The sequence below is a fragment of the Homo sapiens genome, chromosome 16 (assembly GCF_000001405.40).
Source record: "Homo sapiens chromosome 16, GRCh38.p14 Primary Assembly".
NCBI lineage: Eukaryota > Metazoa > Chordata > Mammalia > Primates > Hominidae > Homo > Homo sapiens.
This window is the reverse complement of record NC_000016.10, coordinates 71,335,719-71,444,319: the sequence shown is the minus strand read 5'-3', so window position 1 is coordinate 71,444,319 and position 108,601 is coordinate 71,335,719. Positions and strand designations below refer to the sequence as shown.

The 108,601-nt window shown below is 48.8% G+C and overlaps 2 protein-coding genes, 2 long non-coding RNA genes and 1 other non-coding gene across 7 annotated transcripts, besides 16 other annotated features; 3 read left to right on the top strand and 2 right to left on the bottom strand.

The window, feature by feature from the left end:
• The first annotated feature begins 2,265 nt into the window (after nt 1-2,265).
• TLE7 (TLE family member 7) lies at nt 2,266-14,340 on the top strand. The gene is made up of 10 exons (NM_001367365.2): nt 2,266-2,351; nt 10,900-11,306; nt 11,428-11,450; nt 11,597-11,655; nt 11,995-12,210; nt 12,318-12,559; nt 12,758-12,899; nt 13,046-13,199; nt 13,579-13,652; nt 13,954-14,340. Exons 2-10 carry the CDS (start codon nt 10,996-10,998, stop codon nt 14,056-14,058), a joined length of 1,326 nt encoding a protein of 441 aa, NP_001354294.1. The 5' UTR covers nt 2,266-2,351; nt 10,900-10,995; the 3' UTR covers nt 14,059-14,340.
• Nucleotides 17,287-17,386: an enhancer, noted in NCBI's record as "active region_11072". NCBI's record gives its function as "activates an Ori minimal core promoter by ATAC-STARR-seq in GM12878 lymphoblastoid cells {active_cell/tissue: GM12878}" and the evidence as "EXISTENCE:reporter gene assay evidence [ECO:0000049][PMID:35858748]".
• Nucleotides 17,755-17,827, bottom strand: TRM-CAT2-1 (tRNA-Met (anticodon CAT) 2-1). Its single transcript has one exon. It is a non-coding gene; the product is annotated as a tRNA-Met (tRNA).
• Nucleotides 17,856-33,879, top strand: LINC02136 (long intergenic non-protein coding RNA 2136). The gene is made up of 3 exons (NR_146574.1): nt 17,856-18,159; nt 29,325-29,455; nt 33,786-33,879. It is a non-coding gene; the product is annotated as a long intergenic non-protein coding RNA 2136 (long non-coding RNA).
• Nucleotides 17,938-18,438: an enhancer, noted in NCBI's record as "H3K4me1 hESC enhancer chr16:71459785-71460285 (GRCh37/hg19 assembly coordinates)". NCBI's record gives its function as "activates a minimal SCP1, AML or CMV promoter by ChIP-STARR-seq in naive H9 embryonic stem cells {active_cell/tissue: H9 hESC(naive)}" and the evidence as "EXISTENCE:reporter gene assay evidence [ECO:0000049][PMID:30033119]".
• Nucleotides 31,634-31,723: an enhancer, noted in NCBI's record as "active region_11071". NCBI's record gives its function as "activates an Ori minimal core promoter by ATAC-STARR-seq in GM12878 lymphoblastoid cells {active_cell/tissue: GM12878}" and the evidence as "EXISTENCE:reporter gene assay evidence [ECO:0000049][PMID:35858748]".
• Nucleotides 31,797-32,298: an enhancer, noted in NCBI's record as "H3K4me1 hESC enhancer chr16:71445925-71446426 (GRCh37/hg19 assembly coordinates)". NCBI's record gives its function as "activates a minimal SCP1, AML or CMV promoter by ChIP-STARR-seq in naive H9 embryonic stem cells {active_cell/tissue: H9 hESC(naive)}" and the evidence as "EXISTENCE:reporter gene assay evidence [ECO:0000049][PMID:30033119]".
• A 20,007-nt stretch (nt 33,880-53,886) lies between the features above and the next one.
• On the bottom strand, nt 53,887-85,597 carry CALB2 (calbindin 2). 3 transcript variants are annotated; one of them, NM_001740.5, is made up of 11 exons: nt 85,434-85,597; nt 72,091-72,167; nt 69,486-69,575; nt 66,573-66,653; nt 61,545-61,601; nt 60,876-60,953; nt 60,295-60,350; nt 59,942-59,981; nt 59,484-59,537; nt 58,672-58,743; nt 53,887-54,571 (listed from the first exon to the last, which is right to left on the bottom strand). In NM_001740.5, the coding sequence occupies exons 1-11, from the start codon at nt 85,525-85,527 to the stop codon at nt 54,455-54,457; spliced, it is 816 nt and encodes a 271-aa protein (NP_001731.2). In that variant the 5' UTR covers nt 85,528-85,597; the 3' UTR covers nt 53,887-54,454. The 3 variants fall into 3 exon arrangements, 2 of the variants coding, with proteins under 2 accessions (NP_001731.2, NP_009019.1); NR_027910.3 differs by lacking the exon at nt 59,942-59,981; NM_007088.4 differs by lacking the exons at nt 59,484-59,537; nt 59,942-59,981.
• Nucleotides 54,345-54,890: an enhancer, noted in NCBI's record as "H3K4me1 hESC enhancer chr16:71423333-71423878 (GRCh37/hg19 assembly coordinates)". NCBI's record gives its function as "activates a minimal SCP1, AML or CMV promoter by ChIP-STARR-seq in primed H9 embryonic stem cells {active_cell/tissue: H9 hESC(primed)}" and the evidence as "EXISTENCE:reporter gene assay evidence [ECO:0000049][PMID:30033119]".
• Nucleotides 55,636-55,805: an enhancer, noted in NCBI's record as "experimental_43990 CRE fragment used in MPRA reporter constructs". NCBI's record gives its function as "activates a minimal promoter by MPRAs in K562 erythroleukemia cells, with activity observed for the introgressed 16:71422503 variant allele {active_cell/tissue: K562}" and the evidence as "EXISTENCE:reporter gene assay evidence [ECO:0000049][PMID:34662402]".
• Nucleotides 56,074-56,624: an enhancer, noted in NCBI's record as "H3K27ac hESC enhancer chr16:71421599-71422149 (GRCh37/hg19 assembly coordinates)". NCBI's record gives its function as "activates a minimal SCP1, AML or CMV promoter by ChIP-STARR-seq in primed H9 embryonic stem cells {active_cell/tissue: H9 hESC(primed)}" and the evidence as "EXISTENCE:reporter gene assay evidence [ECO:0000049][PMID:30033119]".
• Nucleotides 56,074-57,175: a biological region, named in NCBI's record as "hESC enhancers GRCh37_chr16:71421048-71421598 and GRCh37_chr16:71421599-71422149".
• Nucleotides 56,540-56,834: an enhancer, noted in NCBI's record as "tiled region #8646; K562 Activating non-DNase unmatched - State 22:ReprW". NCBI's record gives its function as "activates a minimal TATA promoter and a strong SV40 promoter by Sharpr-MPRA in K562 cells {active_cell/tissue: K562}" and the evidence as "EXISTENCE:reporter gene assay evidence [ECO:0000049][PMID:27701403]".
• Nucleotides 56,625-57,175: an enhancer, noted in NCBI's record as "OCT4-NANOG-H3K27ac hESC enhancer chr16:71421048-71421598 (GRCh37/hg19 assembly coordinates)". NCBI's record gives its function as "activates a minimal SCP1, AML or CMV promoter by ChIP-STARR-seq in naive and primed H9 embryonic stem cells {active_cell/tissue: H9 hESC(naive and primed)}" and the evidence as "EXISTENCE:reporter gene assay evidence [ECO:0000049][PMID:30033119]".
• Nucleotides 57,176-57,726: an enhancer, noted in NCBI's record as "OCT4-NANOG-H3K4me1 hESC enhancer chr16:71420497-71421047 (GRCh37/hg19 assembly coordinates)". NCBI's record gives its function as "activates a minimal SCP1, AML or CMV promoter by ChIP-STARR-seq in naive and primed H9 embryonic stem cells {active_cell/tissue: H9 hESC(naive and primed)}" and the evidence as "EXISTENCE:reporter gene assay evidence [ECO:0000049][PMID:30033119]".
• LOC105371332 (uncharacterized) lies at nt 60,487-77,071 on the top strand. The gene is made up of 5 exons (XR_933714.3): nt 60,487-60,710; nt 67,186-67,338; nt 69,738-69,818; nt 75,403-75,481; nt 76,961-77,071. It is a non-coding gene; the product is annotated as an uncharacterized LOC105371332 (long non-coding RNA).
• Nucleotides 76,680-76,974: an enhancer, noted in NCBI's record as "tiled region #5468; K562 Activating DNase matched - State 12:CtcfO". NCBI's record gives its function as "activates a minimal TATA promoter and a strong SV40 promoter by Sharpr-MPRA in K562 cells {active_cell/tissue: K562}" and the evidence as "EXISTENCE:reporter gene assay evidence [ECO:0000049][PMID:27701403]".
• Nucleotides 83,580-83,874: an enhancer, noted in NCBI's record as "tiled region #14967; HepG2 Activating non-DNase unmatched - State 20:ReprD, and K562 Activating DNase unmatched - State 8:EnhW". NCBI's record gives its function as "activates a minimal TATA promoter and a strong SV40 promoter by Sharpr-MPRA in HepG2 and K562 cells {active_cell/tissue: HepG2 | K562}" and the evidence as "EXISTENCE:reporter gene assay evidence [ECO:0000049][PMID:27701403]".
• Nucleotides 84,901-85,866: an enhancer, noted in NCBI's record as "H3K4me1 hESC enhancer chr16:71392357-71393322 (GRCh37/hg19 assembly coordinates)". NCBI's record gives its function as "activates a minimal SCP1, AML or CMV promoter by ChIP-STARR-seq in naive H9 embryonic stem cells {active_cell/tissue: H9 hESC(naive)}" and the evidence as "EXISTENCE:reporter gene assay evidence [ECO:0000049][PMID:30033119]".
• Nucleotides 85,569-85,798: a silencer, noted in NCBI's record as "silent region_7677". NCBI's record gives its function as "represses an Ori minimal core promoter by ATAC-STARR-seq in GM12878 lymphoblastoid cells {active_cell/tissue: GM12878}" and the evidence as "EXISTENCE:reporter gene assay evidence [ECO:0000049][PMID:35858748]".
• Nucleotides 105,442-106,641: an enhancer, noted in NCBI's record as "P300/CBP strongly-dependent group 1 enhancer chr16:71371582-71372781 (GRCh37/hg19 assembly coordinates)". NCBI's record gives its function as "activates an origin of replication core promoter dependent on BRD2, BRD4, P300/CBP, MED14 and CDK7 cofactors, with strong dependence on P300/CBP, by STARR-seq in HCT116 cells {active_cell/tissue: HCT116}" and the evidence as "EXISTENCE:reporter gene assay evidence [ECO:0000049][PMID:35650434]".

Genomic DNA, 108,601 nt, shown 5'->3' with positions numbered 1-108,601 from the left:
ACACAGTGTACCCCATAGACCTCCACATACACAGACACACATGGACACACATGGACCCCCCACATACATAGACACACACACAGTGCACCCTGCGGACCCCCACATCCACAGACACGCATAGATCACAAACAGATACCCCATCACACATAGCCAACGCACAAGGACACACACAGACCCCCCCAACATACATAGACACATGCACACACATAGACATACACACAGACCCCCACACACATAGACACATACACACATAGACACACAGAGACTCCCCCCCACACCCATAGACACACATAAGACACACATGCACACATAGACAAAGACACAGACCCCTCACATACATAGACACACACACACGGTGTACCCCACAGACCCCCACATCCACAGACACACCTAGTGGTACACATGGTACACCCTACAGGCCACACCCTCACATAGACACTCCTGCACCAGCTCTCTGTAGCTCAAGGGCTGGTGTCGGCCAGGAGTGCTGCCTTGAGTATTGCAAAGGAGCCATTCCTGTCCGAAAGCTTGTCACGTGGCACGGGACCTTGGTAGAGTGTCCTAGGGATGCCATCGTGTAAGTCTGCCCCACCCCAGGCATCCTAGGAGCTGGGCATGGGAGGAGGCAGCCCCTGGAGCCCCCAGACCACACCTTGGGGAGAGGGGAGAGCAGGACCCTTCTTCTCCTTGACCAGCCAGCCCTGTTCCTCTGGGCTGTTCCAGACCAAGCACTGAGACCCTGGAGGGGTCCAAGTCCTGGATTTACATTTAGAGAAACTGAGGCCCAGAGATGGATGGGACGACCCCCTGGTCATGCAGCAAACCAGGGGCTGATGTGGTCTCTCACTGGGGCCAGAGGAGAGTTTAGAAGGCCAGGGCTCACCCCAGCCTTCCCAGTTGATGGACAGCCTCTGCAGGTCTCTGAGACATGGCAGTCCGTAGAGGGGGACAAGAAGTCCTGCAGCCCTGGCTTCCCGCAGGGTCCACAGTTTCTTTGCAGTGGCAGGATCAAGGCTCGGACTCATGGAAGATTGAGAATCCTAGAGGACATAACCTGATATCTCAGATCTGCCACCAATGTCCCATGTGACCCTGGGCCTCTCAGCCTCAGGCTCCTGGTCAGCATAGGGTGGGGATGGTCCCAGGACTCTGACGGTTTTCTCCCTCTCCGTAGGCTTGTTACTGTCCAGGGCAGGTCATCTGCTCAGACCTCAATGACTGGAGGGTGAAGAAGGCAGTCAGACACCTGCAAAGCCTCGTGAAGTCACATGACCCCACCACCCAGGAGACTGGGTAGCCTTGGTGTTCACCACACCAGTCTTGAGCCATGTGCGTGCAGTGGAGGCCTTACCAGGACAGCAAGAAACCTGAGCACAGGAGACTCCAGAACCCCGCACAGTAGCACTTCTGCTTGTCTTAACTGGAGCCCTGGGCCTGGAAGGGGGAGGATTAAAGTCTTTCTCCTTCAGTCGGGATCTGCATGTTCTGTCCCTGCAGTGCAAGGTGCACACACCCACCTTGGCCTGTCACATTGGAAGGGACCTCAGAGAACACCTGGGCCTGCTCTGGCTAGGTCAGGAGGGGAAATAGAAGCTCAAAGGAAAACATGGCTGTCCTGTCTCAAGGCACCCGCAGGTAGAGGGGAGAGCCTGGTGCGAGGCCTAAGCAGGGCGTCCATGCGCTGAGGAGCAGAGCTCCTGTGTCATCTGCACAGTCTCCCGGAGGCCTGGGGGCCCTCTCTCTGCAGGGGCTGGGGGTTCTGGGAAGAGGCTCTGGATTCTCTCCTGTTCTCTCTGCCTTTGAAATCTCCACTCCTGCACATCTGTTATCTTCTGGCCTGGAGAGGATGAGGACATCCTCCGACACATTCCATTGCACTCCATTCCATTCCAGCACTGTCCGCAGGCCCCTTCCACAGGCCAGGGGTTGACCACCTGCTGGGGAATCCTACATGGGTCAACCTTGGCCTTCTCCTGGGGAACGCCGCAGCCTGGGGGAAGGCGAGGACCCCTGTAGCCCCTTCCCCTAGCTCGCAGGCCCAGAGACCCACTACAGACCAGGTGGTCCTTTAGCACATCCTGTACCGGGCAGGGTCTCAGGGACCTCCCCTGCACGGTCTGGGCCACCTCTGCTCGCTTTCCGGCTTTCTCCTCCTTCTGGATCTCTCACTGTGCCGCCTGTTCCCCAAGTGGCTTCAGTGTTCCTGAGGCGTGGCCCCCACCCCCTGCCAGCCACCGAAATCCCACCCACCTTCGGCTCAAGCCCAGCCTCCAGGAAGCCTTCCCGACTGCCCTGCGGCACCAAGCCTCCGTCCTCTGGTTGCCCCGAGGGACCTCAGCGCCCCCGCCACGGTAAGGGGCTGTTCTGCCGTGGATCCCCGCGCGTCTGCTGGTCCCCACCCCGCCATCGGCCCGCAGCCCCGCGGCCCACGTGCTCCCAGGCTGGGGCCGCCCGCGGAGGTGCTGGCGCCGGCGACGCCGGCTGGAGTTGGAGACTGCGCGTGAGCGCCCGAGGGCCTGTCTGCCTATGCGTCGGCCGTGGGCCAGCGCTTCTGACCCTGGGCCTCGGCTCTGGCCTCGGTCTGGAAGGGGGCAGGGGAGCGGGGCCCTGCGTCCGGAAGTCTGCGCCCTGCGCGGTGGGCGGAGAAGCCACGAGGAGTCCTTGCTGCCCCCGGCCCTTGGTGCCCCCTGGCGGCCGGCGCGCTCGCTGCACCCCTGCCCGCTTTCCGGGAGCGCGGGAGGAAAATCCAAGAGCCAGGCCCTGGGGCGCCGGCCAAGCGAGGGCTGGACCCTGCCCGACCCAGAGGAGTAGCCCTGTCACAGCTGCCCACGGCCGGAGTCCTGGGGCAGCGGGTCCCTAACCTAGCAAGCCCGGCCGCGCACGCCGCGCCCTGCAGGCCAGAACCCCAAGGACGCTCTGAGTGGTTAGTGCAGCCATTGCAACGCGGTGGCGCACGCCTGTGATCCCAGCACTGTGGGAGGCCGAGGCGGGAGGATTGCTTGGGGCCAGCAGTTCAAGACCAGCCTGGGCAACAAAGTGAGACCCTTGTCTCTACCAACAACAAAAAAAAGTGAACTTTTCTTACAAAATAAATCGAGTGAAATCCTGCTGCGAGGCCCACATTGTAGAGTTGCTGTCGAGGACTGTGGGGGAGGCGGAAAGTTGCCGGCGGGCTCCTGAGAGTGACTGAGCAGGGGGCTTTGGTAACAGGTCCCTGGGGAGATAAGAGATGGACCCAGGACAGAAATCGGAATGCAGGACTTGGGAATGCAAACTTCCCATGGCAGGGACGGGACGCGAGGTGGGTGGGAAGAGCAATGTACGATGCGGGAGACGCCACCGTGCTTGTGGGAAGGGCAGCGTCACCATGCTAGGAGGAAGGGGCCTTGGCAAGGAATGGGGAGTTGGGGCTCCCCGTGACAGTGAGGGAGGAGGTGGGAGGAGGGGCCTGGCCGTGCATTGTCCCTTCCAGGTGCCCGCCAGAGGGCGCGTCAGCCCTCAAATAAAGATCTGGAGGCTCACAGTCGCAGTTCTGCCCAGATGACCCCATCTCTGACCTTTGTGTTGGCCCACTAGGTGTTGGGGTCCCACCAGCCATTTGACGACAGCTACCCATAGCCTCCGGGCTGGGACACCTGCAGCTGTGTGGCTCTTCTAGGGGAGCAAAGGGAAGAAAACCACCAGCTAAAGTGCCTGGAGTTTGCTGGCTAAAGGGGAAGAAGGAAAAATGCTGTTGGGATTTGCAGGACCCCTAACTCATGACCCCATGTCTGGTTTTGGGTCTTTCTTGTAAAATACACATAACATGAAATTTAACACTTTAGCTATTTTTTTTTTCTTTTGAGGCGCAGTCTCGCTCTGTTGCCCAGGCTGGAGTGCAGTCGCCCGATTTCGGTTCACTGCAACCTCTGCCTCCTGGGTTCAAGTGATTCTCCTGCCTCAGCCTCCCGAGTAGCTGGGATTACAGGTGCCCGGCTCATCTTAGCTATTTTAAAGTGTACAATTCCGTGGCATTAGGTACATCACAATGTTGCACAACCATCACCACCCTCTAGTTTCAGAACTTTTTTGTCATCCCAAAAGGAATTCCAGACCCATTAAGAAGTGGCGTCCCATTCCCCTTTGCCAGTCCCTGGCAACCACTAACCTGCTTTCTGTCTCTAAGGACTGGCCTTTTGTGGATATTTCATGTAGATAGAATCATGCAGTATTGGCCTTTTGTGTCTGGCTTATTTCACATAGCATAATATTTTCAGGTTCACCCATGTGGTAGTGTGTATCACAGCTTCATTCTTTTTATGGCTGAGTAATGCTCCGTTGTATATTTACACCACATTTTGATCCATTCTTCAATTGGGGGACACTTGGGTTGTTTCTTTTTGGCTACTGTGAATAATGCTTCTGTGAACACTGGTGTCCAAGAAATGTTTAAGTCCCTGTTTTCCATTTTTGGGGGCATATACTTAAGAGTGGAGCTGCTGGGTCACATGTTAACTCTGAGGAGTTGCCAAACTGTTTTTCACAGTGGCTGCTCCGTGGTATTCCTATCAGCAACGTAGGAGGGTTCCAATTTCCCCACATTCTCACCAACATTTGTTATTTTCTGTGGTTTTGGTGGCTGTCATAGCCATCCTAGGGTGTGTGAAGTGATCTATTACATGTGGCTTTGATTTCCATTTCCCGGATGACTGGTGATGTGGAGTGTCTTTTTCTTTTAGCTGGTTCCCAGCCTCCAGTCTTGTCCCTTCCCCCCATTCTATCCCTAGAAGAACAGCTACAGTCCTCCTTCTGAAACCCAACTCTGATTATGTCTCCCCCAGCTCAGAACCACCCCCAAATGCCTTCCAACTCTCTCTGGAAAGGAGGACACATTCCTGCCCTCCCTGCCTCCAAAACACACACCCTCTGTGCTCCAGCCCCTAGAAAATTCTCCCAATTGCTAAAATCCATTCCTTTGCCTCTGCCCTTCTGTCTGTCTGGAACATTCTCCTATGCTCTCTGCTACCCTGCTTCCCCCGCTGAGTCCTTCCATCCTTCTGACCTTACGTACTCCCTATCACCTTTCACTTCCAGGTTATGTGACTTTCTCTGGGCTCACACACCCCACCCCTTTACAGCCCTCCTCCTCCACCATGTCACTTTCCACTCTGACTTGTAATCTCCAGTTCAGTGGTCAGTTTCCCTTCAAAGAGGGAATTCCACACGGGTCATGGTCAGCTCTGTGGGCCCAGCCTCATCTCCTCAGTGCCCAGCACAGCGGGGGTCAGTAAGACTGTGCCAACTGGCCACGGGGATGGAAAGGTGGTGGGGAAGGGGCACAGGTGTGTTTGATTACTATCATTAGCCCTGTTTGCTTTCTCTGCGTGGAATCAACTTTACCCTGGTTGTGACAGTTTTGGTCAAGGGGGTCCCACCTGTTGCCCACATACACCTGAATTTCAACTATGGCACATCCTGAGCTCAAGCTGGGTCCCTCTATCCACGGCTGAGGGACAACAGGATGCACTCTCTGTCCATCTGGTTATTTCTAAAGCACCAATTGCCTTTAACTTGCCTCTGGGTATAAGAACCACGGCTCTCTTTGACTCTTGCAACTCCTCGGGCTGTCCCTATTTTCGCTTTTTTTTTTTTTTTTTTTGAGATGGAGTCTCACCCTGATACCCAGGCTGGAGTGCAGTGGTGCGATCTTGGCTCACGGCAACCTCTGTCTCCTGGGTTCAAGTGATTCTCCCTGCCTCAGCCTCCCGAATAGCTGGGATTACAGCCGCCCACCAATATCCCTTACCTTTAGCAAGCAATCTGCACATTCCAAGTTTAATTACAGCTCCTTATGGTTTCTTTTCTTTTCTTTTTTCTCTTTTCTTTCTTTCTCTCTCTCTTTTTTTTTTTTTTTTTGAGATGGAGTCTCGTTCTGTCACCCAGGCTGGAGTGGAGTGGCGCAATCTTGCTTCAGGGCTCTGCCTCCTGGGCTCAGGTGATTCTCCTGCCTCAGCCTCCTGAGTAGCTGGGATGATAGGCATGCCACCATGCCTGGCTAATTTTGTATTTTTATTAGAGACGGGTTTCACCACGTTGGCCAGGCTGGTCTCGAACTCGTGACCTCAGGTGATCCACCCGCCTCGGCCTCCCAAAGTGCTGGGATTACGGCTGTGAACCACTGTGTCCGGCCACTCCTTATGGTTTCTTATAAGTAGAGACACTAACAGAAGATGGTGTGTTCCTCCTCCTGCTTTCTGAGGATGCTCCACTCTACAACAGAGTAGTTTCTAATAAACTTGTTTCTTTCACGCTGCACTCTGTGACCTGCCTTTAATTCCTTCCTGCGTGAGATCCAAGACTCTTGGGGTCTGGATCAGGACCCTCTCTTTCCAGCAACATTATCTTGAAGGCAATAGGCAGCCACAGACGTTCTGGGGACAAGGGGTGTGTAAGTGAGGCAGAGGGGAGAAGGGAGAGACAGAGAGCTTTGGAGATTGGAGGTCAGGGGTGGTAAAAGATTCCTCTGTAAGTAGCAGCCATCTCAGGATTTCTTCAAAAGAAGGGAGCCAATGAATGAGAAAGAAGCCAGAGGAGAGGAGACAGTAGATTCAGTGGGGGAAAGGGGGTGATCAGGGAATGGAGGCAAAAGCAAGGAGTGAAGGAGGAAAGGGGTCCAGCTTCATCACCCCTTCCTCTCCTTCCAGAAAGGGATCCTCAGACCGAAGGGTTCCCCCAGTGCCTCTCAGATGCTGGTCCCCAGCCTGGTGGCAGCAGCAACAGCATCACCAACACATCGGGAACTTGTTAGAAACACAGTCTTGGGCCCCACCCATGCCTACTGAATCAAAATTTCTTTCTCTTCTCTTCTCTTCTCTTCTCCCTTCTCTTTCCTTTCTTCCTTCCTTCCTCTTTGTTTCTTCCTTCCTTTCTTTTCTTCTCTTCTCTCTCTCTCTCCTCCCTCCCTTTCTTTTCCTTTTTTTTTTTTTTTTTCTGAGACAGAGTCTCACTCTGTCACTCAGGCTGGAATGCAGTGGCGCAATCTCAGCTCACTGCAGCCTCCACCTCCCAGATTCAAGTAATTCTTGTGCCTCAGCCTCCCAAGTAGCTGGAATTACAGGCACGCACCATCATGCCCAGCTAATTTTTGTATTTCTAGTAGAGACAGGGTTTCACCATGTTGGCCAGGCTGGTCTCAAACATCTGACCTCAGGTGATCCACCTGCCTCGGCTTCCCAAAGTGCTGGGATTACAGGCGTGCACCACCATACCCAGTTAATTTTTGTATGTTTAGTATAGACAGGGTTTCACCATGTTGGACAGGCTGGTCCTGACTTCAAGTGATCTGCCCGCCTCGGCCTCCCCAAGTGCTGGGATTACAGGTGTGAGCCACTGTGCCCAGCCCTGAATCAGAATTTCTGGGAGTGGGTCCACCACACTTTTAACAAGGCCTCCAGGGGATTTGATGTGTGCTCCAATGTAAGAACCACTGGCTGAGACAGCCACGAAAAAGAGAGTGTTCCTCAGTCTTTGCTTTCAGGGACACTGGTAAAAGATTAGAGGCCCAGAGCCAGGCACGCTCAGGCCAGAGCAGGGGAGGAAGAGGAAAGCGGCCCCGTGTCCCTCCCACAGTCACCCACTGTTGGCTTCAGGCCAAGATCAGCCTTCTCAAGCAAAGGAGATTCACCTGGAGCTGAGACTCTGACTCTTGGCTCTGGCGAACAGCTCAACTCAACTCCCCATCTTTGCACAGACGCTGGCTCTTGTAGGGTGGTTTGAATCCAGTCCAAAGACGTATCCCCCTAAAAATGTCTCCCTCTATCTTAACTCCTACCATGAAAATACTTGGTGGGTCCCTGTCTTACTACCCCCAATTCAAGGGCTCATAGGTTAACCTGAGATACCGCCAGCAGCAGCTTGGCTCAGCGGGGTTGGTTGTGTGGCCACGTCTGGTGATTGATTGACAGCCATTCAGGGCCAGGATACCTGACCGAGATTCTGACCCAGGGCTTGACAACCCATTAGGCTCACGTTTAAAAGCAGCAGCACCGCAGGATAGGGGCAGCACCTGGGTGTGGAAGGGAGGGTCTGGGGCTGGGAGAGGATGTGGGGATTCTTATGCCTGGCTGGGTCTTAGCTTGGCTGACTTCCCATGTCTAGGGTTTGACCTTCTTCCTTCAGAGGTGAGTTTCCTGCCATGGGGGGTTTGAGTGAGCCCCCAGACCAGCATTCTGGGGGCTTTGGAAAGAGAGTTGTCTGGTAAGAGGGTGGGGAGCTCTGTGTTCCTAGCTCTGGGAGAGAGAAGAGAAGGGAATCGGTGATACTGACTCTTCCTCCTGCTCTTTCTAGAAAGCCTTGTTTTATTCTTAGGGTGAAATTCTGGCAAATTTGGAGGCTGAAGCCCTGGTTAAATAGTTTCACTGCTTTTAAACTTTATGTAGGCCCCAAAAGGGGGTCTGAGCAGTGGTGGTCTCTGCTGGGAGTTTCCATGCTCCAAGCTCAGCCCTGGTGTCTCCAATTAGAGGAGCCTGACGCAAGTCAAGGAGAGTGCGTTAAATTATTTAAACAACTAAGAATCAGGAGGATCAACATTTGGGGTGAGATGAGAAAGGCTCCAGATCCAACCATTTTTAACATAGGTTTGAATGTCCAGAAATATGCAGAAAAGGTACTGAGTTATGCAGTGACAAATCTCCCTCCCATTCTTCTTTCCTATTTGCCAATTTCCATCTCTGAAAGGCAACCACTGTTTCTAATTTCTTATATACAAAGATAAATTTAATTTCCATTTTTCTTTTACATAAAAGTTGCATATTTGGCACATTTTTCTGAACATTGCAGTTTTCACCCACTTATTAATACACCTTGGAATATTCCATATCAATGTATGCATCCTTGTTATTTTATTTTATTTTATTTTATTTATTTATTTTGAGACAGAGTTTCACTCTGCCACCCAGGCTGGAGTGCATTGGCACGATCTCGGCTCACTGCAACCTCCGCCTCCCGGGTTCAAGCAATTCTCCTGCCTCAGCCTCCTGAGTAGCTGGGATTACAGGTGCGTGGCACCACACCTGGCTAATTTTTGTAGTTTTAGTAGAGACAGCGTTTCACCTTGTTGGTCAGGCTGGTCTTGAACTCCTGACCTCATGATCTGCCTGCCTCGGCCTCCCAAAGTGCTGGGATTACAGGCGTGAGCTACCGTGCCTAGCCATGTCCTTGTTATTTTTAATAGCTGCATACCATTCTACCATATGGCTATACTCTAACTTATTGCACCAGTCTCCTCCCATGGCCATTTGGGCATTGGCCAGACATCTGCCAAATCCCAGGCTGGAATGCAGTGGTGCAATCTTGGCTCTGCAAAGGTTATAACAAACAATGTCCCAATATTGTCACAAACAGTGCTGCTGTTCTCCAGCTTGTACATCTATTATTTTGCATATATCCAAGTGCACCTCTAGGGTACATTTTTAGAAGTGGAAGTACTAGGTTAAAGGTCACTGCATCGGTAATAATGGCGGATATTGCCTTCCTTCTAATAGGGAGGTAGGAAAGGAGGTGGTTTAGAGCTATGCAGGACAGGGTTCGAACCTCCTCTCTGTGTTTTCTAGCAGTTTGATCATGGACCCAGTGCTCTCCAAGCTCCAGTTTTAAAAAATCTATAAAATGGGGCCCATATAGTTGTGAGCATAAAATGAGATCAGCTATGTAAAGCATTTAGTTCAGGGCCAAACACACAGAGAAGTAAAACTCTCCCCTGCATCTTCCCAAGGACAGGTAGCCTGGGCCCCCACCCTGGTGCTTGCCATAGAGTTCGTGGGTGTTTGAGAGCCAGCTATTGAGCCTGGCTGTCAAGCTGGTGGTTCTCACTTGAAGATCCTTTCCCCGCGCATTGTCTTGTCCCATCCCTAAGGCTCCTGATGTGCTCTGTTCATAGAACCCTGGGTCTCTCCAGGGCCTTCCTAGGGCTGGCTGTTGGGCAGGAGCCTTCCTGAAGGAGGGTATTTGGTCTACTTAAATCCTCAAAGCTCTGGTCCCTGACACAGGCCTCAAATAAGTGTACTATCTTCTATTGATTGTTTACCACTAGCCTTGTACAATGCCGAGTATTCTACTTGAGTGATTGCATCCAGTTCTCAGAATTATCCCATAGGGTAGGAAATAGTAATCACCTCCAAGCCAACTTCATCATTAGATAGCCTTGCCCCGTCCAAGTAGGACACCTTATATTCTTATGATCTCTTGGGGTTTCCTCCAACCCCTCTAGGTGAGAGACACATGTTGTATGTGGAATTTCCTGTTGCCTTATATTTTATTTAGCTTAGGTATGAGCCCTCATTTGAAATATGTACAGCCAGATGAAAAGGTGAGTTTGATTTTTTTGAGACGGAGTCTTGCTTTGTTGACCAGGCTGGAGTGCAGTGGCACGATCTCACCTCAGTGCAACCTCCGCCTCCTCTGTTCAAGTGATTCTCCTGCCTCAGCCTCCCAAGTAGCTGGGATTACAGGCACGTGCCATCATGCCCGGCTAATTTTTGTATTTTCAGTAGAGATTGGGTTTCACAATGTTGGCCAGGCTGGTCTCAAACTCCTGGCCTTGTGATCTGCCTGCCTCAGCCTCCCAAAGAGCTGGGATTACAGGTGTGAGCCACCGTGCCCGGCAGGTGAGTTTGATTTTTAAATGACCAGAAATACAGTCCATTTGCATAAAAGGAAAAATACAATGCCTGGCACTAACATCTCAAAGTGCTTGTGTGACGCTTTCACCCTTGACATCATTGCCGCCAACACCTAATGTGAAAAGCTAGTTGGCAACCACTCTTTTGAATCTTTTCACCAAAGGAGACATTCTCTGCCCCTTCTAAAGAGACCCTACAGAGCACATGTGCATAGCTGCGTCTCTTTTTTTTCACCTTACAGGGGATCAGGACACACTGGGAACCTGGTGTCTGTTTGGCGGGTCTATTTGTCAAGTCCTAGAACCGGGTGGTCCAGACACCTCACTGATCTAAGAACATGAGTGGAGAGAAGGAAGAGGCATCGCTCAGAATGTTCGGGGCTTATGGTGAGCCAGAGGAGAGGAGGGATGTGCTGGAAAGCTCTGGCGTTTCCTCTCAGCCTGAGCCACAAGTGCAGCAGCAACTGGGCAGTCTGTTGGGAGTGCCCTGGCAGCCCCCGGGCCCCCCAATACAGCACAGCCCTGCTGATCAAGAGACAAGCACGGTGACCCAGCAGCAGTGGCACCTCCAGGGCCTGGGTAGATCTGAGCTCCAGGCCGCTGGGCTCCCTGATGCACAACCAGGAGAAGCAGCAGAGTCCAGCCCAAGGCAGGTCTTGCTTGAACCTGACTCAGTGGGGGTGGCAAACTGGACTGGGGAGAGGGCATCCCAGCAGGAAGCTCTGTGGCTCACACTCTGTCTCCTCCCTCCCTCTCTCCATGTGTTGTAGCTTCCTACTGGGTTCTGAGGTTGGTGAGTACCAGTCATAGTGGTGCGTGTGGTTGCCCAAGCTGGGCCCCAGATGGGGGACTAGGAACGGGGGCCTGGTGTCAACAGAGCAGGCTTCTCCCTGAAGCGTGGGACTCTGTGAGCAGGTGGGCATTGCTCTTTCCCTGCAGGCCAGCCTTACTCTTCTTCCTCTCCCAGTGAAGAAGTCCTCTCATTGCTCAGAGCAATTGTAAGTGTCCAACTTCATACTCAGGATCCTTCCTTTCCCACCTACCCCCAATCAAGAAACCATGTGTCCACACTTTCACTCTCTCTCCCATAGGTAGGGGGGTGTCCTGGGCTCCTGCTCCTTTTGAGCTATGTTCCCTGTTCCCCCATCCTGAGAAGTAGGGTCTTCAGCTCACAGTGTCATTTCTTCAAGAGCTGTGACCCTGGGAACCAGGGGCCAGGTTCTGCGGTTGGGTGGGTGGATGGGTGGGTGGTTAAGAATCTAGCTGGAAGACGGGGTGGACTGTCCTATTAATGATAGCAGGTCAGGGCCACTGCTACCCACCCTCTCCTTGCCTAGCCCCCCATTCCAGATGAAGTTGTGGTCAGGCAGAAGAGGGCCCCACAGGGCTCCTGGAAGGTTGGCACACTCTTCCATGGAAAGAGAGTCTACGCTGTGGCCATCAGCGGCTCAACCCACCACGTGTACACGTGTGGCTCTGGCTACATCAGGGTATGGGATGAGAGTGCGCTGCATGCGGGGGAGAAGGCCCCTCGGGCCCAGCTGGACTTGCAGGTGAGGGAGATCCAAAGCAGGACTCAGGGAACTCTGACAGGGCCTCTGACGTGAGACCCAGGTTCGGTGCCCCAAGGGGATACCAGTGTGTGAACCCTTCCTTACAGCATCCCCAGGACCGTGTTGTTACCTGCAAGCTGTTCCCTGATGAGCGGAGCCTGATCACAGGGGGTGCGTCCCAGGCCGTGACTCTCTGGGACTTGGCACCCACCCCCCAGGTCAGGGCACAGCTGACCTCGACGGGCCCCACGTGCTATTCTCTGGCTGTCTCCTCTGATGCCCATATCTGTTTGGCTTGTTTCCATGGATTTGTTGAGATTTGGGATTTGCAGAACCAAATCTTGATCAGGTATGACCTCTCTCCAGAGCCACTCAGGTGTACCTGGGGGAGGGCTTGCCAGTGAGGCTCTTTCCCCTCTTTGCATTAGGGCTGGGCGAGTCAGTGTAGAAGATATATCTGGGGTACTCCTAGGGGCTTCCTGACCCTGAAACTTCCCGGGGGCCCAAACCATTCAGTGACCCTCTGAGTTGTTTTCCCACCCACCAGGAAGCACGAAGTTCCTGTATACGGGTCCCGATGTGTGGACATCACCGGCAATATATTCTGGACAGGAGGTGAAGACACCATCCTGTATTCCTGGGACCTGAGGAGCTACCAGAGGCTGCACCAACACAACTTACAGAATGAGGTGCCCGGCTGGCCACCACTGGCAGAATGCCACCTGTAGTGGAGCCATGCATGGAGGCAGGGGTGGGAGTGTGAGCTTGAGAGGTGGGCACAAAGGATGGCGTTGGCAACTTTGAGTGCTGACCTCAAACCTGCTTCCACGAACAGATCCTCAGCATTACCCACGACCCCGGTGAAGAATGGGTATTGGCGGGCCTGAGAACGAGTGATATCGTGTTCCTTCACACTCGTCGGAATGAGCAGTTTAAGGCTCTCATGAAAAAATACACCCGCCACCACAGCCTCAAGTTTGCCTCCTGTGGTGAGTGAGAAGCCAGGTGACACCTCTGGGTGTCCGATTTTGAACTTGCTGTCGTCTCTTCTTTCTCTGTTCACCCCCCTTTCCTTTTCTGGCTCCCTCCGTAATGGGAGATCCTGCACAGAATGACAGCCTGAAGACTCAGGCAGACTGAAGAGGCGTGAACCCTATCTGATTGTCCTTCTGTTGTTCCGTGATAACCATGATCTTGTGTGTGGTAGGAGGGTGGGGGAAGATAAGGGAATGGCTTGGGTTGTGTGTCTGATTTTCATAGATAGGGAAACAGGCAGAGAAAGACTTGCCCTTAGTCTGGTTGGGGACAGTGCTGGAACTAGAATGCAGGATTGGTCTCTGGCCTCTCACCTGTTCGTTCCTTCACCAGGGAGCTATTTTGTGACCGCGATAGATACGCGCCTCAGTGGCTTGGAGGCACCTTCTCTGCAAAAGTTGTTTCAGGTACTGGACACAGAGGGATGCCCGAACCCAGGCACTGGGAGCTTGTAGCTCCAGGTCCCAGTTGGTTGGATTCCAGTGGGTGTTGGAAAACACCTCTGAGATGGCAGCCAGGGCCATTTTACAGAGTAGGGGAAATGAAGACTTCACATCCTATGAACTCCCAAGTCACCTTGATCCCTGAGACCTGGCCCTGTCCTCCACCTGAGCCTTAGGTCTACACTGAGCCTTGAAACAGCCCTAAATGAAGCCTTCATGTCTGGCCCCAAATGTGATCCCTGTTTTGGCCCTTCCATCCATCTAGATAGAGGAGTCTTCAGGTATCCTGTGCTGTGACGTGTCCTCTGACAACCAGTATCTGGTCATGGGCTCTAGCAGCAGTGCCACCATCTACCAGCTCTTGTATTAAAGGTGGCATGCCATGGTCCTGCCAGTGAAGACCCAGTCTTTGGGCTGGTGTGGCTGTGAGGATGGCTTCAGAGTGCTGGACACCTCTAACACCTGCCATCTCCTCTGCCTTAGCTTGGGTCATCCCTCCCCTCCAGTAGCCCGCTCTCAGCCTGCACTCCCAGATTTTAATCAGATGGCTTGGAGCTTTTTCCTTTGTTATCTTCCTACCACTGATTTCTGGGTTTTGGCAGGAAACTTGAGATCCCTTTGTAATGAATAAAATAGCAAAGCAGAAAGCAAAGTGGCTTGGATATGTGTCCCTTTCTTTCAAGTCACAAACTCATTGTGATAGATTGCTTATGCCTTCAGCAAATTTCAAGGTGGGGAAGGAGTTTTAGACCAGACTTAGTTTTGTTTGTAAACTTTTTTTTTTTTTTAAGCGGGAATTTTTGGAATCTTAAAGCTCAAGAAATGTAAGTCCACGTACCAACTTTCAGATTGTATCAGGGAGTTGATAGATAGACCAATAATGCTCAACTCTTGACTCAGGTAGAACTCCTAGAGCTGGTCTAGCCATGTTCTGAGGACAGGTTCCCTTTTTGTGCCTAACTTCAGTGATGAAGAAGCTCCCTGCTTCACGCTACATCATTTTATTTGACTCTTTAAAAGTCCTGATGCTAATTCTGGTGTTTGGTGCTAATCAAAGCTACCTAGCTCACTGTTTCAGGACAGTTTCCTCACGTTTGAAAATGTGACAATGTAGTATTATATATCTGGGCTTCACCAGGCTGGAAAGGGCCCAGCTCCTGGAAAAAAAGCCATATAGGCCTGCTTTCTAGTCTTCTTCCATCAGGGTCCTCTTTTTGGCTTGGTGTTTGTATAGCTGAGACTGCCAGCTGCCCACTGAAGTTCATGGCTCGGAGTTTTCCCTGGGAGGAAGCTGCAATGCCAAGGGCCAAGTATGCCATCCTTTGCAACATGTAGACGTTGTCAGGAACTTAGTTCTTGCCAGTGGATCATGAGTGAATAATATGTGTCAGCTCTGGGCTAGGCCTAAAGAAGTAGGACTGTTCCCTCCAGGGTCTCCTTCCACTTCTACCAGCTCAAGGCAAATGATGTGGAGGCCCCAGGGCATTGCAGAACCACAGGATAGAAGCATCCTGTGTGCATGAGTCAGACATCGAGATAAGCTGTTCACTTTGGACTATTGCATGGAAGAAAACAAACCCAAAGGAGTTATCACTTATCTGTTAGGATGGCTAGAGTAAAAAAAACAATAACAAGTGTTGACAAGGATGTGGAGAGATTGGAATCCTCATATATTGCTGGTGGGATTGCAAAATGTTGCCGTCACTTTGAAAATGTTTGGAAGTTCTTCAAAATGCTTAACAGAGTTACCATATGATTCAGTAATTCCACTCCTAAGTATGTGTCCAACAGAATTAAAAATAAAGACATACAAGTTGGAAGGGTAATAATTGGGAGTGGGAGTACAAGAATTTTAAAATGCTTTCTGGAAATAAGAGTCCTAATTAATAGCAGTGTTGATAAATCAAGGAGTAGCATTGTAATCTCTAGGTTAATTGCTAAAAGAATATTAAACAAGTATACAGCTTCCAAGCAAAGAGGGAAAATACTGGAATAATATATAGTAATAATCCAAGAAAAGAGGGAAAAGGAAAAAAAGAACAAAGAAGAAGCAGAAAAGGAAAAGCTTACTGAAATGATAGATTTAAAACCAAATATAGCAGTAATTATATTAAATGTAAGTGGACTAAATATTCCTATTAATCTGTAGAGATCATATAACAATTCAAAAAATCATAACTGTGTTTGAAAGATACATTAAAACATAAGGGTACAGAAAGTACAGCATAATAGAAGAAGATACTTTCTGCACAAATCAAAGAAAGTTGATGTTATATTAATATTAGACAACATACTAGAAAACAAAAAATATTTGAGATAAAGGGGAACATTTCATAAGTGTTCAGTTCAGGTTCAATTCATCAGGAAGCACAAGAATTCTGTTTTTATGTAGTTGTTATTGTAGCCTCAAAATACAAAAAGAAAAATCAACAAATTAGACAAATTTATATCTCACAGTAACCAGCAGTTCAAACAGATAAAAAATTTATAAGGGTACAGAAGCTTTGAATAACATGATTAGAAAACTTAGAACAAGGCGCCAGGCGCAGTGGCTCACGCCTGTAATCCCAGCACTTTTGGGAGGCCAAGGCGGGTGGATCACGAGGTCAGGAGATCGAGACCATCCTGGCTAACATGGTGAAACCCCGTCTCTACTAAAAATACAAAAAATTAGCCGGGCGTGGTGGCAGGCGCCTGTAGTCCCAGCTACTCGGGAGGCTGAAGCAGGAGAATGGCGTGAACCCGGGAGGCGGAGCTTGCAGTGAGCCGAGATCGCACCACTGCACTCCAGCCTGGGCGACAGGGCGAGACTCAGTCTCAAAAAAAAAAAAAGAAAACTTAGAACAAGGCACACAACCACTACAGAACACACCCCCACCCCACCCACATACACAGCATTTACAACGACCATATACCTGAGCCATAAATTTCAAAGGATTTAACTTTTACAGAATATATTATTTGACCACAATGCAATTAAGATATAAATAATAAAAATAAAACTAGAATTTTCCTATTTTGGAAATTAAATATGCTTCTAAATAACTAATAGAGAATAAACTACAAAATAAATAGAAGGTATTGTAATGAAAAATATGGAAGGATTCAGCTAGAGCTAGAATCAGAGCTTGTCATTCAAGCCACGCCTCATCCCCCTCTCCTAGATCTCTTGAGGCTGGGTGCTGACTGCCTCGGTCTTCCTGGCTCTTGGAAGCTGGGTCTGGGATGGAGGCGAGGGTGGAGACAAGGCCTTTCTCCTAGCAGAGGAAGGTCGAGGAAAAAAGAGATTGGAAGTGGTCTAGGAGGCTGATTTTCATAGATGTTGCAAGAGGAATTGACTCAATTTAGCTCTCACCAGCAACGCTTAGTGTCCGTTTGCCTACATTCATGCCAACAGTGCGTGTTTTCTCATTTGTGGAGGTTTTTGTTTTGTTTTGTTTTAAAACTGCTGGAGTGCAATGGTGTGATGAGGGCTCACTGCAGCTCCGACCTAAGCGATCCTCCCACCTCAGAGGTGCTGGGACTAGAGGTACTTGCCACCACGCCTGGCTATTTTTATTTTTTGTAGAAACAGGGTCCCATTATGTTGCCCAGGCTGGTCTCTAAATTCCCGGGCTTAAGCTATTCTCCTATCTTGGCTCTCCAAAGTGTTGGGATTACAGATGTGAGCCAATGCACCCGGCCTCATTTGTGGATTTTAATTCCTGGGAGAGGGGACAATAGCAGTTCCTGTGGCTGTGATCTGAGTTTCTTTTCGTTATGAGCAAGGGTGATTCATTCGCGAGTTGACCTTACCATGTATTTTATTTACGCGGCCCTGTGGCAGGGTCCCCTGCTCCTGTACACCTGGCTGTCAGGTGATGGCACATCCTTACCCTCTGGTCCTCGAGGGGCACATCTACTCTTTACCCATAGTTCAGAGCACTTTGCTGGGTGACATCCGCATATTTGCTGCAATTGTTACTCTCTGGTCCTTGAGGGACACACCTACTCTTTGCCCATAGTTCAGAGTGCTTTGCTGGGTTACATCCGAACATTTGCTGCATTCGTAGCACAACAAAACAGCTGCCCTCTCTGAGGCTCGAACTCAGGACCTTCAGATTATGAGACTGACGCGCTGCCCACTGCGCTAAGAGGGCCTCTGCTTAGACAAGCTTGCTACCTCCTGTAAGAAAATGCCTGCAGCCCCTTGCACTCGCGGAGTCATCTACGCAAGGTCGGGCTCTGCAGGCAGCAGCTTCTGGTCTCACCCCGGGCTTGTGCGCACACCTGGGGACATGTGGGAAGGTCGCTCTTGCGGCCACTGAGCGGCCTGGCCTCAGGGAACGAGCCCCGCGCCGGGAAGAAAGCTGCCTGCCGGGAGCGCAGCCTATTGGGGACCCGGGACCCGAGCCACCGCGGCTCACCAAGAGGCGGTGGGGCCCTGCGGTGCGTGTGGGACGCCGGGCAGGCAGACTCTGAGCACGGCCAGGTGGGGACAAGCTCCGAGGCGTGACCGGGCTGGGGCGCGGGGGAAGCGGGGGATGAGCGCCTGGGTCCGGTGCAAGCGGCGGAGGGTGGCAAGAACCGGCAAGCACGGGAGAGGAGGCTGCAAGGGGTGACCCCAGCTGGGGTCCTCCGTCTCCAGGGCGACGGCCTCTTGATTGGGCGGGAGATGGGCTCTCGTGGCTGCCAAATGCAGGGTTCCAGGGTGGACTGAGGCTGGAGCGTGCGACCTCAGCCGCGGGTGGGCGTCAGGGGCGACCCCGGAGCGAGGGGTGAGTAGGGCCCTGGGGAGCAGGAGAGCGCGGCAGGAGGGCAGGAGGGCAGAGAAGGGGTGTGGGGTGTGAAATCTCCAGGCCCAGGTCTAGGTCCTGGAGTCGAGGTGGGGGTGAGGTGGAAGCAGGGAGGGAAGGTTCCAGAAGATTCTTGGACGTGAATTCAGTCGGAAAATGGAGGGAAGAAATTATGGTTGCCTTGGACTTGCCAATTCATTTATTTATTTATTTGTTTATTTTGCATCCCGCGTTTTTCTTTTTCTCTCTTCTTTCTCAAATAATCTTGCTTCCTGGTTACACATAGGCCCAGAGGGTCTATGAAGGGCAGCAGAGTCGCACTGCTGGCTCCAAGCAGGGCTGTCCAATTTATTGTCACATGAAAAGATGACAGGAATAAAGGGTGCGGGGAGGGATGGGCGAGTGGATGGGTGGGTGGAGGGAGCTCTCCCCATCTCAAGATTCCCTTCTCACTGTTTCAGGGATGTTACTGCCCCAGGGAGTCTTCACCCCATCCCATTGCCCAAAAACCATTTTGGGTAAGATGACGACCTTGAACTTGCCAGCTTACTCATTCTCTAAGACCTTGTGGCATTTTTGCTTGTTTTTACCAGATAACCAATCATATATTTCACTACCTGATAGGACTAGTCTCTTCTACCCCCCCCCCCCCCCCAACACACACACACCTGCTCTTCTGATCGGGGTTTCGGTGCTCCTTTGGGAACTGGTTTCCGGTGATTTCTTGCACAGTGGTCACTCTGATTCTTTCTTCTCTGATCTCCTAGGGCACTTGGTGACTAGCACATCCCAGGGTTTGAGGGGGTTCTCAGTTGTTCTCTGTGTGTTAGTCCTGCCTTCTCCATTAGGCTGGGGCCTCTGCGATCCAGAGACAGGATCTGAGCCACCCCTGGGTGGGCCACATTCCACGTGCCCAGAGGTGTGGGGAAAGGGGGGCTCAGGATCCCACCCCCAAGCTGCCCTCAGCTGCTCTCACCATTCCAGGTTCAAAGCAGGAGGGAGAGTGTGAAGGGAGGAAGGAGCACTGCCCGAAGTCTGTGTCCTGGGTGCGTTTCTCTCTGCCACCAGCCAGCCTTGAATTTGGGGCTCCCCTCATGTTCATCTTGGGGCCATACACACTCGGCCCCGGGGAGCTGATGGTCAGGCAGCATCCCCAGTTGGGGTGGTTCCCAGATGCTTTGAAGAGCTGCTCAGCCAGAGAAGCTATAGAGGGAAGGAACATGGTTTGTTCTAGCAATCACTTTAAACATATTTTTCAAGATGTCCCGCTCCTAACCTTGAGTGGCTTCTCCCAGCCTTTGGGGAAATACTCCACAGGGCCCTGCAAGGACAAGGCCAACCCACACTCTCCCACCTGGATGAAACGGGCCACCCACTTCCACGGACCCGTGCAGAACCTTCCTGCCATCCTCCCACTTACCCAGTCCTACCCCAGCATCCGTGGTCCACAAGACCCCTTCCTTCTGCGATCCCCTTGCCACAGTGGCCCAGAACTAGCAGGGAATGTTCTTTCTCTGCTACCTCTTTGTGCCTTTCCTCTTTCCGTGAGCTGACTTCTCTTTCTTAGGGGCAGAGGCTGGTATGGAGTTTTCTGAATTCCTTGCAGCAGGTATGCAGGAAGATTGTAGACAGTTCTACGTAGGAAGCAGAGATCCAAGCGTTCAGTGTTAGGGGTGGGTGTGTGAGGCTGGGTGCATGGTGAGAACAAGAGACATGGACAATGCCAGGGGCAGGGGTGGCTATGAGATGAGGCTGGCATGACCAGCGGGGAGGAGAAAGCAATAGAAGATTGGAAGGAGTCGGCCATTGGAGCAGCCCCAGGACTTTGGTGCGCAGGGAGGGAGGAGCGGAGGGGAGGCAGCAGGACCAGGGACCAGTGAGAAAGGCACCAGCCAAGCCTTCTCTGTCTCCCCAGGCATTTCTTACTGTCTTCTTTATGCCTGAAGCCATTCACCTTTCACACTCAGCTCAGATATGATCCCGACTGTGAGGAGTCCCCTCACTTCTTTGGCTGGCATTTGTGTGTTTGTTTTTAGACAGAGTCTTGCTCTGTTGTCCAGGCTGGAGTGCAGTGGCATGATCTCAGCTCACTGCAACCTCCGCCTCCCAGGTTCAAGTGGTTCTTGTGCCTCAGCCTCCTGAGGAGCTGGGATTACAGGCATGTGCCACCACTCCTGGCTAATTTTTGTATTTTTAGTAGAGATGGGGTTTCACCACATTGGCCACGCTGGTCTCGAAGTCCTGACCTCAAGCGATTTGCCCGCCTCAGCCTCCCAAAGTGCTGGGATTAGAGGTGGCCACTGCGCCCGTCTTTGGCTGGCATTTGGTCCTTTCCCTGGCCTACCCCAGCTCTCTGCTCACCAGACTGTGCATCTGAGACATCCAAGAAGTCATCACTTTTGTGAGGACAGACAGCGCCATCCACTCAGGTTTTGTCTCTACTGTATCCATCCCAGTGTCTCTGACATGGAAAGCCATCTCTCTCTAGGTGTGGTTTTTTTTTGTTTTTTTTTTTTTTTTTTGGTTTGAGAGACAGGCTCTCAAGCTCTCTCACCCAGGCTGGAGTGCAGCAGAGTGATCACTGCTCATGGCAGCCTTGAACTCCTGGGCAATCCTCAGCCTTGAACTCCTGGCCTCAAGCAATCCTCCTGCCTCAGTCTCCGGAGTAGTTGGAACTACGGGTGCACACCACCACATCTGGCTAATTAAAAACATTTTTTTTTGTAGCAACAGGGGGTCTCAAAGTGCTGAGATTACAGGCATGAGCCATGGCACTTGGCCCTTTCTTTCTTTCTTCTTTTTTGTTAGGGGCTTCCTGGAACTTGAATCTTGAGAGAGTCAATGATTTCATCATGCAGTGAGAGGAAAAATTCCCTTGTGTATACGGGGCCCCTGATATGACTTCACCAACAGGGTCCAGAAGATTCCACAGTGGGGCACTAATAAGAGAGGAGCCCAACACAGTGGCTCACACCTGTAGTCCCAGTACTTTGGGAGGCCAAAGCAGGAGGATTGCTTGAGCCCAGGAGTTTGAGACCAGCCTGGGCGACCAAGTGAAACGCCTATCTCTACGAAAAAAAAAGTTAGCTGGATGTGGTGTCATGCACGTGTAGTCCCAGCTACTTGGGAGGCTGAGGCAGGAGGATCACTTGTGCCCAGGAGTTTGAGGCAGCAGTGAGCTAAGATCATGCCACTGCACTCCTGCTTGAGTGACAGAGACCCTGTTTCAAAAAATAAAGGCTGGGCGCAGTGGTTCACACCTGTAATCCCAGCACTTTGGGAGGCCGAGGTGGGAGGATCACCTGAGGTCAGGAGTTCGAGACCAGTCTGGCCCACATGGTGAAACTTGTCTCTACTAAAAATACAAAGAAATTAGCTGGGGTGTGGTGATGCATGCCTGTAATCCCAGCTACTCAGGAGGCCAAGGAGGGAGAATCACTTAAACCCAGGAGGTGGAGGTTGCAGTGAGCTGAGATGGTGCCACTGCACTCTAGCCTGGGCGATAAAATAAAATAATAAAATAAAATAAAAAAGAAGAAGAAAGGAGAACCTCCTGGGGCAGGTCACTAAATCCACCATCATGCAGAGTGAAGCTGCCCAGGGCCTCTGGTAGGGTTGTCTGCAATTTCTGGCCCTTCCTCCAGGGGGAAGCCTTGCATTGCATCTTACACCCCAGTACGTGGCCATGGATGCAAAGGGCCCTGTGCAGGAGACCTGGACTGGCTGCGTGACCTTGAGAATGTCTCTTCCCCCTCTGGGCTTGTTTCTCCTCTGTGAATGATGGGGTCAGTCCTGGAAACCACTGTGCGCGGTTGCTGGAGTGATCTATTTATCCCCAGGTCTGCCATGCTTGGCTGTGAGACCTTTGACAAGTATCTTAACCTCTCTGTTCCCATAAGATGGTGATCATACCTGAATCTACTTCACTGGGCTGCTGAAGGGAGGTTATATTATAGAGTGGACAGAATGTGCCTAGCACGGGAAGGCAGTGGCTGGCTGATCACTGATTGTCACTGATCACTGACTTGCGGCCACTTAGAGATGGAGGATCCCTCCTGGCCTGGCTGAGCCCTCTCTCCTCACCACCTGGTGTGGAATGGGTCCAGTTATTCTCAAGACCCTCTGCTAGGAAGTAGGAGTGGCTTCCAGAGCTGCCAAATTTCAGGCCTGTCTGTTATATTCCCCCGGTTCCCACCGGGATAACTGAGGAATGCCTGCCACTCACCCACAAAAAAGGATTTATTTACAGTATAAAATTTATCATACATTTCTTTTCTTTGAAGTGAACATAACCTCAAGATTTTATTGTCTTCATAATAAAACAAAAGATGAAATTTAGAACTGAATCACTTGGCCCTTTCTCTTCTTATCTCCTCCCAGTTCAAAATGCTTGCATGTCCTCATAGCCCGCATCGTCTTAGATCTGTAGCTGGGCTCAGCGCTCAAGCCTCAGCACCATCTCCTTTGTAGTTTTAGCCTTTTTCTGGAAAATCGGCTTACAGAAATCAGTGGCCTTGATATACACAAACAATACTTAGGTTAGAGGACTTAAGAAAACCCCATGTATAATAGCAACAAAGAAGATTAAATACTTAGAGATAAACTTAATAAGAAATGTGCAAAGTCTATAAAAGGAAAATTTTACAACACTTCTGGAAAACACAAAAGCACGTGGAGTGGGAAGACTACCTTGTTTTTGGCTATCACAACTCATCATCAAGATGCCCATTCCTTCCAAGTTGATTTATAAATTGAATGCCATTCCTATAAAAATACCAACAAGCTTTGTTTCATGGAGTTGGTAAGTCGATACTAAAGTTTCTATGGAAAATAAACGTGCTGGAATAGCCAGGGAAAAACTGACACAAAATGGGGGCTTAGCCCTATGGGCTATTAAAACAAACTATAAAGCCTCTGTAATTAGAACAGTGTGGCATTGGCCACATGAACAGGCAGACAGACCAATGGAATAGGATAGAAAGTACAGAATAGACCTAAGTACAAATGGGAATTTAGTATATGATAAAGGTGGCATGTCAAATCTCAGAGGCAGTGATGGACTTTTTATACTTATTTATTTATATTTTTTATTTATTGAGATGGAGTCTCGCTCTGTCGCCAAGGCTGGAGTGCAGTGGCGTGATCTCGGCTCACTGCGACCTCCGCCTGCTGGGCTTAAGCAATTCTCATGCCTCAGCCTCCTGAGTACTCAGCCCAAGATTGCTGCTCTGCTTCCTGTCATGACGCCACTTTCCCCGCGTATACATGGCATCCTTGCCCTTCTTGTCCTGTGCCACTTTGTGGGGTTGGTGCTTGCCACACTTCTTATAGAAAGTCTGGAAGGCTTTAGGAACGTGCACCACATTGTGGGAGCCCTATTGCATGGAAAGCTATTGTTAATTTCTAAGTCATTTATGCTTACAAAGCTGATAGGAGCTAAACTAAGATGCAGGTTATTCCGTAGGAGCAAATAGTTTGGGGAGTAGTCTACATAGTGGTCAAGAGTTTTTTAAAACTCCAAACCTTAGATTGTTGTCTACATATACCCTCTTGGGCAAAAGGTAGTTCTTACTTGGAGAAAACATAGATTGTATTATCTTGAGGGGGTCTAAAGGGAACCACAGAGGGGAGGAAGAGGAGACATGGGAAGTCTTTCTGGTTAGGGCAGTGGTCTCCCTGGTGGGGTGGACACCCTTGTCTTGGTGTGATCATTGAACTCATGGAAATGACAGGCGGCCTGTGACACCAACTTTTCAAAGGGGAAGGATTTCTTGCATGTATTGATGGGGCCTCAGCTCTATCTAATAGGAGGTACGTACTGCACTGGAGGCCTCAGATGGCCCTAGGAACTATTCTTGAGGCCTCTAATGTACACTGGGCTCCTCCAGCAAGAAAGACCCCCATGGGTTGACTGGTTGTTGGTGGTGGGAAGAAGACCTCACCTGGTGTGGGAATGGGGGTGGGGCCAAAACTCCAGTGGTTGAGGGTATCTTGCAGGAAGTCTCTGATGACTGTTGCTTCTCAGGGCTGTTTTGAGGAACACAGTTGATTGAAGACTCTCCCTTCCTCTGTATGTTTACCCTGAAATGTGTCTCAAGTTGGTAGCACCTACTTTCTCTGTGGCAAGAGCTCCTTTTTTTTTTTTTTTTTTTGATAGGGAGTTTTGCTCTTATGCCCCAGGCTGGAGTGCAATGGCGTGATCTCGGCTCACTGCAACCTCCGCCTCCTGAGTTCAAGCGATTCTCCTGCCTCAGCCTCCCAAGTAGCTGGGATTATAGGCATGTGCCACCACACCTGGCTAATTTTATGTTTTTAGTAGAGACAGGGTTTCTCCATGTTGGTCAGGCTGGTCTTGAACTCCCGACCTCAGGTGATCTGCCTGCCTTGGCCTCCCAAAGTGCTGGGATTACAGGCGTGAGCCACCGCACCGGGCTGGCAAGAGCTCTTTTAACATACTATGCCATGAAGGAGAGTTCATGGGTGTTCTTGTTCAGAATGCAACTCTGGATCGTATAAGGCCTTTCTTGTTTTTCTCATTTTTAATCCAGGTCTTGGAGTTTTGGTTATTTTCTTCTGGGGGAAAGATTTTGCCACTTCCCTTCCTGTTCTTTTCCTTGCTAAGCAAACTGGTTTTTGAGATTCCGTTTGCTAACAGCTTTCATTCAGGCTCTGTGGTTTTTAGATTGATGTTCCAGAAGAGGCTTGGTCCCATGAAGTAAGTCAATGTTACTTTTCACTATGGCAGTTGCTCTCCCAGCCCCTGTCTTGCGGATGCTCTTCCGAAGTGCATTTGGAAGGCTGCGTCTCGCTTCCATTTCTTTCTCTTCCAGAGTCACCTTGCTTAAGGGCTGTGATTTTCTGCTAATGCTCTGCATGAGTGGGCTGTGCAGATGCACGTTGATCTTTTCAGGAGAGTGTTGGCCTTATGCAGTGGATAGTCACCTTCTTTCAGCGGATTTACTGTTCTTCCAGATGTTGCTTGTCTGATACAACCTCCCTCTGTGTTGCCTGGAAGTAGTCTGTGCTTTTCCCCATCATGGTTAACGAAGACTCTGTCGAAGTCATCTGCCGTCTGACTTGTCCGAAACTGTGTCTCATCGCTCTACTGGCCTGCCGGCGCTTCTCATGGTGTAATGTGATCTTTTAGATGGGCGTTTTCTTGTGTCTTGCAAAAAAGGACATGGAGGACTCTCTGAGATTGCTCATGGCATTTGATGAAGTCATTAAAGGCAGCATGTTGGTTTCTCTGTTTCTCTTTTTCCTGTAGGAATTCTGAAGCCTCATGTGTTCTTCCCGAGCCAGACAGAAGTTAGATCCACGTGTCTCCTTTGCATTTAAATTCTTTAAAGCTCTTCTTACCTTAGAAAGTGTTATTAAATCTCACATATGGTTTTGTTATATTTCACATTGTCTCTGTTTTCTCTTGTTAACTGGCTCCAAATTAACAAGCAGTTTCCTCACTAGAATTTAATTTGATATGTTGAAGCCCAGACTCTTCCTTTGACTGATTTCTGTTTTGTACTCTGATGGCCTCAAAGAATGTCCCTGAACTTTTGATCTTTTTGTTCAGAGTCAAACAGTATATTTAGAATGTCTCCCATTCCTTCAGATACATTTTGAGGATTCAGTTGACAGTCTCTGGGGCAGGAAGGAAAACATCCCCCCAGCCTCTCAGCTGAAGCCCAGGCACTAGGCTGGGTCTGCAAAAGCTGGGGGTGAGGTCTTTGGGGAAGCCTCTTAGATTGGTGAGGAGGATATGGTCCCCCTCTGCCTCAGGTTTGGATGGCCTCTGTTCTGGGGGCTCCCTTCCAACAGAGAGGGCTGTTCCTTGGCCTGAGGGGCAGCAGCTGCAGGAGAGGAGTCTGAAGTGGGGGTCTCCTGTGTCCCTAGCCTTTTTCCGGGTGAGCTGCAGCCTCCAGAGGGAAGTGGCAAAGGCTGTGGTCCCTGCAGCACCCTACTACATATAGTAGCAACAAAGATGATTAAATACTTAGGGATAAACTTAATAAGAAATGTGCAAAATCTATAAAGGGAAAATTTTACAACACTTCTGGAAAACACTAAAGCACGTGGAGTGGGAAGACATCCCTTGTTTTTGGCTATCATAACTCAACATCAAGATGCCCTTTTCCCCCCAAGTTGACTTATAAATTGAATGCCATTCCTATAAAAATACCAATAAGCTTTGTTTCATGGAGTTGATAAGCTGATACTAAAGTTTCTATGGAAAATAAACATGCTGAAATAGCCAGGGAAAAACTGACCAAAATGGGGGCCTCACCCTATGGGCTGTTAAAACAAACTATAAAGCCTCTGTAATTAGAACAGTGTGGCATTGACCACATGAACAGACAGACAGACCAATGGAATAGAATAGAAAGTACAGAACAGACCTAAGTACGAATGGGAATTTAGTATATGATAAAGGTGGCATGTGAAATCTCAGAGGCAATGATAGACTATTTATTTATTTATTTATTTATTTTTTGAGATGGAGTCTTGCTCTGTCATCCAGACTGGAGTGCAGTGGCACGATCTCAGCTCACTGAAACCTCCACCTCCTGGGCTTAAGCGATTCTTGTGCCGCATCCTCCCAAGTAGCTGGGATTACAGGTGTGCACCACCATACCTGGCTAATTTTTGTATTATTTATTTATTTATTCTGGTAGAGATGGGGTTTCCCCATGTTGGCCAGGCTGGTCTGAAACTCCTGACCTCAAGTGATTCACTCATCTTGACCTTCCAAAGTGCTGGGATTACAGACATGAGCCACTGTGCTTGGCCCAGACTTTTTAATAAATGGTACTGGGATAATGGGGTAGTCTTTTTTTTTTTAAAAAAAGATAAAATTAGATCTATTGTTCACAGCATATATAAGAATAAACTCAAATGGATCATGAATTTAAGTGTAAAAAATGAAAACATGTAAGTACTAGGGGGAAAAAGTCCGTGGGTGAATTCCTCTTAACCTCAGTGTAAGGAAAGGATTTGAAAGCATCACTCAGAATCCAGAAGCAATGAAATAAAATTCTGGCAAATTGGACATGGCAAACCAAACCAAACCAAACCAGACAAAACAAAAAACCCAAACCACAGAAACCAAAGTAACTGAAAAATTGAGAGAAAATATTTGTAACACATACCACAGACAAAGGGCTAATCTCCCTTATATATACAGAACTCTTAAAAATTGAGGGACAGAGGATGAAATACTCCACAGAAAAAAGAGAAAAGACTTGGACAATTCACACACACATTAAAATGGTCCTCAAACATATGCCAGTTACTGGGACAGTGTTGTGGGGACAAAAATAAGTAGACACAGTTCCTTCCCCCAAGGAGTTTCCAGTTCACTGGGAAAGTCACAGAAACTAACTTGAATGGGGACAGAGTATGGTTAAATTTCAAGGGGTAGGCTGGGTGCGGTGGCTCATGCCTATAATCCAAGCACTTTGGAAGCTGAACCAGGAGGATCACTTGAGCCCAGGAGTTTGAGACCAGCCTGGGCAACATGATAAGACCGCATCTCTACAAAAAATTAAAAAACTAGCCAGGTGTGGTAGTGCGTGTCTCTAGTTCCAGCTACTTGTGGGGGGGTGAGGTGGGAGGATCACTTGACCCAGGGAGGTTGAGGCTGTAGTGAGCCATGATCGTGCCACTGCACTCCAGCCTGGATGACAGAGGGAGACCCTGTCTCAAAAAATAAATAAAAACGGGTGGGGTTGGATTTCACCTGAGCCTGCTGGAGGGCAGGGAGGAGCAGTTGGTGGGGTGGAATGTCAGGGAGTGAACAATCTAAGAGGCAGGTGAAAGTGGTTCTGAGCAGAGAGGACCATTGGGGGATGAGGCAGCTGTTGGAGAGGGATGGGTCAAGGGATGGAGGGTAGCACTGTGAGCTGAAATAGGTGAATTGGGAGGGATGCTGGCTAGAGAAGAGGTAAGTCCAGCACTTACTGTGCTTGGGGCTGTGAGAGGCACCTGAGGACAGATGCCTGTCCTCCAGGATCCCACAGTCCTGGGTGGAAACCAGCAGGGCCTTGATGAACTAGACTTCCGGAGAGAATGAACTCAGTACTGTAGTGGAGGGACCAAGGGCAAGCTGCCCAAGGCTCAGACTAGAGTTGGGGCTGGTTGGGTTTCAGGTGAAGACAGATGTCCATGTGGATCTAGCCCACTGGTCTCTGGACATGTGGTTATGTTGGTCAAAGGAGAAGACCAAGGCTCAGAACAAAGACTTGAGATTTGCCCCCTCAACTGTCAGAGAAGGAGTTATGGAGGGAGATCGTGGCCTGAGGGTCATGGAGTGGCCAGGGGAGAGTCTTGGTCAGTCACACATTGGAGGCCATGAGAAAGAGTAGTTAGGAGAGGGGTGCTTGAGCCAGTAATCAGATTCAAGTCCCTGTTATGCTCATGTGCCAGCTCTGCCCTTGAGTTTTCTCATCTTTCAATTGGGGAATGGGGCCGGGTGCGGTGGCTCACACCTATAATCCCAGCATTTTGGGAGGCCAAGGCGGGTGGATCATGAGGTCAGGAGTTTGAGACCAGCCTGGCCAATGTGGTGAAACCCCATCTCTACTAAAAATACAAAAATTAGCCAGGCATGGTGGCGGGCGCCTGTAATCCTTGGGAGGCTGAGGCAGGAGAATCGCTTGAAACCAGAAGGTGGGGAGGTTGCAGTGAGCCAAGATCATGCCACTGCACTCCAGCCTGGGTAACAAGAGCAAAACTCTGTCTCAAAAAATAAATAAATAAATAAAAATTTAGAGAATGAATCAAGGCATGACTGTAGGACCAAACGAGTTCACATATGCAAAGTGTTTTAATATGGTCAAAGCATTCAATAAATGCTGCTGTTAATTAGGAGGCAAGAAGAGATTGAAGGGAAATCTCAAGGGGCTCCAGAGACTACTACGATGGTGCAAAGTCACAGAAGCCCTGGGAAAAGCAGGTAGAATGGAGTTGCCATGACATTGAGCCTCACCTAGATGCCAGGTAGGTAACACGCATTATCACAGGTGAGTCTCACTGTAATCTCACAAGGGAATTTCTATGGTCATCCCCACCCCACAGTGTAACAAGCTCAAGGTCCCAAGAGTATGACCTACGTTTCCTGTTCTGGACCTTAAGTTTTATTTATTTATTAATTATTTTACTTTTTTTGAGATGAGGTCTTGCTCTGTCACACAGCCCAAAGTGCAGTGGCACGATCCTGACTTACTGCAACCTCCGCCTTCCAGGCTCAAGCAATCTTTCTACCTCAGCCCCCCAAGTATCTGTGAGTACAGGCATGTGCCACCACACTCGGATATATATATATATATATATATATATATATTTGTGTGTGTGGAGATAGGGTTTCACTAGGTTGCCCAGGCTGGTCTCAAACCCCTGGTCTCAAGTGATCCGCCTGCCTCGGCCTCCCAAACTGTTGGGATTCCAGGCGTGAGCCACCGTGCCCAGCCTGGACCTTAAGAATGAAATCATCCTTGGGTTAAAGGCTGGTCTCCCTTAGAGATGGTTGTTTGCAGGTCACCTTCCAGGGGCTAATACTCTGGCAAATGCTGGTGACCTTGAGATGAATGAGCCTTGATCCGTGTACTCAGTGAGCTCTCAGGATGAGGGTTCCTGTAGCCTCTCTCTTCATTGCATCATCTCCAAAACCTGACAGGACTGATGCTGGAAGGTCTTTCCAAGGCCCAGACTCCTCTCCTGGCTCAAACACTTTCCATGGCTCTCTGTGGCCTCCAGCCCAGGGTCTGAATTGGTTCTACCTGGCCAAGTGCTCTGCCTGCTTTTAGGGTCTGGTCTGTGCCGCGAGCCCCTGTCCCATCCCAGCTTTATCTCCCACAACTTCCCAGCCCTTACCTATGCCCTGGTCATGTGGATCCTTTCCTGTATATCTATACCCTTCATTCATCTTGGTCTTTTGGTCTGAAATGCAGCCCCCTCCTCCACTGGCCCCTGAAACCTAACCCACCCTCCTCCTGCACTGCCTGGACTGCAGGAAACCTTTCCAGGCTACGTATCCAAACTAGTCTTTTTCTCCCTCCTCTGTTTTGCTAGATTTAGAGATGGTTCTAGTACGTGACTCAAGGTAAGAGGTTGTGTTTGACTGATACCAAGTGCGTCTGTCCAGAGTTAGATATGAGGATAGAAGTTCCTTGAGCCAGGGATGGTATCTTAGCTATCCCTGGGATCCCCACAGGACACGTGCTAACAGGGAAATTCAAAGACCCCACCAAACTCCTGCCACCATTTCCTGCCCTCTTGTGCCCAGGCCCACCTCTGGGTTGGAGGAGCAGGGTGCTGTGGGAGAAGGTGCACTGGTCCTGGAGTCAGGGCCTTCAGGTTTGTGCCATCCCACTGAATACATGGCCAATGACCTTGGGCAAAGGGACTCCTGCCTCGGGGCTTTAATCTGTGCATCCACAGACTGTACATATGGCATTGGACCAGGACCTCCCTAGTGCCTTTTTGGTAAAGAGGACCGTAAGTTTCTTAGACTTTTAATATGCAGATGAATTCTCTGGAGAATCTGTTAAATTGCAGATTCTGACTCAGTAGGTTTGGGGCAGGTCCTTATTTCTAACAAGCTCCCAGGTGACCTTGATGCTGGTGGTCCGTGAGCCACGCTTTGCATTAACAAGGGTCTAACCCAGTGATCCTCAGCCCTAGCCCGATAGAAGAATGGCCTGAAAGGTCGCTCTTTCCCTCCTCCACTGCCTTCTGCATTTTAAATTAAAGTTTCCCTTGGGAGATTGTAAAAAGATGTTAGGATGGCACCCCAGGGCCATTAACTCAGCATTTGTAGGGGTGGGAACTTGGCATCGGTAGTGTTTAAAGCTCACCAGGTGAATCCAGTGTGCAGCCAGGACTGGGAACTGATTTACCTCGTGGGTGGAGAACTTTAGCAAATGGTTTTCAGGCGAAGCTTTTTGTCTCTGCTGCCCCCTTGTGGTCATCTTGTTCACTCACAGTCAGAGCGCAAGCCCTGTTCCCAAGAGAGATGGGAATCGCAGAACAATTGGGAAAATAATGTCGCTGCCCATGGTGGACGGGCTTCCCTGAGACCCCAGCACTCACCCTGACATGGGTGGGCTCCTCCTCTGCCGTGATGCTGAAGACGATTCCTTAAACAAGGGCCTCGCTCCCAGTGTCCTGGGGGTAGCCCACATGAGTAGGAAAAACTCTGGGTGGGCCAGGAACTGGAAACAGCAGGGGGCCCTGTAGTCGGCAGCTGAGATAGAGGTTGGATAGAGCAGGTCCAGGAGAAACTTCCTAGGAGAAGGTGGGCGCTGAACCCAACCCTCAGCTCTCCTGGGCGGGAGTCAAGAGAAGTCTTAGATGCAGACGTGAGGTTTGGGTTGCTTGGCGGTCAGCCAGCAGGGGGCACTCTGGCGCCACGTAGAGTTCCCAGGTCGGGTCTCCTAGTCTTCGTCGTCTTGACTGGGAACTGTCCACCCCGGTGCAGGATGCCCCAGGTGCAGTGGAGCAGCTCAGAGCCCCAGGGCGTGACTGTCCGCAGCTGGCTGGCTTCCCTCTGTGCCAGGTGCAGGGTCAAGGATATCCCCATGCACAGAGCCTGCCGTCAGTGGTATGAGGAGTATGAAGGTTCTGATGCTGCTGCCCATTCAGAAATGCAAAATGGCCCAGTACCTTGAGCACAGGTCTAGTCCCTACTGTGCCCTGCCTGGCTGTGTGATCTTGACACATTCATCTCCCCTTTGTGGGCCTGCTTCTCCCTCATCCAATGCATCCCCCAAGCCATCCTGGGCTGTGGTGCTGCTCCCCAGACAACAGGGAGTTGGACTCATGGTTTTGGGGGGCTCACATTGCCCTTAGGGGGCCAGAGTCAAGGGAATCACCTTTTTTTTTTTTTTTTTTTTTTTTTTTTTGCCTTCTGCTGTAGGGCCTGGTTCTGGGCTGGACTTTCCCCATCCTCTTCCTGAAAGCCACCCTTGTTCAATCATGGGGACAAGATACAGTCCAGGAAAGGAGCTAGGGCCCTCCTAAGAGATGATCCCGAATAGGGCCCAGCTGTGGACAGGATGATCTCTTTTCCAGCCGGGCGCCATGGTTCATGCCTGTAATCCCAGCACTTTGGGAGGCCGAGGTGGGAGGATCACTTGAGGTCAGGAGTTCGAGATCAGCCTGGCCAACACAGTGAAACTCCTTCTCTACTAAAAATACAAAAAATTAGCTGGATGTGGTGGTGCATGCCTAGAATCCCAGCTACTTGGGAGGCTGAGGCAGGAGAATCACTTGAGCCTCTGGGAGGTGGAGGTTGCAGTGAGCCAAGATTGCGCCTGGGTGATAGAGTGAGATTCAGTCTCAAAATAAAATAAAAACGCCAAATCCCTTTTCTGTTAGTTGTCAAACACACTAGACATCAGGACACGGTGGTCCTGGCTACATGACTGCCTTGTAACAGTGAGAAATATCCAGAGATGGGATGCATGTTAGAGTTGAATGGGGTTTGTCCCGGGGAGAGAGGGGAACCAAAGGAATAGCAAGAGGGTGGGGAGCTTAGCTTTAAAATAATGTTTTGGCTGGACATGGTGGCTCATGCCTGTAATCCCAGCACTTTGGGAGGCCGAGGTCAGGAGTTTGAAACCAGCCTAGCCAACATAGTGAAACCCCATCTCTACTAAAACTACAAAAATTAGCTGGGCATGGCGGCACATGCTGTAATTCTAGCTACTTGGGAGGCTGAGGTACGAGAATCGCTTGAACCCAGGAGGCAGAGGTTGCAGTGAGCTGAGATCGTGCCACTGCATTCCAGCCTGGGCGATGGAGTGAGACTCAGTCTCAAAAAAAAAAAAAATGTTTTACTCATTTAAAAAATTGGTCTGGTGTACCTACGGCAAATGGGTGGGACTTGCTAAATCTGGTTGGCTGTTGCTTTCTGAAACACAGATTTTAGACTTGAATATATGCATTTGCAAACTCTAAGACATATGCGCCTCTGAACACAGTCTGGGTGAATGCAGTTTGATTGTCACAGGCTTCCGACAGAGTTGCAGGTGTTGTATTGCGTGGTTTTCAACAGCAATCAGACCAAAAGGGTGACTACTAGCATGTGAAAACAGAGGATAAGCTTCCTGGGCTCAAACTCCTGAGCTGGAAGTCAGTTCCAGGCCATAGTGTCCAGCCAGAGGAGGACAGCAAGATCGACTCCTGCGTGACCAGTAGCTCACCTGGTCCAAATGTAGCCTCTTACTATAAAACAAAGGCAGAGAGAGACTGAGGGAACTGGAAAGAGGTTCAATGGAGGAAAAATAAGGCAACCTCAGGGATTCACTTTTACTCTCATTTCATTAAGTTCCAGATATTGGCAGACTGCTGGCCTCCTGAGGAGCACAGGAAGGGGCCTGGCAGACTGGTGATCCTGGTTGGAGATGAAGAGGGGCTGATTAAGAGGAGCTGACTGAGGCTGGGAGGTTTCCTGCCCGGGAGTGGCGAGCCTGTCAGAGCTGCACCTGGGCCTACCTGTACCTAGGAGAGATTCAGGGTATGGTTGGCTTCCCACAAACACCTGGGGCTCGAGGAGTGCGCTGCCTCTGTTCCACACCTGATGTGATCCACATCCACGCCCATGCACCTGGCCAGGAGAGTGACTGTCACTGATGAGGCAGTGTGATAGTACCTCTGATGGTTTCTCTGAGATCAGCCTTTGCACTTCACCTGTGTGGGCCAGATGGAAAGCCAGGGTGGAGACGGAGCACCCTGGGTCAGCTGGGATCCCACCGTGCGATTCCACGGCATGGGGTGTCAGAACCTGGAGTGCCGGTGGTGGCCAGAGCAGGGGTGGGGTGGCATTCCTGTGTCTCTGCCACTCACTGGCTGTGTCACCACAGAAAAGTCATCTAAACCTCTCGGTGCCCCAGTCTTGTTCTCTGTCCATGGCAATTCGGGTAGACCTGACCCGGTTGGATGGCTCTGAGGTTTCAATGAGGTATCATACATGCAAATGGTTTTTTTGGAGCCAGGTTCTTTTTATTTAAAAAGATTTTTTAAAATGGGAATACTCGCTAAAAAGAGTACCTGACCTCAGCTGGGCACAATGGCTCACACCTGTAATCCCAGCACTTTGGGAGGCCAAGGCGGGTGGATCACGAGGTCAGGAGATGGAGACCTGTAGTCCCAGCTACTCGGGAGGCTGAAGCAGGAGAATCGCTTGAACCCAGGAGGTGAGATTGCAGTGAGCTGAGATCACGCCACCGCTCTCCAGCCTGAGTGACAGAGCGAGACAAAAAAAAAAGAAAAAGGAAAAGAACCTGACTTCAGTATCTTTGGGTGTCTGGGATTGAGGAGTGTTCCTGAATGGGCATCAGGGATTGATGAACACTTGTGTAAGAGTTAAAGAAAGAGGAAAAAAACATGAAATTTTTAAAGACAGGTTTACTTTAGATAAAACCTGGAGGGGCTTCTGGCCGATTTTGGTCAGGGGCGCTTTCTGTTACAGACTAAAAGTATATATTGGTTTTAGGGTGAGGGTCTTATCACAAGCTTGGAATGTTTTTGGGTCAGGGAGAAGTCTATAGCCGGGTCGGAATGTTTCTGGGCAGAGAGGAGGTTATCTTGGGGCTGACGTCTTTCCGGCAGGAGGGAGGTTAGTTATCTTGGGGCTGGCATCTTCCCAGCCAGAGGGGGGTTATCTTGGGGCTAGCATGTCTCTGGTTGGGGAGGAGTTTGGAATGTTTCTGGTCGGAGATGTTATTTGTAGTTTCTGGTCATGCCGACCTTAGCCATTAGGCTGATGCCTTTTGGCTTTAGGCGGTTTTTGATTAAGATGAATTTTAAAATAAGGTGCTTGTCCACAATGGCAAGGCCCCTGCTCTGTCACCTTGCCCCCCAAAATTGCAAAGCTTTGTTTCTGTGTATGCATGTATAAATATTTTTTTTTCCCTTAGGAGCAAAGGCAATAGCTTAACTAAGATGTTCAGAGGGATCATGACATAAAGACTGGATGCCTGGGGTTGGGGTCAGGGGCGTGTTTCAGGTGCCTTTATTTTATACCAGAGTTTCCCAACCTGGGGAATCTTGCCATGTGGGGCCAAATCATTCCTTGTTGTTGTGGACTGACTTGTGCATTGCAGGGTGATTAGCAGCATCTCTGGCTCTACCCACTAGATACCAGTAGCACCCTCCACCCCATCCCCACCTCGTTTCACCAATAAAAAATGTCTTCAGACATTGCTCAATGTCTTTGGGGAGGTGAGAGTGGGACAAAATTGCCCCCAACTGAGAACTGCTGCTTTGTGATGTTCCTAGTGGAGTTGAGCCCTCGATAAGTGGTTGTTATTTGCTGTGTTGAAGTTTGGCAAGATTTCTCTTCTGGGCTTTATTGATCTCTTCCTATTTCTGTGCACTGCTTAAAGGGAAAGTCGACGACTACAGGGCTTCCAAACTGCAGCCCCATTGGATATAAAGTACGAGTTCCTTAATCTGGTAGGGCAGCCTGATCAACTGGAACTTGGTTCTTACTGTGTTTCTCGTTATGCAAACCTTAAGGATTCCAGCCTGGACAACATAGTGAGACCCTGTCTCTACAAAAAAAAAAAAAAAAAAAAGAGAGGAAAAAAAAAAAGAAACGAAATTCAGCAGAGCCCAGTGGCATGCCCCTGTAGTCTCAGCTATGCAGGAAGCTGAGGTGGGAGGATCACTTGAGCCCAGGAGTTCAAGGTTGCAGTGAGCTATAATTGTGCCACTGCACTCCAGCCTGGGTGACAGAGTGAGATCCTGTCTCTAAACAAACAAACAAACAAACACCCTAAAGGTTTTTGAGAGCATTAAGTGCAACATAAACCTTTCAGTCCTTTACTATTAAAATATGAGCTACAATTAAAATGAAACAGTTAATTTTGTGGGGAGCAAGATCTTGAGATAATCTTCATTTGTGGTGAATACATTTCTGTTTAACCACAAGCCTCAGAATTAGTAGTTCCTCATTCAGAGGAAAGATCAGAGAAGGGTCTTATGGAGAAGGACCAGCAGGAGACAGAGGTGGAAGAGTTGGATGCATTTGAAGTCTCCACTATTTAGGAGGTGGCCTAAAAGATCCTGGGGAGTGGGTGGGCACCTCCTTTTGGCACCCCGGATGTGAGGAGGGTCTCCAACACTGATTTTGGCTGCTGCTTTGTTGCACCATCCTCTATGGATGGTTCGGCTCTTCTCTTGTTTGGCTTCTTATACACCTGCTCTAAAATCTCCCCAGGAATTCCATACAATTCACAGAAGTGTTGCTGCTCTGGAGTGAGAAATGTTCCTCCAGATTTTGGAGAAACTTTCTTTCTGAATGTCTCCAGAGCTTGCTTCGGAGCAGCCCTTCAGTCACAAGTTTAGCAGCATAATAATTCCTCCTTGCTGAGGTTGTCCCAGGAATGACACAGAGCACCAGAAGCAAGCTTTGGAAACACAGCTGGTACAACAAGGAGCGCCTCTATGCCTTGGCGTAGAGAAGCAGGTTCTAGTTTTGCCCTGAGTTGGTTGATGGCCCCAGGTATCACATGGAATATCTTTCTATTACAAGAATCAGCATGGAGTTGAGCTCTAGGACAAACGTCTCAATGGTGTTGGGCATGGCCATTGGAGCCTCCTTTCTGATCATGTAGACCTGGGCCATCATTTGTGCAGCTGGTCCTGTGAACTCGGTGCTTAAGATTCCAATTAGCACCTTGCGATAGCATGGTTGTGCCACAGAAAAAGGTAACATAGGTGGAGATGTCCAGAATTGGGCGAGGTGTGTGCACCGTAGAAATGCTGCTGGCTGTTTTCAAGGCATTGAAGAAGCTCTCTGCAGAGGTGGCTATTATCCCCGGACTCTCTAAATAATGATACTAGAATGTCGGTTGCAGCATGATGAGACCAAATCAGTGTGGAAAGTCATCACCGTTTCAGATATTCTGGTTTCCTGTGAGTGTTGTGGTCACAGTGCTGGGGTTTCAGATTTGGAGTCAATTGCAAACACGCCTCCAAGGATACCTCTCTTAAAGCCAGGCACGCTGCACAGAGGATTGTGGTGCAGATTATCCTAGCAGTGTTGAGTCCTCTCATTTGCTATGTATACAGACAGCATAGCCAATGTTGAAGCACGTCCAGCCTCCAGCCTCCACAGATGGGACCCCAGTCTCCTGAATCTAACTCAGGAGAACCAGGGAGGGAGGCTGAGGAGCTGTTGATTGGGCTGACACTGGATTCGCCATCATTTTGGGAACCGGGTTGGTTCCTCTTTGATACTTTGACACGGTACCTTTTGTGTACTTACCTGCAGAAGTGAAGGTTGCAGCAAAGCACAGATGCAAGGTCAGGAGAGACCCCAGGTGAGCCCTGGGACAAAGTGGAGGGGCTTCCCCAGCAGGCGCAGTCCCCAGTTGAGGTTGAGCTCCCCAGTGAGGGATGAGGACTTTGTGGCTTGGCTCGTGATTGGTGGTGGGAGGAAATAGTTTGGTGGCAGTCTTTTACAGTGGTCAAAAAGATTTTTTTTTTAATCTCAAACCTCAGATTATTGTCTGCATATACCTGCTCAGGCAAAAGGAAGTCCTTATTTAGGGAAAGCACAGATTGTGTTTTTTTCAAGAAGGTTTAAGAAGAACCCTAAGTGGGAAGAAGAAGAGGCTTAGGAATTCCTCCTGGTGGGTGGTGGTCTCCCTTGTCATGGTGTGATCATGGAAATCATGGAAACCATGGGCAGCCTCTGATGCCCAGCTCTTTAGAGGAGAAGGGTCTCTTGTATGTATTGGTGGGGCCTCAGCTGTATCTAATAGGAGGTAGGTACTGCACTGGAGGCCTCAGATGGCCCTAGGAACTAGTCTTGAGGCCTCCAGTCTACACTGGGCCCCTTCAGCAAAAAGAGAAAGACCTCACAGGTTGGCTGTTGGTGGTGGGAGGAAGACCTCACCCATGTGGGTGTAGGGCCAGAACTCTGGTGGTCGAGGGTATCTTCTGGGAAGTCTCTGATGACTGTTACTTCTCAGGGCTGTTTGGAGGGACACAGTTGGTTGAAGAGTCTCTCTTCCTTTGTGTATTTGCCCAGAAATGTGTCTCAAGTGACTCTGTGGCAAGAGCTCTTTTTTTTTTTGTTTTTTTTTTTTGTTTTTTTTTTTGAGACGGAGTCTCGCTCTGTCGCCCAGGCTGGAGTGCAGTGGCGGGATCTCGGCTCACTGCAAGCTCCGCCTCCCAGGTTCACGCCATTCTCCTGCCTCAGCCTCCCAAGTAGCTGGGACTACAGGCGCCTGCCACTACGCCCGGCTAATTTTTTGTATTTTTAGTAGAGACGGGGTTTCACCGTTTTAGCCGGGATGGTCTCGATCTCCTGACCTCGTGATCCGCCCGCCTCGGCCTCCCAAAGTGCTGGGATTACAGGCGTGAGCCACTGCGCCCGGCTGGCAAGAGCTCTTTTAACACCCTGTGCCATGAAAAGGGGTTTGTGGTGTTCTTGTTCAGAATGCAACTTGGAATTGTGTCAGGCCTTTCTTGTATTTCTCACTTTTTATCCAGGTCTTGGATTTTCTGTTTGTTTGCTTTAGATTCTTCAAGCAGCCTCTGCTCTTGCCCCTTGCTGATCAGGTGTCTGTCCACCAGTGGGACGTTTTGCCAGTGACCTTCTTGGAGGCCTGTGAGGGTGTACTTTCATTATCCAGATGAGCATTGATTTGATGCAGGGAGCACTCAGCCTCCTTTGCTGCGATACTTACACGGTCACTCCTGCCCGGCTGACCCATCCTCTCACTCGGGCCTGGAAGGCCGCATTGTTTTCAAACCTCCCTCTTTCTTCCTGACTTTGTTTGCATTGCAGAACCATGACTTGCTGTAGACGGCGTCCTGAAGGCTTGTGTGAGGTTCCTCTTGAATTTTCAGGAGAGCGTTGGCTGTACCTGGGCCTCCCTTGTTCTCCCGGCTGTGGCTCAGTGACACCTCTTCTTTCCATCTGGAAGGGAAGAGGACTGCCTCTTTTAAACCACGGTGGACAGTGTTTTGCCCTCTGGGTTCATCATGAATGGATGTGTCAGACTTTGTTCTCACCCTGAGATTCAACTGCTTTCTGACTTGTGCTTTGGATGCTGGGGAGGGTGAGGCAGGCAAGATGAGGGCAGTGAGTGATAGCAAATGGCACCAAAAATTAGGGTATTGACCCACCAGCTCCTGTCTCTCATTGGTTGTGTTGGATATAAAATACTCCAGGAATAAATGCTCAGTGCCGGGAAGTAAAACCACACGCAGGCAAAAGTTTAATCCTCTCAGCAAGGCAATTTACTTCTGCAGAAGGGTGTCACTTGTGTCAATCAAGATCCCAAGTGCACACAGAACAAAGGAGACCAGGGGGTTTTTATCTTTAACACAGTCCCTATCTCTGTGTCACTCCCCCAGGAGCTGGGGTTGGACCACACAATCTGAGCTGACCCGACTGGCTACTTGTACATATTTTCCTAAATATAGCAGAGGAGGGGGACATGAGGTACAGAGGTGGAGCTTGTGAGACGTGCAGTTTCTGGGGAACAACTGGTACAGGTAACCAAGGGAACAGATGTGAGTTATTGATTAGAGCTGATGGGAAGGATTAGGCTGTTTACGGTAACTAGGGCCAAGGAAAAACAAAGTTGAGTTTGAGAACAAAGGATAAGGAAGTTAACAGGCTAAACCTTTTGAAGAGAAACTCAGAAAGATTTATTGTATCTTACAGTTGAGACATGCTCTGGGTGAGGGGGCCTCCTCTCCAGGATGTGTGGCCTCCCTGCCCTCTTGGGCCATCTCTTTCCCCTGCCATACTTTTGCCTGTGTCTCTGCAGCTTCTTAACAATGACTGTGGCCATGCTTTGAACTACTTGGTTCTTGATTAAATATCCTGTTTTCTGAGCAAATATCCTGACTTCCGTGATTTTCATAAAACCAGAGGTTAAGGAAAGTCACAGTGGAAAGGGAGTCCATTGCGGCCTCCTCCTCCAGGACTCCCAGGGCCGCCTGGTGAGTGAGGCGTCTCTCCCCAAGGTGGTGTCTCTGGGCACAGCTCACAGCCCTTAGGCCTCTGCCCTCTGGGTGCCCACAGCAAGCCCTGGCTGACCCTCCATCCTATCCCACCGTCCCTGCCTTGAGTGACCAAGGACAACTGCAGCAGGGCCAAGGGCTCTTGGGATTTAGGGTATAGCTCTGTGGTCAGGCAGGACTCTTTAAAACTTTAATTTTTAAAACTCATATCTAAAACCCTTGCTTTTCCTTCACCTTGCATTTCAGTTTGCAATTTCTGTTCTGATGAATTTCAGCAAGCTCTTCGGGGAAGCTGATGAGATTCTAGGTTGCTTTCAGAGCAGTTAGTGATGAGGCTGACGACGTCCCCTGCTCACAACAGGACATGTTAATGGGTCCCAGGTTGGAGATAAACTCTTGTCTCCACATTCAAGATGGGGCAGGGCTGGCTTCAGGCCCTGAGCTTGGTTTAATGCTCTGCTGCTGCCTTAATTATTAATTAAATGATTATTAATCATTTAATGTCTAATGACTTTTGAAGAAGAAGGCCCCACATCTTCTCTCAGCACTGGGACTTGCAAATCATTTCCCTGGTCCCAAAGAGGACAGTCCCAAGGCAGAAGCCTGTCCTGGGCCAATTGCTGGGGGCCATGAAGGCCACGGGGACCAGCTTGGCTGAGACAGAGGCTGGGCTTGAGGAGAGAGCAGAGGGGGATAGAGGGAAGATGACAAAGTGGAGACAGAGGGGCTTGCTTACCAAAGGGGATGGATAGGATGAGAGGCCGGCGTTTTGGGTGGGATTCCAGAGGGCAGGAGCATTGCTGTGATTTTTTGCCATCTCGCCAGACGGGGCTCATGTGTGCGGGCAGGGGTTGGGCTGCCTTTGTTCCTCACCTTACCCCTGGGTGTGAGTACAGCACAATGCACAGCCTGTACTAACGCTCAAAAAAAAAAAAGAAGTTGTCATATGACAGCTCGTGACAAAAAAATGTCATCTGAGCAATGTCACAGCTGCACCGTATGACAGTAAGGTGTGTTTCTTTGACAAGCAGCAAGTTTCCGGACAGGAGTGCTGGTTACACAGAAACCAGGGAAGTCGTTTGGTGTTGATGACGAGTGTTTATCTCCATTGCTGGCTTAAAGTGAAGGAGCATGTGCCCTTCGGTCAGTGTCGGTGGGATTGGACCCTGTGACTGCTCTGTGCCTTTGGAGAACCTTCTTCTCTGGGCTCCTGGCCCCTCATGCTGGCTTCTTCGTGTGTCGCTGCTGGGTTCATTGTTCCTCCCTCCCCATCACCCTGGGTACAGGGCTGTCTAATGCATGCACCTTGAACATGTGCCCTTACCAGGAAGAGGGTGTTGTGAGTCCTGCCATCCACTTCTGTCTCCTTCTGCCTGCGTCTGCATTGCTTGTCGTGCTTCCCATTTGGCCAGCGCTCCCGCTCTGTGCCTGCAACTGACCCAGTCCTTTAGTCAATGTCAGTGGCCTCTGATCAGTGTGCTCGCCTCGCCACTGGCCTTCCCTATCCTGCAATGCTGCTCCTTTGGTGACAGACTCACCCCTGCTCCTCACCTTGTGTGGGTTTGCTGGAGAAAATCCTCCCAGATGATGCTGGGAGCCCAGGGGAGGGTCTCTGGATGGCGTCAGCTCTGTCCTGGGGAACTGCAGCTGCAGCAGGGCAGGGGACCAAGGGGGCTGTTGTTCTGTGGGAGGGAGGGTGGAAGCCTCTGATGCAGAGGGTGAGTTAAGCACACTCCGCAGTACATGGTAGGTCACGATCAGGGGGTCTCTGTGAGGTCCCTCTCTTGTTTTATTCCCTTTGAATGAGATTTCTCACTCCTAGGCCTCCCTCTCCCACTGCAGGCATCGTTCCTCTTTGTCTTGGGTGCCTTTAGAAAAATGCTCTAACAAAGCACTGTGGCTGTTTTGCATGTAGGCACTTTTAATTCACATAGATGGTATCATTCTGTATTTCTTCTCCTCCTTCCTTTCTCAATCAATGCTACATTTTAAGGTATGACCTTCCTTTCTACGGTCTTAAAAACTTACTGAGATTTCCCAAAGAGCTTTTGTTTATGTGGGCTAATGCTATTGATGTTTACTGCATTAGAAATTGAAAGGAGACACTTAAAAGAATTCATTTGAAAATAGCAGTGATGGGCCCGGTGCGGTGGCTCATGCCTATAATCCCAGCACTTTGGGAGGCCGAGGCGGGTGGATCACCTGAGGTCAGGAGTTCGAGACCAGCCTGGCCAACATGGAGAAACCCCATCTCTACTAAAAATACAAAATACAAAATTAGCCGGGGGTGGTGGTGCATGCCTGTAATCCCAGCTACTCAGAAGGCTGAGGCAGGAGAATGGCGTGAACCGGGGAGGTGGAGCTTGCAGTGAGCCGAGATCACGCCACTGCACTCCAGCCTGGGTGACAGATTGAGACTCCGTCTCAAAAAAAAAAAAAAAAAAAAAAAAGGAAAGCAGTGATGGACTCATTGCATGTTAACATAAGTAACATTTTGGCATTATTATGAAAATTGTTTTGACCTCACAGAATTCCTGTCCTAGTTAACTGTTTGTTTTAGAATATGAAAGGGCACTGTGAAGGACAAAAATTGGAAAGTGAATTTTATTCTTTTTGTTTTATAATACCTGATTCTGGAAAGAAACTATGAAATGTATTACATTTTAGTAAAATCTGCTGTGGTTTCATGAGCTTGCCTCCTTGGTTACTGATGGATACCACTGCCTAGAACAGGAACGGTTATTCTGGATAGCAAAGATTCTGTGTCATACCAGAATACTTTATAGTGTTTTATGTTTAATTTGTAATGCCCTAGAATAGGACACAACAAAACTTCCTTGCTCATGAACAAGCTATACGTATGCTTCTTTGTTTATTTTACTTATTTTGCAGTTCATGCGTGCATAGGCTTTTTAAGAAATTGAGATCTTGTTCGCCTTTTTAAAGAGTACAGGTCAATGGTTTTTAGTATATCGCTAGGGTTTGCAAACAGCACCACCATTTACTTCTAGAACATTACAAAAGGAAAGCCCACGCTCATTAGCACACACTTCCTGTTACTCTCTCGCCACCCCTAACCCCTTGACAACCCCTGATCTACTTTCTGTTTCTGTAGATTTTCCCATTCTGGCCATTTCATATAAATGGAATTGTACAGTACGTGGTCTTTTATGTCTGGCTTCTTTCACTCAGCATAATGCTTTCAAGGTTCATCCATGTTGGAGCATGTATCAGGGCTTCGTTCCACTTAGGGCTGATTGACACTCCATTGTACGGGTATACCACATTTTGTTTTTCCATTCATCAGGTGATTAGCATTTAGATTGCTCCCACTTGTAGCTATCATGAATGATGCTAGGAACATTTGTGTGTGAGTTTTTATGGGGACGTATATCTTCAATACTCTTGGGTCTGTTCATTTTTAAATGCTTTCTTATCACTTAATTAAATGAGTCACCAAAGATTGTTTCTCAGCCACCCATGAGCACATATTAATCAAGCATCTAAATCTCTGACAACTCTTTAGATGTTGCCTTGCGAAATTAGACAGGAAAAAAAAAATGAAAAGGAATTTTCGGGATATCTTTTACACCTACAATAATTTCCCAGAGGAGCGTTGGAAAATCGCCGAGATTTGTTCTTCCACCTTATGAGAAGAGAGATGCTAGGTTTCTTTGATTGCGTTCCTATTATAAGATTTACATGAGAAGAATTGTCAGATTGGAAGAGATGCTCAGCCTTCCCCAGGTTAAAGTTATGTAGACAAAATGTTATTAATGAATTATTAAATATTTTAGAAAATGTGTGTTTTATGGGAAGTCCCTGGCGATTTGTCAATGCCCTCACCACGCAGAACTTCACCCTCAGGAAAAACACAGATCCAGACTGTTGTGAAATAGTTTAAAAGAATTCTTTTGAAAATAGCAGTGATGGACCCATTGCATGGTAACATAAGTAATATTTTGGCATTATTATGAAAATTGTTTCGACCTCGCAGAATTCCTGTCTTAATTGTCAGTTTGTTTTAGAATATGAAAGGGCACTGTGAAGGACAAAATTTGGAAAGTGAATTTTATTGATGTTGTTTTATGATACCTGATTCTGGAAAGAAACTATGAAATGTATTACATTTTAGTAAAATCTGCTTGCCTCCTTGTTTACTGATGGATACCACCTGAGAGAGAAGTTTACTCTCCTCCATTCTGACATTATTGGTTATAGTAATCAATTAACCACAGCTGCGGGGCGCGGTGGCTCACGCCTGTAATCCCAGCACTTTGGGAGGCTGATGCAGGCGAATCACAAGGTCAGGAGATCGAGACCATCCTGGCTAACACGGTGAAACCCTGTCTCTACTAAAAATACAAAAGATTAGCCAGGCATGATGGCGGGCGCCTGTAACCCAGCTACTCGGGAGGCTGGGGCAGAGAGTGGTGTGAACCCAGGAGGCGGAGCTTGCAGTGAGCCGAGATCGCACCACTGCACTCCAGCCTGGGCGACAGAGACAGACTCCATCTCAAAAAAAAAAAAAAAAACCACAGCTATGAAGTCTCTGTCATCTACAGATAGTGTTTGCTTTTCTCTGATGCTTGCTTGAAGGTTCTCCTCTAAGCTACAGGCTGCAGTTGGTGTCATCAACGAAAAAGAACAGTTTTAGAGCCTGGTGGTAAATGACTGGACCAGATACTTCCAACTGTCTGCATTTTATAGACTCGTGAGCAAGGCATCTGAACTGATATCACTTAAGCAGCTCTCAGATTGTAACAGTGGACTGAATCAGGATTTCTAGGACTCTTTTTTTTTTTTTTTTGACAATGATGTCGTTTATTTAAAATGTTTACTCCAAGAAATATATATAATAAGACAATTACAGCACTAAACCAGGCACCTTCGACCAAATCACAACCTCCTGTTTGATTCCCCTTCATGCTAAGCCTCTTTCAAATTCTTTTTCCTGAGCTGGAAGACCAGTTGGATGCCCACAGGGTCAGCGCCAAGCACATTCCCAGCTGGGCAACTGTGTACCTTTCTCTAGGAGTGCACGACACCCTTCCCCCACAACTCCTTGTTTTAAAGGATTTAACCCATTAGGAAGCCCATTTTTCAATCTAAGCCAGAAGGAGGTGCAGGACAAGGCAGTCTTCACTTTGAAGGTCCCTTTCCTGCTCCAGTCCCTGGGCTGGGGTTCTAGAAGAGGCTGGCTGCTGGGTTTACATGAGGCCACCGAAGATCTAAGTTCTAGGACTCTTTTTTAATCCACAAGCAGACGACTTCATGAAAGCAGAGAATGCGGATCCAAGATCCAGTGGAACAAGAATTTATTTCATGGGACTGCATGAGGTGCTGTGGGAATTTCATCATAGTTATTTCTTTAAACTCTTGTTAATGTTGTTTCAATGTTCTATTTTCAGGCTCTAAGAGGAAACCTTTTCTCTTCTTTGGCTCTCTGTAACCCACCACAATTTAGTGGACTCTGCTTTTATATACTGCAATACAGCATTTTAAAATGAGACTTGGCTCTGGCTGGTATGCAGGGGTACCTCATTGCGGTTTTAATTTGCATTTCCCTAATGGCTGTTGATGTTCATCATATTTTATGTGTTTGTTTGCCACTCATGTATCTTCTTCATCAAAGGGTTAGGAAGTAAGATTCTTTTTTTTTTTTTTTTTTTTTGAGACAGAGTCTTGCTCTATTGCCTAGGCTGGAGCGCAGTGGTGTGATGTTGGCTCGCTGCAGCCTCCACCTCCCAGGCTCAAGTGATCCTCCTGTTTCAGCCTCCTGAATAGCTGGGACTACGGGCACGAGCCACCACACCCGGCTAATTTTTTGTATTTTTAGTAGAGAGAGGATTTCGCCATGTTGGCCAGGCTGGTCTCGAACTCCTGACCTCGGGTTATCCACGCCTTGGACTCCCAAAGTGCTGGGATTACAGGCGTGAGCCACCGTGCACGGCTTAGGAAGTAAGATTCTGAAGGGCACTTTGATGCCATCTGTTCCAAGCTCCCCATTCTACAGATGGGGGACTTGAGATCCAAAATGAGATGTCTGGCCATTTTCCCACAGCCAACTGTGGTCTCTGAGTGGAAACCAAGGACAGATGTGGGGAGGACGGAGCACATTGAGCCAGGCCTCTGGGCAGTCTCTGGAGCCCCCGTCTCTTCGGCTTTTCTTCTGCCTCACTGTGGGATTGGTATGTGCAGGTCAGCTCAGCACAGCTGCTCCCTTGGCATACAGTTCGGAGGATTCACACCTGCTAAGCAGGAAAGAGTGTACCTAGTAGGCACCTTGTCTAAGGACTTCCAAACATGGAAGTACCTGAGTTCCTGTGAGCCCTGGGGCAGCTGCAGAACATACACCCAGAAGTAGAGGCAGCATCTTCTGATCCGGAGGTCAGAAGTCCAAACTGGATCTCACTTGGCTAAAATCAAGGTCTTGGCAGGGCTGTGTTCCCTCTGGCGGCTCCAGAGGAGGATCTCTTTCCCTGCCTTTTCCAGCTTCTAGACGCCACCTCTTCCATCTTCAAAGCCTGTTATGGCCGGTGGAGGATTTCTTCCATTGCGTCACTCTGACCCTGACAATTCTGCCTCCCTCCCTCACACAGAAGGGCCCCTGTGGTTACATTGGCCCACCCAAACAAGCCAGGATATCCCCCTATTTTATGGTCATCTGATTAGCAACCTTAATTCCCTTCTGCCACGTGAGATCATGTATTCACCATGCCCCAGGATTAGGACACGGACAGCTTTGGTGGGGATTATTCAGCCCTCCACAGCTTGCTTGGCCCCTGAGACTTGATTGTTCTGGAGAGGAGAGGGGTACTCGGTGAGGGGGAGCCCTGAAAGGGGCAGGTACCCCTAGGTGTGTGGGTTCAGTGGATGTAGGCAGGAAGAGCAATACATGAGTCAGCCACCCTTGTGGGCTTCTACTGGGGGAGCCGCCAAAACCTGTCTCACATGGTCAACGTCCTGTGGAGAAAAATATGGCCGGGGAGGTTGTAGAGTGTAGGGTGGTGGAAGGCTGCGGCCTAATCGGGTTTCAGTGAGAGAGGTGACATTTGAGCCAAGCCTGGAAGGAGAAAAGGAGCCACGCTGCAGGCTGGGAAAAGAGTAAAGTCCAAAGACCCAGCAGGCCTGCAGGGCCCTTCGTGAGCTGGTCCTGGCTACCCTTTGAGTTTTATTTCTTGCTTCTCCCTCCGAGCTTCCTCTCGGTTGAGTGGCTTGCAGTTCCCCGACATGAGCCAGGCTACCTCTGGCCTTGGTGCCACTGTTGATGCTATTTTTTTTTCCTGCTTGTATTTAGTCTGTTCTCACGCTGCTAGCAAAGACATACCTGAGAGACTGGGTAATTTATAAAGGAAAGAGATTTAATTGACTCACAGTTCATCGTGGCTGGGGAGGCCTCAGGAAACTTAGAATCATGGCAGAAGGGGAAGCAAACGTGTCCTTCTTCACCTGGCAGAATCAAGAAGTGCTGAGCAAAAGGGGGAAAGCCCCTTGTAAAATAACAGATCTTGGGAGAACTCACTATTGTCAGAACAGCATGAGGGTGACCGCTCCCATGATTCAATTACCTCCCATTGGGTCCCTCCCACGACACATGGGGATTATAGGAACTACAATTCAAGATGAGATTTGGGTGGCAACATTGCCAAACCATATCACTGCCTGAGATGGTTTTCTTTCCTTTTACCCCTTCTCCTGACCAAATCCTACATTACTTCCAGGTCTCTGCTTATTCCTCACCTCGTCCAGACTTCAGCCCAACTCCAAATCTAGGTTAGGGCTCTCTTCCTGGGCTTTCTTTGAACCCACTAGTATCATCACACTGAGTTTCTAGTTTCCTCTTCTCAGCCTTTAAGCTTCCAGCAGCCAGAGATTGTTGCATTCACTACTGTGTCCCTAGCATCTAGCCTGGGGCCTAGATGGTGGCAGATGTTCAATGAATATCTGAGGTGAATGAACACTCTCTACTATTTATTCAGCCCCTGTACTGAAAAGTATAGCCATTGTGAACACAAGTCATGGGATCAAACTGCTTCTGGTTGAATTCTGACTCTACCACTGACTTGCTGTGTTACTTTAGGTAAGTTGCTTTGCTGATCTGTGCCACTGTTTCTATAAAGAGGAGACAATAGTAGTACCTTTCCCACAGGACTGGTATGAGGATCAAGCTAGCTAACCCCAGGAATATGCTTAGGAGAGAACCCAACACAGGGTATGTGACCCCAAAACCTGTTCTAATGGTATCACCTTGTACTGGTCTTTAATATTTTTTGTGTGTGCTTTTACCTGCTCAACTTTTAGCCACCAATTACCCTGAAACAAAACAAAACAGGGCATGAAGTCAAGGTCCAAAATACTTTGATCATCAGAAGAGGAGCCCTGTTGAGGGATTCCATGGTTCTCTGTGCTGGGCCATTTTCTATTTCCTGACCAGTTTTCCTGATACGACACTTGGAGACGCCGTCACCCCACATATTCTTCTTGGCTTTAGCTAGGAACTACATCTAGCCACTATACCTTTAAAACAACAAGAGCCCCTGCCTATATGTGTGTGTGGCTCCTGACCCAAAGCCCACCCGAAAATGTGATGGCCACTCCCTCTCTGGTCTGTCTTCTCCATCAGATCTAGTCAGTGCAGTGCTCAGCACCCAGGCCACTTTAAGGAACACACAAAAATGTCCTAATTTCTTTTTAAAAGCTGAGGAAAGATGACATCTTAGGTTGAATAAAATGTTTTAGTAAAGAATATCAACATATTCGTCTTTATACCAATGCAGTCATACAGTATATGTTACAATACTTTTTATGGAGGAAGGTGTTCACCAAAGCAAAAGTGCCCAGGGCCCACAAGAGTGAAAACACAGCCCCGTTCCCTCTGTTTCTCTCTTAACCCTTACCCAGAACTAGAAGAAGGAGGGCTGAGAAGTTTCTAATTTGTTATGACTCCAACAGGATGCAAATATGCCTTGGGAAGAAGGGTTTCTTCTGGATGAAGTTCCAGTCTCACTCTATGTGTCACACCCAATCCCGTGCCCCTCCACATCCACCGTCAGTCCTGCGTGGTCTCCCAGACCCCTTGTTGGCTACTTGTGTACCTGTGCACGCATTGACATATGCATCCCAGGCCCTCTTGCAGGTTCGTTTACATATATGCCCACGTGTTGACATATGCATCCTGTCCTTTCTTGCAGGTTCACTTACATACATGCCAACATGTTGACATAGGCATCCTGTCCCTTCCTGCAGGTTCATTAACATACATGTCCATGTGTTGACATATGCACCCCATCTTCCATATGCATCCAACATCCCTTCCCCCAAGTTTTCAAGTTCTAACATGTTAATTCCTGTTGTCTTGCCCTTTCTTCCTTCAATCCTTTCCTACTGTCAGTGGGCCAAGAGTGAAGAAGACCTGGGCTCCAGTGCTTGAGCTAAACATGTGGCATTCTCTGTACAACTCTTTCCTTCTGGGTGGTCTTGTGATCTGGGGAAAGATACTTTCCCCAGAACTTGATGGCCTCGATTTTTTTCAGTTGTAAAATGGGGATTTCTTGGGTGACCACTGTTCCCTGCTGGGGACTGGATCACTCATCTACTCTTTGGAATTCCCATCCCCTGTCCCACATGTCTGATTCTAAGAGGGTCACCCCACCTGCTGGCCATGAGTGATTGGTCAGAGGTGAGCATGTGACCAAAGGTGGGTCAATTACAGCTCCTCCTCTGTGGCATTTTGAACTAGAACTAAGGGAAGAGAAACAGTCCTTTGCCAAATGTGTAGCTTTGAGCCAATGAATTCATGTGACAAATGTTTACTGAGCACCTACTGTGTGCTTGGCATCGTTCTAGATGGTGGGGATATAGCCAGCTAAGGTCATGTTTCCTGCCATATGGAAGACATCAGTCTGAGAAAATAAAGCCATCAGTTACAGCAAAGCAGAAATAAGAGAGAGAAGACTCCTGGCAGTATGTGTGTTCCCAGTTCAGGTTGTCCAGGAGGCCCTTCCAGACATATGAGATAGTCCAGCTTCTATCCACTAATTCTCTGTTTTGCCTGAGCCAGTCGTACCTGGATTTCTGTCACTTTCCAAAGACCTGACTACTGCAAAGGTAACACATTCTGACTGGCTCATGTCCTGAGGTTCTTGGAGCTGTTATTATTTTATCATTCCCTAAAGGGTTTCTCAAGTTAAGTTCAGACTCACACCCGCCCTCTTTCCCTGAAGGTGGAGTCACTCATTCATTCATTTGTGCACTCTTGTGGCCATGCACTCCTCAAAAAACACAGCCCCCACCTCTAGGAGTTCCCATTATCCTTTTGGAGGACTTGGATAAGGAGATAAGCAGGCATTGAAATCTCAGCCCTCATACATCTCAGCAGTATCTGATACCTTTGATCACTTACCTCATCTTCAGACACCACTTTTCACTTGTCTTTCAGGAAACCATACCCTCCTGGTTTCTCTCTGCCTGCCTGGCCGTGCCCTCTTCCCTTCCAGAGCTCTCACTATGGGAGGGCCCAGAGATCCTATCTCAGACCTCCTTTCTAGTATCTCCTGGGGGAATCTCATGCCATTCCCACCACCTTAAAACCCATCTTTGCACAGATGTTTTACAAATTCATATTTCTAGCCCCGACATCTTCCAGAACTTCAGGTTCACATATTCAGTGCCCACTGGTGTCTCTAGTTTCTGAGTGTGTTGGGTGTGTCCTCGCTATACCTCTTCATCACTCCCCACCCTTCCCCGCTTGTTTTCTGCCCTTGAGTCTGGCCTGTGTGGATTCCATTAGTAGGCTCCTGGCCCTCTGGCTTCAGGCAATGTGGAACCCTAGAAGGAGATAGGAAGGAAGCAGGGAGGAGGGGGCATGTGTTTACTCCATAAGAGCTAATCTGGGCTTGGCTGTGTGCTTGAACAGAACATGTGACATTCCCTGCACAACTCTTCCTTTCTGGGTTCCTCTCATTCCTTTGGGCCTAAGTGTGGTAACAGCAACTTCCCTGTCACTAGTCCCTGGTTCACCACTATCCCTTATGAGTCCCTTGTATTTCACTCACATGCATATAAAAGATGTTTGTGAACAAATCCTCCTTGAATGATATGAATGGAAGGTGCTGTCTGTTTTCTATTGGGATCTATACTGAATTAGTAACTTGTACTGGAGATGGCCCTAGGAAACAAGATCTGGATATTCTGGGGTTGGGTTGATAAATTATTCAAGAAAGACAGGGATGGCCTCTTTGTCAGAGGGAAACAGAACATGGATTTTTTTCATCACAGGTGGTGGCATCACAAATCCTCAAATGATCACTGGTAGGGACAGGGACAATAGGTGGGTAGAGGATAAAGCACCGACCGAGGCTTCAGATGGTTGTGGTACTTAGTTCCTATGGCAAGCAAAAGGAATGTAAAGATTTTGGGGTCATCTGGATCATTCTTGTGGCTCTAGAGAGTACGCATAAGGAAAAACATTTTTTGAAATAGGGTCTCACTCTGTCACCCAGGCTGAGTGCAATGGCGTGATCTTGGCTCACTGCAGCGTCTCGACCTCCCAGGTCAAGCAATCCTCCCACCCTCAACCTCCTGAGTAGCTGGGAGCACATGCGCATGCCATCATACCCAGCTAATTTTTTGTATATTTTGTAGAGATGGGGTTTCACTATGTTTCCCAGGCTGGTCTCAAACTCCTGAGCTCAAGCCATCTACCCACCTCGGCCTCCCAAAGTGCTGGGATTACAGATGTGAGACACCTTGACCAACTGAGAATTTTTAAAACTACAAATATACAATTAAGAGCATACATGAAGATTAAGAAGACCTCTAGGATGGCCTGGAAGGAGTTCCTCGTCTCCTGTGGTCCAACGGCAGATATGGCTGAACTGAAAAGGGCTGCAAGTTTGCAGAGGCAAAGCTCCTGCCCCAAGGTAAGGGTGCCAGTGGGGGAAAGCACAGGGCCCTGAGACATGAGGGAGGCAAGTAAATTTGAGTCCCTAATTTCCCCCGACCCCATCCCCTAATGTCTTTGAGCCTTAGTTGCTTTATCTGAAAATAGTATCCGTCTGGTAGGATTGTTGTGAGATTAAATGAGGTAGTGTTGTTAAAATACATCTTGTAGACAATCAATATGTGACAGCATGAAAAAAAATCTGTCATCTCTCTATTGTAGGATCTAAGAGCTCTGTGAACCCAAAGGCCAAGCTGGCCCTACACCAAGAGGCATGCGATCGGGTGTTGGGTAACTTGCACTTTGAGGAGGAGAAGTTAAGTTCTGGTGGTCTAGAGCTTCTGGCTGGAGGTCCTTCCTGCTTGGTGGAGATCACTTAGTCCCAGTGGTAGGGACCCCATTGGTATAAAGTGGATCCAATCTGCTGGATTCATACCCTGGCTCTGCCCCAACTGGCCAGGGCTCGTTACTAAACCTTTTTATTTATGTATTTATTTACTTATCTGTTTTGTTTAAATTACTTTTTGAGACAGAGTCTCAGTCTGTTGCCCAGGCTGGAGTGCAGTGGTGCAGTCTTGGCTCACTGCAACCTCTGCCTCGCGGGTTCAAGCGATTCTCATGCCTCAGCCTCCCAAGTAGCTGGGATTGCAGGTGCGTGCTACCACACCTGGCTAATTTTTGCTTTTTTTTTTTTTTTTTTTTTTTTTGAGACGCAGTCTCACTCTGTCGCCCAGGCTGGAGTGCAGTGGTGCGATCTCGGCTCACTGCAAGCTTCGCCTCCCGGGTTCACGCCATTCTCCTGCCTCAGCCTCCCGAGTAGCTGGGACTACAGGCGCCTGCCACCACGCCTGGCTAATTTTTCATATTTTTAGTAGAGACGGGGTTTCACTGTGTTAGCCAGGATGGTCTTGATCTCCTGACCTTTTGATCCGCCCACCTCAGCCTCCCAAGTGCTGGGATTACAGGTGTGAGCCACCGCACCCAGCCTAATTTTTGTATTTTTAATAGAGATGGCGATTCACCATGTTGGCCAAACTGGTCTTGAACTCTTGACCTCAGGTGAGCCACCCACCTTGGCCTCCCAAAGTGTTGGAATTACAGGCATGAACCACCATGCCAGGCCCAAAACCTTTTTAATCTTCAGTTTTCTTTCCTGGACAGTGGAGACAATCACAGCACCTCTCAAAGGATTAAGAAAGATGCTCCAGGTCAACTGTTGAGCACAATACTAATACTACCCTTAGTAAGACTTCATTGAACTTGTCAGCTATGTTATAATCTCAGAGATATAGAAAGAAACATGAAACTAAGAAGTGACTCAGGTTGGTGAAGAGATAGGCAATGAATGGTGAGTGAAAGCCATAGAGTCTTGGGGGTCCTATGCCCCACTTGGGTGGGTCCCATTACCCTCCTCCATCCACGTGAGAATAGGCCCTCCCTTTGTCAGGCAGAGCTGCTAACTGTAGAGAGAAGTTGACCACTAGACAAGATTGGGTAAGTTTCCACAGCAGGACCTTTCCATTTTATTGTCTGTAAACTCTTCTTTGGTAAACAAGAAACCCAAAGAGAAAAGGAGCACGCCGAGTAAAGAAGGCAAGGAAAGGGCGGGTGCCTTCCACACACAGGAGTTCTGAGAGGACAGCTACACCATTGGCAAGGTGGTGGATGGAACCTGGAAGTTTGGGGTGGGTGGTGGCATGGGGGACCGGCAGAGGGGAGCGAGAGGGAAGAGTCCACTCTGTTGGACATAGAAGCCTAAATCATACAGCGAGGGAGCTCATGCATCACAGCGAAGAGAATTAGGGACCCTCCACCCATGCCCCCATCACCTTCCATGTGTGTGATCCACTGAGCAAAGACTGCCTGGGCAGGGGTGGGTGCAGGGGGCTCAGGACAGCCCCCCAGCTGCCCATCCTCTATCTCTCATTTCCTGCTCTGCAGGCAGGTGTGTGCAGGCTGTAGGGGTGGGGGCGGGGCGCTCACGGTCTCTGAGTCTGGGTAGACGCATCAGGGCAGCAGAAGCAGGGTTTGGGGGAGGTGGAGAAGCAGCCCCCGTCCCCACTTTACATGGGGGGCTCGCTGCAGAGCACAATCTCCAGGTCCTTGCGGTAGAGCTTCCCTGCCTCTGCCAAGGACATGACGCTCTTTCTGTAGTTGGTGAGCTGTTGAATATTCATTTCCTAGGAAATACAGGGAGAGGGTAAGAGCAGGTTCAGGGGATGGTCCCGACGCAAGGAGCCCACGTCCACATTCACAAACACAAACACCCACACCTTTCTCTCATCTCATCCCAGGATAAGTGGCTTAGATGAATGCAAAGCATGGATTTTGGAGTCAGACAGATGGAGGTTAAAGCCTCTCTTTCACTTACTGGCTGCATTGCTTTGGGGAAGGTAGTCAACCTTCCTGAGACTCAGCTGCCTCACCTGTAAAATGGGTACACTAAAAGTTCATGCCTCATGGAGGTGTTGCGATGATTACGTGAGGGAATGAATATAAGCCACATCAGCAAGCACTTGAAAAATAAAAGGTAGCTATTGTGACAGTCATGATCTATGTATGACTTGTATATATTTCCTCGACCTCACTGGGCCTCGGTTAACTCAAGGCCAAACTGGCTCACTGCAGGTGATGAAGAGAATGCCAGGAAAGCTCCCTGGTCTTGCCTTCTAGCCTCCTGGACCACTCTTTCCTAAGTCTCATCTATTTAAGCAAGGAATTTTTTTTATTTTTTTTATTTTGAGGCGGAGTCTTGCTCTGTGGCCTAGACGGGAGTGAAGTGACACGATCTCGGCTCACTGCAACCTCTGCCTCCCGGGTTCAAGCGATTCTCCTGCCTCAGCCTCCTAAGTAGCTGGGATTACAGGTGTGAGTCACCGCACCTGGCCCCTATTTAAGCAAGGAAGTCTGCTTTTTTTTTTTTTTTTTTTTGAGATGGAGTCTTGCTCTGTGGCCCAGGCTGGAGGGAAGTGACGTGATCTTGGCTCACTGCAACCTCTGCCTCCCGGGTTCAAGCTATTCTCATGCCTTAGCCTCCCGAATAGCTGGGCTGGGATTACAGGCACCTGTCACTATGCCCAGCTAATGTTTGCACTTTTTTTTTTTTTTTAGTAGAGACGGGGGTTTCACCATGTTGGCCAGGCTGGTTTCGAACTCCTGACCTCAGGTGATCTGCCCGCCTCCACCTCCCAAAGTGCTGTGATTACAGGTGTGAACCACTGCACCCAGCCCCTATTTAAGCAAGGAATTCTAAATCCCAGCTTCTCCAGCAATAAAGCTCGCCAGCCTACTTCTTGTTCACTGGCTTCTTGTGTTCAGGGGCCACTGAGACAGGTGAGCCATGAACATATGCCCATTGTCTCATATAAATGGAGACCCATATTAAATACCAACACCTGATATGCCTGATGTTAAATACATGCTTTACAATGATTGCTTCGGATACAAATAACCAATGGGTCTGAAATATAGCAAGGTCATCATCAACACTGGAAAATGACTTAAACAACCTTTTCTTTCTTTCCTTCTCCCCCACTCTATCCCTCTTTTTTCTTTTTTCTTTTTCTTTTTCTTTTTCTTTTTTTTTTTTTTTTTGAGATAAGGTCTTGCTCTTGTCACCCAGGCTGGAATGCAATGGCGTGATCACAGCTCACTGCACCCTTGACCTCCTGGGCTCAAGCGATCCTTTTGCCTCAGCCTCCCAAGTAGCTACGACTATAGGTGGGCGCCACTACATCCAGTTCTTCTTTTATTCTTTTGTATTGAAAATGTTAGCAGATACTTAAAATTTTTTTCCCTCCTAGGCTGATGGGTCATTATCTCCATTCTGCTAATAAGAAAACTGAGGTACAGTCATGCTCATGAATATCTGTAATCTAATCATGAATATCTGTAATCCAAGCATGAGCCCTGAAGTCTAATGATTTCACTGGTGCACTATTCTGTCACCTCTTTCTCAGGGCTCAAGGGCCAGTCTTTTTTTCCCATTGTGCCGGGGCTTCTCTTTTTATGCCATTAATTTCTGGTTTGGTGCCATGAAAACCCAAGGGCACTTTGCAAGCATGTCTAGCTTTGAGAGGCACCTTCCCTAAGTTGTGATGTTCTTGGAAATGTCACATAACACTGGCGTGCACCTGAGATATCTGCCACTTAATCAGAAGCCAAGGAAGGGACCTCATCTATCAACCCCAAGCTTGGGACAACTTCCGCAGTGAACTGTGGCAGCGAGAGACTTAGCAGCATGGGGGAGGGGCTGCTTACTTCCTATAAGTTTCACTTAAAACTGGGGAAGGCTCTAGTGAGTTGCCATGGCCTTGGGAGTGCTAAGAAATACTGAAGTTCAATCCCATCAGCCTGTCCCCTCGAGGAGCCTCAAACATTAATCTGCTCAGAAACCTTATCACACTCCATGCAGGCACCATCCAAATGGAATGCGTGCATCTATGTGGGTTTACAAAAAAAAAAAAAGGCCCTTCCGTTCCAGCACAGGTGCTGTGATTTAGAGTCACGCGGCTCTCTCTTTCTACTCATTCACTCTCTCAATCCTCAGGCGCCAAATCTGAAACTTGGTCCAGGTGGAAGGCTCTCAGGTAAACAGCTTTGTTAATATTCTTGCTCTCTGACCTTCAGAGTGGCTTCTGAATCCCAACAGCAGAATCTTTACTTTTGTTTCCATACTTGGAGTCAAGCTGTGCAGCACCACAAGCTGTCCTTTGTGTGAACCAAGGAAGAGCTTAGTGAGTTGATGACCAGGAAATTCAGGTCACTCTGAGATTTAATGCATGTCTTCAGGGTTTATCCACCTCAGGTATAAGACAGAGTCTCATGAAGACAAACTATGCCTCATTCATACAATTACACATAAAGGTATTTTCCACTATGGTGCCCAACATTCCTTGGATACATACGGGCACATACATAATTTTCTCCTAGAATTTAGTGCCAAGAAAAAAGTTCAAACACCTGGTGAGTACTTCCTTCTTCCCAGGAAGTATTTGCTTCCTTATCATTTATTTTCTGCCTCTTTCAAGAGTAATTGTAGGTAACATTTAAATAAAAAAGATGAAATAAATGAAGGATGATATTTAAGATAAAGAGATCAGAAAGCACTTGGAAAGGGAGATGAATAGAGACTGCAGATAATTTTTTCCTGAAATTGAGCATTAAATTTAGCTCTTGCTTGTCAGCCAAGGCGGTGAGACAACTCAAGGAATTGTAGAGCTTTCATTGTCTAATTAAAGAAAGCAGCAAAACCAGTTGCTCAGAGAAAGACATTTTCCAGGCGGTGAACGAAGACAGCTGCAAAGGTTTGGCTCCTGGCTGCCGTTCCACCTGACTCCTCCACCCAGTGCACCAAACTGAGCCCATGGGAGGGTCTCCCAGGGTATTCCCAGGAGGCAACATCAGGCAAAATAATGGAGTTCACTTCTTTGCCTTTTCTTTGAGAGGAACAAACTCTTCAGTGGCTCCTTTTAACCCCTCCCCCAGCTCCCGATTCTGCAGTTCATCAATCCAGAATAGCCCTTCACCTCTCACTGGCCTCTGTCCTCCAGAATCTCTCTTTGTGTGGAAAGTGTTTTTTTGGTTGGCAATTTGGCTAACACTTTCACACGTCAACACTGTCATGGCCTCACAGCAGCATCCCCCACAACAGCCAGCAGATGGGTGCAACCCAAGCGTCCACAGAAGAGAATGGGTAAACAAAATGTGGTATATTTATACGATGCAGCATTATTCAGCTTTAAAAAGGAAGGGAATTCTGACACATGCCACAACATGGATAAGCTTGCAAGGACATTATGCAAAGTGAAATAAGCCAGGCACAGAAAGATTATACTATTTTCTTTACATGAGGTACCTAGAGCAGTCAAATTTACAGAGGCAGAAAGTAGAGTGGTTGGCAGGAGATGGGGGACAGGGGAATGGAGAGTTATTTTTTAATGGGTACAGGTTTTGGCGCTGCAGGATGAGAAGGTGGCCACGCATGTGCAATATTATGAATATGTTCAATGCCACTGGACTGTACACTAAAAATGTGAAGATGGTAAGCTTTCTGTCCTGTGTTTTTTGCCACAATTAAATTTTAAAAAGAAACATCAATTAATCAACCAACCAACCAGAAATCAAAAAACCAAAAGCAAACCCACAAAATGTCTATTGCCTTGCTGTGGCAGATCAGAGGGGAGTAGAGAGCAGGACCAGGCACCTTTCCCCTCCTCTCCTGCAGAAGCCTCTCCTGTGCCCTGGGGACAGTGGCCGGGCCTCAGGCTTGGCTGCTCACCTTTTTGTTTTTCTCGTACAGATCCTTCAAAAGGGCATCCAGCTCATGCTCGTCAATGTAGCCGCTTCTATCCTGGGGATGGGAGCAGAGTCAACCCAGAGCTCTAAAGCCTGGGCCCCTGCTGTCCCGACCCATTCCAGGGATGTCTAAGAGTCTAGCCTCTCCATTACTCTGTGCAAAAGGGGGTGTTCAGATCGTGTAATGACAAAATAATGTGTCCCTTCTGCCTTAACCAGTCATGGCAGGAAGGTGGCAGTGGGTGCAAGCTTTGGGTAGCCTTTCATTGTGGTGCTTTTCATGTGCGTTGAAAATTTAAGTGAGATTCAAGAAGCATTTGGTTAACTCCCTGAGTCCGGGGGCTATTTAAAGTTTACCTCCAACACTGGTTATGAAGAAAACCACCGGAGTCATGTGGGCAGGGGACAGCCCAGGGAGGGGTGGGTATGGAGATCATCTAACTTCCAACTTCCCAGAGAAAGACTTGGCCCTGGGCAGAATTGTGATCTGGCACCAGGGCAGTTCTGAGTGTCTCTTCCCTTTGGCTCCCGACAGCGTGGTCACACCCTAGTTCTAAGCATAGTCCTCCCCCAACGATTCTCGGCTGCACTCTGCAGAAACCAACCCCTTGGGCTCCATAGGCCACCGGTGGAGAATGACATTTGCCTTCTCATACAGCAGAAGATGCGGCAGGAAGAAACCACACGGCCCAGGCCACCCCTGGAAAGCTGTCTCTTCCCAGGGATGAAGCTGAGCCCTTCTGGACGGGCTGATGGGCTTCTGATTTTCCCTGCCATGCCAACTCCCTCTCTTACCTTGTCGTAAAATGTGAAGATCGCGTTAAACTCCTCTGAGGTCAGCTTCATGCCCTGCAAGAACCAGGGTATTAAAGACAGAAGCAGAAGCGCAGTGGTGTGTGTGTGGGTGTGCGTTTGTGTGTGTGTGTTTATGTGTGTGGTGTGTGCATGTGTGATGTGTGTGTTGTGTGTGTGGTGTGTGGTCTGTGTGGTGTGTGTGATGTCTCTGTGTATGTGGGGTGTGTGCGTGTGATATGTAGTGTGTGTGGTCTGCGTGTGTTGTGTATGTGGTGTGTGTGGTCTGTGTGTGTTTTGTGTGTGTGATCTGTGTGTGTTGTGTGTGTGGTGTGTTTTGTGTGTGTGTGGTGTGTGTGGGTGTGTGTAGTGTGTTGTGTGTGGTGCGTTGGGGGAAGGAGGGTGCAGGGCCAGGCTCAGAGGGATGAGGGAAGGGGGAAGGAAGGAAAGCAAAGTTTTACCTGAAATTTAAGCAGGAAGTTTTCCTGGACAGGCAGGAGTCTGGGGAGAAAATGTTAGAGCAGAGATGAGGAGACTGCACAGGCAAGGGCAAGCGGGAGAGGGGAAGGCAGAGGCGGTGCCTGCAGTTACAGAAATGATTTCTGAGCACTTCACACATAATGAATCAGTGGGAAGTTCAAAAACGAGGGAGACAGACAAGGTGAGGTGTTGACGGTCACAATTCTATCTTGCTTTGTCTTGAGCTTCTTGACACCCGCACCTGTCACTTTCCCACCAATGGATCTCAGAGACGGATAACACAGGAATGACCTGTGGGAGCCAGTATCAGTGACCCCGGGGGTGAGGTGCTTACCGGGACATCTCTGAGAGGCCCAATTTGCCATCCCCGTTCAAGTCAAACATCCGTAGCTGTTGGGGACAGAAAGGTGCCTGGGTTATTTGCTGTGAATTTCTCTGACCTGACATCCCCTTTTACTGGAGAGGATGGGAAGGAGGACGGGTGACACGTGCTCATGCTTCCTCTGAGGTCCGTAGGGGCCAAGAACCAACATGGGCTAAATCAGTCACGGGGGTCCCCTGGGTGGACCACAGGGACTCGTTCACTGCTCCTCTCTCCCCTCCTCAGGGACAGGGGCAGCTGAGGCACAGCAGGCCGGCACTAAAGGCCCACTCTCTCCAAGATCATCCTCTCCTAGAGCTGCAGAGGTTGCCATGGAGACAGACAATCACATTGGCCCACGAGTCAGCTCACACCCAGGACCTCAAAGGGTATGTGAAGCCACGAAGTAGCATCCCTTTTTGCCAGCTGCCACTGTGAATCACTTCCCTTGGGCCTGAAGAATCAGCAAACAAGGGACCCTGCACACCAGAGCCCAAGTGGCTTGGGGCACAAGTCCTGCACCCTGGGGGAGAGGGACACTTCTGTTCACTCACTATGGTTTGGGTGTATTCCTGGAGCTTGGGCTCATCGTACGGCCGGTTCGCCTTCTTCAGCAGGTCTGACAGGAATCCCTGCAACACAAAAGGCCTCTTTAGTACTCCTGACTCGTGCATTCGGTCCCTCATTCATTTCCTTACTTGCTCATTCAGACAGTCTCTCAATGTGTGTGTGTGTGTTTTTCAGGTCTACCAGTTCTATGACTCAGGGCCCTCATAATTCCTAACTCTTGGGGAGTGACTTTTAAGGCTGTACTAGCTGGTGGTGCAACCCTGCCTCACAGAATAGGCGCTAGAGATTGGCTCTGCCTCCTGGGAGACCAGTATACGGAGCTAAGCAGTGCCTGGGGAATCACTGGGTGATAGCCAGAGGAATTTGGAGGTGGACCTAGGAGCCAGAGGCCAATCTTCTGGAATTGCCTGGAGGACTCCTGTCCCGAGCATGGAGGTGCAGAAGAGCTGGGTTTCGTTGAAATCTACAGCCTGGCAGCTCTATGTTACTGATTTCCCCTGACTTCTCTAAACAAGTCCAACAATTCAGTGCCAGGTCTGAGTATTCCTAAGCAGCCCGCAAACTCATGCCCCTCATCCAACATCTCCTCCCTCCTCAGGCACCTTAAGCCCACCGCCACTCTGGCCTCACACCCTCCCCAAGGCCCATCCTACCTTGAGCTCATTGGCTTCGATGTAGCCACTCCTGTCTGTGTCGTACTTCCGCCAAGCCTGCAACAACAGGAATGTCAACCTCTTTGCAAAGACGTATCAAAATCTACCCACCTCCCTTCCATTCCCCTTTAATGGGCCACCCAGGGTCTTGATCTTCAAGAATATCGGAATGGGATGGAGACATGGAGATGATGTAGCCCAGACCCTTCAAGGTCACAGAGAAGGAAATGAAGGGAAGTATCTCGACAGTGATCTCATGAGCGCCTGGGCCAGAACCACGCAGCTAAGCTGTTTCCAAATTCTTGACCATCGAAAGTGGGATGTAATCAATGTTTGTTGCTTCAGGCTGCTAAGTTTTAGGGGCAGTTTATTATACAGCAATAAGTAACTCATCCAATGGTCCTGTATACAACTGCTCTGACTTCCCTGCCTTTTACCACATCATCTGGTGGAGAAGAGAGAAAGCCACAGGAGGGGCAGTGGTGCAGGGGAGGGGACTGCCCACATCTGGGGCAAAGATGCCCGGAGAACCATGTTCCGCTATATCTTTGGTCTATTTGGCGCCACATATTTCTAATTTTTTTTTCTTTTTTCTTTCGTTCCTTCCTTCCTTTATTTTCTTTCCTTCCTTCCTTCTTTCCTTCCTTCCTTTTTCTTCCTTTCTTCCCTTCCTTCCTTCCTTTCTCTTTCTTTCTTCCTCCCCCTCCCCCTCCCCCTCTCCTCCTCCTCCTACTCCTCCTCCTCCTCCTCCTCCTCCTCTTTTGAGACAGGGTCTCACTCTGTCACCCAGGCTGTGGTGCAGTGGCGTCCAAAGCTTACTGTAGCCTCTACCTCCCAAGCTCAAGTGATCCTCCCAGCTTAACCTCCCAAGTGCCTCGGACTACAGGCGTGCACCACCACACGCAACTAATTTTTTATTTTTTTGTAGAGATGGGGTCTCACTATGTTGCCCAGACTGATCTCCAAACTCCTGAGTTCAAGTGATCCTCCTACCTCAGCCTCCCATAGTGCTGGGATTACAGGCATGAGCCACCATGCCTGGCTCCTAGATTTTCTTTCAAGTTTTGTTCTCCTGACTTTTCTTCGCTTCTCCCCCAGCTCCAAACTACACACCTGAAGACCAGCAACACTTGATTTTCTGGGAGCCAGCAACCACTAATCCTTTTCCTACATCTTATCCCCTGCCTCCCCCCACTTCTCCACTGCATGTGCCCCTTTATTGTCAGGAGTGTTAGAGTTTATGGACATTTAGAGTTTAGTTATATTTTACGGAAAATGTCTCTTTTTAAACACCAGCAAACAATGTTATGTAATTTTCATGGTGACAGGGCTCAGAAATTTTGGTCCTGATTTTTTTTTTTTTTTTGTCACAAGACAGGAGCAAATCCCAAGAAAAGGGTAGATTTGTACTATATGCAACTTAGGTCGATGGTATTTGATTACAAGAGTGTCTTTTCTCTGCAGAAAAATGCCTTAGACTCTTTGAAATACTCCTTCCCATAGCCAGAAAGTCTGCCCTTGAAAAGGCACTAAAATATATGTGAGGATTTCCAAATATGACTTCACCAACAACTCGCAGGCACTTAGTGCATTACAGTTTAGTTTGTCTAAGTTGAGTCTTTACTGAGAAGAGGAAGACACCCCCTCCAAGTTGCCTAAAAGGGCAATAACCTGAAGGAACCCCAGTCCCTGCACAGAGCAAAGCACCAGCGGCTGCTTTCCCAAGCCATCTTGCCAGCGGGTCCACTTCCGACCATGCACCCCGCCAGGATGCCAGCTCTGGGCTCCCCCACGTGCCTCCTCTCCCCATCCAGCACTTGTGCTCATCATCATCAGTGCATCCTTTCTCTTCTCATTCAAGGAAAAGAGTTCAAGAGACCTGGGCTTTGTGAAATCTCAAAGAAATCCTGAGGCATCACTAAAATTAGGAGTTGTTGTGCTGAGTGCTGGGATGGGAGCTACCTGAGAGCACAAGCCTTTCAGGGCTACTGAGGGACCATTTCAGGCTTCTGGCTGGTAAAAATGGAACAAATGGAACAGACCCCAGGAGGGGACAGTGGGACAGTACTGTGGGAGGGTGGGGTCCCAGAAACCGTGGCGGGCATGTCTCCTCTGCAGTTATGCTGGGACTTAGAAGGACAAATACATGTAAGAATATGAAATCCTGAGGCTGGGCATGGTGGCTCATGCCTGTAATCCCAGCACTTTGGGAGGCCAAGGTGGGCAGACCACCTGAGGTCGGGAGTTTGAGACCAGCCTGACCAGCATGGAGAAACCCCGTCTCTATTAAAAATACAAAATTCACCGGAAGTGGTGGTGCCTGCCTGTAATCCGAGCTCGGCGGGAGGCTGAGGCAGGAGAATCGCTTGAACCCGGGAGGCGGAGGTTGTAGTGAGCTGAGATCGCACCATTGCACTCCAGGCTGGGCAACGAGCGAAACTCCGTCTCAAAAAAAAAAAAAAAAAAAAAAAAAAAAAAAAAAAGAAAAGGAAGGAAAGAAGAAAGAAAGAAAAGAAAGAAATCCTGTCAGCTGCACAGAGAGAAGCCACTAATGATTTTGAGAAAGAGAAAAGGGTCCGGGGAGATGCTTTTAGCTCCTCTGTAAGCATCCCTGCCCCCCCTACAAGGTGCCACCATCCCTGTTTCCAGACCAGAGGTGGAATAGAGGCCAATTTTTGGCTGTCTCTCTATCAGGAAAGGAGTCAGGCATGATGCTCCCTTTTCTATAGTTGGAAAACTTGATACAAAAGCAACACCCTGACAAGTTATAAGGATACGCAGAACTTTTTTTCTCCCAGGCAGGCTAGAGAAGGACTAAGAACAGAAGCTAGAATGTCAATTATCAGCTTGTGGAATCTTGCCATCTTGAAAAAACTGGAGAAAAATCTTTTAAGGCACCATAAAATTAAATCCATCTCTGATGCTCAGGCAAGCTGTCACTTAAAAAATGACTGTTCCACCCTGAGAACTGGTTCTTTCTCACTGACTGTCTGCCCAGGAGGGGAGCTTGCTGCCACACAGGCTTCTGGGCCAGCTCTCCAGTTGTTACAGGCAGTGGATCACAGAGAGGGGATTACCGGTGGCTGGAAATGGATTTAACCCCAATGAATGGCAGAGAGTCACGTCGAAGGCCAGTTATTATTTATCAGAGCAGGCAGTTCGTGAGGTGGGTATGGGTTGAATTTCACTCTGAGGGATGCATATGCTGAATGGTTAGAGTGTGGAGTCCCAGAAAGAGAGCAAGAAATAATTGGTAGTTTGCTGGACATCAGGATTAGTAATATATTTGGTTGAACCACATAGAATTTCCACTTTTTGTAAGTAAAAAATCGTTAAATATCAGCAATTTCATATGGTTCAATTTATCAGATGAATATTACTCAAGAGACATGAATTTGAACATCATATTTTACATGAAGATCTCAAGGAAATTATATTGCCAAGAGGGGAATGCTAATTTTATTTATTTATTTATTTATTTATTTATTTATTTATTTATTTATTAGACAGAGTCTTTGTCGCCCAGGCTGGAGTGCAGTGGCACGATCTTGGCTCACTGCAACCTCTGCCTGCCTGGTTCAAGCGATTCTCCTGCCTCAGCCTCCTGAGTAGCTGGGATTACAGGCATGCACCACCATGCCCAGCTAATTTTTGCATCTGTAGTAAAGATGGGGTTTTTCCATGTTGCCCAGGCTGGCCTCAAACTCCTGATCTCAAGTGATCCACCTGCCTTGGCCTCCCAAAGTGCTGGGATTACAGGCATAGGGCACAGTGACCAGCCAGGAATGCTAATTTTAAAAAGGAAAACCGAAACCTTATCATAGTCAAAGATGAAACGTGGAAGATACCAAAAACTGGAATCCTCACTGGACTTTTGTAGCTATAGAATCGTACATAAGTCCATCCTTCTCTAGCCTGCTTCTTGGAACTCTGACTTCGAGAGACACAACATTATTATTGAGTGGCATGAGATCCTGGAGCCAAACTGAGTGGCACGGTTTTCTTTATTGCTTGATTTCTCAGAGCCTGTGATATGCAAATGACCACAACAAATCCCCACATGAGAGATGCATGTACACAGTGTTTCCCAAGCGTACTTGACCCAAGCTTACTTCTCATCTTATTCCCTACATTTTAATGTGCATACACATCATCTGGGGATCTTGTTAAAATGGAGCTTCTGAGTCACTGGATCAGGGAGTCTGTCTACCTTTTTTTTGTTTTTGTTTTTAATTTGAGATAGGGTCTTGCTCTGTGGCCCAGCCTGGAGGGCAGTGGTGTGATCTTCAGCCTCAAACTCCTGATCTTCCTGCCTTAGCCTTCCTGAGAAGCTGGGACTACAGGTGTGCACCACCATATCCCACTAAGTTTTTTATCTTTTTTTTTTTTTTTAAATTCCTGTTCACTATGGTAGCTTTTTATTTTTGTAGAGACAAGGTCTCACTATGTTGCCCAGGCTGGTCTTGAAACCCTGGCCTCAAAAGATCCTCCTGCCTTAGCCTCCTTGAGTAGGGATTACAGGCCTTTCTCCCTTTCTTTCTTTCTTTTTTTGAGACGGAGTCTCTCTCTGTCACCCAAGCTGAGAGTGCAGTGGTGCTATGTCGGCTCACTGCAACCTCTGCCTCTCGAGTTCAAGTGATTCTCCTGCCTCAGCTTCCCGAATAGCTGGGATTACAGGTGCCCGCCACCACGCCAGGCTAACTTTTTTGTATTTTGGTAGAGATGGGGTTTTGCCATGTTGGCCAGGCTGGTCTCGAACCCCTGACCTCAGGTGATCCGCCTGCCTCGGCCTCCCAAAGTGCTGGGGTTACAAGGCGTGAGCCACCACTCCTGGCCCCTTTCTGTTTTCTAACAGGCACCCAGGTGATACTGATGCTGCCGGTCCACGGACCACACTTTGAGTAGCAGAGCTCTAAGGGGTTTAGCATCTCCCAGGGACCATTACCAGGCAGGAGGGTGGGCCTGGCTCTGAACACAGGAGGAAGGCAGGTCCCAGTGCTTAGAAAGAAGGTGGTGCCTTGGCCTCACCTCCATAAACTCGGCGCTGGAGCCCACGTGCTGCCTGAAGCACAGAAGGAAGTTCTCTTCGGTTGGCAGGATCTGCGCCAGCTGTGAAGATACAGAGAGCGACACTAACGTTATGGAGGGACTTGACAGGGAGCAGAGCAGATTTTCCCCTAAGAAGGATGGAAAGGGCCAGTGGCGAGGCAGTGTGGGAATTGCGTTTTCTTCCTTCCTTCCTTGAGAACGGGTGCTGGCAGTCCTTCAAAGGGAAAGAAGGATGTTCAGAGAAGTGCTTTTGAGTCGTCCCAACCTTAAGGGATGAGCAATTGGAGGGGAAAAAGTGGTGCTGCTTTAAAATGCAAGCACCCAGACTCAAAAGAATACTTAACAGATGATTCCATGTATGTAAAATTCTGAAAAATGCAAACTAATCTAAGTAGATGGGTGGTTGCCTGGGGTAAGAGGGCCTGCACCAGGCTAGAGGAACCTTTTGGAGGGGGTAATAGAAAAGCTATATTTCCATTGGGGTGGCAATTTCATGGCCTAAAATCTAAACTCAAGGAATTTTACACTTCAAATGGATGCAGTTATTGCATGTAAATTGATACTGCAATAATTCGATTTTTGAAAAATGCAGGTACCCTCTTGCAGTAAGCACTGCTGGCTGCCCACCCAACCGCCCTTACCCCCTTTTTTGCTCCTGGAACTCTTGTGTCACAGGCCAATCCTGATGAGTCTACGTTGGTGAAGTGTGAGCCTCCCATTCTCCTTGCCAGTGATTGGCTTACAGGTAGGCACGTGACCCAGTTTTGCCCAATGCAATGTCGGGGAAGGGCTGCTGTGGGTACTTCTGGGAACATTTCCTTGCACTTAAGAGGGGTCCTTTCTGCAGCTGGACAGTGGTTGTATATGGATGTATGTAGTTGGATATGGTTGTATTTGGGTGCATGTGGTTGTATGTGGATGTTTGTGGGTGTATGTGGGTGCATGTGGTTGCATGTAGATATATGTGGTTGTATGGGGGTGTGTGTGGTTGAATGTGGATGTATGTGGTTGTATGTGGGTGCATGTGGTTGTATGTGAATGTATGTGGTTGTATGTGGGTGTATATGGCTGTATGTGGGCACATGTGGTTGCATGTGGGTGCATGTGGATGGATGTGGGTACATGTGATTGGATGTGGATGTATGTGGGTGCATGTAGATGTATGTGGGTGTGTGTGGTTGAATGTGGATGCATGTGGTTGTATGTGGATGTATGTGGGTATATGTGGATGTATGTGGATGCATGTGGGTGTATGTGGATGTGATGCCTGGCGCTGTGGCAGCCATCTTGCTAGCCGCCTGAGGATGAAGGTATTTTGAGGGCAGAGAACAGAACCAAGAGAACTGCAGGGAGGCAGAGCGGGAGCCCTGGCTTCCACCTGGAACAAACCCTAACCCTGGCCTTTCTGTTAGAAGCCTCTCATGGTAAGCTATGGCCCTCAGGCCAAGTATGGCTCAGGAGTTGTTTGTAAAGTTTTATAAGACGTGGCCACACCCACTCATTGACATACCACCCGTGGCTGCTTTTGTGCTACAGTGGCAGAGCTGAAGAGCTGTGGCAGAGACTGGATGGCCCACAAACCCTAACACACTTACCTTAATCTGTATTTTTAGAGAAAAAGCCTGTCAACCCTTGGTTTAAGCCCCTTTGAATCAGCATGGGCATCTATAGTGGCCATTCTTGGTGCCTCTCCCTGCTCCTCTATAACTAGGCTGTTGGCCATCCCTCAGCTGCTATGAAGTCAGACTGCTAACAGCTCAGCCCTGCCCCTGCACAAGAACTGCCCTCAGCCAGACCAGAGCTGCCCCGCTGGGGAAGTTCCACAGGTCCCCTCCTTGCCCAAAGAGGGGCAGCCTGCATCCACTGACTGATTGACACAGGGGTACAACAGACCAGCCCCCTTGCCTCAAAGTGGGACCCACTCTGTGGCACAGTCCACACTCCAGAGTCCCTATAAGCCTAGCCAAGGCGAGGCTCCAGTTGAGACCGCATCCTTGCACAGCACTATCCCCTGCCTTTTCCTGCTGCCCTTCTCTGGAGAGTTCTGCCTCAGTAAGCCACTTCCACTCAAATCTCTGTCTCAGGCACCCAACCTAAGGCAGCATCCCAACAATATACCCTGGGTGGAGCTGTGCCCTAATGCCTGTGCCACCATCATCATTCTTATTTATTTATTTATATGGTTTGTAAAGATGGGGTTTTGTTATATTGCCCAGGCTGGTCTCAAACTCCTGACCTCAAGGATCCTCCGCCTCAGCCTCCCAAAGTGCTGGGATTACAGACATGGGCCACGGAGTCCGGCCAGCACTCTTGAGCCCTTGACTGTGGTCACTGATTACCAGAGGTGTTTGACATGCACCTGTATATGAGTATGTGTGAGTGTATGTGTGTATGTGTATATACGTGTGCATATATGAATGTATATATGTATACATGGATACGTGTAAATTATGTTATATGCAAATTATGTATATATATGTAAATTACTGATGTGAATTATAAATGTATATATGTGTGTAAATTATGTATATAACTTTTAAAAATTATGCCTTTGGATGGCTTTAGGTGGGGCATAGAGTCTCCTGTTCACCTGTCTTCAGCCTCCCTAGTGTCTTCAGCTGGCCTTGCCACTTGGTTACAATACCTGTTGGCCCCTGTGGGCATTTAAGGTCTCCACCCCTATCTTTGGCCATTGTTTGTCACTTCCTTCTTCCTTGGGTGACACACAAGAAAAGTCCCTGCTGTTCTCTTTGGTCAGCCCAAGTGCTGGGGGTGCAGGAGCTTTGAGGCCCCCACCTCACTCCAATCCTCAGCAGGATGCTCATGCCTGGGAGAGGCACAGGGACCCAGGGCCCCTCCCACACAGCTCTTTACCAGCGAGGCAGGGCTCACCTCTGCCATCTCGATTTTCCCATCTGAGTTTTTATCATACTTCTGCATGAACTCCTTCATCTTTTCTCCAAAGTTGTCACTCTTTGACATCTGTGGAAAGACAAAGGGGGCTGATTTTTGCTGCTGTATCTCATGTGAACCATGATCTCAGAGCAGGAAGCTTGGAAATCATTTGCATCCTGGGTAAGTGGGTGCAGAACCAAGTTGTGCTGATGCTCTGATTGATCAGAGCTGTGTTGTTTTCCTTTCCAGGTTCCCTTCAAATTAAGTCATCTCTTCTTCAAGGCTCAGTCATATAAATTTCAAAGGACACGTGGCCATGCTCCATACCAGGTAATCAAACATGCCCTGCTGCCTTTGAGATGGATTAAGCTACAACTCTATAGGAAGGGTTTGGACTTGTTCCCATCACTCAGATGTGAGAATTAAGGCCTCAACATTTTACTGAAGCAGGTTGTAATCAAACTGAACTTAATCCAGTGCCCCCTAATAGGTTCTAAGCACTTCATTACAGCAAGGTAGATTGCTCATTTTCTTTAAAGACTAACTGGCAATTCCACAATATTTTCACTCTTGATTTTCATATCAGGAGGAACATGAGGAGGAGGTCATCATGTAGCCGAAGGGTAATTTAAACAGTCCACCCAATTATTCTGACTACTAGAAAGCAAAGAACTTAAAACATTCCTTCAAGCCCACAGCTGTCTATCTTAAATATAGACTTGAAGCTCTTGAACCTTCCCCTGATTTGAGATAGTGCTGATTAATTATTTGCATTAAGGAGCTCTTCCTTCTCCCTAATCAATGATGAGCCCACCTTGCACGGCTGATGTTTCTGCCTCACTCAGCTGATGACTTCCACATGAATTGTGTGCTCCCCAGGATTGGGCCAAGGGAAATCCTACCACTTCTGAGAGTTTCCTGAATCCCTCTGATTGCTTTTTACTTTTGGAATTAGTATCAATTTGTCAATATTTATTTGTTTATCAGTATTTATTTATATTTACAAAGGTACATAGTCTGATCCCAGGCACTTGTCACAAATGTGGCCATCTTATTTAAGTTGTACAGTAGCTCCTGTGAAGTTAGTAGCCCTTCCATTTGACACACTAATGGAGGCCGAGATGACTTCTCTAGAGGGCACCCAGTAAGTAAAGCCAGAATTTGAACTCATGGCTTTTGCTTCCAAGGCCAATATTCTTTCTACTATATAACAGCTGCTCTGAGAACCAGTCCTGGATGGCATCAGTTGGGATTGTTGACAGACTTGAAAATTACCCGGATGACATCTGAGGAAGGGAATGACTAAGAGAAGGATTCTAGATGCAAAGCACTTCATAAAAACACATTTCTCCGACTAGCCCATGATCCCAGAGTCAGTCCTGAAGCCCATGCTTTCTGTGATCGAGGCTTCATTATCCTAGGAATTGATGGGACAACTGTTGATAAACAAACCCATGAATCGCCTCCAACCCTTTAAGCCCATCACTTTGACCTCCTCATTGGGGCGCTCTGCCAAGCTTTGAACCAGGAGCTCACCGGTGGATTTGTGACTCATCTCCCAAATGCTCCCTGAAGAGCTGCAAATAAACAGTGGATTGGCCAACAGACACGCAGCAGGGGAGAGTAGAGACGCCTCCAGAGGACCCGAGGGAGCTGATGGGAGGGTGTGGGGCTGACTCCATGTACTCCAGAACCAGACACGGCAATCACAGCAGACTAGTTCCAATCACCTGAGCTTTGCAGTATTTCAAATACCTCCCCCAAAAGGCTTTAGCAAACTCAGTAGTGCCACGTTGGCACCAGGGAAAGCAACACTCCTGTCACTAAGGGGCTGGGATGTGATCTGGAGTCACTTTGGGCAGGCTCAGAAGGTCGTGACACCACCACAAATGAGGCCAGCCAGTGCCGTCTGGTTCAGATACTGGCTGAGAGCAATCCTCAATTTTCCTCTAGTTCCTTGCTGGGGATTCTAGCCCGTGTTGCTCTAGAACAGTGGTTCTCTTCTGAGGACGATTCTGCCCCCAGTCTCCCACCAGGGGGACATTTGGCAATGTTTGGAGACATTTTTGATGGTCACAGCTTGAAGGAGGATGATAGTGGCATCTCATGGGTAGATCCCGGGATGCTGCTAGTCTCCTACAGCGCACAGGGCAGCCCCTGCAACAAATTATTCAGCCTCAAATGCCAACAGCGCTGAGGCTGAGAAACTCTGGTCTAGAATCAGGGCACTTGAAACCTCCTGGGCATCCAATCTGGAATCATGACCCCTAAGCACCTGAGGGAAGCTATGGACTCTGTCCCTAGGGACAAAAAAATACTACATATATATTAATATACGCATACGCAGACAAAGCTTTGCAGCTTTGCAGGAGGATTCATCAACCCCTGGTGTCCACTCATGAATACCCCTCAATCCCAGACACCCAAGGATATTGAGATAGGGTACTCTTAGGGGACAGTCTATTTTTTATCCTTACAAATAAAATGCTGTGTCAAGACCAGCGATATGAGGCCTGCTTATGGCATACATAACTGGGACACAGCATGCTCAAAGGCATAGGTCAGGAAAATCCCACACAATCGGAGACAGGGCTGGGCTTACCATGCCAGAGCCTTTCCTTGCCTTCTCCAGCTCTTGGAAAAAGTTTTCTAGCTCTTTACCTTCAATATACCCATTTCCTGTAAAAAGAGAGAGAAAAAATCAATCTCAGCACTAAATAGTAAGGGGGGCACGGGGTGGGCATGTCGGGGGCTTCGTGGAGAATGTCTTCTCCCAGCTGGCCAACAGGCAGGTGTCTAGGCCAGTGGAGCTAGGGGTGTGGGTCCAGCCCTCAGGGCATTTGCACCTAGAGATCCAAGATGAACAACATACATTCAGCAGCTAGAAAATACTGGGAGGAACTAGCACAGGGTCCGAGAGGACAGAGGAGAGCAGAAGTTGGCAGCTTCCGAATCTGTCCTTAATGTCTGGGCAAGCACGAGGTGGCAGAGGTGTGACAGGTCATCAGCAAGTGGCGGGACCTGGTCAGAGGCAGAACTGGGGTCCCTGGAGTTCAGAAGGTGTAGCGGGTTGGAGTGCTCCCCCAGAATGGGACCTTATTTGGAAACAGGGTCATTGCAGATGTCATTAGTTAAGATGAGTCATACTGGATTGGGGTGGGCCCTAAATCCAGTGGTCGGTGTCCTTGTAAGAAGGCTTCATGGAGACACAGAGACCCAGGAAGAAGACCATGTGAAGATGGAGGCAGAGGCCAGTGTGATGTGTGTACAAGCCAAGGAACGCTGTGGGCTGCCAGCAACCACTAGAAGCCAGGAGGGAGGCAGGGAGCAGATTCACCCTCAGAGCTCTAGCAGAGCCTGCCGACACATTTATTTCACACTTCTAGCCTCTAGAAATGTGAGAGAATACATTTCTGTTGTGTTAAGTCACCCAGTTTGTAGTGCCTTGCTATAACAGTCCTAGGAAACAAAAACAGAAGGGCCCAGAAAAGAGAGAACCACAGGGCATCTGTCCTATGGGATGTCACCTCCCACCCCCTGCCCTACCTGAGACTTGGTCACAGGGATCAAGGGTAGGAGAGGCATCCCACCTGGTAATGAAGAGAGGAGGCTCTGAGGCCTGTGGATGCAGATTTAAAGACTGGTTCTGCTGTGCTTACCAACAGTGTGACTTTGAGACAGTTATTGAACCCATCTCATCTGCAAAGTGGGTTATTATAATTAAACAGGATTTTGTGTGGAAAGCCCATCCTCTAGTCATTATGAGTGCAGCATAAATGTTGTTACTGAGTTCCATTACCAGAACCCGTGCCTAAGGTGGGAATGAATCTGTGGGAAAAGTGCAGTGATCAGAACCAGGTCCCGAGGTCACAGCCTGACTTGCGAGATCACATAAGTAGTGAGAGGTCCTTTAGGCTCTCACGCCTTGAGCCTGGATGGTCTACTAGAGACCAGGACTGAGCTGAATGCATGGTCAAGGTCACTGGTCAGTGCTGTGATGGGGAAGGAGGCATTTGTGGGTGGGAAATCAGGCAGGGCTCAGGCCGTGCCTCCTAGACTTTGCTGTGGCAAAGAATCTCCTGGGGATTTTTCCTTTTTTTTGAGACAGGGTCTTGCTGTGTTGCCCAGGCTAGAGTTCAGCACTATTCATAAGTGTGATCATAACATACTACCGCCCCAAAATCCTGGGCTCAAGTGATCCTCCTGCCTCAGCCTCCCAAGTAGCTGGGATTACAGGTACCTGGCACCCAGGGATCTTAAAAAAAATATGGATATCTGGCCCCCACCTCTAGACTTTCTGATGCAATTTGTTTGGGGTGTGAACTAAGCACCATGATTTTTTTTTTTTTAACACTCCCAGGTGATTTCCTGTGCAGCAAAGTTTGAAAACCACTGACCTAACATCAAGTTCCAAATTTGATCTAAAGCCCTTGAGCAAGATTCCCGTAGAGGAGATTCAACTCGAATGGGAAGGGAGGTGGTAGCTTTCACCAAGGGCAAATGGAATTACAAACGCAACAGAGAAAATAAAGGAGCATTTACCCCAGCCTCTGTGAGGGGTTGTGGGGGGAGGCTTTTCCCAGCCTCTCCTCCTAGGGCCCCCTGAGAATTTAAATTCTTAATAAACTTAGAGGCACTCTCGAGTGAAGAATATGCCACAATAAATATTGTATGGCACGAATCACATGAGATAAATTATGTATTTTTGTCTGCAGGGAAAAGACATGATTGCAATGGGCTCGCAGAATGAGATTTGAGTTCCCTTTTATCCTAGGATGGGGTGGTTATCTTCCTTCTAGGATGTTTGTAAAGCTTCTTAGGAGAACTGGAATTTCAGAAGAGTGTGGTTCCTGTGAGGCCGGCTAAAGTAGGGGAGTGAGGGACAGGGAGATGGGCTTTCTAGGCAAAAAGACATCGTCTAGTTGATGATGCTCTGAGTTGGAAGAATGAGTAATTTTTCTCTTCCTGGTTACTCCCTGCAGCGATCTGGCTATTCTCCTATCACTGAGGTGCAATTTCTTCTCAACTGAGAAGGCAAAGTCACATTCTTCTCGGAGGCTTTGTAGAGTCAGACGGGGAGGTGGAAAGCTGAGCTCAGCCCTGGGTGCATCTGCAGCTTCCAGAAGCCCGAGGCTAGGGCAGGAGGTGGGGGCTCAGAGCTGGCACCACGAGTGCGTGTCATGGTTCAGTGAAGCAGAGGCCACAGGAGCCAGGGCTGGGCGGACACAGGAGCGAGTATATGTTTCATGAGTGTATCGGGAGGTGGCTGAAAGGAACTGGGTAGGGGAAGCCCGCAGAGCAGCATGGTATGTTTCCAAGAGCCGCCTCCACTTAGCTCTGAACAGGGTCCGTCATCCCTCTGTGGAGCCCTGTTTTGCACCAGGTCCTTCATGTTCTGCCATTTCTTCTCTGGCCCCTTCACCTACCATTTGGGGGGCGGCAGAGTGACTGGCCTTTCTTGCTGAGGCACCGACACCTGGTTCTTCTCCTCCCTCTGTCGTACCCAGATTAGAGGACACCACCTCTGTGAACCTCAGTTTCTTCTCCTGTGAAATGGGGACAATGATAGCACCCTCCTCATGCAGCTGCCATGAAGATTAAAGAGGATAATAATACACTCGCAGCGCTGGCCTGCAGCGAGCCTCAAACATGCCGGCGGACACTGCCATTATGGCTGCTGTTTGTGCTTCCCGCCCATGCTGCAAACACCTTGGCCCTGGGCTGCTTTCTTCAGGTTGGAAAGATTTAGGGGAGCAGAGGGAGGCTAGAGCAGGCAAGGCTAGCACGGAGCCCCGCCCCACTGAACGCTCTGAACCCAAAGAAGTAAAGTACAGATCTCTAGGGGCCATCTTTTCCTTGGAGTTTTTCTGGAACTTAGAATAAGTATTTATTTTTACTCCATCTTTTTTTCTAGAAAGGTTTGAAGGAGGTTTAACAACCTCAAGAAACTCAGACAATCATCCAGTGCCTCGCCCAGCAGGAAAGTGCTGAAGGTCAGTGGAATGTCTTTAACTTTTCAAAGCGCTTTTGCCGTCTTTCTTTGCTCCAGCAGATAATTTGAGCCCTCACTATGGGTAAGACCTGTGTGGGTTGCTGTGGGGGAAATGAACCCACACATAATCTTTCCAGACACACGGGCATGGCAGAGTAGAATCCTTTTCTGGTGACAGAAGACACTGAGGCACAGGACACAGAAGGCAAGCAACTTGCTCAGGACCACACAGCCAGGGAGGACCAGAACGGAAGTGTCCTAATTCCTGATCCAGGCTTAATTCACTCATTCATTCATTTGAGGAATTTTTTTATTTTTATTTTATTTTATTTTTAGACAGGGTCTGCTCTGTCACTCAGGTTGGAGTGCAGTGGCTGGATCACGGCTCAGTGCAGCCTAATGTCCTGGGTTCAAGCCGTCCTCCCACCTCAGCCTCCCAAGTAGCTTGGACGACGGGCACATGCCTGAATAATTTTTTGTTTGTTTGTTTTTGGTAGAGACAGGGTTTTGCCATGTTGCCCAGGCTGGTCTTTAAATCCTCCACCTGTCTTGGCCTCCCAAAGTGCTGGGATTACAGGCGTGAGCCACCGTGCCTGGACCATTGGAGGAACCTTTATTGAGCATCTGCATTGTGCAGGCACTGGAGGTGCAAAGGCCAGCTAGGTCCTGCCATGGTGGGGCTTATGCTGTAATGGGGTGTGGGTGGGGCAGGGGACAGATAATAAGCAAGGAAATGAATTTAAACATGGTGTTTCCAGTGTCGAGAGCAATGAAAGAATGATGGTGTCATAGAGTAGAGATCGACTTCCAGGGCTTCTTGGAAAGGATGAGCAGGGAAGACCTCCCAAGAAGCCTCAGCCTCTGGGAAGGGGGCAGAGAAAGGAAGGAGGAAAACTGGAGGCAGGGAAAGGGGTCCAGGAGCTAGAAGGGCAGCCCTGTGGAGAGAAGCCGCCTCTCTGAATTCAGCTTGTGCAGCACAGGCAGCAGGAGGTTCCCGGGGCAGGAGGAACCCCCCTCCCCACACTAGGAATTCCACTACCTCCCTCTGGGCACCTCAACAAAAGGCAGAAATGTGGTTCAATGCAGTAAGCCTTGATGTTTTGAACTGAGCCACTGTTCCACTTTGTGCCTGGTGCTCAGGGAGCTATCACCAAGTTTTAGATGTGGGCCCATTTCCCAAGAGCATCAATGGTCAGCCTGGGAGAGGCAGGCAGACAGGCAGCTGATGGCAGACAGTGAGGAACACAGGAGAGATCGGCAGGTGGCGCTGCAGGGCCCAGAAGGGACACTCCACACCCAGCCCTCGATTGTGGATGGCAAATGGCCTTCGCTGCTCTGGCTTCCCTCAAAGCAACTCCCCATCCATCTGCAGGAAGCCCTTATCACTAGAGGCTGGGGTAGAGGAGGGGCTGGTGCACACCCTTCTAGGATGACATCGGCACTGAGTGAATGGTCTGATGTTTCTATGACCCTCTTGCAGCGGGTGGGGTGACTGGTCACCAAGCAAGGCTCATGCGGATGGGCATCGATAAAGACATCGATAAAGACGTGGTTACCATGGCAACCATCACTTCTAACTTCTTATCAAACCACATCCTGTGAACATGAGGGAGCAGAGCCGAAGTGAGAGCCAGAGACCCTGCATCCTTCCTTATTCTACTCTTGCTACCATTCCGCACCACTACCGTGCCTCAGTTTCCCCCAATTTAAAGTGAGACAATACTTCTTTACCTTTCATCTGACCACGGACACTTGGGAAGCCATGCCTAGAGGAGGCTTCACCCCTCAGTGAAAAGAGACCTCAGGGAGACCTTGTTCTCCCTGAGCCTTGTACATTCAGATTTTCTAGGAGTTGAACAGGTAAGAGGTACCTGAGTAAGAGGTATAATATTAATAATTCTACCGCCTGCTCTATGACTGTCCATGTGATGTTGGGCAAGTCAATCTCTCTGAGCCTCAGTTTCTTTATCTCTAAAATGGGCATAACTATTTATGCCCTCTCTACTTTACAGAGTTATGGTGAGAGCTGTACAAGGTAATGTTGTGGAAGCATTCTGAAAGATGTAAAATCTCACATAAATGGAAGGAACAAATATTGCCTTCCATTTATACTCCCTCCTCTTAAGTTCCTCTAAATCAATTTATAGATGAAAACCCGTTAGCCTGAAGAGTTCCAGCACCACTGCTTTCCTTAGAATACTGGTTCTCAAGCCAGGTGTGGTGGCTCACGCCTGTAATCCCAGCACTTTGGGAGGCTGAGGTAGGTGGACTGCTTGAGGCCAGGAGTTCAAGACCAGCCTGGCCAACATGGTGAAACCCCATCTCTACTAAAAATACAAAAATCAGCTGGGTGTGGTGGTGTGTGCCTGTAGTCCCAGCTACTTGGGAGGCTGAGGCACGAGAATTGCTTGAACCCAGGAGGCGGAGGTTGCAGTGAGGTGAGATTGTGCCACTGTACTCCAGCCTGGGTGACAAGGCGAGACTCTCTCTCTCTCAAAAAAAAAAAAAAAAAAAAGGCCAGGCACTGTGGCTCACGCCTGTAATCCCAGCACTTTGGGAGGCTGAGGTGGGTGGATCACAGATCAGGAGATTGAGACCATCCTGGCTAACACGGTGAAATCCCGTCTCTACTAAAAATACAAAAAATTAGCCGGGCGTGGTAGCGGGCACACGTAGTCCCATCTACTTGGGAGGCTGAGGCAGGAGAATGGCGTGAACCTGGGAGGTGGAGCTTGCAGTGAGCCAAGATCCTGCCACTGCACTCCAGCCTGGGTGACAGAGTGAGACTCCATCTCAAAAAAAAAAAAAAAAAAAAGAGAGAGAGAGGGAAGAAAACAAAGAAAGAAAGAAAAAAGAATACTGGTTCTCAGTTGAGGCTGTGTATTAGGATCACCTGGGAATATCTGAAAACAACATTGTTGCCTTGGCCCCATCCCCAGAATTTCTGATTTAATGGATGGGGGGAAGGGGGTGTTTTCAAAGCTCTGCAGGTGATTCTAAAGCTCAGAACAGTAAAGGCTTGGAACCGCTTCAGAGCAGCATGTCTCAAACTTTAGGGTACATAAAAAGTACCGTAATAATCTCCACTTATTAAAGTGGAGATCCTAATTCAGTAGGATTGGAGCATAACGCCGTGCTGTTCAAAGTGCAGTCTGTGGACCAGTAGCATTGGAACTACCTGGGTGCTTGTTAGGAATGCAGAATCCCAGGCCCACCTTGGACCTACTGAATCTTTCTCTGGGGGGTGGTGCCCAACAATCTATGGATCACACTGTCTTGGTGATTCATCAGTGTGCTAAAATCTGAGACGCATTTGCTCAGTGGTTTTCAAATTTTGGTCTAGGCCAGACATATGAGTGTCACTTGGGGGCTTCTTAGAAATGCAAATTCTAAGGACTACAGAATCTGAGTCTCTGGGGATGGGGTGCAGAAGCCTGTGTTCTAAGCAGCCCTTCAGCACACTCAAGATGTTGCGTCCAGTCGCTTCTAGTGCACCAGTCTGTGTAGCACTCGCAGTCCATAGATTAGAGAGGTCAAAGGAGGGAAGGTTCGCACCTTCCTCCTTGAGCTGCACCAGAATTTCCTCGTTAAGGAATTTCCTCGTTAAGCTGCACCAGAAGGCATCCAGGAGGCCAGGCCGCTTGTCGGTCTATCTGGAGTTCAGATTTATCGAAGGCAAACAGTCCTCTAACCTCCATCTGGAGCACCCTCTGGGACAGTCAAATCCTACCCTTTGGGGTAAGAAATTGGCTTCCCCAGGCTCTGCCCCAGTATTAATCCTGCTTTGCTTGGTGCGCACCATTCCCAAAAAGCTTTCCACTTCCCACCTCATCTGTTCTTTACGACCCTGCCAGGTAAGCAGTTATCAACCCCATCTTAGAAAGGAGGAATCGGAGGGGGAAGGAGATTCAGCCACAGCTGACAGAGGTCCTGGCCTCCTTCTATTTGTCCCAGGGACAATGTCTGTCCATATCTGCATTTGTCCTGGCTTCTCTCTCTGACACACACACACACGCTTCTTCCAGTGGCTTCTGGAAAAAAGAATAAGCCCCAGAGTGAAGAGCTACCAGCCACCAGCTGAATGTTTGGGCACTTGAATTTCAATCTATGTTTCTGGGCTGTGCTGCTTTGGACCCGTGGTTCTGGAGCTGGGCTGGGTCCCCTGAACCTGTGGACATCTGGCAGCCTAATGCTGGGCTGAGTCCCAGGCATGAGGGAGGCCAGAAGGATAGGGCAGATTGGGTGAGAGGGGAGATAGTGAAGAGCCAACAAGGACAGAGGGAGGGCTGAAGCCAGAGGCCCCAGATGGGCCGGCTTGGCAAAGGAGGGCCTGGGATGCAATCCGCCGGCAGGCTGGGGCTGGAGAGGCACTGTTCTTGAAGAGCCTCAGGCCTGCTCTATTAATTCTAGCTCCTTTGGTTTTGGAATTGATTTCCCTGAGGGGTCTCCTTAGCCCTGGAAACCTCCCTCAGGGGCTTGGCTGGTAAAGCTGCTGAAGTCTGGAGGGGAATATACAAGCTGAGCAGGGCAGGGACAGCCGGCCTGGCTGTCAATATCAAGGCAATGCAGGGCTGGCATCTTGTTTGTGAAACGGGTCCCTTAGGCGGGCTCCCCCGGGGAGCCCCAGCTCTTCACAGACCAGCTGCTCCCCGCTGCCGGCTGGTGCAATCAGAGTCTGAGAAGCAGAGCCATAGCAGGCAAGAGCCCACCTGGAGGTACCCAGCGTAGAGCTGCTGCACGTGGACACTCCACAACCCAAGGACGCTGTTAGTGAAAAAACTGGGGAGTTGGGGGAGGGAGCAGAGGCAGGGGTGGGGGACATTTTCCAGGGCCTACCCCAGATGGGTCAGGCGGCTGTTCCCTGAGAGCCTCATATCCTGACATCACGCCACGCCCAGCTGAGAGGTATACAGACCCCCAGAGGTTCACTAACAGGGTTCAGAGAAAGCGCTCCTCTGACAACTTTAATCTTGGTTCCCAGTGTCGGACCCTGTTGATTTTAATGGGCCAAGACCCAATCGTTTTGATAAATCCTATGATTACCTTATAGCATTGTAACTGTTGTGTCATTTATATAAACACTTAATATACATCACATATTTTGTGACCCTATTTCAGCATGTGTTTCACTTTGGTATTGCAGGACCTCTCATGCAGCCGCCCAGGGCCAGTTGCCCAGGTTCCCGTTCATCTCTGAGAGGTGCTGCTGTTCTAAATTTCCTCCCCATTCCCTAAACCAGGGACAAACAAATGAGCAGTGACCCGTGCCCTGGAAGAGCCTGCCTGGGCACTGCAGTCTGGCCCTGAGTGGTCCTCAGTGTTGTGTGGGCTTGGAGAAGACTTCTGCCAGGTCACTGGGTTTCAGAGGGCGAGGATGGGAGCCTGCGTAGAGCCATCCTCAGCCCTTTGTGGCCTCTGTTGTTATTTTCAAAATCCTCAGGGTCCACATAGATAAGGAACAGGACTCAGTCCCTGTGAGAGGCTTTGAGCACCCCCTACGTCACCTGGGCCACTTGGAGGTGGACAGAAGCCCAGAAGAGTATAGGCAGATCCCCCCACCTGGAGACATATACATATTTCTTACAAGGGAAGAAAAGGTGTCTATCACATTGTTTTCTTCTTATATCTTTATTTATTTAGTTAGTTATTTTTTTAAAGATAGGGTCTGGCTCTGTTGCCCAGGCTGGAGTGCAGTGGTGCAATCATAGCTCACTGCAGGCTTGGACTACCTGGGCTCAAGCCATCTTCCTGCCTCAGCCTCTCAAGTAGCTGGGACTACAGGCGTGCGCCACCACACCTGCTTAATTTTTAAATTTGTAGTAGGGGGAGGGGGGGTCTCACTGTATTGCCCAAGCTGGTCTCGAACTCCTGGCTTCAAGTGATCTTCCTGCCTTGGCCTCCCAAGGTGCTGGGATTATAGGCCTGAGCCACTGTGCCTGGCCTCCCTTCTTATATCTTTATTGTTTTGCTGACTACACAGGAAATAGATGCTCTTGTAAAATTTTCAAGTGCTATGGAAATTAACTTAGAAAGTAAAAGAAAATCCCCTTTCATTTGGCTCATCCACTCTTCAGAGAGAGCCGCTATTATTCAGTTGTATTTTTCTAAATATCCTGCAACATACATATATCATTCATAATAAAAACGGGCTTATAATAGTGTTCAGCTACAGTTTTAAACAATATCTTAATAATACATCTTGGACATTTTTCCATGTCACTACAAAAGCTTCACTTCGCTCTATCATACTCCATCATAGGGATGACCATATTTATTTTTCTGTCCCCCAGTGAAGCACATTCTCCCCTCCACCCACTGAAATTGTTAGTATTTCCGAAGAACACTGTAATAGACATGTTTGTTCATATAACTTTCTGCGCACATACGAGTATATCTATGTAGGCTAGATTCTTGGAAGGGAGTAGGATGTTCACCTTGGCCCCATGAATGTCTGCTTGCCCCTGGAAGAGAACTCATCTTATCTTTACATTCTTAGTTGCTTTCAAAGGGGTAGCAAAAGCTAAGGCATTTCTCTTTGGAGCCACAACTTTGCTGCTCGCAGATGGTCAGTAAAATAGGAGCCCGGTGGCCTGTCTAATCAGAACCATAAATAAAGGACAGTGTGAACTCTGAACTGGGCATCCCTCAGCCACCTGGATCCTTTAGAGGGGGAAAGGTCCTGATACAGAAGTGTCCAGGAAGCAACAGAGCAATGGGCTCAGATACGTAAGGCCACGTCAGGGCCACTCGGAGCATGGAGGTGATGTTCGGAAGAGCCCTAGACCCCACCAGGGTCACTGGGTGGGCTTGGCTGTCATCTTCCCTACCTCAGCCTTTGAGAGACAACATTGGAACCCTCCCAAACGCATGCTCTTGGCTGACTGCTGAGGCAGAGTTGGTGGAGTGGTATTGCGGACTAGGAGACCAGATTCCTGGTTCCCCCTTCACCTCTTCCTGCTTTGCTGTGTGATCTTGTGAAAAGAATTTTGCCTCTTTGAGTCCTAGTTTCTCACTCTCCAAACATACACTTCTTCCTTTCTCTACCACAAAGCTAATAAGAATTTTGAAAATAATCCAACTCTTTAGGGTGATGGTGGCTTTTTCTGTTTTGGAATGGGCTAAGGGTCCTCCTGCCCCCATCCTCCCTCTCGTTGGGATTCAGCTGCCTCCTAAGGTCTCTTTGTCTTTGTTTACTACCAGCCAGCATCCAGAAGGGGTGGGGAGGTGGCTCCAACTCTCTGGGGGCTGTGGTTAATTGGGCTCCAGCGAGCCCACTCCAGGGACCTGGAGAGCTGCAAGGGAGAGTTCTCTCAGGTGTTTTTAAGATTGTGAGTGGTAGGGGGTACTCTTAGAATTGGGAAGAAACCCCATGTTGAAAACGGAAACCAGAATTGGTAGGAGAGAGGCCTAAACAGGGCTGGGAGTGCCTCAGGCACTGCGGTGTTGGGCTCACCTGGCAGCCTTTGGGTGTTCAGGAGGGGAGGAAGGTCGCCCAAAGCCTAATTCTGGATCCTTTTGTGGAATTCCGATTTGGCTGTATACATATCTTCCTAAGTCACCTCTCTCTCATCTCTGGTATTTTAATCCTCATGGCCCTCCTTCTCTGTCGGGTCCATGGCCTTTCCTTGGGACTTCCCTGAGGCTGTGATGTAGAGATGGCAGTGGAAGTCTGATGGACAAGGAAGAAGGTGCAAGCATCAAGCTCCCCCTTCACCCCGGAGCAGGAGGGAGCCAGAGGCACAATGGCTTTAGGAGGCTTTGAAGATCATGGGTTTGGTGGTAGCTTAACTACACTCTAGCCAAGCCAAGGACCCCATTTTGGGATACACGAAACTGCCCATCAACCCCAAGGGTGGGCTGGGGGCTTTTCTTTGGGGGAATGGGAGGGAGACTTATACCTATCATCATGGAAAAAAACCCTCTTCCAAACCAAGCAGGTGTTCAGGAACCAGAGTGGGAGAATAAACGCTGGCCAGGAACCAGCCCCACCAGTAACTTGCTCCATGACCTCGGAAAAGTCAACCCCTGTGTCTGTTTCCTCATCTGTATAAGGGGAGTCATGGTCTGCCCAGCAGCCTCACACCTTGAGAAGGTGCAATTGTGCTTAAGTACAATGTCTCAGATCAACGTAAGGATCTGCGTGGTTATGGACAGTGCTCTTGCTTGTCCCTCTGAGAATGGGGGAAAGTAGAACTATAGAGTCCTCTGTTTATAGCTGACTCATCTACCAGGAAGCCAGTGGTGTAACCTTGGCTGCTTGGTAACTTTCCTTGAATCATGCAAGTCTGGTGCAGATAAACTGGCAGGAGCCTCCTTAGGGAATGTGCATGTCATCTGGAATACTAAAAGGCTGCACTTCTCTTAGGAGAGCACTTTGTACCAAGGGAATTTTATGGCAGGAGCTGGGGATTGGAAACACAATCCCTCCTTAGCCCCATTTTACAGATTTAACAATCTACCCACTTCCATCAGTAATTCATAGGCAGATCACAGTCCTAACTCAGGTATTCAAATGCCTAGTCCCCTACCCCTCTAGCTTTCTCAGTTGGCTCCAAGGAAACAAAATTTCACCCATTAGCATCCCCAGACATTAACCCCTGCCTCCCCATAGCACTCTGGGCAGAGGATCTCTGCCCAGCCACCTCCACACCCTGCCAAGGCGAGGAAGGGAGGAGGGAAGAATGGAGTGAGGCACACCTGATGCCCCTCTGTTTTCCATCCCCCTTGCTCTCAGACCCCAGGATAAACTCCCTGTCATCCCACACAGATCTGGGACAGGGGCCTGAATGACAGGTGTCAGAGCCCACAAGGCTGAGCCTGGCCCCCTGGGGGGCTGTGCAGTGCAGTGGTTAAGAACTTGTCTTCTGGAGACAGCATCTGTCTTAGCCTTTCCCGTTGGCCTCCCTTTGGGGTCAGCCCCTCCAGGAGCCATTAGCTACCCGAGGGGAGGGTAGCTACAGACACCACAAAATGTCTGAGATGCCAGGATATTTTGGATGCTCATCTTAGCCAGGTCTGTGCGTAGAGAGGGAAATCAGATCACTTATTTTTTCGGAGTAACAGAAACAGAGTCTCTAGTGATATCAAAAGCCTCTAAAGGAGGACCACCCTTTATGCCTGAGTCAGACCACCACAGACACTTGGAATCCCAGTGCTGGGGGCTACCTCCAAAGGTCATTTGGTCTGGCCCTTGCTTTTTGGGTGAGTCAGTGTCAAGACCACACAGAGCAGAGGGTTAGTCACTGAGGCACTTAGGGTGGTGCCTCCCCCTACCCAGAGATGAAGTCACCAAGAGTACCCAGGATTATCACTATGAGGGAACAGGTCTGGGACTGGCACCCCAACGCTGCCCGCCACCACACCCACTGCTGCTGTATTGGGAAACCTACATGCCCACGGCGGCTGGAAAATGGACAAAGGAAGCAGGGGGGTGTTCAGGGCCCCCAATGCCATTTTCCACTCCTGCTCCCAGCCAATCAAGCTGGGGAGGCCACGTTTCCCTTCAGGATCCCCTAATTTATCCCAGCCTCCAGCAGGGTAAGGGGGCTAACCTAGCATTCAACAAAAGGGGAAGAGGAGGAAAGAAATGAGTGGTCTTCTGAGACCTGTGGCTGGAGCAGCTGAAGGCAGGGGAGGTGGGGGAGATGGCAGGGGGAACCTGGAGGCCTTCCCAGCCCAGGCCACCTCTCTGAGAAAGCTCCCACTTGCTCAGAATAAAGGTGCAAATGCGGGTGGGCTCTGGGTCATCTATGTTAGGGAAGAAAGTTACTGACAGTTGTGCCCAGAGCAGCCGGATGTCTCCCAAACCCGGGACCACTACCCCAGCAGGCTCTGCGACCAGACCACCTCCTGAGGGCAAACGTACACCTGCCCGCATTCAGCGCCGCCCCCTGCCCCCTTCACCGCAGGTCCCCTGGGTGCCAATGGGCACAGAAGTTGGGAGCTTTACTGACCGTCTGCGTCAAAGTGCTTCCATATTTCCAGGAACTGGGACGCCGTCAGCTCGGCCAGGTGCAGGTAAGGGGGCTGCTGCTGCGGGCCAGCCATGGCGAGCCGCTCGGAGACCTCAGCCTGCACCGCTCCCGCTCCGCGCCGGCTGGGCTCTGGCACTCGCGCTGGGGTTGTGCGCCACGCTGCCCTTATATACGCTCTGGAGCCTGCGCCTGCGCCCGGCCGCCAGAAGGGGGCGCGCGCGCTCAGGGAATCCGACCGGGGCGCGGCGCGGCGGGGGCGGCGGCGCGAGAGGCTCGGCCCGGACTCCTAGAGGGCCCTTACCTCTGCGCTGAGACCCCTCGGCGCGGGGCCAGGGACACCCGGAGGATTTTCGGTGAAAATGAGGGAGAGGCTGCCCTTGCCTTCCCTCCCGACCGTCTTGAGTACATCCACCACTTATTATTGCTGGCAGTAGCAATAATAATAACAGCAGTAACAACACTAATAGTAATACTAACACAAACTTGACAAATATTTAGCACTCGGGCTTCGGAGTTCACTAGGTCTCTGTCGTGCCTCCTCTCTTCTGATCCTTCCACAGCAGGAAGAGCTGGGACCACTTTTCTGATGAGGTACTTGTGACTTCAGATGATTAAGTGACTGGCCCAGCAAATTAGTGGCAGGGCTACAATTTGAACTCAGCACTCTTTCCACGCCGCACGTGGCTCCTTCATGGGGCTCAGTCTTGCAGAGCAGCCAAGAGTTCTCAAGGCTTTAGTGGGGAGCAGCTGGAATCAGCAGTGCCCCGGGAGGATTCCGATGGAAGTGGTGTGGGGTGGGGGTGGGGGGCTTCCACTGTCTGTTTGGGTCTTCGTATATCCGTCCCCTCGGAGCCTCCCTCCACCCCTGGTACCTGCCTCACGCTGGCCATGCTCTGGGGGGCTTTTAGACATTTGGCCAGGGGGTGGCAGAACTAGATCAACCCGTACCAGGTCTTAACCACGCCCACCTAGGGACATCGTGGGAATGTGCCTGCTCCAGTGGACAGAGAACAACGTCCAACTCTGTCTTGGGGATGTTCTGAGCTGGTCTCAGAGAAAATAGACGCAGCTACTGAGCGCACATCCTGAGGGCAGCAGACAGGACTCCCCAGCAGGGAGCTGGGCCCTCTCCCCATTCTCTCCTGCGGTCTGAGCCCTTAGGGGTCTGTCCTGGCCTTGTGGTGTGGTAAGGTAAGACACATTACCCACAGAGTGACAGCATCATCCCTCCTTTCTCCCCTCTCCTGCTACGGAGTGACTGAGACATGAATTGGCGATCTTTAACATGTGCTAATGAGTGTTAGCTGAACCACCTTCCAAGAGGAGAGTGAAAGGCAAGGAGGTAAGTGAGAATGAAAAGGAGGTCGCTGGGGGAGAGGGGAACCCAGGAGGAGACAGAGAGAGGGTTGTCCCTTGGAGAGAGGGCCAAGCCCAGAGCGAGTCTCAAAGGGGCAATAGAGAATGCAGGTTCCAAAACCACTTGTTCTTTGCCTAGGGTGAATGTGTTTAGAGTTACTTGCAGGAACAGACTGGGGGGAGAAGTCATCAAAAGCTAGCTTTAGAGGTACCCATCCACCTTGCTGAGAGATTCACCAAAGTCCCTAGGGAGGCAGGATGACTCAGTGGTTAAGAGTAGGCACTCAAGAATCAGGCTGCTTGGGTGTGAATCCCAGAATAAGCTGTGTGACCTTGAGCAAATTATATAACCTGTCTCTGCCTCAGTTTTTCTCTTCTGCAAAATGGGCATGTGGGCATACGCCTTTTAGAATTGTTGGCTGGGTGCCGTGGCTCATGCCTGTAATCCTAGCACTTTGGGAGGCCGAGGTGGGCAGATCACGAGGTTAAGAGATTGAGATCATCCTGGCCAACATGGTGAAACCCAGTCTCTACTAAAAAAAAAAAAAAAAAAAAAAAAAAAAAAATTAGCCAGGCGTGGCGGTGCATGCTTGTAATCCCAGCTACTTGGGAGGCTGAGGCAGGAGAATCGCTTGAACCCGGGAGGCGGAAAGGTTGCAGTGAGCCAAGATCGCACCACTGCACCCCAGCCTGGGCGACAGAGCGAGACTCTGTCTCTAATAATAGTAATAATAATAATAATATAATTGTTCTGAGGATTAAATGAGTTAGGGCTCCTGCCGCCCTTCATGGAGCCAGTGATCAGTGGTTGGCTTGGCAAGAAATTTCTCAGTCAGCATCACCTCCCCTGGGGTAGCTAATGAATGGATCCTGGAGGGGCTGACCCCAACGGGAGGCCAACGGGAAAGGCTAAGACAGATACTGTCTCCAGAACACAAGTTCTTAACCACTGCGCTGCACAGCCCCCCACGGGGCCAGGCTCAGCCCTGTGGGCTCTGACACCTGTCATTCAGGCCCCTGTCCCAAATCTGTGTTGGGTGAGAGAGCTCATCCCTGCTTCTCCAAGAAGCAAAGCCAGTGTCTCCATGCTACTTTGGTTTTCCTGGTGAGGAGTAAAGAGTGAAGCTCCTACTTCCTGCTTTCCAGAGCTGTTGAGATCAGGGGGACATGGTTCTGGGTATGACAGTAGGGTGGCCACAGTGACCTTTAAACTGTCTACTGGGACAGTCTTGCCTCGTTCATTTCAGATGCACAGTTGGTCTGTTTCTGGGAGGCCCATTCCTGGAGGACTGAGGAGCCCAAGCTGGTGCGTTTGTGGTTTATCTCCAAGTTGAGTCCTGCAGAAACAGCCACATTGAGCAGTTACAAGTTCCTGCCCTGGAGTCAGATAGATATGGGCTCAAAACCCTCTTGCTGGTTGTGAGGCCTTGGGCAAAGCTATTTAACCTCTTTGAACCTTTCTAAAAATCAAGGTAATTAGTTTCACAAAGTCAGTGGAAGCACCAAAAAGAATGTAATCAAGGGGTTAGCTAGCAAGAACCCCAGCAGCCGTAAGTGCTTAATTAATAGGCAGGTATTCTTACCAATGCAAGGATGTGAGGAGGGATTTTTCTTGTTGTTCTGAAATAGTGGCAGTTAGGCCACATCTGGAATCACAGCAATCAGATGCCTCGTGTCTTCCTGGCTTGCTCAGCCTGCCCGCCACCACCCACCAAGGCCAGGGATTATCAGGGGAGATGTCTGGGTGCGGGAGAGAGGAGCATTGGCCTTCTGGGAGTGCAGCATTTGTGGCTGTCCTGAAGTCAAGTTTTGTTGGAGGAACCCCCAGAAATCCCCTTCAGGTTGTGGGGGATTTCAGCAGCAAGGAGGAACTGGAGATGTCACCTGGCTCCAGAGTGGGCTGGGGTGAGCAGTGTTCTGGAGTTTGGGCCACATATGGAGTTGGGACTGGCGCTTGCTTCTGACTCAGAGCTGTCTGATGGCCTATGAAAGCAGCTTAGACTGCCCTGTCCTGCGTCTAGAAGGAAGATGGGAGCCACCATGGTTCTCGGCAGCCCTTGGGGGTTGCTATGGCTCCTGGGAAAGGTGCATATAGTTTAAAGAGGGGGCCGAAGCCAGATACCTGCTGGTGTTTATGATATCCTCGGTGTTGAGGAAGCTAGAGCGGAGCTGAAGACCGCTCCAAAAAACCTTCACTCCACTATGCACAGGCCCTCAAATTCCTCAGAGATCAGCAGCGGGAGCCAAAGCCTGGGATGCTCTTACAACCTGCAAGCGACCAGAGAGGTAGGAAGACCTCCCGCCCCTCATCTCTCCTTGCAGCTCCCTCTGCCCTACCAGGAGGGGATGTCTTAGAGCCAGCCATCCCTTCTCTCCAGGCTCAGCTCCAGACCCAAGCTCCTTGTCCAGTTTGCAATGGGAAAGGAGAAGAGCTTTGCATTGGAGAAGAGACTGGAGTCTTAGCTGGACTGGTCCAAGTTTCAATAACCAAATGTGTGAGGAGAAACATGGACTCAGATAAGAAATCATTCAGAGATAGGAAAGAGAGGTTCGATGAGCGTATTTTAAAGCAGTGACGGTAAAGACGGAACATTTATGAGCACATTTCCGTGAATTAAGGCTCTTGTAAGTAATTTCAGATGTCTGGGGTTCTGCTTCCCTTCCAGGACTTCCCCTCGAGTTTTATTACAATAATGATAATGATGATGATGACGACAATGATGGCGATAACCGTGAGGATACCTTTAAATGCCTTTACAGAGGGTTTTGATGTGTCTTGCTTTGTTTGGTCCTCACAACTCCCCTATCAGGTGTGCAATGCAAGAATTTGACCCATTCCAAAGATAGGGAAATCAAGGCTCAGAGAGATTAACACCCAACCAAGACCTGGGAGGGGTGGGGTACCAAGAACACTTTGTCCCCTCCAGTTTCCATGGTATATGGAGTCTTTGTGGACCAGGTGCCAAGCTCCTGGGCACTATGTATAAAGTTCTTCCCGGACCCTGGCCACTGGAGCCACAGGGCCCCTCCCAGCGTTAAGGAGTAATGCCAAGCCCACTGTTTACCCACCAGTTCTCTGATGGCTGGTTCCTCCCTCCACCAGAAGGGCAAACTGGGGACCACCTTCACTTTCGCATCCCCAGCCCACCAGCTCATTTGAGTGCTGTGATCTGACACCAAGGATTGGCAGGGAGACTTGCCCAACTGTCCCTCTGCCCCAGGACCCTAGAATCACTCCCTCAAGAAGGGAGGGAGGCTTGGTGACTGAAGTGGTGAGATGTCAGAGGACAGATGACAAACAACTTTCCAGCCAGGATCCACTGGGCTTCGGTAATTGGCTGAGCTCCTTAGAGCACCTGGTGTTATTTTGGAGCACTTCAAAGGAAAAAATACGAAGCCTGACCTGGTACCTCCCTATGCCTAGAAGTGTTTCTTCCAGATATTGCTTCTTTGGTTTTTATAATGGTCAGGCCTGGCTACCGGAGTGCTGGAGAGCTGGCCTTGCTTCCCAGAAAGGAGGATGAAAGGGATGCAGGAGCCCAGCAGTTTCCATGGAAACGGACTGAGGTGGTGGAGAAAATAGAGAAACCAGAGGAACCCAGAGGTGGAAGCAGGACTTGTGAATAACCCGGTCTGAAACTTGAGATCTATGGACAGCTCCCTCTGTGCAAAGGATTTGGGTCACCAGGATAGCAACAGGAGGTGAAATAGCAGTAGCTGGGGGCTGTTGGGTGATCCTCCCTCCGCAAGCAGGGACACAGGGGCTGAGGGCTCAGGCTCCAGAATTCCACAGGCCCCTTTCAGCTCCTGGATCTGCTTTTTATCGGCAGTTCTACTATGTGTTGGCTTTGTAATCCTGGGTAAGGTGTCTACGCTCTCTGAGCTTGTATTTCCTCATTGGTAAAATGGGGATAATCCTAGTAACTGCCTCACAGGCTTTGTGAGCATTAAGAGAGGTAATGCATGTTAAGGGTGATGCAAGGCCTGGAACAAAATAAGCATTCAAATGTTATTACAGGGGAGAAAACCGAAGGCAAGTGATGGTGAGTTTAATCCAAATGAGTGCAACCCATCTCCACCCTGGCCAAAGCAACTGGTTCAGGGATAGGCAATGAGACATCATATCCCAGAATGCAAAGGAGCTACTGGGACCTCCTGTCTATTTGCAGACAGTCTGGTGTGAAGCTGTGAGGTCTGGAATCACTGCAGCTATCTTGACACCATGAGTGCAGAGCCTGGAGTGAGGGAAATGGGAGAGAGCACAGAGTAGACACTGAGGTTGAAGCCAATGTTGCAAAAGGCAGAGCAGAGAGACTGCAAGAAGTCAGGTCACAAGTGACATCATTTGAACTGCTGGATCAAGCTGAGCCTGAAGTACCTTTGGACTTCTCAGTTGCACGAGTCAATATATACCCTTTAGTGTTCAAGCCCATTTATGGTAGGTTTTCTTTCATTTGCAACCTAAAAGACCTGACTGATAATCCATGAAGAGGACAGTTGTCCTCATGGGAGCTGGAAACAGGCAACCTTTTGGAACCAAATTTCTCTGTCCCTCTTTCTCTTAGAGCACAGGGCCACTCCTTCACAGATTGTCTCTGTGTGCACTGTGCCTCTATTTTCTTCTCTCCCTCCCAGCAGGCATCCTTACAACCTTGCCCTTTACAGTCACCAGCCACAACTTGTCCCCAAGACTCCTCTACCTTCCATTTCCCCTGACAGCCTTGCCTCTGTTTCCATATTCCAGACTCCCGAGAGAAAAATCTGGTTGGTCTAGCTTATCTTTTCATGTGAAGCCATTCAGATCATCAGCTGCTGTCCTGCCTTGCAAGGCCGCCTAGGGTTGGACACCCATCTCTTAGTCCAATCAGCTGTGGCTGGGGACAAGTCTCAGGAGGGCAGTGGGCAGCACAGAGAGGGGCCTATTTCCCTTAGGGACATCTATGGGCATGGTGAAAGTAACTGACACCTCTAGTGTTGGGTGCTCAACACAGAAAATTCAAACAAGCTGCGGAACATGTTTGCTTTAACATTGGGTGAAAAAAAAACATTCGGACAAACGAATTCAAATATAAAAGGGAGAGTCTGGGGGAAGGGTGTCATCTAAAACAGGAGTTGGCAAACTTTTTTTTTGTAATGGGCTAAATAGGAATTTTTTTTGAGGGGGGCTGCTTCGTGGGCCGTAGGTTCTCTGTCTCAACTACTCAACCCTGGTATTATAGTGCAAAAGCAGCTATAGATAATATGTAAACAGAGCAATATGACTCTGTTCCAATAATACTTCTTTTAGTAGTAGTAGTAATAATAATAATAATAAGAAGAAGAAGAAGAAGAACTTGGTGGACCTAATTTGGCCTGTGGGACATAGTTTACTGGCCCTCATCTAGTAAATGAATTCTAGGTTCTCTCTAATCCTAATGAAACCTGTGTAGAAGGATTGTTGTAATGATTCCATAAAATAATCTATGCAAATTACCTAGCACCGTGATTGGCACAGGGTCGATGGTGTTGGCTGTTTTTGTTCTCTTTTTTGTCGAGTGGGCTCTCGGAATAACTGGGTTCCAGATCCACCAATGTGCTTGGCTAATCTAGAAGAGTCCCTTCATCTTCTCTGAGCTGAGCTGGAAGTTGATCATATCACTCCATATAGTGAGATGGGATTTCTAAGGAAAGGAGGTGGAGGACGAAGAGAAAGGTGCAGGCAAGGAGGACACAAGGAAATGTAGCGTGCATGAGTGCAAATCCACAGGGCGTCCGTGTGAGGCCGGCTTGGCTCTGCCTGGGGGCCTGGCAGGGAGCCCTGGGCTTGATTTGCAAACAAATTTGCTCTATTTCCTGCCAGAACAGGACTTCCAGGTGGCCAGGAATTTGGACTCCTTTACTAAGGATGGGAAAAATGTCCCTAGAGGGACAGTGCCCCACTTCCAGGATTCCCCAGAATGCAGCAGGAATGTGAGAATGAGATGTTCAAAGATAAGGGCTGCATTTCATTCACTCATGAATTCATTACAAATTTTATTCATTCATGCTGTGTAAAAAATATTGATTAGCCAGCTACTTTGTGCCAGGCACTGTACTAGCAAAACAGAAATGATTCCTCCTTTCAGGAGTTTAAAGTCCAGTGAGGGAGACAGACATTGATCAAACCACACAATCACACATATAAGTGAAAACAGAGTGAATATCAGGGAGCGACCGTATCTAGCATGAGTAGGAAGCCATCCTGAGAGTGAACTAACCAGGAGGAGGGAGGAGGTGAGCATTCCTGGATTTAAACCCCATGCACCAAGGCTCCGTGCTGGCAGAGCTGTAAGAAAGCCAGAGGGATGGGAGATCAGTGGGACGAGTGGGTGCATGGTGGAGGTGACCCTGGAGAGGTTGGCAGGGCCAGACGCTAGAGCACTGGGAGCTATCAAAGGGTTTTCTGCCAGCAACAAACATAACCAGGATTATGGTCTCCCTCTGGCTCCTGTGTAGGGGGTGACTAGCGAGGAGTCTAAGTGGACACAGGGAAACCTATCAGGTGACTCCCGAGACTGTCTGGGAAACACGGCCGTACCTGGGCCTCCAGAGGGGCAGTGGTCATGGAGCAAAGTGATCAGGAACTTTGTAGGCAGAAAATAGGATTTGGCCATGAGTTGGATATGGACAGTGAGGGAGAGGGCGATTCCCAGTTGGTATTGGCACCTGGGAGAAAAGCAGACACTGACTGAGATGGGCGATGCTGGCAGAGGACTAGATTTGAGAAGGATACACCCTGCATTTGTTGGATGTGTTGAGTTTGAGTTGTCTTTGAATCAATCTACTGTGGACAAATGTTTGTATCCCTTCAAAATTCAGATGTTGAAAGCCTAACCCCTGATACGATGGTATTCAGAGTGGGGTCTTTGGGGCATGATTAGATTATGAGGGTGGAGCCCTCATGAATAGGCTTAATGCCCTTATAAAAAGAGGAAAAGGCAGGGCGTGGTGGCTCACGCCTGTAATCCCAGCACTTTGGGAGGCCGAGGTGGGCGGATCACAAGATCAGGAGTTCAAGACCAGCCTGGCCAACATGGTGAAATCCCATCTCTACTAAAAATACAAAAATTAGCTGGGCTTGTTGGCGCACGCCTGTAGTCCCAGCTACTCAGGAGGCTGAGGCAGGTGAATCGCTTGAAGCTGGGAGGCGGAGGTTGCAGTGAGCTGAGATCATGCCACTGCCCTCAAACCTGGCGACAGAGCTAGATCCCGTCTCAAAAAAAAAAAAAAAAAAAAAGGAAGAGACACAGAATCTCTTTCTGTGCCCTCTGCCATATGAAGATACATGAAGATATATGAAGATACATCTGCAAACTAGGAAGTGGATATTCACCAGACACTGGATCTGCTGGCATCTTGAAATTGGACTTCCCAGCCTCCAAAACTGGGGGAAATAAGTTTGTGTTGTTTGAGCTACCCAGTCTATGGTATATTTGTTATAGAAGTCTGAGCTGACTACAACATCATCTAAGGGAATGCATAGACCAGGCAGGGGGATTTATGGAGCCAGAGTTTGGAGGAGAGGTCTGGGCTAGAGAGGTAAATTTGAGAACCCCTGGGTGTTGAAACTGCACCTGGCCTAGCCTTACACACTTGGCTGGTTTTACCTCGGGGGTCCTCAGGTGCTATCTCCAAGCCCATTTCCCACTGCTCCCATGCCCAGTAGCTACTCAGGGCAGAGGCAATGGCTCCAAGGTTGAAGGTGTCCGTAGCTTTGCTCTTCAAGTTTCAGATCCATGAGTCTCACTAAAAGAGAAAGTAGTTCCTTCTAAGATGGACATGTTGGCTAGAACCATAAATGGGCAAGTTTAAGATATTTCTTCACCCCATCTGCCCTTCCCTTGAGGAAGATCAGATCAATTACAGTAAAACAAAGGAACGATATTTTCTTTGCACGTCTAACGGAGTGAATCTGTGACCCTACTGTGCCCAGTCTTATTTGTCTCCCCAGCTAGAATGGAGGTAGGTAGGACCTTGTCTACCTTGTCTATTTTGCTCATCACTTTTCTTCTTAGCTTGCAGCACCATTCATGGCCCAAATGCACTCAAGGGATAATTGTTTTGTTTTGTTTTTGTTTGTTTTTTGTTTTGTTTTGTTTTTTTGAGATGGAGTCTTGCGTTGTCGCCAGGCTGGAGTGCAGTGGTGCGATCTTGGCTCACTGCAACCTCTGCCTCCTGGGTTCAAGTGATCCTCCTGCCTCAGCCTCCCAAGTAGCTGGGACTACAGGTTTGTGCCACCACGTCCAGCTAATTTTTTGTACTTTTAGTAGGGACGGGGTTTCACCATGTTGGCCAGGATGGTCTTGATCTCTTGACCTTGTGATCCGCCCGCCTTGGCCTCTCAAAGTGCTGGGATTACAGGCATGAGCCACCGTGCCCAGCCGAGATAATTGTTGAATGAATGAAAGACTGAATGAAGATCACAGGAGTGGAAAAGGATGTTTCTGTGTATAGAGTCGAGACCCTTCTGGAAGCTCTAGAAATGACCCCTTGCACGCACCGGGACAGCTCAGCTCCTGTTAAGCAAGTGCCTGGCAGCAAGCCCACTTGGGCTGCCGTCCGGAGGGCAGCTGCTTGCCCTGCTGGGGGCCTCGGCACCGTCTGGTCAGGAGGAGCTGCCTGCCTCATAGCTGCTCCCTGAGCTGCCTTCCCGAGCACGTCAGTGGGAATCCCCTGACAGGCAGGCCACAGGAGGGGGCAAGTGGTGAGCAGGCCGAGCTCGGAAGAAGCCAAACTGGGGTGCTTCCTGGAGTCTGCAGATTGGCCGTCATTGCCGATGGTCTGATACGAGAGCCAGAAGCCTAGGCCCGGCTCAGCCCACCAGGTAGAAGATCAAGAGGGAAGAGAGGAAGACAGAGGTGGAGGGTAGGAAGGAGAAAGGCATAGTGATTTTCGAGGGACTGCGGAGCCAGTTAGTGACACCTGGGTCTCCTGGGTCTCCCACTCACAGGAGATGCCAATGATACCTGCCAAGATCCCCTCTGACAATCGTGCACCATTCCCCGGCTGCTGTGGGTGTTGGGTGCCAAGGCTCAGACCTGGACCATTCTCCGGAGAATTGTCACCTTGCACAGAGGTGCTCCTCCCACCCCAACCATGGGACAATCCATAGCCAATTACTGATGTATAAGAGGTATAGAGGCTGAGCGCCTTGCCTTGAGGTGGGGAAACCCTGCAGTACCCTTCATGCCCCAGAGCTTCCCATGGGATCCGGCTGGGGCCAGACTTCAGCAGAACCTGCACCTCTACTTCTTCCTTGCCCAGCCTTCTCCTATGTCTCTTTACATACTTTAGAGCCCTTCTATGATAACACAACTGCACAAGACTTTTCCAACAGACCCAAGACATTCTCTCAGGCTAAAATTTGTCTCTCACCACTTGTTGAAGCCCTAACCCTTCATTTAGAACCCAAGTTTCTGAAGCTTCCAGAAACATGCATTTTCACATACAGGCAGGTGCCCCTACATCTCTTCACATCAGTGGCATGCCAACAAAGCATTCTCACACCACCCTTTGTCCACTGTATGAACTTGGACTAACAATTTGACTTCTCGGAGTTTCTATTTCTGCATCCAAAGACCTGGAATCCTAATACAGTCTTGCAGAATGGCTGTCAGACAGGGAGAGGCGGGGGTGCCCGGTGACAAAGAACCTGGCTTTAGAGTCACACACAGACCCGCCCAGCTCTGTGACCTTGGGTGCTGTGAGCTTCTCTGGCCTCCGTTTTCTCATCCATGAAATGAAGTTAATAATAGCACTGAAGCCGTAGGTGCCTGAACGCACTGGTTGCGTGCAAAGCACTTCACACGGAGCCTGGCCCACTTAGTGAATACGAGCCAGAGAGCTTAGCTCTCGCCTGGCACAGACTAAGTACTCAGTAAGAAGTGAGTATTGTATTTTTATTAATGGGAATGATATGTGTAAAGTCAGGTGGTAATAATGACAACAAATAGTCTTTGGATTTGTGAGAGGTGCCTGAAGAGTGTCCCAGAAGTGTAGCAGATGGACCTGATGAGGCCTGATGCATGGGATGTGGGCTGGGGAGTGGCAGGCAGATGGGGCCCACCTGGGCTCACTTCTCAGTCAACTGGTGTGAACCCTACGGCCACTGTTCTGCGGCAGCCCACCGCCGGTGGCTTACCTGCACGCCAGCCATTTGTCACCCTGTCATCACCTCCACACTTGAAAGCAGATCCCCAGGGATTGTGGACAAAGCACACAGAACAAGGAGCCACTTTTTTTCCCTCTAGGCCTGGAGAAGGGAAGGCAAGGATGGCACCCAGCAAAGAAAGACCGACGGCTTGTCCTTAGGGAGAGGGCATCTCAACAAGATGGGAAAGGGGTCAGGGCTCACAGGCAGATCCAGCCACCTCGTGTGTGTGTGTGTGTGTGTGTGTGTGTATGTGTGTGTGTGGTCTGCAAGCTAAGAATGGCTTTTGCATTTGTAAATGGCTGGAAAAAATCAAAAGAGGAATAATACTTTGTGAACATTATATGAAATCCAAATTGCAGTGTCCATAAATAAAGTTGTTTTGGAACACAGCTGCCCTCATCCCTTTGCTTATTGTTTCTGGTCACTTTTGTGCTACAATGGCAGGCTGAGTGGTTGCAACAAACTCTATGGCTTGCAAAGCTGAAAGCATTTACTATCTGGCCATTTTCAGATGAAGTTTGCTGACTCCTGACTAAGAGCATTGGGCTGACCAAGATTGGGTGGAAAGGAAAGTCACATCCCTCCTGCCTACGGTCCCCTCTCTCCCCACCCCTGCCAAAAATTCCATACCTTTTCAGTAAGCTTTCTCTTCGAATCATTGGTATTTTCTTAACATCTGGCTGATGCAGAGGGAAGTATCTGATTAATAAATTCGCACTAAGGTGTTGGTGACTTCATGTATTGCACCCTCCTTGTCCCAGGAGGTTGGACTATAGGAATAAATCTTTCAGTGGTGGCATTTGAGGAACTGTGGAATGTATCTGATTGTACGTGTGTGCATGCACATGTGCAACACACACACACACAGAGGGAGAGTGATTTGTAATTATAAAGGGTGGAAGCTTGGATGCTTCAGGGCCCGGGACCAGAGGAAATAGAGAAGTAGATTCTGTGGGGATGAACCATCTGGGAATGGGTAGTATGCAAGCCACATTATTGACTCCCAGAACCTCTAAGGGCAGGTTAGAAAAGGTGCCTTCCTTCTTGATGTGAACTCTAAGCTTCTATGGGCTGGGCATGGGAGCTCGTGTCCGTAATCTCAGCTCTTTGGAAGGCCGAGGCAAGAGCATCCCTTGAGGGCAGGAGTTAAAGACCAGCCTAGGCAACATAGCAAGACTCCAACTTTACACAAAAATTTTTTTAAATGAACTAGGCGTGATGGTGCACACCCATAGTCGCAGTCACTCAGGAGGCTAAGGCAGAGGATCGCTTGAGCCCAGGGGTTCGAGGCTGCAGTGAGCTATGATTGCACCACTGCACTCCAACCTGGGCAACAGAATGAGACCCTGTCTCTAAAAAAAAAGAATCAAAAATCGAAAAAAAGCAAATAGAGTGATGAGTACACAAAAAGGCAAACTTTACCACTATGCAATATTTCCATTAACACAATTTCACTTGTATCCCTAAATCCATAAAAATGCACAATTAAAAAAATAACAAATAAATCAACCTCTAGTACAAACCTCCCTTGATAGCACTGGGAGGTCTGGGAATCTGTGAACAAGTCATGACAATGGGGGTACTGCTCCCCCAAGGAGGTGGCCAGGAGGCCAGCCCCCCTTGGCTTGGCCCAGAGGACAGGTGACAGCTGGCTTTGTGCCCTTGCTGGCCTTGATGCTCACTGTGCGGGTCTTTGGTGCCCTGGGTGCCAGCTGCTTGCCTTTCCCCAGCGGTGCACTTTTGTCCTCTTCTCTCTGCTGCCTGCATCTGAAGGTCAGTCACAGCCCGGGATTGGGGCCAGGTCAGCCTGGCTACCGCAGTTCAGCATCACATAGACTGCGGCATCAGCCATTCTTCCTACAGGGCTTAATTGGCTGGACAGCTGCAGTAGGCTGTCACTCCAGCCTGCCACCTCTAGCCTCTGTTCTCTAAGTTGTGCTCTCAACCAAAACCAGGACGATTGTTCCAAAATGCCAGTCTCACTGCAGAACTCCTCGTTTAGAATCTTTGTTGGCTCTCCATCCCTGAGGGTGTACTCTCCTCCTCCCGGCCTCATCTCCCCCTACCACCCCTCTCAGTCTTCACTCCACCTCCGCGGAACTCCTCGAGGCTGCCGGAATGTGCCCATTGTTTCCCACCGCCTAGCTTTTGTGTTGCTGTGACCTGTGTTGGAAAAATCTCTTTCCCCAACTTGGCAACTCCCACCCCTCCTTCAAGATTCCCCAGAGCCTCCTTCTCTGACCTCCCCGATAGGATGACTGACGAGGGCTCTGTTAGAAGTTCCTGCTAGTTACATGCTAGATACCCCAATGACCCCTGTGACCCCAAACTCAGTACACAACCAGCTTCCAGACACATCCAGCTTCCTCTTAGTGAGTGCTTTCTATGGGGTTGGTGCTGGGCTGAGTACTTGTCTGGGTGATCTCATTTCATTCCCAGCTGCAAAGTGGGCCTCAGATACTTCCCACCCCTAAGGCTGTGGCAAGGAGTAAACAAGGGAATGTATGTTGGCCCAAGACCTTGTCCCTGTAAAAGCGTCATAAATTGGAGGAGTGATTAACAGCTGAAGCCAGCCCATCAGAGTTCTGCCCGGATCCCCTGCAATCCCGGTTACACGTTCTGGGCCTCCCCACTGAGCTTCCGTGGCTTTTGCTCCTCCCAGCTCACACCTGCTGCCTCTTCAGGGCCTGCCTGAGTCACTTCACCTGCACGGGACCCAGAAGGTCTCCCACAGGAGCAGGCTGGGGCAGGACTTTGCCTGATATCACACCTTTGGTGGCCTCTTTTCTTTCACTGTCCTGCCTCCCTTGCTTTCTCCTTGGCGTCTCCTGGTCGCACTTGCTTGGTAAGTCGTTTATACCCAAATCCTCATCTCAAGCTCTGCTTCTGGGGATCTGATCTAAGGCAGGGTTGGCAAACTTTTTTGTTAAAGGGCCGGATGATATTCTACACCTGGCACGGTGGCTCACACCTATAATCCCACGACTTTGGGAGGCCAAGGTGGGCAGATCGCTTGAGCCCAGGAGTTCGAGACCAGCCTGGGCAACATGGCAAAACCATCTCTACTAAAAAATACAAAAATTAGCTGGGTGTGGTGGCACATGCCTGTAATCCCAGCTACTTGGGAGGCTGAGGTGGGAGGATTGCTTGAGCCCAGGAGGTCAAGGCTGCAGTGAGTCATGAATATGCCCTGCACTCCACCTGGGCAACAGCGTGAGACCCTAAATAATCTCTCTCTCTGTCTCCTCTCTCACTCTCTACATATATATATATATATATATATATATATATATATATATATATATATATATATGTATATACACACACATATATAGTATATGTATATTCTAGGCTTTGTGGGCCATGTACTCTCTGTCACAACTACTCAACTCTGTAGCACAAAAGCAGCCATATGTAAATGAATCTGCATGGCTGTGTTCCAATAAAACTTTATTTATAGAAAGAAGAGGTGGGCCAGATTGAGTCTGAGGGCCATAGATTGCTGACCTTTGACTGAAGACAACACCCCTGGAAGCTTAGTGCTCTAAAGGTGAAATAGCCCACCCAAGGTCACACACTGGTGAGCAGCAGGGCCACAGATTGGCTCGGAAGCTCCTCTGCTGAAATGCCACCTGCAGCAGGGGTTTAGTACGCTGTGGTCCGTGAGTGGCTCCAGGTGTCTCCAATGATGAAAGAAACAATGCTGCAGGTGAGAAAGTTCTGACTGGCTTAATTAGAAGGAAGGGTAGCAAATATATGAGGGGGTGAACGCATCTTCCCCTAAAGCTCTGGGTAATTTCCACTAAATTATTAATTGGTTCATTTGCCTTCCTAGAGCACTGGGTGGACTGAGAACTCCTGGAATCCTTTATGAAACCAAATGTGTTGGAAAGATTTTAAAAATAGCACCAGGCCCTTTGACAAGTCTAGCGCTAATTACCCTGAAGCTCTGGCACTCCTGCTGATGTGCCACCGAAGCTTCTGCTGCGATCCTGCACCCTCCCAAGCCCCAGCTTTGCATCGTGAAGTCTTTGTTGAGAAGGGAGGTGAGGCTACCAGTATGTCCTAAATTTTCCAGCTCTGGCCAGGGAGCTGCCTCATTATAGGGGTCTCCAACCTGAATGGGACTTTAATGGTGATGTGCAGAACTTCATTTTCTGCACACGTTGGAGCGTAGGATGGGGGCGTAGAGGAGCTCAGGTCCCCTGTGCCCAGTGGCCGGCCAACCTGGAAAGCTTTCTGGTGAACTGTGTGTGTGCACGTGTGTGTGTTCATGTGCACATGCAAATTTTTTCTTTGCAAAAATCATTTATTTATTTTTTTTTGAGACAGGGTCTTGCTCTGTCATCCAGGCTGAAATGCAGTGATGTGATCATGGCTTACTGCAGCCTTGACCTCCCAGGCTCAAGCAATCCTCCTACCTCAGCCTCCCAAGTAGCTGGGACTACAGGTGCTTGCCACCATGCCTGGCTAAGTTTTTCATATTTTTTGTAGAGAGGGGGTTTTGCCATGTTGCCCAGGCTGGGCAAAAATAATTTATATTCATTGTAGAAAATATTGCTAAGCAAAACCAAGATGTACCACCCACAATCCCACTCCTTGGGTTAGCCGTTTTTAACATTTTCGTTTATTTTTTTCCAGTCTTTTGCCTCTGCATACATTTACATATTATTTATTACAAAAAATGAGATTGTACTATATGTATTGCTTAGTTTCAATGACATATTTTGACCATCTTTCCATGTCGTTGCACACTCTTCTACAATGTCTTTTAAAATGACCATACATGATTCATCCTTTGCATGTGTGTATTATAACTTTATTTTCCAGTTGCCTATTATTAAGGAGAAGCTGTTGTTTCCAGTCATTTTGCTATTATAAACAAAGTAGCTAGATCTTTGTTCAAGTTCCTGAAGATCTTCTTACATTTTTAGGTGTGGAGTTGCTGGGATTTAGGGGAACTTTGCGGGAGGTTGGAATCTTATTGATCTGTTCTAAGTTATCCATAGCTCCTTGGCACAGACACTCTAAGGAAATAATTAGAGGCACATGATTAAAGATCAAGTGGCTGGGTTTGAATCCCAGCTCTGCCTAGCAAAGGTTTGGGACCCTGGGCATATTCCTGAACCTCAGTTTCTTCATCTGTAATATGGGAACAACAGTACCCCACCCTGTCGTGTTGCTATGAGGTTGATGTGACCGCCTGGCCCATCTCCGACCTGGTTCTCCAGCTCTCACCTTGTCCCTACTCCCCAGCCTCACCAACGCAACATGGCAGCGGCTTGTCTGCCACAGGACCTTTGCACTTGCTGTTCCCACAGTGTGACACCTTCTTCCTCCAGATTCCATGTAGCTCTCTCCCTCCCCTCACTCAGGTCTCAGCTCAGATCACCCCTTTTCTGACCCTCTTCCCTTGCCATCATTCTCTATTACTTTACTGGGCTTTATTTTTCTTAGACTAGTTGTAATCTCTTGTCATCTTACGTATCTATTTGGTTTTGTCTATCCCCCCCTTCCCAAGAATATAAGTTCCTTGAGGACAAGGAGTTTATTTTTTTCTAGGGCCATGTCAGCAGTATCTGAATTATATTGCCTGTTGCATAGAAGGTGCTCAAACATGACTTTAATTTTTTTTTCCCTGGAGCAACTAAATACTAAATATCTGCTTTGTTTTCTCTGTACCTATTGCTAATACTTTCCACACTCACAAAGACTCTATCAATATAATTTCCTACAATGTTCAATTTGGTAGTTGGGTTCTCCCCCCTCCATCCCCATCCAGAGACCCCTGTTGAAGGAGAAGTTTAGTTACTCTTTAAGCTGGCTACAAAGCCATCATTCTCTGATTTTTTTCTTTCTCTTCTTCTTCTTCTTCTTTTTTTTTTTTTTTGAGAAAGGGTCTTGCTCTGTTGCCCAAGCTGGAGGGTAGTGGTATGATCTCAGCTCACTGCAGCCTCCGTGTCCTGGGTTCAAACGATTCTCATGCCTCGGTCTCCCCGGTAGCTGGGATTATAGGCGAGCACCACCATGCCTGGCCAATAGAGATGGGGTTTCGCCAGTTTTGAGTCTCGAACTCCCGGCCTCAAGTGATCCACCCACCTTGGCCTGCCAAAGCGCTGGGATTACAACTGTAAGCCACTGTGCCTGGGCCTAAGTTTTTGTTTTTTTTCAAGACAGGGTCTCATTTTGTCACCCAGGCTGGAGTGCAGTGGTGCAATCATGGCTCACTGCAGCCTCAACCTCCTAGGCTCAAGTGATCCTCCCACCTCAGCCTCCTGAGTAGCTGGGACCACAGGCAGGCACCACTACTCCTGGCTAATTTTTAATTTTTTGTAGACACAGGGTTTCACCATGTTGCCCAGGCTGTCTTCAAACTTCTGGGCTCAAGCAGTCCTTCCCACTTCAGCCTCCCAAATTGCTGGGATTAAAGGCGTTAGCCACTATGCTCACTCTCAAACATGATTTTAGAAATGAATGGATTTTGCATGGGAAGTACTGAGCACAGTGCCACTCCTGGGTTCATGTGCAATAAACTGTTATTCATCCCCTAGAAGGGCTGGATGGAATGATCTGGAAGTTGCCATGGCATGATCCTGTTAGATCTAGGCAGCAGAGATGCTCTGAGCAGACAGGAGGTGGGAGGGCGGGGGATGTCCTGTTTGATTGCTTCTCCAGCTCATGGTTGAATAGGCAATGGGGGGCTGTGGCCACGGTGCCCCACCCCTTACCCTCTTAGTTCCTTTCTTCTTGAGGATACTACCCCTTCTCCCTCAAAACACAGAACCTCCTCTTAGCTACTTCTCAACTAATCTCTTCCTGGGCTGTTCCACTTTAAATGGAAGCCAGGCAACCAGACGCCCGCAGAGAAGCGAGGGACCTTCCTTTTTCTGTCCCAGCGTTCCTCTTGAGCTGCAATTCTTCTTGTCTTTGCCTTCATCATTCACTCTGAGCCAGTGACTGAGCTACTCTTTTTTTTTTTTCTTCCTTTGAGATGGAGTCTCGCTCCCTCGCCCAGGCTGGAATGCAATGGTGCAGTCTTGGCTCACTGCAACCTCTGTCTCCTGGGTTCAAGTGATTCTCCTGCCTCAGCCTCCTGAGTAGCTGAGATTACAGGCATGAGCCACCATGCCTGGCTAATTTTTGTATTTTAGTGGAGACGAGATTTTACCATGTTGGTCAGGCTGGTCTCGAACTTCTGACCTCGTCATCCGCCTGCCTTGGCCTCCCAAAGTGCTGGGATTACAGGAATGAGCCACTGTGCCCGGCCAACCGAGCTACTCTTGAGGTAACTTGGATGGAATGCTCTTCTCCCTGTCTGGGCTTTTTCATACGTGCCTTTGCCCGGGGCCCTTTCCTCCTTCCTACGCACTCCTCACCCCATCCCAGCTAACACCTGCTCAGCCCTCAAGACTCAGGTTTCACCAGGAAAACACCCTTGACTCCATGCCTGGGCAGGTGACTCCACAGTTCCCACACATCTGCTCTCATGGTTTTTATTTTATTATTATTATTATTATTATTATTTAAATCACACCGGGTTGCCATTGTCTGCTTTTTTATCAGCTTCCTCATCAAAATTGCCTTGGTGACCACGGGAACACAGCATTCGTCACCATTTAACCTCAGTACCTTGCTCGACACAGAGAAGGTGCTTGATGTTATCTAGTGAATGAATGGATGATGATGACATAGGCCCTACCAGTGTCAGCAGGAACGTTTTCTGGGTGGGATGCCTGTTCATAGTGCATTGGTGGCAGGACCTGGAGTCTCTCTCTCTCAGGCCAGGCGCTATCCATGGTTTCTGGATAAAGCATCCTTTGTGTCTGGGGGAGTGACATCCTCTGCTCAGCGACAGACCCCATCAGATTCAAATGTTTTCAGCCAGTTTCTATAAATGGGAACGTTTTGATTGGACAGCAGCTGCCATGGTAACTGGCTGATTTTTAGAACGTGGGGACTGGGGACAGACAAGAGACCAGGTATCTTTGAAGAGGCTCTTTTTGAATTATTCCGGTGTTTGGAAGCTCATCAATGAGAACTGACTTTGCCCAAGTGCCCCATGATTGCAACGCTCAGTGCTTTCCTCTCTCTGGGCAGGGGTCTTAAGTGCTTTCATGGGTCATATTTGTGGTATTTCCAGCTTATCCTCTTGGATCCCAGGTTGTTTGGGGCTCAGATGAGGCAGGCTGAGATCTTCTTTGGTATACCAAGGTGATAAGATTGGCAAGGAGGTACAGAAAAACGAGGAGAGGAAGGTCACTTTCACTTTTAATATTTTGCTCCAAACATCCAAATGACCCTCCAGACTCCCTATCTGGAGCTTTATTAAGTGGCAGGACAATGCTTTTGAAGCACTAACTAATGTTATTTCCCCAGTGGAATTTATTTTCCCCATTCAGAGTGTGTGGCTATGTGGTCAACATTTCTGCAGCACATACAGCTGTGCATACCCATACAGCTGTTCAGGTTGTGCACTGAATAAGTCCACCCAGGCTTTGTGCACAATACTTCCTGAAATTGCACAACATGGTAGCCCTGGTAAGGGATGTGGTAACAAAGGTAAAGGGTGATGCTTCCAAGATTTTGCATACAAAATCCTGGCCTTAAGGGGAACAAAAGGAACTGGTAGCATAGATTATTGGTAGCGTTATTATTATTATTATTATTATTATTATTATGTCATCTACTAACAGATGTAAATATAAATAACATATAATAAAAAGAATGAGAGATATTGGCCAATTAAGAACAAGGATACTTTAGCCCAGTCTACATAAAGGTTCCTTGGGCTGTAGAAAGGAGAAGCAACAAGTGTATAGAAGTTAGTGGTTCATTGAGAAGAGGATCCTGCACTTTGCTCCCTGGGTCAAATCCAGGTTAGAGCAGGTGGATATGGCAAAAATCCTCAGGTCAGTTTGTGGAATCTAAGAGTCATGGTGACTCATTTCCCGTTTCCTGGGTGGAGCTCCAGAAAAAGAAAGGGTTGTATGGTAAATCCAATCTAAACAGTCAGGGCCTCTGAGGGTGTAGCCTGGTGGGATGAGTTCAGTGCTATGGATATGGCATCAGAGCTGGCCAGGGAGCTGCGGAAACTGAATGACCCCATGGCCAGAATGAGCCATGACTTAGCAGCCTTCTGTGAGACCCAGCAATGAGGGTGGCTGAGGTGATGGCTGAATCAGATCTCCCTGTACCCCCACCCCTCAACGCTCCTGGGAACTTAGAAGCGTATGTGGGGAAGTGGTGTTGGGGGTCATCACTTTGGCCAAGATTTGGCATGTGTTTTCTGGTGCAATGAGAGATCAGAACAGATTAAATTGTAGTAAAGAAAAATATGGTCATGTTTCTTGCAGTCCTCAGTCTTGGATGCAAGATTTGCTCCCACAACAACAAGCTGCCTTGAGATTCTCCAAAAGAGGCCTGCTTGGGTGTCACTGGCTTATACTAGTGATTTGTCCACCAGACTGCTGCTCAGAATCACCTGGGAAGCTTTGCCAAAACAGGTGCTTGGGCCTCACTTCAGACGTAGAGAATCAGAGTATCTGCAGGTTGGGGCTGGCCCATGCTAGCTGTTGGATGGATCAGTGCCTGCAAAGTAGCTAGTTGGAATCTTGGCTGAATTTGCTCTGTGCTTTTGTGAAAATTTCTTTCTCTTTTCCTATTTCCTTATCCATTAAATAGGTAAATCCTATCTCTTTTTGTAAATGACTCTGAACACTCAGAAATTATTCAGAGGAAAGATCTTAAAAGAAACATAGCAATGCTGTTCACTTAAAAGCATTTCGTGATTACTGTTTAAAAGCAGAAACCTTTCTTTGCCATTTGGCAAAGGACTCTTTTCGTTCATATTTTTATATTTTATTTATATTTATTATATGTTATTTATATTTATATCTGTTAGCAGATGATATAATGATAATAATGATAATTTTTGAAAAACTAGTTATCTATCGGGAGAGGGAAGGAACAGGTGAAGGGAACAGGGACAGAGGCTAGACTTCTTGGAAAGTACCCTTTTTTTTTTTTTTTCGAGACAGAGTCTCACTCTGTTGCCCAGGCTGGAGAGCAATGGCGTGATCTTGGCTTACTGCAACCTCTGCTTCCTGGGTTCAAGCGATTTTCCTGCCTCAGCCTCCTGAGTAGCTGGGATTACAGGCGTGCGCCACAACATCCAGCTTATTTTTGTATTTTAGTAGAGATGCGGGGTTTCACCATGTTGGTGAAGTTGGTCTCGAACTGCTGACCTCAGGTGATCCACCTGCCTCAGCCTCCCCAAGTGCTGGGATTACAGGCGTGAGCCACTGTGCCTGGCCTGGAATGTACCTTTTCTGCAAATTTGACTCCCATGATTACAAAACATAATTAACTCAAAAATGAAAATAACAATCCCTGAACCCCAAAAGAAATGTGAAACAGCGAACCTAATTGTGTGTCCAGTTGGAGGCACACAAACAGAGATAATTTCAAATGACTTTTAAAACACAGTAATTTAACTGTGCATATGAAGTGAAATACATTCTGAGGACAAAAGAACTAAAAATCAACTATTGTCAGTAAAAATATCATTGGAAATAACATTAACATTATTATTCCAAGACTATTTCACACACACAGACATATAGTAAAATAAAGCAAGTAGATAATGATGTAATTAGAAACCAAGATTTTCAGCATAAAAGAGATGCAAATATAAAATTAAAGAGTTCAAGTAAAAGTTCTGTAATTTAAATTTTGAATTAGAAATATCTGCTTAAACTTACACTGTAGCTTCTGTTTTAAACATACACACACAAACACACACATACACACCGTTTGTATTTTCTAGTTCTGTAAACCCAAGAAGTCCTAGAAGCAGTGACCAACTCTATAGCGATGAGAAATCCAGAATCCAGTTTATAGTCTCCAAATACCATTTCTTACAAAAGTAGGATGTTTGAACAATATGCAATGTGTAGACTTCATTTTGGACTTGATTTGAATACAACAACTATATTGAAACATTTATAAAATGATGGAGAAAAATTGAAGGCCAATTTGATATTTGATGAAATTAAGGAATTATGAGAATTGTATTTTGGATATGTTCTTAAAGTGGTACATTATATTTTTAAGATATATACTGACATATTCACAAATGACACATCTTGGATTTGTTTCAAAATAATTTAGTAGGGCCCGTTAAAAAATGGGCAAAAGACATGAACAGACACTTCTCAAAAGAAGACATGCAAGCAACCAACAAACATATGAAAAAATACTTCACATCACTAATCATCAGAGAAACGAAAATCAAAACCACAATAAGATACCCTATCACACCAATCAGAATAGCTATTATAACAAAGTCAAAGAAAGAAAAAAAACAAAACCCCACAGATGTTGGTGAGACTGTCGGTGGGAACGTCACAGTGGAAAGCAGTACAAAGATTTCTCAAAGGACTTAAAATAGAACTACCATTCAGCCCAGCAGTCACATTATTGGGTATGTATCCAAAAGAAACAAATCATTCTACTAAAAAGACACATGCACTCACTGCAATGTTCATTGCAGTACTGCTCACAATAGCAAAGACATGCTCAACCTAGGTGCCCATCAATGGCAGACTAAATGAAGAAAATG

What these genes read in the sequence shown, in the direction of transcription:
- CALB2 (NM_001740.5), bottom strand. Translation starts at nt 85,527, where the DNA reads ATGGCTGGCCCGCAGCAGCAGCCCCCTTACCTGCACCTGGCCGAGCTG. An exon ending in GAAGCACTTTGACGCAGACG is followed by an intron (nt 72,168 to 85,433) that starts GTCAGTAAAGCT and finishes CTCTTTTTACAG; the next exon opens with GAAATGGGTATATTGAAGGT. An exon ending in TGTACGAGAAAAACAAAAAG is followed by an intron (nt 54,572 to 58,671) that starts GTGAGCAGCCAA and finishes TGTATTTCCTAG; the next exon opens with GAAATGAATATTCAACAGCT.
- TLE7 (NM_001367365.2), top strand. Translation starts at nt 10,996, where the DNA reads ATGAGTGGAGAGAAGGAAGAGGCATCGCTCAGAATGTTCGGGGCTTAT. An exon ending in CCTACTGGGTTCTGAGGTTG is followed by an intron (nt 11,451 to 11,596) that starts GTGAGTACCAGT and finishes CTTTCCCTGCAG; the next exon opens with GCCAGCCTTACTCTTCTTCC. An exon ending in AACACAACTTACAGAATGAG is followed by an intron (nt 12,900 to 13,045) that starts GTGCCCGGCTGG and finishes TTCCACGAACAG; the next exon opens with ATCCTCAGCATTACCCACGA.